A 144179-nucleotide genomic window follows, 5' to 3' on the forward strand; every position below is an offset into this window, starting at 1 on the left:
GCCAGTTCTCCTCTGGCTTAGTAAGACAAATGGCTGACCATTAGTGGTCAAATTTGCACTTCCTAAAGGTATGAGACCGGGTGATTTGAATGCCTCCAGTGTGCCAGTGTTGGTAATAGATGTTTTCTATATTCCCGTTGTGGTGTCACCGAACGAACAGCATGGCCACAGGCAGCATACTAACAATCAATCCAGCACTGTAATGTCATAATGCCTATATGAGCTGTGAAGCAGGACATGCACACTAAGCATTTACCGTGAGCTATTAGAGAGCATTATTTCCAGGCACTCACAGCACGGTAGTCACAACATTTGAGCTAAAAAAGCAACAGCACAGGAAGTGGCCCAACTATGAACAAATAAATATTTGAGTCGGCTTCAAATTGCCTCATTAATATTTCATCTGCCACAGCAGCAGAGACAACTATAATGCACTCTGTTTGCGCCGAACGTGAAGCTTTGTTTACCTACTGTCTCTGATGCTAACGCTAGCCTCAGCAAGGAAACGCGCCTCGTTCTTAGAGAGACCGTGAACAGTCGCTTTCAGAGCGTTGCTTAGTCAAAGTCACATCACGCTGTTATCTATCTCAGTGCCTTTCAGCAAGGGCAGCACAGCTTCAAAACTGGCAAGAGCGATGCTGTTCGGGTTTCGTGCGCTGCTGACTCATATTGGAAATAATGGGAATGCTACAGCTGTCACACGCGTCCTGGGAAAACGAAATCGTGTTATTCCGCACCCGGTGAACAGAACCAATGCAAGCAAAGGGGATCTGGTGTCTTTAGATGCATACGTGATATTTTTAGGGAACGCTCCGCTTTTAAAACAATGTTCAGTGAGCGCCAGTTACATAAGGACATTACAACGGCTCATAGACATCCCTTTTCCACCACAATGAGCATTGCCCCAGGCCAGTCATTAACCTTGACTATGTGTTTTTCCAAACGGGGACCTTGTGAACTCTGGTGCATGTTGGTGGGTTTGTGTGTTGTGCCCCGCTCAGAAATGAAGACCGGGTCAGATATCTACGGTTGGGAACCCCCAGGGGTCTGTGCTGGGCCCGTGGCTATTATTACTCATCACATTCTCATACTGGCACCGATGGAGAGCAAGGCAATTTGACTATTCATGATAGTGTATTTTACACTTGAATGGCCAGCACCGCAACGCCTTATGGAGGAAAACAAGAGCCAAACTAAAAACGCCTTAAAGGCAACCTCTGTGTGCACTGGCTTTGACTCATTCAGCTGTTGTGAGAAATGCATTGTTCTCTGTGTCAAATTAGCATTTAAAACATCATGTTAAGATTGCAATTACATGAGAATAAAAAAAATGCACTCATTGACTTATTTTGTAAAATGAGCTTAATCAATCCAAAATCTGTATATTAAACATGTAAAAATACAGTATATCCTTTGGTTACTGGTTGCTTTTACAAAACTAGATGGATTTTCTGCAATTAATTACAGCTGCACTGTAAAAAAAATATAGTTGGTTCAACTTAAAAAAAATAAGTAACGGTTGCCTTAAAATTTTAAGTTCATTGAAATGGAAAATTTGAGTTAATACAATGAAGGAGATTAATTTAATCACTAGAAACTCAAAATATTATGTTATCTGAACTATAAATTATCTAAGTTGATTTGACAAAAGAAAAAATGTTTTGATTACAAATCGTGTACAAATATAAGGCAACTGCATACCGACTTTGTGGTGAACAGGAGCATGAAATGGCTGTGATGTAACATCACTGCGCTGTAGAATCTCAATGATTATCTGTGTCCGCACTGTCCCTTATATACACACATTAACTGTGGCACAGCTCACAGAGCTATTTTTGTATGCAGTTATTTTAAGTTTGTTTAAAAGAAATGTATATTTCATGATTGTCACCCAATACGCTGATCTAAAATCCTCATATTAGAGTGATTTCTGAAGAATCATGTGACACTAAAGACTGGAGTAATGATGGTGAAAGTTCAGCTTTGCATCACAAGAATAAATTATATTTTAAAGTATATTAAAATAGAAACCATTATTTTAAATTGTAATAATATTTCACAATATTACAGGTTTATTGTATATATATATATATACACACACACACACGCAGACACACACACACACACACAGTACCGGTCAAAAGTTTGGAAACATTCTAATTCTAGAAGTCTCTTATGCTCATCAAGCCTCCATTTATTTGATCAAATTAAAAAAAAACTGTAATATTGTGAAACAATTTAAAATATACTTTAAAAATATAATTTATTCCTGTGATGCAAAGCTGAATTTTCTGCATCATTACACACACACACACACATTGATTTAAATGTCTTTCTGGACCACTAACAAAAGAACAAATAAATAAATACATAAATACTTGCACATACACTGCTCTCTATTGTTCTACTTAATGTGGAGTGGAAGGACTGCTTGTACTGTTTTGTCCCTATTGGATTAATTAGTTCTCGTAATTTTCTCATTTGTAAGGCCAAGGTAACCTTCTACTAATTCATTAAATTGTGTAAATAAATGTGCAAATAAATAAACTCAAACATTTCCCCCAGCACTAAAAAAGCAGCTGGAAACAGATTTATTCATGCTATAACCTGACTAAACAAAGTATATTCTGTATTCATAACTTCACAAATCGTAAACAACATCTAAAAGGGGTATGAATGTAGTAGACATGTTAGGAATTCACTTTTCTATAGGAGCATTTTCAGCTGAATGGATACCGGAGGAAAATGAAAAAAAAAATGAAACTCAAAAATGAAAATTCTTCCATTGATTCTTTCACATTCTTGTGTTGGGAAAGTAAAATAAGACATTTAGCAGAATGTGCTGCTGCTCTTAAAGGGATAGTTCACTTTGAAATTCATTTTTGGTATTTTACCTCAAGGGCATCCAAGATGTAGGTGTCTTTGTTTCCGCAGTAGTTTTAATTTTGATATTTTTAGGTCAAACCGTTCTTGTCTGTAAGTTATAATGCAGGTCTATGGTCACCACCTTAAAGAGCATGCACAGAGAAGTCCAAATTAAACATGATTTAATGACTCGTAAGTACACATTGATGGCCTAAGACACAAAACGAGCGGTTTGTGTGAGAAAACAAACAGTATTTATGCTGTTTTTACATCTTGTAACCACAGCCACAAAGAGCCCGCGCCCTAAGATCACTTGGACGTGACTGTGGTTACAAGAGGTAAAACGATATAAATACTGTTCGTTTTCTCACACAAACCGCTCGTTTCGTGTCTTAGGCCATCAATGTGTACTTACATTTACGAGTTATTAAATCATGTTTAATTTGGACTTCTCTGTGCATGCTCTTTAAGGTGGTGACCATAGACCTGCATTATATGACTGACAGACAAGAACGGTTTGACCTAAAAATATCAAAATTGAAACTACTGCGGAAACAAAGACACCTACATCTTGGATGCCCTTGAGGTAAGCTAAAACATATCAAAAATTAATTTCTAAGTGAACTATCCCTTTAAAGTCAATGATATGTGTGGCTGTTAAGCAAAGGACAGGTTTAAAAATACCATTAGAGGATAATAATGACTTCAGAAGACTTCTTAGTGTGGAGGGAAAATGTCTATGGATGATTATATGAATTTTTTTTTTTTATTATTATTTTTTTGCTGAAATATCCCAAGATCACATCAGTGTTAGTATTTCGTTTCTAAAATGGACCTATTTAGAGAAGACCAGTTTTCCCTTAGGAGGTCAGGTAAATTTGTGTTTGTTTTTATTTCCCAGACTCACTTTATGATTTAATCTCATCTGAATTGAACACATCTGTGTTTTCTCAATATAAATTATGTTGCAAAGTGCCAACTGTTCTTTTTGATAACTCACGGTTCCCTCTGAGAAATCGAATCCCATCCGGATAGGAATGTTTGTGATTGTGTGTTTTTAATAGTTATTCATATCTTCTCCTCAATTATTTTGACCTTCAACCAATATCGGAACAAAAGCTGAATTCCAGCATTCAGCATTTTTATTATAAGCTGAGACCTTTTCACCAACAACTTTCAAGGTAAAATAACACTTTACGAGGGTCAAATTCTGCTGGCATCCTGATTTAAAATGTGTATTAAATCAATAATAAGAGTCAGCTCATAAAGGGCACGACTAGAAAGCGTTAAAGGGATAGTTCAACTAAAAATATAAACCAGGTCATTCGGGTTTGGGTGATTAAATAAAGTTTTTCATTCTTTTGGGGTGAACTATGTCATTGATTCATCTCCAGGTGGGTCGGCAGGGGAGTCCGAGCTTATTCTTGCCCTTGAGTTACTGATACTAATGTTCTGGTCTCCCCTCTGACCATCCTGTTTTGCCCTCGGATAAAAACCCTTAACTCCAGTTCACTCCAGGGGCCCGGTGACATGTCACATTACTCCTCAAACCTGTCATCGCGCAAACCTTCTGGCCACAGAATCATAATAAAGGTTAAAAACAAAAAAACGCATAATCAATCAAAGGAGCTGAACTTCTCCTTCTCAATAAAAAAATGTTATGTAAATTACCCGATTGAGGACACACTTCTAGCTGACAAAAGTGCGTCATTGATGGTGTAATCAATAAGGATTGATTTTCTGCAAAGAGCTGACCTTTAAATAAAGAATTGGCCGTGACATACCTCATAAAAGATTCCGTGACACCTCGTATTGTGAAGATACACAAGCAAACAGGATTACAAAAACAACATACACTTTTATTTAGCAAATAGAAAGGGACCGTTTTATACAAACTGTAAACTAGGTACTGTAATAAATTTGTTGGGTATACCTTGAAGAACTGCAGCACACATATGAACCTGTACAGAGACGGTCAGCGATTTTGCCAAGTTGGACATGTTCCCCGATCGACATCCTTAATGGTCCTGGGACAACATTCATGTCAACCTGTCAAGTTTGTAGCTTAGGTTTGAGGTTAGGCATAAGCTTAAAGGAGTAGCTCAGTTTAAAAAAAACTTTTGCTGATAATTTACTCACCACCATGTCATCAAAGATGTCCACGTCTTTCTTTCTTCAGTCGAAAAGAAAAGATTTTTTCCATATAATGGACTTCATTGGAAACCAAACGGTTCAAGGTCCAAATGAGAGATTCAGTGCAGCTTCAAAGGGCTTCAAACGACACCAGATGATGAATAAGGGTCTTATCTAGCGAAATGAACAGTCACTTAAAAAAATAAATAAAAAAGTTTAAGTTTTATAAGCACAAATGCTCGCCTTGGTCTGTTCTGTGATGAGCGTTCGTGACTCTCCTGTTCGAACTCGTTCATCAAAACGAATCTTTTTTCGAGTCATGACTCGAAGGGTTCTAGATAAGACCCATTTTCATCATCTGGTGTCGTTTAAAGCCCTTTGAAGCGGCACTGGAACTCACATTTTGAACTGTTTGGTTCCCAATGAAGTCCATTATATGGAGAAAATCGTGGAATGTTTTCATCATAAACCTTAATTTCTTTTCTACTGAAGAAAGAAAGATATGGACATCTTGGATGACATGGGGGTGAGTAAATTATCAGCAAACATTATTTTTTTAAAGTGAACTACTCCTTTAAAGGAATAAACTGGGTTCAGTACAGAGTTTCCGCTCGTCCCTCATTTTCTTTAGGAAAAGCAAAACTCTAGTGTTACAGTGGAAATGAATGGGGCCAATCCGTAAATAATGAAATATTCTGCTTCAAAAGTAGGCTACATAGCCACAATATACATGTTAGCATGATTTTAGTGTGAAAACCCTTTTCTGTGTAAAAGTATATCCTGTCTTACAGTTGCAAAAAAATCTTTTAAGATCTTAATGCATTAGTTTTAACAGAGGAATGCTTTTTTAAAACTATTGGCTTCACATTTCTCAAATCCTTTAAAATGGTCTTAATACACTTCTATTTAAGGTACCTTACTGCAACATCTTTTTTAAAAAAAGGTCCTTGCACACCAAATCCGAAATTTTTCCGCTTTAAAAAATAAATACAACCACACGTTGTGTCAATCTCGTTTGCACACTGCCTCTGAAACTTTCATTCGTCATAAAAAAAAAAATCGAGTTAAATTTTTCGCATTTTTCGCATCCGTAGAAAGCATTTTGGGAGGTGTTTAGACAATTCAGAGCCACCGTACAAGCGGACCCCAAAATCCTGTTCAGGATCAACTGGTTGACAGAAATTGGTGGTCTTCTTTTTAATATGTGGCTCCGGTATCGCTAGCAAAGCATCAAACTGAGCCACTGACATCCTGAAGTAAACTTCGTGAATCGTTTCGGGATAAAGAGCTGGAACTCTCCCTCCCTCAACGCAATCTCAGGATTGGACTGACCCAATATTTCCTCTTTCTTTTTATTTTTTTGAGATTTTTACAATAAAATAATCCTCGCTGCTTGAAGACTCCATTTTGTATTGTTTTGTGATTTATTGCGATGTCTACGCAATGTGCAAGGTTTCAGTGCGTGACGAATTTTTAGGATGATGAATATGAAAAAAAAAAGCGAATACAAAAATTTCAGACTCAAGGCAAGGACCTTTAAACTTATTTTCTTGGGAAATATGGTTGCTGTTGATTGAACTCGTGCTGAACCCAAAATATTCCGAGTTTGGGGCTTCAAAAACATTACCAACCAATCAAGTTTCAGCGGCAGATCATGTTAACATCAAGACATTGTTGTTCCAGGACAAACAAAACATGTTAATCCAGGATCACATCCTACTTGATGGGATCACGGAAACCGGTACAGTGCTTTAACTGCATGACAAACCCACATGAAAACATCATGTACATTTGTTCCCTCTACTCACAATTAAGGACTTAAAGATAAAAAAAAGCACTTGTGTTCACATCATCTTACAACACAGTTTTTTTTCCCCGTTTATGTTACAATGCGTATACTCGTTGACCATCTGAGGTTAAGGTGTTAAGTCCTTTTTGGATCACCTTGGAATGAATGTCCATAAACAATGCAGCTGATAAAGTAATGTTTCAATGGGGTTGTGCTGCCACCGCCACACAGTTCTCGCCATTATCATTGCAGTTTTCGTTTTCAGCCTTCTCCAAAAGAAACAGAAAATGACACATCTCAGCCTGAAATCACTGGTTTGTGTAAGTATACAGAGCAACACCTGCAAAATCAAAAGATAAACCTGCAATCTTTGGTAAGAAAGAAAACCAGCGACTTGGCCCACTGTTGTGTTATTCACTTCTAATTAAAAGACTACCCGTGGTTCCCCAGCAATCCTGGGAATACCTTAGCGTTTGCAATAAAAGAAGCACCTGGGTCTTCTGTAAAATGTCACTGAGGTTCATTTTAAATGCTAATAATAAATCCAATGTTGCTTAACTGAATGCTGCTGAAACCAACCATCCTAAACACCCCAACATTAGCATTTGAGCATTAAGACAAAACTAAATAAAACATATAGCTGAATATTTCCATACAGCAGCATTACGAAGAACGGGTCTTTGACAGGCGGGTGAGTAAACAGAGTCTTTTGGAAAATTCCCTGGAGCAAATGTCCAATTTTAGACAAATATGTGTACTGAAGTCTCTTGTTTGTCTAGTCTCTCTCTCAAATTTGTCCAAGTTGCACGTACATATTCACTTACTACGTTACCGAACAGTTGAAGTTCATCCTGTCAGTCTTTTAGACAGAAGGAGAATATCAGAGTAAGAGAGAAGGACACTGATCATGATGTCCTCAGCGTTTTGGCACAGAGTATCATTGAAGGCAAAATATTCGAGATTTTCATCAGTGTGAACTAAATGGGTTTCTATGGTCAGCTAAAAATGGGCAAACTGATCTAAAAGCTAGCGTCATTGATTTCGAGTAAATATGTTGGTCTGGCTTCTACCTTGCTTGCATTTTTCCCCCTAATGCACTAATGCGCGTCAGATCATTCAAATCCTGAAGTTCATGGGAAGCGTTCAATGGATGGTAGGCCCTGGAATTAACTTAGATCAAGGGCAGTTACGTAACACCAAACAAATCAGCTCAACAATTTATTAAAAGTGGGCCGCCACAAATTCTGTTCGGGCAAGTGAGCTTAAAGCGTTCCAATGCGAATTGAGAGACAGTTTACCTGCATGTGAGGTATATGTTGGTAATCATACACCCTCCCATCTGACAGCTGACATACCAGTTCAGGGGCACACTAAACTATATGCATGATGCAAGATGGTTTTCATCCTGGATATGCTTGGAAGCACTAGAAAGACCTACAGAGCGCTTCCTATGGTGTTTCCGGCAAGGTCACAACATCTTTCTGGGTGGCTGGGCAGATGTGTTGCATAAGATGCAGTAATTACATTTTTCCATTGTGCATTAGTGGTATTCCACACTGTCCTAGAGCAAAGTTCATCCGCATAGAGTTGGCAAAAGAAACGGTTTAAAGGCAGCCGTGGTGCCTGCGACTACTTTTGTACGTTTAAAGTGGATGGATTTATAGAGGGAAAGCAGAACTAGAGACTTCTTCTAACATTTAAATAGACCCTGTGACGGATACAAGAATATATGTGATTACTGCTGGGATCAAATTGTCCTGCACTGTGACATGTGTAGGGCTAACGGTAAGGAAGGGGGTTGGGTGAGTTCTTTGACATCGAAGCATTAAAAATTACATCCAAATTTCATGGCCACTTCCACAGCTGATAAATCACATAGCAGATCCACTACCCCCTGACTTCTTTGACATCACACCAACGCACACACCGAAGACAAGGTAAGAATGGCTACTGCTCTCAAGTCACATTATGGGGTGGTTTGCACATACAATTTCACAACTAGCAGCGTATGGAGATGTTGACTCAGCCAACTCTGATAAATGGTGAAAAATATAAACGACACTATGTACATTTTATTGTCGACAGTAGACGCAACCAAGTTTCACTACTTGTGAGCCATTTACGTAAACTCACCTACAAGATATTTGACTAGTGACCTAACTCTTGTCCTTATACTAACAACAGTAGTTTAACCACAACCACATGGGCATGCACATGTATACACAACATGTATACATATGCATACACGGTTTATTCACATTACTTTCCATTGATGTCTTGCAACAACTGACCTGTTAAAGTCAACAATAAATGCTGCGAATATTTTGCAGATAGTTATCCAGCATAAAGTGCCTTCAATTGGAACATTCGTTTGTTTTCCCGCAAGTTTCATTTAGTCCAAGAATTGTCATTAAGGTCCTCAGTGAAGCTTTGTTTTTTTGGATTCAGTACTGTATAGAAACGAGGATTCTTTGTCGGGGTCAAATCTCACCCAATACTCAGCAGGGTACGGATTTGTGCTGCCCGTTTTGCGTAATGGGGTTGATCTTTTCTAGCGAGATTTCCGCGTCGCTGTCCAAGTTCCCCGACATAGAAGGTGACAGTTTCTCAAAGGTCTTTATCCCAGAGTCGTCCTCCTTCTTCGGGGTCTCCTCCTCCAGGCAGAGGATACTGTGAGGGATCACATAGTTGCTGTTATTGCCCTCTTTGGGGATGTGGCCCTTGGGCTGATAGTGAGAAGTAGACGGAGGGCCACCGTTGTTGTTGATACTCACAATCTCTATGGCGTTGCTGCCCGGGCAGAGCCGATGACAGCCCAGCAGGATGGAGAACGCCTTGCGGAAGTCAGCATTGAAGGCATAGATTATGGGGTTGAGGGAGGAATTGGCCCAACCGAACCAAACGAAGACGTCGAAGGTGGTGGAACTGATGCACAAGAAGTCGCTCTCGCTCTCGTTCGGGTTGCAGAAAGGAACCATGCAGTTCAAGACGAAGAAGGGCAGCCAGCAGAACACGAAAACGCCCATGATGACCGAGAGGGTCTTGAGAACTTTGGTTTCACGCTTGAAGGACATCTTGAAGGAACTTTCCGACTCCATACTGCCATTGTTACCCATGCTACTGTGGCGGTTCTTGGCGCTCTCGGCCGCTCTTTCTAGCGCAGAGATCCGGCGTATCTGCTTCTGAGCGATGCGGTAGATGCGGGTGTAAGTGACCAGCATAATGGCCACAGGTATGTAAAAACTGATCAGGGAAGAGGAGATGGCATATGTTCGATTAAGGCTGGAGTCGCAGTTGTCCGGGGGAAGCTCGCCGTAGGTGCCGTTCAGCTCCGTGTAACTGGTTGTCTGGGCTTTGTGCCAGTTTAGCTGCACTGGGATGAAGGAGATGAGGATGGACAACGTCCACGCCACGCTTATCATGACGAACGCCACCTTGGGCGTCATCTTGCGCTCGTAGCGGAACGGGCTAGAAATGGCCCAGTAGCGGTCCACGCTGATGACGCACAGATTCAAGATGGAGGCGGTGGAGCACATGATGTCAAAGGCCACCCAGACATCGCAAAAGGCGCCGAACGGCCAAAAGCCTACAATCTCGGTGGCCGCTTTCCATGGCATCACCAAAATGGCCACCAGCAAGTCCGAAATAGCCAGCGATATAACAAAGAAGTTGGTGACTTTTGAGCGCAGGTGGCGAAACTTTGTGACGGCAGCGCAGACCAATGTGTTGCCCAGTAAGGTGGTCAGGATGAGGAGCGAGAGAAAACAACCAGTCAGGACTCGCTTCGACGAACCTCGCTGCGACACACTGCTGTCCAGAACCGTGGAGTAGTTCACATCCATGGCTTTTTCACCGAGTCGAATGAGCAGTCACCCCATAATTCCAGACCAAACCGAGAGTGCTTACACAGGAATCGGAGCAACTAGTTGATCTGCTTTGTCCGTCGTCGCTATGCTGACTGTAGCAGTCATCTTGCAAAACAAATATCATAATTTCAATGTTAAAATCTCTCGAGGAGCTCAAAAACGGATCCATGATCTCCCACAGACCTTCCCAAAGAACATAATATGACCAAAAGAAGAAAAAAAGACATACGTTTAGTCTAGTGATTACTTAATCATGCTTATAAAAATATTTAGCATCTAATTAGTTTCTGCTTTCATACCTTTTCAGTTTGTTCATGGTCCCACAGCATACTCTCCAAAACAGGTTAAGCAAACATAGACAGGCGTGATGATTAGCCTTATATATGAGCTTATCGATAGTATTGATCAGATGGCTGCTGCGTTGGTCTGATTTGTCCCCGCTAATGACAGCGCGTCCGTGTCATGTTGTTCCCAAAGAAGACTCTTTTACAGAGAGGGAACGGGTGACAGTCCGTTTCAGAAACAACAGGAGATCCACATTTCACATCGTTTCTGTCGAATAAAATTTCTCCTCTCCGTTTTTTTTCCCAAGCTTTTTTTGCCAAAGGGCTTCACTTAACTGGCAACAAAGTCCTCTTTGCGGTGCGTTCCTGTGTACATCCAGTATTGTGTTGCGTTCAGCACATCTCAATTCGAGCGCACTTCTCACGTTTCAAGCGTCCGATTTGTTCCCGCTCCATCTTGTGCGTTAACACAAACATATTCCTTCTCTTAGTTTTCCTTAAAAGTGGTTTTAAAGCGTTTGCATCGGTCCTATAAGGAAAGGCTGTTGTCGTCCCAAGCACATCATGAGGAATTACCGCTCATACTCACTCGTCTGGTCGCGCAGCATCACATGTGCATCAGCAGTGGCAGTGGCAGTGGAGCGTGCATATTCCAATGTCAACTTTACAATGCATTAATACAAAAATAAGAGACACGAAAGATTGAAAAAACAACGATTAGTTTTAAAATGATATGCACTGCCAAAATTGCACGTCTGTCTGCCTCGGGAGATTGATGCAAACAGTCTTGAGCATCATCCTGTTTGTTTCTGGCAGTGCAATAGTTTGCTTGAGTTTTTCAGAAGACTTGCAGTGGGGCTCGTGCATTAGTCTTAGTTATGGCACGCTATTTTAACATGTATTTCTTCCGACTTGAATTTTTCTTACTTCTTTTTTATATTAGTCTTTTTGAATTCCCACCATGATTAAAAAAATGTTCTTGTAATGTTCATAACATAATGAAGGTGATAATTTAAAAAATATTGTGTAGGCCTTTATTTTATTAAGAAAATTGTTTTTCAGTGTTGTATAGAAAATATTTTGAGGCTTGAATTGAGGAACTGATTAAGCTGATAAAATTAAGGAAAAGGGGCTACCAGTTTATTTTTTAGAAAATTAGCTCAGGTTTTATTTAGAGACACCATGGTCAGTTCAGTCAGCATGCTTTGCACATGGCTGCTAATGGGGAGGAAATATTGAAATTAAGTGTTTTTATGTGTTTTTGAGTAAAGTGAAACATCTGGTAATGTTTAATGTTCAGTTATGTTTGACATGTGAAAGAGTTTCTATCATGTTGAAGTTTCCATCGTTATTGTGAAGAAGAGTAGGGCTTGTAATGAATTTCTAAAGCATGTTTATGTGTTCATTGAGTAGAAACGATGTTATAGTGCTAGTGCAGTAGTACGTTTGTATATGTGGCATACAGTCTTTTAATAATGCAATATAACTCAAGGTCAAATAAAAAAAGTTATTTCCATTCATTCTAAATCACACTTTTGAGTGACAACTTAAAATAAAAAAAGTATATTTCACTAAAAATATTAAATTCATTGTATCAGAGACTAAATAATTGAGGGGATTTTACATGATTTTTTCAGGTAGATGAAAGAAATCAAGCCTTAACTACTCAAAAATATTTTGTATAATCTTGATACTATACTTTTTTTAAATTAAATATCTGTAAAAATAAAATTTAATAGGCTATATAATAATATTAATTCTTATTCCTTTGCAAGTGGTCACTATCCCATTAAATTATAAGGAAACTGTTCCACTGTTACTAGTAACCAATTGCTTTTTTTGTCATATGGCGATCTTTAGTTAAGATATTCACTTACTATTCCAATTGTTAGGTACTTCATCCAGTTTTACTCATAATTATGTGGTATTTTCACTTTATTTTGTTACTCTATTCAACATTCTTACTATATATGACTAGTAAATATCACTCATGAGATCATAAATGCTATAGTTGTGATAGATATTAGTCTCATATATATGAATTATCCAGCAGTAGCAAATGAATAAATGCTAATAGGCCTATTTAATACATGCTGCTACTGAAATTGAACAAATACGTGCTCACTTATAAATGACTATCAAATTAAAAATAAGGGCTAGTAGCATAAAAAGATTTAGTCTGAAGGAATAAACAATATAAGAAGGCTCGACATACTGAAGTACCTACATCCAAAACCTTAAATCGATTTAATGAAATATTCATGAACATTTAATTTCACTTAGCCACAAAATAAATACATCCACTATAAACGAATTTAAAGGGTTATGAAATACCAATACGCCCTAATACGTTGCTCTTTCAGAACATGGTGTTGATTGTTGTTTCAGAACAACAATACCGATGCAATAAGCTTAAAACTGAAGCAGAACAGGTTCATTTATGAAAAGCGGGCTTTTTGCATATGAAATGGCTCAATGAGGCCATCTGCTGGAACAGATCATTTAGATATGTGAATACTGTCAGCCTGATGACTGGATCTTTCTATGTGAAAATCTTTTCACATTGTGAAGTAAAACTGACATAGTAATATTGATACATGTCCTCCCAAAAAAACATGTTAGTAGTACTTTTGTTACATTTTGTCAATGGAAATAGATAATGGTCAAGTAAATTATACAATTATAATTAAATCACATATGTGTTTGAATGGCCTCACATGGTCAATCCTAAAGCGAGTCAGATGTTCAGCTTCATTCAGACAGCGCCCGCAAATACAATGCCTGGGTTTATTAACTCAAATCCTGCGGCTTAACACAAACGCTCTCGTTGGACTTGCTTGATGGGGTCGAGCTTTCCATTGGTTTCAACAGGAAGATTCGATAGCCATTCAGTTTTCAAGCTCATTTACCCCTTGCACAAAAGTCAGCAAGAATCAAGTGACAGTTTCAGGCCACTGCACAAATGAGCCTTTTTTATCCTTGTCAGTGTTATCTGAGCATTGATAGAGTTGTAATATACCTTCCAAAGGTGGAGTTCCTTGATTAGTTTTGGCTTGGCAAGCCAAGGACAGCGAGGTCGAAACTTTACCTTTATCCAAAGTGTTTCAAGTATAGGCGGATAATCTCCTGAAACTTGTTGGTTGCGTCTGCTAAGGCCAACACAATACCTATGAGAATGATATGAAATTCAGCGGTAATACACGGCGAAAGATCGGGCTTTCTGCTTGATATCTCTACATGCTGTTCAGCTGATTGTTTTCCTAGAAATTCAGTGAACTTACAAAGAGGTCCAGGAGGAGGACAGACAAACACAAAGCTATTGATGCGTTCGGTCGATTTCTTGAGTATATCAGAGGCACCATTATTTTTGATGAGCAATCTTCCCACATAGAATGAGATGGTTAGACAGCTAGGATTGTTTCCTCGACTTAACTGTGGAAAACAGAAATGGATGTAGTTTACTTGGTTATTTTTCCTATATACCCATGAAAGTGGGGGTCCATGAACACCTGGGGGTTTATGATGGTGTTGGAAACTCTTATTTTACGGTGTCTTTGTTACACGTACTTGCACATGCAACTACACTTTAAAAATGAATACGCTATATCTAATCAATAAAATTGTGACAATGGATTACAAGCAATATTATTAATTAATAATTAACGTAATTAAGTCCTTAAAAGTTAACCATTTAACATTAGTAAAATTTACACACATAAAAAATACAATTATGGCTGAAGGAGAAAACCATAATTGTAAGTCACCATTATGGTGATCAATGTTCGTTTTATTTGGGCTCTTGACCCTTAAGTCATTCACTTTAAGTTTTGTTTGGCTGTTATACCTGAGTTATAACAGTCAGATGAACAAATAGAAAAGATTATCTGATGGTGTTGGTTGTTTTAACATAATAAATTTTTTTTTCCACAATCATTTGACTGGTTAACTTTTACTCATTACTGGTTAACATTTAAGGAAATAATTTGATTAATTATTACTCAATTCTAATTTGTTAAATTTAATTAATGATATTGTTTGTAATCTGTTGCCACAATTGTACTGATACACTGTATAGCATATTCATTTTTACAAGAGCATGTTGTTCATTTATATCAAATAACGACACCTAAAATAAAGTATAACCGCATTATTTTATGTAATTAAAGCATGTTTTTGAATCTATGATAAGACAAAGTATTTGGCAACACTTTGCAGTAAGTTTAGCATTAGTTAATTTACACAAATTTACAATTAATGCGTTTATTAATGTGAATTTCAGCGTTTACCAATAAATTGTTTATTTACACTAAAAAATATTGGGTTATTTTTTTATACCCAAATCCTGGGTTGAGCCTTTTGGGTTATTTTTTCAGTGTTTGGGTAGTTTTTGTGTTACCCAGAAAGCTGGGTCAAATATAACAACCCATGGGTTGTTTTTGCGACCTCTTCTAAAAAGATTTATGATTAATGTTAATATTTAGATTTGTGCATGAACTAGCAATGAACTGTTGTTGAATTTTTATTAACTAATGATAACAAAGATAATAAATACCGTAAATATATATATATATATATATATTTTTATTAATGAGTGAATTAATTTGAACTAAATAGGCCTGATTGTAAAGTGTTACCAAGTATTTTAACCGTTTTATTACTTTACATCCTGGCTCTATCCTCATCTCAATTCGATTTATTCTGTGGCTTGTAAAACAATCAATTGAAGCAAATACAAAATGAATCCTGAAGATGATTAAAAAAAAGAAAGAAAAAAAGCTCCAAAAGGGCAAAGAAGAAAAGCCATTTTGCGTTCCCCGTCTAACAGTTCTTAAAATAACCATTTTTTTATTTTCTTGGTGTAAATAACATTTTAAAAATCTGAAGAAAATAATTGAGAAACTATGTCAACACTGGCATAGGATTATGTGTGTGTGTGTGTGTGTGTGTGTGTGTGTGTGTGTGTGTGTGTGTGTGTGTGTGTGTGTGTGTGTGTGTGTGTGTGTGTGTGTGTGTGTGTGTGTGTGTGTGTGTGTGTTTTAGTGGCTTCTTTGGCTATTTCCATGCCATTTGAGAGAAACTATTTTGAAGAGAAACTAAATATAAACATTGAATGTACATGTATAGCATACAGTAAATATTTTTGTAATGTTATTAATGGAAAATACTACCAATATTACCAAGATAATGGATCAGATTTACCTGCTGGGTGATTGATAGACAAATGAAGGAGAAATCTCAGCCAGTCCCGTATTCATAAAGACTCCAAGAATCCTCTCAGAAAAAATCTTAATTTAGCTTAAAAACTTTATACGTAGGAGTCTTAACTTAAGAGTGTTTCGGGACCGATCTTGATGTAGGTCTGGCATGCCAGGCTGAGGTGGTCAAGCTCTGAAAAGCTCAAACACCATTAAAGTTTTCTGTATGACTTGTGTCCTATGTTACAAGTTGCTCGGACTCACACTAAGTGTGAGAAGATGAGACTGAAATTTATTCATTGATAATATCCTCCTTCCCCACCTCTCAAATCACATTCATACACTTGAGTATGCGCATATTAAAATTTGGCAAGGCACAACATGAGAACCAATGACGTTTCCCATTATATACATCAAACCTGGCATGGCATAATATTTGGATTTATATAAATATACATCATTTACATATACAGAAAATGAAGGTTCTTGTGACAGGACTGGAGTAATGGATGATGACATTTCTGCTGAAATATTTTGAAATATTATTCAAATGTAAAATAACTTTTCTATTTTAATCTCTTTTAAAATGTAATTTATTCATGTGATGGCAAAGCTGAATTCTCAGCAGCCATTACTCCAATCATTAGTGTTACGTCTAGAAATCATACTGATTTGCAGCTCAAGAAATGTTGAAAACAGCATTTATTTGAAACAGAAATGTCATATAATGTCTATAAACACACAGTATAGTCACGAAATGAAGAAGAATCCTCTGGTTTAAATAAGGAAAGTCTTTAATAATAATAAAGTCAACTCTGGTAAATACAGAAGGTGTAACAGGGTGTGCGTAAAACAAACGCAGACAAAAACATTGACTAACACACACTGAGTGAAGGAACTAAATAATGAACAGAAGATTAGTGTCCATGGAAACTGATAAGTGGCGGGAAATTCAAACAAAGGAACACATGTGACAAATGAAAACAAACTAAAAGTCCATGAAAATGGCAAGGGACAAACACATCAAAATAGGCATGATATATATCACTGAAACTAACCCTATATATATATACAGTATATATATATATATATATATATATATATATATATATATATATATATATATATAGGCCTATATATACGTATATATAACCTGTATATATATACTGTATATCAGAGGCTGTCAGGTTTTGTTTTTTTGTTTGTTGGCATTAGAATCCATGATATCTGATGACTAAACAAGATGTACAGGACCTCCAGCAAAAAAAGTGGTCCCTCAACCAGTGATTTAACCGTGGACAGGGGCCAAACACATCTGGTGGATTTGCTGCCAAAAAGTTTTTTTTTTTAATTATTTCATCTGACCACAGAATCAGGTCCCAATTGAAGTTTCAGTCGTGCCTGACAACTGAATATGCTGGAGTTTGTTTTTGGATGGGAGCAGAGGATTTTTCTTGACACCCATGTAGGGATGTAAGGGTTGTTGGATTTGGACGAATCATTTCAAATTGGTTTCTTGAACATGACAATGAGTTCACTAAACTAAAATGGCCCCCACAGTCACCAGATCTCAACCCAATAGAGCATCTTTGGGATGTGGTGGAACGGGAGCTTCGTGCCCTGGATGTGCACAAATCTCTATCAACTGCAAGATGCTATCCTATCAATATGGCCCAACATTTCTAAAGAAAGCTTTCAGCATCTTGTTGAGTCAATGCCATGTAGAATTAAGCCGAAAGGTGTTCCTAATAATCCTTTAGGTGAGTGTATAGTAACAGTATTAATTCTAATTCTAGTTAATTGAGAAACTAGGTCAACACTAGTGTAGCATACAGTATTTGTTGTTCATTTTATTGTTGGATAACAGGGTTAAAATGTTTTGGGGGTTTTGCATCTTAAATATATCAATGTTTAGAAATTTTAATTGCGGAAAAAGTTGAGTTAATAAAAATGTATAAATATAATAATATTAAAATGCATATTTATGCAGTGTGGGGTGAATTGAGATTTCCAGAGCTGACGTTTGCACAGCAGTAGTTTTATGATCAATTGCTCTCGTTGAGTGTAAGAGCAGTAACTGGCACACTCGGGCACAGATTTGTACAATTTTATGTCAACCTCTTCATTTGCACCCATTGTACTGACAGACACTTACGTTTTCTCGAGGGAGAAATCGCTAATCATTTGGCTTGTCTAATGAAACTTTCAGCCGCCAAGAAGAGCAAAGACCTCATTTAAACAGGTTAACATGTGCCACCCTGATGTTTCCACTCATCAAGATCTCTTCTGAGATGGCCTACAGGGGATTTTTGAGATACAAAGAGTCCAATTTCACATTACCACCCACTGCTAAGAGCAATGTCAAGCTTATGACTTGGAACATCAAGGACCACAAATCCTCTTTGACATGTCAGCACATATCTGACTCGGGGTCTCCGGCGGGTATTAGACGTGTGCAGAGATTCAACATCGAAATCTAATCCTCCAACTGAGAGCTCCCGTATTACAACAACCACGTGGCTATGGTGGATTTCATGTAGAAATCTTTACGTCCATTATTTGTTATGATGGGTCTGTGTGTTTTTATGGGACGCTTGGTTTGTGGTATAGGCTATGGTCTTTTGAAGATTTTCCCTCAGGCTCACAATAGACCTTTAATCGAAAAGGCAAGAAAAGCAGCAGATGGGCTTTTCTCTTGCGGTAATAATTCTCTTGAGTGTATCGTTTTAAAGAGGATCGATTCCCTGGAGAGGGCTATTCATTCTCCCCTCAGTGCCTGCTTCCAGATTTTTGCTTGAACCTTGGGAAAGTTCTCCAGGCAACATATTTTACAGATCATTTTGATCATCACCCAGCACTTTCCTTAGACAAAAACTAGCATCTTTTTAAGCAGGAGCGCACATAACTGGTGCGCAGGCATGGTAAAAGTCAACGATGCGCAGCAGAAGACGTGCGGGAAACGCTTTTGAGTAAAGCTTTTTTTTATTTTTGGAGACTGGGACACGTTTACTTACTGCATATCTGGTGAGATAGCAATCATTATGAAATAAATAGCCTTTTTCTACTTGAATATATTTATTCTGTGAGGAAAAAGCTGGATTTTCAGCATTATTACTCCAGTCTTCAGTGTCACATGATCTTATTTGCTGCTCCAGGGACTTTACTTATGTTGAAAACGTTCTGCTTAATATTTTTGTTGAAACCATGATTTATTGCTTTCAGGATTATTTGATGAATAGAAATGTAAAAAGAACAGCATTTATTTTTATCAGGTCGCCACATATGTGAGTGACAGCATTCCTGTTCATTCACACATGCTAAATCAAACTAGATCACTCCATTTATATTCATTTGTTGTCTGGATATGTCAAAGTCAAATAATATAGTTGTGATGTTCAAACTATAACGTATGTTATCTAAAAAAAAAAAAAAAAAAAGGGAGGGCCGCTCAGTGTCACCTCAATACCTGGAAAGTGATGCTTCAGTTAACCTTGAGATGGTCTTGTGATGTGAAGCACTTCTATCGATTATATTTTTGACATCATTTCGATCCCGGATGGATTTCAAGAGCACAGTGTCAGGAATGGTCTGCATCCTGTGTGTTCAGTGTGCCTCACACACCAGTAAACGGATCAGACAGGTGTGTTGATTGACTATTCACACACACGAAATGAAGTCATGGAGTCCTTCTACATCTTGCCTCTCTCCTGGATGGTCAAATCAGGCAATACATCAGCAATGTGTGTCTTTCTAATGAATAGTGGGTTATTATGTCTAATTATCTGGTAAATTATGTTTCTTTGTTGCATTTTTTGTTATAGCAGTTCCATTATAATATGTAATTTATTCCAATGAATTTCAGCATCATTACTCCAGTCTTCAGTCTTCTTGCGGTCTGGGATGATCCTTCAGAAATCATTCTAATATGCTTATTTGGTGCTCAGTTATTAATAATGGTTCTTATTGTTATCAGTGTTGAAAACCTTTTCGAAGCGGCCATGGAGTTGATAATATGGGCTGGAGTTACCTGGTCATGTGTAAACACGCACCAATAAATCATTGGCAGACAGCAGCCAACACTGTAAAAAAAAAAATATTCTAAAGATTTGTTATCACAACATTTTTTCTTTCGTCAAATCAACTTAAATAATTTATTTAGTTGAGATAACTTATTATTTTGAGTTTCTGATGATTAAATTAATCTACTTCATTGTATTAACTCACTTTTTCCAGTTAAATTAACTTAACATTTTAAGGCAACCAGGTAACTTACTTTTTTAAGTTAAACCAACAATATTTTTTTACAGTGAATGACGTCACACATGGAGCGCCCGCAAGGATAAAAGAGTGCCTGTAATACACGTCATCAGCTTTTTTTGTCTTCAGGAACCGCTTGTTTGTATATGCGTGTAAGATAACACTCTTTTGAAGCGCGTTTGACTCCAGAGGGAGCTGGATGTGCTCATTAGGAAGGATTTACGGTAAGAAGCTCTGTCATTGTGATTCTCTCCCGAGGGATAAATATATTGGGCCCTATTTTAACCATCTGAAACACAAGTATCAAACGCGAAGCGCAAGTCACTTTGTGAGCGGGTCTTGGGCGCTGTTGCCATTTTACCGGTGGGATAAATGAGTCTTGCGCCCGACGCAAGTTTAAAAGGGGTTGGTCTGAAGTAGCTTCATTATTCATAGGTGTGGTTTGGGCGTAACGGAAAATAAACCAATCAGGGGTGCGTTTCCCGTACAACGACGTAGCTCACTGTTTCACTACCATAGTACGATGCATCGTTGGAAAAATCAACTAGCTAGTCACGACTGTTTCCCGAAACCCACTGTCGCAAAATATCGTTCAACCACGTTGGTTTCGCACGTGGTGGAGTAATAACTACCTTTAATGAAACTGTTTGAGATCCAATTAACGCTAGATTTGTTTTATATAAATTACAGACATGTCATCTGAGGACTATTTCTAATTGTTCTGAGTTATTTTGCTTTATTACCAGACTCAATATTTGGCTCGTTCTTACATAGAGCACGTTTGCACATGCGCACTCTTCAAACACGTTACTTCAAATCTTTTGACAGACTAAAAGACGTAAATTCCATTTGTATGTATTCTAAATAAAAGACACCGGTTGTACTGAATGTTAGCTTGCTTATTTTGCTCAAGATAAGGATTTATTACCGCCAAATGTGTTGCAATATAGAAACGATGCCTCTAACCACAGGTCGAGAGCTGTCGTTCAAACCACACAACTTTGCAATGCTGTTTGCGAATGTTCGTTGAAACGATGGTTTCGGGAAACACCGACTCGTTAAACTATGCTGATAACGACGGAACTTGCGACCATAGTTGGCTAACGATGCTTTCGGGAAACGCACCCAAGAGCGTCATCCAACATACCCTTTAAGAGCAGGTGCACATGTTGCATGGCGGATTGTTATTATAATGGTGGGTTTACCATCTTGTCAGGGCAGTGAAAGACAGAAGTGACGTTGTGTGGGGATGGGAGAAACCACCCAAATCAGCGTCTGTTAAACGTTAAATGCATACGTGTCTTGCAACTATTGGGCAAACAGGTCTGATTCATCAGTACTACAAATAGCCTGAAAAAAATGGGTAAATGTGGATTTAGGCCTAAATTTCTTCATCTTCATGGAAACCACAATGATTTCCCTCATGTGTTAATAAGTTTCTTTGTTATAATGTATGATTTTCAAAAATAAAAACTGCTGCATCTGTGTTGATGTTGATGAGAGAATCAAAGTGTATGCGCGTTATGTACCCACTACATTATGGCCAAGCATGCGTGCTTAAAATAGCATTATGAACAACGCGCAACGCGCCACTGACTTTAGACTAGGTTTGTTCTGGTCAGTGGCGCAATTGTTTTCTGTAAGTGTAAAAAAGCACCAGGGAATGTTTGCGCCGAAACACGCCTCCTTTTTTTTGCTGATCCGCCCAGGGAGTGCAAGTTCATTTCCTAGTTTACCGACGTGCGACTGTGGAGGAAAAAGTAGGAATGAGACATGCGTCACCCTACAAAGTCATTTGCGCTGGGTGCAAGATAGGGCCCCTAGTGTTTGTTCAGCTAAATGAAATCTGTTCACCATAAAATGCGATTGTATCTCTTCAGAAAATTTGGACTTAACCGTTCAATTCATATGGATACATTTGATGATCGCTTTTTGAAGCGTCAAAATGGTAGTCGCGTAGCTGTCAATGGAGGAACAGAAAGCTCTCAGATTCCATCAAAAAGAAGTTGATTTGTGTTCTGAAGATGAACGAACTTGCGTGTTTGGAACAACATGAGGGAGAATTAATAATGACAGACTTTTCATTTATGATTGAACTTTTCGTTTAAGAGAGCTGCACGTGCTCACTGTGTTGATTCGTGACGTGGGAGCTCCCATCTCACTTCATGGTTTAGGCCTGATGAAGCAACACGTCAGCTTGGATTGCGGGGTCGCAGATGGCCAGAGTAGAGGGGGATGTTGTCGAATAAATCCTGCAAGACAGACCTGTGGGCCCTGCACATCATGAATTTCCCCACGCAGGGCTGTCGGAAGGTCGCATGTTCTTGTGGATGGTTGCCTGGTGGTATTTCTCCTTGTTATTTTGGACTCTATAACTTAGAAGCTCCCCTACGGTTTCCCTAAGGGTTGAGTTTCAATGGTGAGAGTCTTTGACAATAAAATTATGGGGATCCCATATTTCCTTCTTTTCTGAAGAAGATAAGGGTTGCATTCTCCCCCTGGACGTAGTGGTAATATCGAAGGTCATAGTTTATATTGCCCCAATGGTAGGGCTTACTTCCTAAGGGCTTTGGCGAGGTGCTGACACAGCTGAGCCATATTTTCTAAGAGCTCTGCTATGGGGCCTTATAAGATTGACGGCTATCCCACAAGTAAGGGAATAAGGTTTTAAAGACTGGGACTTCCCTTACTATAAAAGCATAGGTGCTTGTGTTCTTCTCCTACAATTGGAAAATGTTGGCTTAGGGAGTGGCGCCACTATAAAGTATACTCATTTTGGATGTGCCCTTGGGGTTGATGCACTCTGATTCGTAATCCGTGGAGTCAATTTATGATATGCCCATTATCAGTATTGTGCCTGAACGCCTTCATTGAACGATAGTTCATGAACTCGTTCATATTTTGGGCGAACGTGAACTGAACGTATTTTATTACTGCCTGATGAATGTTACCGTGAATGCGTTCATTCTGGTGTCTGTGAATGCACGACTCGCTCAGTTTAACTTCGTATAGGTTGCCAGATTTCTTTAGAGCCTTCCAGGCGAAAACCTGGCTAAAACACACATAAACAGGCCTTAAAGTCGGCGTGAAACGGAAGTTGAGATGGTCATTTTTTCCTTGTCGTGACGTATATCCAAGTGAAACGGCTTCTGAAATTAGAAAAAAAATGTAGGGCAGGATTTGATTTCATCCTTCGGGAATTGATTGGATCGTTGGAGGTTGGGCGTTGCAAACAATTTGAATGCGATTCTCTGAGAGGTGGTGCAACGATAGCCGCACCTTCATCGGATCTGGCCGCACCCTTTTGCCATTCCACGTGACCAAAAGAGAGAGAGGTCGTAGGGAAGGGTAATGTTTTTGATTAAAGATTTCAAGGGTACATGAATTTAAAAAAAATAATGAAGTGCACGGATAAATCATTTATAATAAACACTACAATATTACATATAAAAAGATTGGTCAAATTAATAACTTTAATATGTAGCGAAAAAACACCCAATCTGGCAACACTATCCACCAGTGTCGCACAGCGGCCGCCGCATGCGTCATCAAAACAAAAAGCATGTAGGCGATAAGGCATCAAGGAGGCGTCGCATCGTAACTCAATTATTTAATTAGCCAATCACATGTCAGAAAATCAATGCATTTAGGCATGTAGACACGGTCAAGACGATCTGCTGTTCAAACTGAGCATCAGAATGGGGACGAAAGGTGATTTGAGTGACATTGTACAGTACATGGCATAGTTGTTAATGCCGGATGTGCTGGTCTGAGTTTGTCAGAATCTGCTGATCTTCTGCTGAATCTGCTACTGAAATTTTCACACACAACCATCTCTAGAGTTTACAGAGGTAAACCCATAGTCTGAAAAAGATAAACTATCCAGTGTGCTGCAGTTCTGTGTGCGAGATACCTTGTTGATGTCAGAGCAGAAATGACCAGGTTGGTTCGAGCTGATAGAAAGGAAAAAGTAGCTTAAATAACTGCTCATTACAACCGAGGTCTACAGAAGAGCATCCCTGAATGCACAACACCTACCTTGAAGCAGAAGGGCTACGACAGCAGAAGACACACCGGTGACACTCCTGTCAGCTAAGAACAGAAAAATGAGGCTAAAATTCACAGAAGCTCACCAAAATTAGACAATCGAAAATTGGAAAAAAGTTGCCTGGCCTGATGGGTCTTGATTTCTGCTGTGATATTCAGATGTTAAGGGCAGAATTTGGTATAAACAACATAAAAGCATGGATCCATCCTGCCTTGTATCAACGGTTCAGGCTGCTGGTGCTGTAATGGTGTGTGGGATATTTTCTTGACACACTTTTTGCCAATTGAGCATAATTTAAACGCCACAGCCGACCTGAGTATTGTTGCTGACCACGTCCATCCCTTTATGACCACAGTGTATCATCTTCTGAAAGCTACTTCCAGCGGGATAACGTGGCATGTCACAAAGCTCAAATCATCTCAAGCTTCTTTAACATGACAATGAGTTCACTATACTCAAGTCACAGTCACCACATCTAATAGAGAACATCTGAGATGTGAAGGAACGGGAGATTGGCATCATGCATGAGCAGCCGACAAATCTGCAGCAACTGTGTGATGTGATCATGTCAATGTGGACCAAAATTTCAGAGGAATGTTTCCAGCACCTTGTGAATCTCTGCCACAAAACAAGGGCAGTCCTGAAGGCAAGAGGGGGTCAAACCCAGTACTAGCAAAGTGTACCATAAAGTGGCCAGCAAGAGTGTGTATACTGTGTGTGTTATATATATATATATATATATATATATATATATATATATATATATATATATATATATATATATTAGGGCTGGGTATTGAGACAAATTTCACAATTCGATTTTATTCGATTTTATTCAATATATACAATACAATAAATGGCAATTTTTCTCAAGGGAATCAAATCTCTTAACTAATGCTGTAAACTATGGGAGTCTAGTTGTAGCCTACTAGGCTTCATTAGCCGAATATGAAGGTAATAATTAACTGTTCTGTAGCTATATAAACACTTAAATTACACTTTTATTTATTTTTATAATAAGAAGATTATATGAAATATAAACATTTAAATGGTGGCTGTCATAAAAACTTGCCAGATTTATTCAAATATGCATTAAATGTTGAAGAACATTAAGATTATAATGCATATGTAATATGGTGTATATATTTAGCAAAATGCTCCTCTCTAGAGTTATTTTTTCTAGCTGACTAACGAGTTTATGTGGGTTTTCTGAGGTAAATATGACGATACATGACATTGATTACAAGCTGTTTAACTGACGTCTTTCCACGGTTGAAACGCTGATTGAGCGAATCAATGATACGGATTTCGATAAGTTGTACTCTATCTTTTAACACACTTTCAGATGCTCATTCATGTTTATTTCGTGCTGTGACTGGTATTATACGCCTTATTCACGGCAGCGCCATCTTTGATTTTTAATGAGAATGAAAGCGAGGCTGTGAGGGATAGACTTGCATCTCTTCAATGGGCTGTACTGTTATTTAATGTGTTTTTCGGATTGTTCAGCTCATGAAACACTGGAAAAATATCTTTTCAAGAAATGTCAGTTGACAAAAAACTCCCGACAATGTAAGCTGTGGAAAATTGTAAGTAATCTAGCCGCTTTATTCAGCTTTTTACAGCTGATGCCATTGGAAACACAGTAAGTCTATCCCTCACAGCCTCACTTTCATACCTGACATGGCGCTGCTCTGAATAAGGCCTATTAACCTGGAAGAGAGATTTGCTGCTTCTCCAGAGTGATCTCACGCCACAGCGCCAAAATCTTATTTGTGTTTTTGAATTTCTAAACAAAATGGACGGAATTTGAAAATTGAGACTTTGTTTTATATCAATAGTAAAAGGACAAAGATTATCGCGATTTTTTTGGATGCGCGCAGCCGCGATACAATGTTCCATTCATTCAAATGAAACAGGATGACTAATCGATTCTTGAGATTTAAGAATCGATATCGGTTCGAAAAAATGAGAATCGATTAATATCGAGAAATCTGTATTTATTACCCAGCCCTAATACACACACACACACACACTCACACACTAACGTTATACAAAAACTAGTGAGAGAATAGCTCTTTTCACTAGGTCCAGAAACTGCACAGAACACCCTAACATAAACCAAGCTGCTTATTAATATGTGACTCAAGTCTACACATTCGTAATCAAATACCAACATGTAGAAATACATTTATATCACAGAGCGGAGCCCTAAAGAACCTCATGAATATGTCAATGTCACACTAGAAACCACTCACACACTCAAGTGAATGTCATCACTGTCTGTCATATTGACTTGGTCACTAAAGCCAAAAAATAAAATGATTTTGATATGTGGCTAACACATGCATGGCACACAAATGAACATGATCTAACAAAAAGAAGATTAGACACGGTATTCGCACTAAAGAGAAACTTCAAATGACTTTCCCTGTCAGACAGGCCTTGCTCTCTAATCAGTCTGGGAACCAAAAGGAGACATTTGCAGAAGTAATGAGTGTCCCTAATGACACTAAGTTCATTTAATTTGTCCTCAGGATGGTAATAATTGGACTCCATTATGACCTTGATGCCGTAATTAAACTGCTGCCTGGTGATATCCTACACACTGGCATGTAGTTGTCAGTAGTGATTATCAGCAATGAGAGAAAGGGAGTGACAAGCTACAACTTTCCTGGCAGACCAAAAAAAAAGGCTTTTTCAAAGGCAGCTACTTTTTTCTGAGAATGATGTGTCATTATAAAAGGAAAGCGATGCAGGCAGGTCCATTAGCAGGCCAAAGGCACACGGGGTGGTAGAGCAAATTAATCAAACTACTTTCTACCATTTAAATGTGTGCTAAATTGGATGGGCGAAAGGGCCCGCATTTCAAACAGCAACCGGGTCGCCGTTTGACTCAAGGCTTTCTGGCAAACAGTGACCTTGGCGTTTAATCATCAGCCGTTTCAACTTTGATGTTTTGACTGACATTTCCGCAATCCAATTTACACCCGTTCACAGCCGGTCAATTGGTCCAACGTGGTCCAGGCATATTTTACTTGGAAATCTATAGATTTTTTTTTTTTCACCACAGCTCAGCCACCAACCGAATTAATCTTGGTCAGAGATTGAGCATTATGTTTAATCTCTCGCTTCACCGAGCATTTTCAGATAATTAGCTGGGTTTTTCCTCGAGAAGATAACGTTCCAGGGAAAATTGAAAGAAAACACTTTGATGATTTACATAAAACATCATGATAATGGAGTAAATCAACTACCTTTTTATTTTTTTAGAAAAGCCTTTTGATTCGTTTCAACTGATTGTCTATAGGAAATGTAATGTCTATATGTAGCCTTAGGCTGTGTCTGCAATCTAGAGGTTGCTTTATGTTCTCTATGCATTTGAGCATGGTTAAAAATAGCCCTGGATCATGTGACAACAAATATCATGTGACGGCAAAGAGCATTTGGCTTGAATTCAAGCGTAGAGTGCACACTGAATATGGGGTCATAAAAGCAATATAACTGTAATGAGATTTCTACTTTCACTACTGACCTTTTTCATTCGCCCTTTCTTTCTTGCTGATTACAAATCATTTTTCGAATGATTTTTGTTGGGCTTGCTTTGCCAATATATCTGTAATCTGAATGAGGAAAAAGTAGATGGCAATCATCCTTTCTAGTTAAATAGATCTTTGAAGTAATCTTTAATACTATATTAATCGAATATGAAAGGTACACCGTGTAACTTTTGGCCAAAAGAGTTGGCACATATGAGTTATTTTAAATGATTCCTCAGGCCAATATACAGCGCTCGACACAATCAATACTCTGAGCCAGTGTTGTAATCGAGACCACCTCACTCGAGTTCGAGTCAAGACCGAGACCAGAGAGAGTCGAGTCCGAGTTGATTACCTAATTTACTTTTATTTACTTAGAGAAATCCTTTTTTTTTATTTTACTGAATTTACTTAGAGTTTAAAAAATATGATCAGTTTAGGGTAAAAAGGCCACATAGTAGGTGGTGTTAAAAGTAATTTTATTACAATTTGTCATGCGCAGTTGCGCACTAGAAAATCACCAATCACTGGGCGTGTCAATCAATTTAAAGAAATATTTTATTAACATACATTAATAATCATGAAAAATATTTTGAATTGAACTCGAGTGGACTCGGGATTAAGTCCGAGTCCTAAAAAAAAAATGTTCGAGTACGAGTCAATTCCGAGTCCAAATGCACACGAGTCCATGACAAGACCAAGACCATTAAAATATGGTCTCGAGACCGAGTCCAGGTCTCGAGTACTACAACACTGCTCTGAGCGGGGCTGCCCTCTTGAAATGCCGCCTATGTAAGTTTGCACCGTTTTTGGCCAAATCATGTGACCCGGAGAACGTATCACTTTACGACTGTCACGCGACCACAGGCTCGGAAATGTCAAGGAAAAGAAAACGAAAAACTGACCGCGTGAGGACAAAACCGGAAAAGACTCTCACTTGGTCAGGTTTTCAATTAAAATAGGATAAGAATGATCATCAAACAGAAATAACCCAGCGCGCACAGCTCTTAAAGGGGCCACACCTTATTTCCACTCGTTATTTACGACAGTGCAAGTACTCCACAGAGACTCTATAGGGGGCGCTGTTTTACAAAAACGGAATTCCTACGCAGTGTACCTTTCATTAAAAGAAAAGGTCCTTGTAATATTTTTTTATTATAAAGTACGAAGGCAAACATGCATTTTATGTGGTGTAGGTCTACATCTGGTGATCTGGTCATATCTGGTGATGATATTTCATATTGGAGAAATTAAGGAATCTGGATTATTTTCAATTTATGTACTGCAATATCTATGCTACGGAAGCTATAGCATGTTGTTTAGCTCAGACAACAGTTTCGGCTAGTTGCGCATTTGCTGTAGGACAACTGTAACAATTAACATTAAAAAAAAATCCGTCACCATCGTTTTGATGTTTTAACGCCATCAAACTTAAAGAGATTAAATTTTGATATACTTTTGATATTAAATTTTTGATATGTTTTAGCTTACCTCAAGGGCATCCAATATGTAGGTGTCTTTGTTTCCACAGTATTTTCAATTTTTACATTTTGCGGTCAAACCGTTGTTGTCTGTCAGTCATATAATGGAGTTTTAGGGGGTCCACCTCAAAGAGCATGCATAGATAAGTCCAAATTAAACATGATTTAATGACTCGTAAATGTAAGTACACATTGATGGCCTAAGACACGAAACGAGCGGTTTGTGTGAGAAAACGAACAGTGTTTATATAGTTTTTACCTCTTGTAACCACAGCCACGTCCAAGTACTCTGAGGGCGAGGGCCCTTCTGTCTTCGCAAGCACGCCGGCAAGCCCCGGAAGTGATCTCTCGAGCGTGTACGTCACTTATTGTTTCCACAGAGATTTCAGAAGTGTTGCCCTTCACTGTGAAGATCTAAATTTATTTAGATACAGGAAATTCCAATGGAAGATGATTTCGATATATCAACAGACAACGTTGATTTTTTTTCTGCAAACGCGCAAGATATCACTTCCGGCGCATGCACAGACCCGTGCCTTCAGATCACTTGGACGTGGCTGTGGTTACAAGAGGTAAAAATGACATAAATACTGTTCGTTTTCTCACACTAACCGCTCGTTTCGTGTCTTACTGTAGGCCATCAACGTGTACTTACATTAACGAGTCATTAAATCATGTTTAATTTGGACTTCTCTGTGCATGCTCTTTGAGGTGGACCCCATATACCTCCATTATATGACTGATAGACAAGGACGGTTTGACCTAAAAATATTGAAATTGAAAATACTGTGGAAACAAAGACGCCTACATCTTGAATGCCCTTGAGGTAAGCTAAAACATATCAAAAATTTATTTTAAAGTGAACTATCCCTTTAAAGCTTTCAGAGCTTCAAGCTTGCCAGTTCTGTATCATTGTTCTATGTTCTTTATAACTAAGATTATTGGAGTATGTTTCACAATGAAATGCTATTTCAGTCTTTTCCAATGAGCCTGGGTTGGGTAGGGTCGGTTGCCAGGAAGTTGGTTGCTTACTGGTAGAACACTATTTATAATGGTATTCCTGATTCGAAATACATTATTCAAATGTAAACTTGTCCTAAAGGAAAGTCAAAGAGCCCAGGATGCTCCTTCACTGTATACATCTATTGTTTTGACCATCTAGAGCAAATTGATCCTCAACTGTGTCATTTTTGTCTGTATAGCACAAACGGTGGGGAAAGAGTTACATGATTAATTTTAATACGTTCGCGCTACTTTCGAATGAGTCTTCAAATGTTTGATCTATTTTGAATCTAAGTTCTCATATACTAGGATAAAAGGCCAAATAAACAAGTCTCTTTGATCGTAAAAACTCAGCTTTAAATAACTAACAGTCTTTGGTCATTCAGTTAAAGCCTTGAAGTGTTTTTTTTTTTAAGAACCATCAATTTATCTGAGATTCTAGTCAGATGGAAAATAATAACTTGGGGGGACTGGCAGAAGTCTATTTTGGGTCAGTGACATCTCTCATTTCCTGAACTCACTGAAGTTCTGGTCTTTGATCCCTAGCTAGTATGTAGCACCTCACGCATAACGCTCACGGCCACCCATGTGAGATATATGATATTCTGCTTTATGCAAAATGGAGTGATGGAATGAAACTGCTGCAATGTTAAAGGCAAATCAGTTTGCTTGGTGGCCATTTTCATATCATAAAGCCCCTTGGCTTTTTGACTATTTGACTACCCGTGACTATTTCCAGCCTTGGAAGTACTGATTGAAAGAGGGGAGATCAAACTCTACAAAACTGTTGGTCAAGTTTACATTCTAATAATTTATAAATAGTGTTCTATGAGTCAAATCATGTAAAACTAGAGTAAAAATAATCCATTAGTACTTTAACTGTAAGGTGGGATTTTCATTCCTAATGTTGCCATGATGTCTCCTTGAGAATTCTTGGGAGAAATAAACAAAATTATCTTCTGGATCTATTTTCAATGTTTTACATGAGATCCCTAAAAGCTGTTTTGCCTGTAAAACTTACTTATTGTTTTAAGTGCTTGGTACTTACTGATTTAAGTGCTCTTCATAAGAAATGTAGTTTCAAACCAGTTTCAGGCACCCCAAAATCACATCTAATGACAAGCAAACCAATTTCAAACAAATAATGCTTATTTCGCCTTAGAATAATCGCACTAGAAGATCTTTCAACCAGTCTATCAGACACTGCTTTAAATCTCCCAAACAACTAGCTTTAAATCGCATGCCCTGATGCCTTCTTTTCTCGATATAGACAGTTTATTGTTATTTCACACTCAGCCAATGTCTCCAAACGTGGAGTCAGAGCAGTGGAGTATGGTATCTGTCTTGGCTGAAGCTTGTTAAATCAGTGTTAGTGAGCTGCCTCCTGTCTCGCTGTCTCTCTTTTTGTGTAACAGAGCTGTGTAGTGTCTGCTAGAAACCATCCGAGTCCCAATGGATCCAGCTGATTTGCTTCCCAAACCACCTCAAAATAACTTCCTGCCCACGTACCACACTTCACCTGCCTGCGCTTTTGTTTCTGGATAGGTACTATATACCTCTTTATATGTTATACATTGCATACTTGTAACATACATTCAGTTATTTTTGTCTTAGTTTCATTTTCATGCACCTACAGTTTGTTTCTATCCATTTTTTGCCCGCCAGTCAGTTGTCAAAGTAACTAATTTGATTTGTCCTCCTGTTCAGGTGTGTGCACCTCATTCTCATTTATATACAAGTTCATGTACGTTCCCCTTTAGTTGGTCCGGTCTCATTAAAGCTAGTGTTATGTTTCTATACCTGCCTTGATTTGAGTTTGCTCATGTGGATAATTAAAGACGTTCTTAATCTGATTTTCTTCTTTATTGTGTCTTTTCTGCAACCGTGCATGCCAGAGGACCGGACCAGCTATGGATTTTAGAGCACAGTTTGCTGCTTTGGCCCAGAGTGGCCATAACTGAATTAATTACATGCCGCAGTTCTGTCGACTCTCCCAAACACCAAAGGAGTAAGTTGGAGGAAGGCCCTCATCAGGTGTCTGGAGAGTGTCCTGATCCAAACCTCAGCCAGATCCAGAGATCACCAGCCCGATCGACGGACACTACGTCAGACCCCCCGCAGACTGGAAGCTTTTGTCTACTGCAACGTGTGGGTCTGTGCCCAAGGAAGGGAGGACAGTGCCCACCATCGCCAGCTTTGTGTTTAGTTGGGCTTTGTGCTGCTCTCTAATCTCTTTCTCAGTCCTAAACCAATCCTGGCACCCAGTTGTCATCGTCCCCCATTGGGTCCCTGAGTGAGTGTTTCTCAATACTCAAATTGATCCTTCCTCATAAGAGACATCCGTGGATCCTCGCTCACGCTCCTCTGGAAACTTCCTCAGTCCTTGTTCCTCGCTGTGCAATTAGAGAATTGAGATGTCTTTCAAGATGGCTAAATTCGATCGGTTTTCGGGTCACAGGCTGCAGGACGGAGGACTGAGGAAACAAGGAATCATCAATTTCAGTATTGAGAAGCCCCCCCCCCAACCCCAACCACTTGTGTCACCTCTACCTCCTCTCAGTAGTGTGGTTACACCTTGAACTTGGCGTGAAGAGCCCGTGGCTCCGGTTCCATGCTCAGAGTGCTCAGTCCCACCTCGACCCATCGTCCGAACTCCTCCACCTGCACTCCAGCGTGGACCATCGGGTTTTCGGCCTCGCTGGGTTCCCTCAGACCGTCGGCTCCACCTAGGACGTACATCGCCACGCCTTCGCTACATACTTGAGGGCCGTTAGCTGCTCTCCGGCTCCTCCACTCCTAATGGTGCGTTCACACCGGACGCGAATAGCACGTCAGGTGCGAATGATTTCAATGTTAAGTCAATGCAAAGACGCGTTACGCGCGTAAAAAATTCCTGCGGCGTAGAGCGCGGCGCGGAAGACGCAAATACTCCTCATTCGCGCGTCAAGTTCGCACGAATGGTGCGAATTGAGCATCTGGCGCGTTAAGCGCGACACGCGCAAATGATTTAGTTAGTTCTATTTGTGGATTCGCGCACTTGACGCAAATTCGCGTCTGCCACCAAATCTGAACTTTGGTGGCAATTCGCGCCGCGCTAACCAATCAGGAGCCTAGCTGCTTGCTCACGTAGTGAAGTATGCTTCAATAAATTATTTTATAATATGACTAAATGCATGGTGGGATTATGCACAACAAAGCAAATATTTTATCACTTAAACCTTTATTTCTATATACGAGACATTGTTTGTATTGAATGTTATTCATTCCATATCTAGATTATATGAAATAGGATTACGATGTAAAGACAACCAACATACATGATAAGTTAGAGCCTGGATGTGAGAGAGAGAAAGACAAAAAAAATCACAGGACAGGTTAATAACTTTTGGAGGCTGGCTCTATTTATCATCAAAACAAAAATAAATGACAGCTAGATTAGTGGATGAGGGCGAGGGTGATCCTCGCTCCAATGTGGGACAACAGGTCATCAAACTGGCCGCGGGACAGGCGGAAGTACCGCTGACAGCGGCCGTCATCCAGCGCAGCTCCTGGAGCGAGTGAAATGGTGAAACTCGCCAAACGGTTCACCTCCGAAGGGTCCGGTGGACACAAATACGGCGACGATGATCCCGACGCCGCTGTTCTGCTCTCCAGAGTACATACAGAGCGGTGACTCTCTTGATGAATGCTCGGTAGTCGCAGACCTAGTAGTCTGGTGGCGTAGGACTTCCGGTGTAATAGTCCGGTGGCGTAGGACTTCCTGCTACTTTACAGTTCCCGCTGGATTTCATAATCTGAATTGAAGCTTCATAAAGCCTGAACCTTGTTGTCGGTCCATCGGTCGTATTTTTTAAACTCCATAGTTGAATCGTATAGCAAACGACTGTTTCTGCATGCACCGGAAGAGATGGTGGTTGAAATAAAATGCTGCGTGAACTCAACAAATCAGCATGTTCAGCGTCCAAGTTCCACCCATGAAAGTTCCTGAACTTTGAAAAAGTAGCCTACTACCTCAGGGGCAGGGACTTTTGGATGGGGAAATATTTACCAGAACTTCATTTAAACCCTTGTTACTCCAGTGGAAACACACAGAGTACCACCCCTAGTTCCCGGAGAAAGTTCCTATGGTTAAACGTGGATATGTGTTGTTTTTGTCTTAGTTTGATTTTCATGGACCTTTAGTTTGTTTCTATCCAGTATCCTTTTGCTTTTGTTCTAGTGCCCGCCAGTCATGCAGGTAAACATTTAAAAAAAACCTTTTTATTTTAGGTTTTATTTTTAAATTATTAATTAGAATTTTTCATTTTTTTATGAAATAAATAATTAATAGCTTTTCATTAAACTTCCAAACCCCCTGCAATTCCTTCACAAACCCCAGAATGTAATATTTAATGCACTTTGAATGGGATTAATTTCCTTTCTCTTTGTATATATTAATATGGTACAAGATCAAATCAAAGTGATAAACAAGTTAGGTCAAAAATAATATAAAGTAATCGGATTAGATTACTTTAAATGTTTATTGTAACAATTTTTGTTATGTAATTTGGAATCAGTAACCTTTGTGTGTAATCTATCCAGCGCTGTATATGCTTTCAAGTACAGCTTCAGGGGCTGTTTTAATGGGAATCTCATGAAAACTATAACTTAATCATGACAACTGTATTCCAATACAAAATAATATAGTTTTTTGTGTTAGATATATCATGACCGACAATGTCTCACAAAAGCAAGATGGCCAAAGCTGTTTTCACCAGCTTGTTTCATAGAGCAAACAGAATCAGACAGGAAATAGAAACTAATAATGTTAATTTCTGCTGCTTTTAAGATGTAATCTTGTAACTTACTCATCACTCCATAATCCAATCACATCCAACCTCATTTCAATGACTCAATTCAATTTGTTCCCCTACCACATCTGTTAAAATGAAGTGGCAGCCCATGAATGTTTGAAGGACACTGCCTTCTGCCAACTTAACTTCACTCTCAAAAATAAAGGGTTTTTATTGCCATCGACAGTTCCATAAAGAACCGTAAACATCCATCACTCAAAAAATTCTTTATAGAGCAAAAAGGTTCTTCAGCATATTAAAACAATCTTTACTCTAAACAAAAGGGGAGAAAGGTATTCTTTTAAGGACTGATCTCTCAAAGTGATCGCTTAAATGTTTTTTAATGGCATCGCAGCAAAACTCCCACCTTTCTTTTTGAGAGTGTAAATAAATACAGTGCACCAAAAGCACATGCCAAGTTATGGTCACACATTATTATTTATTGCAGCATTATTAAAGAAATCACGTAGAAACTTGGTCGAAAGCACTTATCAATATTAGATTTCAACTTTGAGGTTACTCTATAAAAGCAATAGATGGACAATTAAACAGCTATTTAATGCAATGATCTAAATAGAAGTCAAAGCGAATGAATCAAAAGTCACTGCTGGTTATGCATTTGGCCATCCAGTCTTGGAAAAATGTGAAACATCGACGGATGAACGTCAACTCTTGATTAGTCCTCAAATTAATCTTGCGAACCATGACTTTGTCTTTTAGACAGTGTTCTCCAATCTTGCAAAACAACATAAAGGGAAGAAAAATACACATATCTGAATACATCATTGGGCCACCTTTCAAGTCACATATATATGAGAGAGAGAGAGAGAGAGAGAGAGAGAGAGAGAGAGAGAGAGAGAGAGAGAGAGAGAGAGAGAGAGAGAGATCTCGCTTACCGAATTCTGAAGGAGAAATCTGATGTTGTGCTGTAAGAGTCTAAGGGCAGTGCGAGATTCGACAGCGCCGTCTTGTTCAGTGATTTCTGCTGAAACTAATGTCTTCAGAAGCTCTTGAGCAATGAACTCTTTACAGCTGCACATCTGAAAGAAAACAGGCCAAGTCTTGTTCATTTACAGTATATGATATCTTCAAATGTCATATTTTCCTATATACAGGCCTGTTAAGCTACTCGAAACGCACCTCTCCGCTTTCAATATGCACATTCGGCATGTACACCGAGTTCATGTCCTTAAAAAGATGCAGAAAATTACAGTGTGGGTCTTTAAACAAAATAAAGCAGTTTGTTTATTGTGTAAATGCTGAAATTTTAAGGGACAATTGACGATCTTTTTTAAGGGTGCGTCTCAATCAGTTTCCTAGTTCAGTAGTCGGGCACTACTGATCAGGGCGTCGGCCATTTTAGGAGCTGCCTCAATCTTTCCAGTGCACTAAGCGTTCGCTTGCTATAAATTCCCACAATGCAGCGTGAAAACCAGAGCTGTAACCTATGAGTTTCTTTCAGTTGTTGAACAGAAAAGAGGATATTTTGAAGAATGGTAGTAACCTGACAGTTGAAGGACCCCATTGACTTCCATAGAAGAAAAAAATACTATGAAAGTCAATGGCTCCCATCAACTGTCTGGTTACTACCATTCTTCAAAATATCCTCTTTTCTCTTCAACAGAAAAAAGAAACTCATACAGGTTTGAAACAACATGACAAATTTGTAATTTTGGGTTAACTATCGCTATAATGGAAGTTCGGAAGCACGAAACATAAATCATGTGAGCCAACTCTACACATAATGACACGCGCTAGATGTTTTTAAAATACTAACCAACATATTTCAGCATAAACATACATCACTAGACGGGTAATGAACCTAACATTTATCATTTATCACAATGTACTTTAAATGACATTAAAACATAAAGATCTCAGTGCTGCTGTTGTTCATAAACACCAGTAGTATGTTGTATAGTGAGGACATTGTCATACTGTCCTCACAGTGTCAGAATTAATGTAGACTACACGATACTGGTTCACGGCCTAGAAAGCTAAGAGACTGATTGAGACGCACCCTAAGTAAGATTGTCATGTTTATGTTCACTGAGCATGTTACTTACAAATGTGAAGAGATGTGCATAATCCATGAGGTCTCTGAGGTGGTAAAGTGCCTCACGTATCGTGTCATCCCCCTCAGCCATGTGCTGCAATGCTATAAAGAAAAACAGCACAATTCTAACAGTTTTGGGGACCTGGGAGTGTGTGTGTGTGTGTGTGTGTGTGTGTGTGTAGTTCTAGTGAATTCGCATGCTAATTCATTCTAGAAACATGCTAGCAGCAACAATCTAAACATCTATTTATTTACTTTTTTTTTTTGGGGGGGGGGGGGTTGTCTTCAAAACCTTCAAATTGAAACTACTTTAAACTTCAAACTACTTGAAATTGAACAACTTGAAATGGCTTAAATTGGAAAACCTTAAAACTTCAAAATTTGAAAACAGGCTTTCAGAAGTCAACGTCAAAATTGGTCTTGACAAAATGGATGCCAATTCACTATATTAGAATGATTTCTGAAGGAAAGCTTCTTTAAAACAATCAATCTGTATTGTTAAAAGTGCTTTATATAAGTGAAGGTGACATGACTTGATCATGTGACAGTGAAGACTGGAGTAATGATACTGAATATTCAGCTTTGACTACACAGGAATAAGTTATATTTTAATTTAGACAACAACAGTTATTCTAAATTATAATGATATTTCACGATGTTTATTTTTTATAAACTGAATTTTTTCATTTAAATAGGCCTAATCTTAATTCTTCCAACTGTAGATTCTTGATTTTATTATATCCTCACCATTGTGACTCACTCTACTCACTTTTTTTTCAGCAGGAATCTCATTTGAGCCTATTTTTTTTTTTAATTATTATTCAATGCTTAAAAAAATAAAATAAAAGACTCTTCTTTTTCATAATATAGAAACCCAACACCCTTATCAAACAGCAGGAAAACACTACCACCAAGTGGACGAATGTGGTGACGACAACGACAATAAACTTTAAATGGGAAAATGTGCCTGCCGAATGAATGTGAATATAAACAAAATATGCAGGAAAATTCATAGTGTTTTTAAATGATATATTTGTATAACATGCAATTGAGAAAAATTACCAAAAAGAATTTTGTCGATTTGGGAAGCCAATAATATAAAATGTGACTCCACACATCGGAATCTGTACTTTTTTTCACCTGTTTCAGACGGTCGGCAAATCAATGTGAATGATATGATCATACTTTGGCGTACTTACAGACAAGAAACAGCATGAGAGGAAAGATTTGAGCGATTGTGGGTTGAGGTTTGCAGGTCCGTGAGCCTTTGAAATCACTGAATACGCGAACACGATTCGACCATTTCGCACATGCTTAAAGTTCTTTTTCAACCACATCTACAGACCAAACTTTGGTAGTGTTCATGTTGATAGTGTTAAACTAGCCGACAGTTTCCTCAGGAAACTTGCATCTCGTGACATGAGCATTTGATACGTTTTAAGAATGTGCTGCTAGTAAACCATACTAGTTCTGGAACTCATATGCTTACTAATAATCTTACATTGTCTGTGTTCAAAAAAGCACTACTTCAACAAATCCGGCTTAAATGTAGGATATAATATAAAATAAATCTAAAAAAAATTCACGTTATTAATTTAGCAGTAGGAATTGTCCTTAAAAATCAAAACAGTGCAAAATTGTATTTATGGTCATGGGGACTTCGGGGGAAATAAGAGAATATAATTTATTTTCTTTTTTTTCAATATTATATATATATATTATATATATAGCTTGTATTTTATGTATACGTTATTAAATGAAAATCGCTCTTAACGTTTGTTGTTATTATAAAAAAATTGCATTGTGGGATATGTAGTTTCTAGATGATCCTCTTGACGCTGGGTTGAATGCGGAAGCACGTCACTGCGCCGACGCGGGAAACACGCGACTGCCTGAGATTGCCTGCCTGCAGTCAAAACAAACTAGTACAGTTTACGTGGAGTTTGCTGATTTATTTATTCTGAGTGAGTTATTTTTACAAAATGTAATGCTATTTTAGAGCCGTGTTAAAGTATTTATTGTTTTTTTTGCTAGGCTAGCTGCACTCTAGTACGACTGTGTTTTAAAACCATAAATGCCTCTTGTCCAAGTAACTAATTATTTGTACTATCTAATCAACTTCACAGGGTTTCCTTAATATAGGAATAAGTTGACAACATCACTTTCAAGTTCTGGTTATTAAAATGCAAATGTTTAATTGTGTGCACTCTGCACTGATAATTAACTTGACTTTTATATCATTTCAAGGCTACAAGTCAAAGCACTGGTCCAAAATGTCAAAGATTGAAAAGATGAGTGTTCTGGGAGTGAGGAGTTTTGGAGTTGAGGATAAAGACAAACAAGTGATCTCCTTCTTCAGCCCTCTCACGGTGATTGTGGGACCAAATGGAGCTGGAAAAACGGTTTGTATATTGCTGTCAGTCATTATGTGTGTAAAATTTAAATGCTGGTAATGAGAAGAGTATTTAGAAGAGATTTAAACACAGCTGCTCCACCACACTAATAATTGACAGAGGATAGTTCACCCAAAAAGGAAAATTATCCCATAATTTACTCACTCAAGCTATCCTTCAGTCAAAAACAATCAGAGTTATATTAAAATAGCTTTATAATGGGAGTCAATCAATTTTTGAAGCCTGAAAAATGCATCCATCCATAGTAATCCATATGGATTCAGGGGGTTAATAAAGGCCTTATCAATTATTTATTTTCTCCTTTGTATTCAGCTGTAACAGTATTCAAAAAGGACAAAATATACTGCACATTTGTGGTCTGCTCTCGCAAATATATTTATGATATATCCCCTGAATAATTCACTGGTTTGTTTTCACACGGATGCTTTAAAATGTAATCGTCTCCCCTTTTTACTTCTAATCCCTATTAGCAGTGTTTACTGAAGTATTTCTGAGGCAGGTAAAGATAATATTTATTGTCTGTCACAATGACGGAAATCACTCAATATTTAACACATCCATAATATTGCTGTGGAAGCGTAATTTGTTAATTTGTTGTGTCCTTTCAATGTTCGAAGAGTGAAGGGTGAGTAGAATAATGTCATCTCATTGTATACAGTTTTTGAAAATGTTTATAATTGCGTTCATAGAGCAAACCTTTTGCTGATTGTTACTCCTATAATTCACACTCAGCGTCATGGGGCGCAAGAAAACAGGTGGATATGAACTATTTCTTCTTATGAATTTCCAGACCATCATTGAGTGTCTCAAATACATCACTTCAGGAGACTTCCCACCAGGAAGTAAAGGAAACACCTTTGTCCACGATCCCAAAGTAGGTCCTTGACAGGAATGATTCAAGTAAACAATATAAGCTCTAATAGAAATGTTCTGATTTACAGGTTTTATTGTCCATGCAGGAGTGTGTTATAGATAATGTTGGTCTGTTGTAGGATGCTCGTGAAACGGATGTGCGGGCACAGATCAGACTCCAGTTTAGAGATGTGAATGGCGATGCTGTGGCTGTCCAGAGGTCTATGCAAAGTACACAGAAGGGCAAGAAAACTGAGTTCAAAACCCTTGAGGGAGTCATTACCAGAATGAAGTAAGTTTTGTTTTTTCAAGTCAAGTCACCTTTATTTATATAGCACTTTTTTACAATACAGATGGTTGAAAATAATGCAATAAAGTTTGTTTCTGCGGTAGTATACAGCAGCTCTAGATGAAAATAGTGTATAAATATATAATATATATATATATAAATGCGCCAAAAAGCGGAAAGAAACAACACTACACGTTTAGTAACCCAAACCGTAAAGTACATATTTATATTGAATTGTTATATTAGTAATGTAGACATATGCTTCTTTATTACAGTAAATTTATTAAAGAAGCAATGGAATGTAGTAACAGATTTTTTTGTTTTTAAGATATATGCAATTATTTGCTTTTGTATTTATACTAAATATGCTATTGTAACAAATATGATTTAAACCATATAGTTATTCTTGCATGTTAGTGAGGTGGTGCTATGCGTGGTTTTACCCGCGGCTATGACATACAAAGGTATCATCTCAAGCTCAAGGTACTGCTGCTGTCAACTCACATTACCGTCAAAGGGTCATTTTCAAAAAATAAAACATGTAAAACTTATAATGAATATTATTATTAATTGTTTTTGGTGCTGGAACTTGGTGGATCTGATGATACTGCACTCAGATGTACGTCTAGAGCCCTGATAATATATTTAAAATGTCATTTATTCCTGTGACGCAAAGCAGAATTTACTCGCATGATCAGAAAAAAAATCAGTTTAATTTAATAATAAAAAAAAAATCAGTTTAATATGCTTATTTTCTGCTCAAGAAACATTTATTATTATTTTATTTTTGTGAAAAATGTGATAATATATTTTTTTTTCAGGATTATTATTGGAATAGATAATAATAAAAACAGCATCAGTTAGAATATAAATGTTTTGTGACATTATAAATGTTTTTACTGTCACTTTGTGATCATTTTAATGTGAAAAACTTTGAATGGTCTATTTATTTATTTGTGTACAATTTTTGACATTTTGCTATTCATAACATTTATTTTATTTTTTTTTATTTTTTCTCTTGTTCATATTATGAAACAACACAGTTTTTCCTTTGTAGAACCTAAGAATCTCCTTCATTTTATTGATTTACATGGTTGTAAACCGTTCCGTTGTTTTAAGTTGGAATTCATGAGGTTTGCAAAAAAAGGCCTTTTTTTAAACGGCCATCTTTTGCTCCCACTTGGCCCCCGAGAACTGTAGATTATGGCCCCTGTTTGAAGGACTCGTTTGCTTGTTTGATGAACATGCGTCTTGTCCTCTCTTGGTGTCAGGCACGGAGAGAAAGTGAGCCTGAGCTCTAAATGTGCTGAACTAGACCGTGAGATGATCTCATCCCTGGGCGTCTCCAAAGCTGTCATCAGCCATGTCATCTTCTGCCACCAAGAGGAGTCCAACTGGCCTCTCAGTGAAGGGAAAGCCCTCAAGCAGAAGTTTGATGAGATTTTCTCAGCCACAAGGTATTTTTATCTGGACAACGGTATTGTATTGTACTTTGTATTATTGTTCGTCCACATGTGGTCCCCATATGACGCTTTTGGTACAATCTGCATCATGTTTTAGTTTTTTATTACATCCTCTTTCTGAACCTTAGAATTAGACGGTCCCCTTCACATGCTTAATGGGCAACAGCGCTGAATGCCTTTTCATTTCATTTCATAAACTAATTAATGTCTGGTCATTTTTGTAGCAATAATCCTTTTGGAGTGCGAAGGATGAGTTCATCAAGCCATTTTATCTCAAAAGATCTTGAAAAATTGATTCTTGCTGCATAGATATATCGTCCTCATGACCGCATTCAAATTAAGGTTTAATCATTAATATATGTCAAAAAAAAAAATATATCAGAACATTAAATGATATAGGCCTACAAGAAAACATCATCCCATTCCAAAGTCTTTTTGAAACTTTTATATTTTGTGTATAATTATTTATTCCTCCCTTCATCTAATGCATATTTTTACCCTATAAATGACTGTTGTGTATTATCTACCCAATATATGTTTTGTAAATTCTCTACAATCATGCCAGAAATGCTTTGACTCCATTGCTCCATGTCTAAACAGACTTTTTGTTGCCTATTAGCTTGCCCTGTGGTGTCATTTGCTCATGTTAAGCTGGCATTGCAAATGAATGGCTGAAAATAACCAAAATCTTTTGCTTGAAGGTACATTAAGGTATTGGACACCCTGAAGGCGTTGAGGCTGAAACAGACCCAGACTGTTAGTTCCTGCAGGATGGAGCTCAAGTACCTAAAACAGAACAAAGATAAAGCCCTTGAGATCAGAGAGCTCCTGTCCACTAAAGAGACTCAGCTGTCTTCCTCCAAAGAGAGTGTCCACCGCATAGAGAATCAGATTGACCCACTGGAGGTGAGACACCAAGAGTGTGTGACAGAATCCGAAAGTCTAAACGCCATGGGTGTTTTCTGTGGGATTTTAGAATAGAGCTTTTCAATTTTTGAGATCTGTGGCAGTAGATTGTTTTGGATTATCAATATTTAAAATTGTATTTAAAGAAGAACTCCGGCGCAAAATGAACCTTTGGTCTAATAACACATTGTTACCTAGTCAACCGTTTTCTGAGATTTGTTTTCATGATAATCGAATGTAAAGAGTTTTATCTCTAAAACTGTTTAGATTATAACGCTAGTATAATGGGGGCATAGAATAAGTAAAAAGAAATCGCTAGTTTATACCACTAACAAGGCTCAAAATAGCCCCACACTAACACAGTAACATAATGAGGATCCCTACATGCAAACCAAAGCATTGAGAACTTTGTAAGTGTATAGACAGTTTAATAAGAAGATTCTTTATAAAGACAGTCCACTTCGTTTTGCATTTAGGGATTCGCATGTTATGTAAGTTCTTTCCCCATATTTTCAGAACCGACTGAATGACATAGACAGCAGCCTCAGCAAAATCATGAAGTTGGATAATGACATCAAAGCTCTGGACAGCAGGAAGAAACAGATGGAGGATGATAACCGGGAACTAGAGGAAAAGATGGAGCAGGTAACAAAAGTTTTTAATCAGTCATCAGTCATTAGTTATGTAGCTTTCACTGCTTCTCAGTATTAGTCATAAAGGCCAGATAATGATCATTGCGAAAGCAGAGGAAGTGTTTTGCATAAAAAACATGTACAGGATGTTAAGTAATGGATGGTTTTGGTATATTTACTGCTGCAGTTTTTCATATGATGTTGAATGAGGGGTTTGTGTTTGCTTGCTTTTCTTTGTTATTTGTTTTGTATTGTTTGAAAATAAAAGAGGTCCATCCACTACGTTTTCTTACTAAAAGCCATTATAGTTTCTTCATTTACATAAGTGTTCTTCTGGACTACTGTGGATCTACTGGACTACTGTGGATCCAACATTCTCAACAGTGCTCCCATTTAAGACACATGTGTGATGCAGCTTTCCTTTGGTTCACTGTCTGGTATTCCATGTGGTCCAGGTCCACTTCAACCACGTCATGAGTGTTGGAGTTGTTTAGTTTGTCCACCAGAGGGCACTCTACACCGTCCCTGTTGGCAACACTCATTTAGTTGTTCATGAGAGACATACATTGCTTGATTAACAATTAAAAGAACATCCCCATCAGTTCTATTAACTCAAATAAGCATGACAAAATTTGTGACCATCATATCCGGTTTTGCTGCTGTTAAATAAGCCGACAGTGAAGCAAAATCAGCTATTAATAGTTACGTTACGTTTTTACAGTGTAGTTGACTGACTGTCCTTTTAACTTTTGACAATGTGACTGAAGTATTTCTTTAATAGCGCGTGACAGTTATAGCAATGAGACGCATCATCTCTCCTTGGCCTGTTATATTGAAAATATACGTTTTAAAATTTGCAGTATGACGTTATCCATTGCTAAATTATGGCTCATCATAGACTAGCTAACCACGAAGCTAGCTAATGACACTATCATCAGTCTGTTCTGTTGTGACAATAAAAGAAACACGTTTCTTTTTAAAATGCATTTACATACTATTTTAGTTAAAACTCAAATAATTACAAATAACTAATGTTAGGGAAATCTGTTAATGTTTTGTTGTGCATCTCTGAAATAATTAAAAAAAAAAAATTATCGGCCGATATCGTAATATCAGGTTTTAAAACCAAAAAATATTTTTCCGGTATCGGCCTTTAAAATTCTTTATCGGTCGGGCTCTAATCACATTCCAGCTTAAGTAAGTTCAGTGATGTTTCATTTTTGTAAAAAAAAAAAAAGTAATTTAATTTAGTTCATTTATATATAGCAGTGATGTCATCATCCAGCTCACTTCAGTTCTCGTATAATAGTGTCAATGCAGGCAGATCAGTGTTATTGAATATTAAATTAAATGTCCCCAAGTGACCGGTTTGAGTCATGTCTCGATTTATTCCTCCCCTTTCTCTCCCCGATGGTTTCTTCTTAAATTGTAATTAAACAGAGAGACAACCATCAATATCAAATGTCTGGAGCAATGTAGAGTTGTCAGCATTACAATGAAAAGTACGGGAATGCCATGTTTTGTAAACATAGCACCTAAAGGGAGCATGTATGGATAGAAAAACAAAGGGCCTAAGACAGAGCCTTGCAGCACACCATTTGTTCATTCCTTAGGCCGCTTTGACTCTGTTGTGCTGTGTTTTAGGTGTTTCAGGGCTCAGATGATCAGCTGCAGGACATGTATCAGAACCACCAGCAGACTGTCAAAGAGAAGGAAAGGAGACTTGCGGAGTGCCTGCGCGAGTTTGACCGGGCCGGCCGAGAGTGCCAGAGGATGAACCGCATCAAATCTGACCTGCTAGTTGAGCAAGGTAGTGGTTATTCAGTTTTTGTTGTGTGGTGGTGGTGGACATGTGTTCTCTATAATTAAATGGTTGTTTCGTTGATTGTAGTATTTAAAAGAGTCAATAGAAGAACAGTGACGTCCTTTTTTTTTAGTTTACATCTTAGCCTGATTTGCTACTTGCTCACAGGAAGGTGGTATTGGGTAGATTCACAAGGGTTGCAACAAACAGCTATTTTGATCTGATCATTACTTCTATGATTAAGTGGGGGAAAAAATATTTTAGCCCCATTTAATAATCCAAGCACTTGGTGTGGAAACCTGCAGGCCACATAAAAACATGATCAAGGCCTTTTTAGAAGTTCTTATGTAAAGTGCTCTCATCTCGAGCTTCGGGCAACTTGGCGTTTAACACGTATATTTTTGCTTTTATTACTTTGTGACCTTCATCATTTATCCTCTTTTTAAATTGAAATGACTACTACTGCAAAGTTTCTTCACTTATGAAATTTAGATTTTGTAGATTAGCTATCTCTGTCCTAAAGTACACTATACTTATATAGACATGCACTAAAAACTAATACTTTGAGTGTTTTTGCTCAAAATGCATTTTTAGCAGGAAAAATGTTTTCTCAGAGCTGTTCATCCTCATTGTTTGTGTTCATTTGAAGGCCGTCTGCAGTTGGAGGCGGACAGACACACACAGAACATTAAAAAGAGGGACACCCAGGTGAAAAGTTTAGCGTCTTTCCTGGAGTTGGAGGGCTATGATCGGACGCCTCTTAACGAAAGACAACTCCAGAGCTTCCACAGACAAGTCAAAGAGAGACTGGACCAGGACACTGAAGCCCTCAACCAAACTTTGGTAGATAATTGAACTGCAGGACGTCATTTGCCACCCAGTTCACGCTCTATATATATATATAGATAGATATAGATATATAGATACATAGATATAGATATACTGTATATATTTAGATATAGATATGTTGCATTGCCAATTTGTATACACTTTAGGAAGTGTTTTATCCAATAAAGAGACATATGTAATGTTTGGGTAGCACTTTAATTATTATTTTTGTATTATGTAATGCTTGACAGAAAAGTATAGAATAAAATTAAGTCAGATATTTAAAAATGTCCTAAAACTTCACATATTTTCAAAAGCTCAATATTAGTATAGTAACGTGTTGCCATTTTTTAATAATAGCTTCTTGTTTTCAGCGAGATATGCAGGAGAAAGAGGCACAGAAGCAGCAAAGCATCGATGATCTCCGTGATAAGAAGACCGGTCTAGAGAGAACCGTTGAGCTGAAGAGAGACATACAGGCCAAGAAACAACTGGAACTGAAGAACATCAAATCTGATCTCCTAAAACTGGAGGGCTCATCTAGCAGACTGCAGGAGCTGGACACCGAGCTTCAGAAAGCGGTTAGATCTGCACTACACCAATAAACTTGCCTTGAGCATTTTGCCCAGAGTATACTTCGTTTTTTTAAAGGAGTGGTAACATGCCAAATAAATCTCTGATGTCCCCAGAGTGTGTGTGTGTGAAGTTTTAGCACGAAATAGAGCATCACAGTCCTGCCCACAGCCCAAGTGAGCGTTGGTGCCGGAAGTAAATTTCCCATTAATTTCTCCCATTGACATTTTGTAAAATCCATATCTAAGGAGTATTAGAGCATGTCTGAGGATAACCAGCTACGGCTGAACTCATAAGCATACAACATATAATTTTGAATAAAAAAAACGAAGAGAAAATCCAAAAAAAAGTCAAGGGTAGAAGCCTGTGTACATATTTTCATTTCCAAGCAAAGGAACTACTCCTCCCATAAACCAAAGTGACTGAAAGCCACCTTAAAAGAGCCTTTTGAGTGACTTCCAAATCTGAATTTTATATAGTGAATGTGCAGGGAAACTCCTTTTCCTCGATTTACTGAAGCAAACGCATTTGCAGCTCCGCATGCTAAAACATTGAGCATCTGGCTCGCTCATAGGCTGTGCTGGGGCAACTGCACATCTAATGGCGCGGGGGCGTCTCAGAGGTGCGACCAATGAACTTAGCCCTGCGTCATTACACGATCTTCAGTCTTCACGTGCCTTCGTGGGGTTTCAGACACGCGATGCGATTTCCACCAATCAGATGCATCACTGTGGGATTGTGGGATTGTTCAGGATTGTGGGTAATGAAGTACTTATCCAATACATGGCGAATAAAATGCATTTAACTTAAAATAAGGTTAGTACCCCATGAACTTTTGGTGTTTATATGAGCATATATAATCGTTTAGTACAGCTGTAGTTGGTTTTAAGTCTACCATGTATGGTTATAATGGCTTATCCCAACTGTCAATGGAGAAATCGCATTGAATTTGTACTTCTGGCACCGGCTGTGGGCGGGACTGCGATGCTCTATACTAGGGGTTGAACGACTTCAGATTTTTTAGGGTCGAGTCGACGTTGACTAGTCGCTGACGTCATTCATAAAAACACAAGAGATGTGACCGATTTGCAACATGCCACAATTTGCAATTAATTAACAGAAAGTGACGCTGACAGCTCATAATGGGGCCGTTTACAACTGGACACTTCATGCGTTTTTACTGATCTGATTTATCAAAACGATTCCATTTACACCTGGTCACATAAATATTTTCCCATCCGATCTTCAAACAACGATCTATATGCAGATTTAACGGAGTTCACATCACCGAAAGCAACAGTAATGAGCTGCATTTTATTGATCATCAGCTAATTTCAAAATCAAAGACCGCAATAAGAGAGACAGCACTGGTAAGATCATTTTGTTTCTTTACTTTTAACGAAGATGATTGTGTGTTAAGCGTCTGTGACTTACTTTCACTTTGATTTACGATAGTTTGCACGTTGGCTTTATGAATAGATGCTCAGCTGCGGTGCGTGTTATAGCGTCGTCATATAATGAATATAATAGCACAGGCTCCTCTCACACGTTTTATTTCAGCATTTTTGGGAGAAGTCCAATTTACATATGTGGTTTCAACAACCAGATGCATTTACACGTGTCCAATTTCGTCTGTAAAGCAGCCCAGACCTCCTCATGAAGTGGTTTGAGCGATCGTCTCGAATGCGTTTCGGAGGGCTTTAGCTTACACCTGGTCTTTTCACGATCGGATAGCAATCAGATCACACAGAAACACGTGAAGTGGCCAGATGAAGCTAAACAGCCCGTTGTTTACGTCATCATTAAGGATGAAAAGAAAAAAGCTATAAATTAACATCAGATCTGCACGTTAGTGATGGATCTAAGTAATACAAAATAATATTCCAATTGATTGCGGGTCAATTAGAGATGCATTAATATGTTTAAATAAATATATGAAAAAAAATAAGCTAATGTTTGAATGATTTTAAAAGAGACGGCTCTCATTTCCCAATAAAAGAGTGAGCGTGCATCATGCTTTTACTTTCGTTTTCAACAATAGGCTATTGTGCCAAGTTAGTAAATTATTTCCATACACTTTATGTACCAATGCTGCTTTCTTTCTGCAATGACCCCTGGGCTCTTCATCTGTTGTTGTCTGCAACGACATATATTATCAAAATTAGCGCTATCATATAGTGTCACATGATCAACGCGACTAGTCGACGTCAAGCTTAAAGCGTCACGGCATTGCATTAAGGTTGACTAGTCGACTAATCGACTAGTCGGTTCAACCCCTACTCTATACTAGGGGTGAGTGAAAAAATCGATTATTCGATGCATCGCGATGCAGACGTGGACACAGATTTTCAAAAAAAAAAAAATTTTTGATATACATTTATAATAACGCAATATTGACGGAACGCGAAAGACCAAGCTCTAAAGTGCGTAACTGCAGTGGCGGGACCGTCTGTGGCGTGCACATAACAGAGACCCGATGGCGTGCGAGATCCAAACACCCTCCTTGTTAGGTTAAAAGCTGATGTGTGGAAATATTTTGGCTTCTGAAGTTGAAGGGGGAAAGGAGCTGGACAAAAGCCACACTAGTTGTAAGCTTTGTAGAATAAAACTAACGACAGAAACACGACAAATATGAGAAGCCATATGATACGTTTCCAGTCAGAGAAGGAAACACACTCGGCTGTACTGGTCGTTATACTATTAATTTACTACAAGTGTGCTCCTAGTTCAGGCACACATTTATTTTCCTGTTGGTTCTTTGCAATGATAATAGAATATATTGTATTTTAATTCTTTATGGGTCATTACTTGGTACTTTTAAAGCAAAGTATTTATAGTCGCACACAAAAGATACAGATAATCGATTTGTAACATTATAAGTGTCTTCACTGTAACTTTTTGATCAGCTTAATTTATCCTTGATGAATACAAGTATAGATTTCTTTTTTCTTTCGTACAAAAAATTAAATAAAAATTCTTACCGACTCCAAACTTTTGAACAGTATTGTTTAATGTTACAAAAGCTTTCTATTTCAGATAAATGCTGTTCTTTTGAATTTCTGGGTGATTCACTGAATTGGGTGCCCTTCAAGTCCCCCAAACTTGCTTCAAAGATTTTCAATTGTAGGATAGGAAATCACAAAATGTATTTTAATGCTGTCAATTAATAGAACCAGGTGCCAACACAATTGCTTTAAAAAAAAGTAATATAAAGATAATTGTTTACTTAAGTAGTAAACAACAAGCATGTTTGCATGTCCTCACTAACCATCGTTAGTTTTTCATTGAATATCAAACAAATAAAAAGTGCAATTAATACCAAAATGTTGCTGCTGCTAATATAATCAATCAAAATCAATAATCGCTAATCGAGAAGCTATTACCTCACGCAGACACACTTAAAAAACTGTTTTACCTTAAATGTTAAAACAGAGTCAGTCAAAGATGGAGAAGTCCTCGAAGAGAAGTGACAACATGTAGAATACAAGACGTCTCTGAATGGTTAGTTGATGAATTTATGTTGCTGATGTGGAGTTAACTATCTTCAATAAACATGTTCTGTCATGATAATTTATAAATCACTGCGACTTTCTATTGAATGTGAAAAGATGGATGCTAAAGTTTGAGCTGACTCACAAACGTATGCGTGTTCCCGGGGGCGGGGTTTATGCACGTTTTAGGGTTGGTGATGTCACTAACCCAGGAGGAAGCTTGTGTAGTCCCTACCAGCCGTTTGTTGTAGTCCTTTCTTTAAAGCAAATATCTTCCTTTGCTTTGAACTTTGAGCGTTGTAACTTCGATAATGTCATTTATGCTCAAACAGCAACATTTCACACTAACTAAAGTTAGAAAAGTGAAATCATACTTTACCACCCCTTTAACGTGTGTGCTAGCGTATGCGTACAGCCTTTCAAAAGTATACTCCATTTGATGGCGTGCACAAACGCAGACGGTCCGTTGTTTGCGATATTTTTCTCCAGAACTTATGACTGAAAAAAATGTCGTCTTCTGAAATAAAGTTGCGTCTATCTTACAGTATAACCCCGTCACACAACCGCTTGTCAATGCATGTCTGTTGTTGATGCAGGCTTCGGTATTTTGGGTTGTTGTCTCTTTAGGTCCATTTTCTACTGTGAAATAACAGCCGGGCCAGTGTTGCCAACTTGTGGATCAACTCATTTGTCTGAAACAAATTCAGTCCGCATGTGCGAGCTGCGTTTACAAAACATATTTCATCTGTCAATATTCTGTTGGTTTCCTCAACTAAATCTTATGGGTCAGATTTACAAACGGCTTGCACCAGCGCAATCCCTCTTTTGGCGTTAAAAACTACTGTCAGGCTTTACTGAAGACATACAGTGAAAAAATAGCAATGAAACCTTATTGCATATGCATTTAAAGGAGTTTCCTTTTCAGATGTAACATTTATAGGACTGTATTTAAATAAATTATAGAATGTAATCTACTAAGATTTGCGGTAGTCAATTTACTGGTGTTTGCCACATTATTTAACGGCCACAAAAAGCATGTCTTGTCCATTTAGTGCTTGTCATGTCTGCCACTCCAGCCCGATCTCATGAAAGTTCGTGTCTATGGCACGAATGTCATTTCTCGTGGCATTTATACGCCAAAAACAGTTTTTGCGTGTATTTGGCACGCGATTTTCGCGTACATATGATACGCACTTTTTTTGCGTATAATACGCACGAACTCCCCACCCCCCTAAACCTAACCCAGGGTTTTTTAGTGCGTACCATATACACGAAAAAAACACTTTTGGTGTATAAATGCCACGAGAAATGACACTCGTGGTATAGATACGCATCTTCATGAGACTGTGTTGGCCACTCCCATCTGCGCTTTTATGGGATTACAGTCTCACGCTACTTTGCCCTGTTTGGTAAATCTGGCCCAAAATCTGAAAATAAATTGTAGAAAGAAAGCAATACTAACACTGCAACTAACAAAACTACCATCATCGACACCCTGCATTACTTTTGTATGTGTTTTTCTTAATGTACGTGTGTTTATAGGAGCGTGAGCTTGACAATGCCACGCAGGCCTGCACTGTGGACAATCTGAAGGCAGAAGTCGTCGAACTACAGAGGGAGAAAACTGAACTGGATCAGGCCCAGCGCAGACTGGACCAGGAGATGGAACTGCTCAACACACACACCAGGGCACATGCAGAGATGGACATGCTCAAGAAGACCAAGGTGAACACACACATCATTCTCGCCCACAGCTATATCACTGGTAGCCCAAGACTGGTTTCCCACTGAAGCTGAGCAGGGTTGAGTCTCTCAGTATCTGAATGGGAGACTCCTGGGAAAAAAAAAAACAGGTTGAGGCCAGCAGGTGGCGCTGTTCACCCCTTGGTCTGTGTGGTGCTAACGCCCCAGTATAGTGATGGGGACACTACTCTGTCAAAAAAAGTCCTGTCCTTCAGATGAGATGTTACACCGCAGTCCTGACTCTCCAGTTGTGGTTGAGGAGAGACCGCATGTACAGTATTGTACATTAGAAAAGTGCTTTATTAACCCATTGTGATAACACCTTTAAGCCTAATTCTGAAACAAATGCAGAAAACATAAACAAAACAAATTCCTTGGGGCAATAAAGGGATGCAGAGGGGGTCAGACCCCGATGGGTTAATTCGCTGCTGGTTCCTTCAAAATGATTTCCTATGGGGTTTTGTAATGAGGTTTTTCAATTTACGAGTAAAATAAAAGCCTGTGGTTAACATAACTTGATGAAACTAAACTGAACATTTGAACAACACAGAAACATCCAGGATTCAGATAATAATTTTGAGATACTATATTCTATCCTACAAAATTCAAGTTCTAGATGTGTATTAGTTTGCCAGCACAATGCTTTAGTATAGAACTGTAACACTAGATGTCAGCACAGTCTTTCTGTGAACACCTTATATCCTCCAGTCATTTATAAACACTAAATCACAAAAGAATTTGCTATTTATAACAATATGTACATTGTGTTAAATTTCAGTTTCAACAAAAAAAAAAGCTTAACTGATGCCTTTTAAAATGAAAACTAATGCTAGGCTTATTTTAAAATGTTTGATGGGGCATCAAAATAATTTATAACATTCCATGAGGGAGAAGCAAGAAATGATTGGAAATCAATCAAACACATAATCCATTATAAACATTGCTCATCCTTTTCTTGCTATGATCATTTTTCTGATAAATGTAATAGATTGCTTGTAAATAATTATTTCTTCAGGTCATGTCAAATCTATAAAAGAGTTTGTGTCCATACAGGAATTGTGTTCATACAACTTTTAAAAAGCAAGAGTGTTTGCAATTTCCACTCCTATTCTGTTCATACTTTAAGAAACATTAATATATATATATATATATATATATATATATATCCGAGTGTGGCATAAAACCAAAGACAATATATGCTACTTTTTTATGGTTTGCAAAATAGAAGTTTGCAGATTTTTATATACAGTATATGGATTAACCAAATTATTCCCATTATTACATTTATCAAAACTGTGAGATATTAACTGGACGTCACTTAGGACCAAAGGCATCCTTTCTAGGCTGTATACAGAATATACAGCACAGTCATGTCTGGATAGTGTGATCTATATACTCAAATATAGCAGTTTATAATCAGTGCTTATTGCAGAGGCTTGCAAATTGACAGTTTTATCCAACTAGAAAATAAATAGTTCATCTCTGCTTCGGATTCCAGATGGATAAAGAGGAGCAAGTGAGGAAGATCAAGTCGAGACACAATGAAGAGCTGGTGTCTCTGCTGGGACACTTCCCAAGCAAGAGAGAGCTGGAAGACTGGATCCACTCCAAAACCAGAGAGATCAACTCCACCAGAGAACGGCTCAGCAAAATGAAGTCTGTCACACTTTGAGTAGTTTTCCTGCAAACCTTTATTACAGTAAGCTAGAGAATGCCATAAATGATGATATTCAGTGCGAAGGCCTATAATGTGTCACGCAGTTCTAATGTCTACGTGATAAGCGACATACACCCATGCATTGACACTGATGTAGCAGAAAATACTGGCCTTTGTCCAACCACCCACACACAAAAATCTTATACATATTTGGTTTTGATTCCGAGTTAAGGTCAGGTCATCCTCGGGTCAGTGTAGTTTTCAATGATGTCTGATATAGGGATGTCTTGCAAATATGGCAGATATGACTCACAAACTGTTCATAAGTTCACACACATCAATAAAATACATGTTTATGTGTAAAATAATATCGGAGAATTTAAAATTTTCCAAATGCTGTATTTGCACAATAAAATGCAATTATTCTCCAACTTACTCTAACTTTAACAGTGCTGGCATTTATTAATTCCCAATAAATGTTAATATACAAGTTGCAGCCTTCAGATAAATTAACTAGCATTACTAGACGAGTCTTTTTTTATTTTTCGTAGTAAGGAGCTTGCATCTGGAGAACAGAAGAAGACTCACTTCATGGCAGAAATCAAACGTAAAGAAGAGCAGCTGGTCAACTATGAAGAGAGACTCTTCAACGTGTGCGGCAGTCAGGACTTCCTGTCGGACCTGAGCAAACTGGAGGATGAGCTGGAGAAGTCTTCTAAACAGAGAGGTGTGGTCACGCTTATGCACACGAAACATTTCAGATCCACACTAAATATACATTATGTGCGTAAATCTTCAGAATAATGTTAGAAAATGTTAATAAAATGGACAAGTTGTATATGAACCCATTAGGGTCGAGGGATGCATTTTGTGTGTGATGTCTTTTTAATTCATTGATGTCATTTGAAGTCTTTGAAGCTTTTCAGATGTAGGTTCTGTGTGGGCCTGCTTGACGGTAAATTACTGTTTATTGGTAAACCGGATATAGACTTTTTTGTGCCAAGTATGGCAATGACTGTTAATATGAAGTATCAAACTGGGACCCACACAGCTGAGTTTATGTAGTCCACAGTAGTTACACAACCTGGTATGTGTGCAAATTCAGAACATCCCTGTTTTTCTCAGTCTTCCGTGTTTTGAACGGCAGTGGGGCGGCACTGGGGCGGCAGTGGCTCAGTGGTTCATGTGGGTTGTCTACGAACCGAAAGGTTGGTGGTTCAATCCTCGGTTCCACCTGGCCAAGTGTCGAGGTGTCCATGAGCAAGACACCTAACCCCAGCTGCTCCCGACGAGCTGGCTGGCGCCTTGCATGGCTGACACCGCCGTCGGTGTGTGAATGAGCGTATGAATGGGTGAATGTGAGGCAATATGTAAAGCGCTTTGGTGGCCATTAGGTCTAAGAAGGCGCTATATAAATGCAGTCCATTTACCATTTACCATTTGAACGTGGTTATCGGAAGTGTTGGGAAAAGTAACTTTGAAAAGTAATGCATTACAATATTGCGTTACTCCCTTAAAGTTGCTTTAAGCGATGTCACTTCTTGCTGACATTCAACGTTTTGTCAAAACGGAGGCTAGCTAGACCCTCCCTCATCCGCGCACTAACCCCCCAAACCCCGCCCCCAAATCATTCTTGTCAGTTATTGGCTGGAACAGAGTTTTTTTATGTTTCGTGGTGCTGGTTGCCCCAGTTTTGTTTTGGGGTGTCGACTGAGACCACAGGTTTTTTACAGTCTGTTCACGGTAGGGCTGGGTAATAAATATCGATTTCTGGATATTAACCGATTCTCATTTTTACGAGCCGATATCGATTCTTCAATCTCAAGAATCGATTAGTCATCCTGTTTCATTTGAATGAATGGAACATTATATCGCGGCTGCGCGCATCCAAAAAATCGCAATAATCTTTGTCCTTTGTTACTATTGATGAAACAAAGTCTCAATTTTCAAAGTACCTCCATTTTCTTTAGAGATTAAAAAACATAAATAAGGTTTATGGTTTATAAATAAGGTTTTGGCGCTGTGGCGTGAGATCGCTCTGGCGCAGCTCAAGAGAAGCAGCAGGGCTGATCTTTCTTCCGGGTTAATAATACCAATTACAGCGCGAAATAAACATGAATGAGCATCTGAAAGTGTGTTAAAAGAGAGTACTTATCGAAATCCCTATCATGTCACATTGATTCGCTCAATCATCGTTTGAACCGTGGAAAGACGTCAGTTAAACAGCTTGTAATCAATGTCATTTATCGTCATATTTACCTCAGAAAACCCACATAAACTCGTTAGTCACCTAGAAAAAATAACTCTAGAGAGGTGCATTTTGCTAAATATATACACCATATTACATATGCATTATAATCTTAATGTTCTTTAATATTTAATGCATGTTTGAATAAATCTGGCAAGTTTTTATGACAGCCACCATTTAAATGTTTATATTTCATATAATCTACTTATTATAAAAATAAATAAAAGTGTTTGTATAGCTACAAAACAGTTAATTATTACCTTCATATTAGGCTAATGAAGCCTAGTAGGCTACAACTAGACTCCCATAGTTTACAGCATTAGTTAAGAGATTTGATTTCCTTGTAAAAATTTGCCATTTATTGTAACTGATATCCAAAATAATCAATATCGAATCGAATCGGAATCGAAATAGAATCGAATTGTTAAATTTGTGTCAATACCCAGCCCTAGTTCACGGGACACAGCTAGCGGATAGTGTGGAGATGTTTGCTGTTTGTGCTAAAAAATGTTTTGGCTTAAAAAACACGTGACATCATTTAAAGGGATACTTCAGGATTTAGCATTAAGCTTTGTATTAGTAGAAAACCTGTAGTATTTTCGAATTACCATGCTTACCATGCTACCGTCATTTTTGCTTGTGGTTTAACTGATTCCTCAAAGGTCAGAAGCAAGTACATTGGTCAATAAAGTGAAATTAAATGCATAAAAAATTGTTTTATTGAACCTATTTAGTTATTGAAAATTTGCATAGTATTCTGATTCTGCATTTCACTCGATTTTATTAATTTTGCTGAATATTTAATCTTTTTTTGTGCAAGTGAGATGAGTAAATGCATGTTCACATTTAGTCTAGAAGTAGAAGTCTAGCATCATGTTCATACACAACGGCTCTGCACTTACCCATGACTCTCTCAACATGAGGACAGGAGAGCTGTCAGTCAATAAGCAGGAAAACAAAGTAACTTGCATTACTTATTTGAAAAAGTAACTCAGATTTTTTGATGGAAATTTTAAAAGTAATGCGTTACTTTACTAGTTACTTGAAAAAGTAATCTGATTACGTAACACAAGTTGCTTGTAATGAGTTGTCACTGATTCTCTGTGTCTTCTCTTGGCAGCCATGCTGGCGGGCGCCACCGCCGTGTACAGTCAGTTCATCAGTCAGCTGACAGAGGAGGGCGAGCCCTGCTGTCCCGTGTGTCAGCGCGTGTTCCCCTCAGAGGCCGAGCTCCAGGACGTTATTAATGACATGCAGTCCAAGCTGCGGCTCGTCCCCGACAAACTGAAGAACACCGAGCAGGACCTGAAGAGAAAAGAGCGCAGGCGTGATGAAATGATGGCACTGAAGCCCATCAGGCAATAACAGTTTTCTGTCACTCTATTATCTATCTGTCCATTCTATCCATTCTATTTTATTGTTTATCACTTTAACTATCCATTCTTTACTTCATGTTTATACTTCCATCATTTACTTCACTTATCCATCCGTCTATCCATCATCCATCCTCCTTTTTACCCCTTCATTCCCCTATCCATCCACCTGTTTACCCCCTTCATTCTCCATACTTCTATCCATCATCCACCTGTTTACCCCTTCATTCCCCATCCTTCCATCCCTCCATCAATCCACCTATTTACTACTTCATTCCCCATCCATCCATCATCCATACACCTGTTTTCTCCTTCATTCCCCCATCCATCCATCCCCTGTTTACCTCTTCATTCCCCATCCATCCACCTGTTTACTCCTTCATTCCCCTATCTTTCCATCCATCTACCTGTTTACTCCTTCATTTCCCCATCCATCCATACATCCACCTGTTTACTCCCTTATTCCCATATCCTTCCATCCATCTACCTGTTTACTCCTTTGTTTCCCCATCCTTCCATCCATCTGTCCATCTGTTTAGCCCTTCATTCCCCCATCCTTCCATCTGTCCACCTGTTTACCCCTTCATTCCTCCATCTTTTCATCCATCCATCTGTCCACCTGTTTACCCCTTCATTCCCCCATCCATCCATCCATCCATCCATGTGTTTACTACTTCATTCCCCATCCATCCATCCATCCATCCATATGTTTACTACTTCATTCCCCCATCCATCCATCCATCCATCCACCTGTTTACTCCTTCATTCCTCCATCCATCCACCTGTTTACTCCTTCATTTCCCCATCTATCCATACATCCACCTGTTTACTCCTTCATTCCCATATCTTTCCATCCATCTACCTGTTTACTCCTTCATTTCCCCATCCATCCATACATCCACCTGTTTACTCCCTTATTCCCATATCCTTCCATCCATCCATCTGTCCATATGTTTGCTCCTTCATTCTCCCATCCTGCCACCCATCCATCTGTCAAACTGATTACTCCTTCATTCTCCCATCCATCCATCTGTCCACCCGTTTACTCCTTCATTCCCCCATCCTTCGTTCCATCCATCTGTTTATTCATTCATTCCGCCATCCTTCCATCCATCCATCCATCCATCCATCGACCCACCCACCTGTTTACTCCTTCATTCCTCCATCCATCCATCCATCCATCCATCCACCTGTTTACCCCCTCATACCCCCATCCTTTCATCCATCCACCTTTTTACCCCCTCATACCCCATCCTTTCATCCATCCACCTGTTTACCCCCTCATACCCCCATCCTTTCATCCATCCACCTTTTTACCCCCTCATACCCCCATCCTTTCATCCATCCACCTGTTTACCCCCTCATACCCCATCCTTTCATCCATGCATCTGTCCACCCATTTACTCCTTCATTCCCCCATCCTTCGTTCCATCCATCCATCTGTTTACTCATTCATTCCCCCATCCATGCATCCATCCATCCACCTGTTTACCCCTTCATACCCCATCCTTCCATCCATCCATCCATCCATTCACCTGTTACCCCTTTATACCCCATCCATCCATCCATCTATCCGTCCACCTGTTTACTCCCTCATTCCCCATCCATCCATCCATCCACCTGTTTACCCCTTCATACCCCCATCCATCCATCCATCTGTCCACCCGTTTACTCCTTCATTCCCCATCTTTCGATCCATCCATCGATTCACCCGTTTACCCCTTCATACCCCATCCTTTCATCTGTCCATCTGTCCACCTGTTTACTCCTTCATTCCCCCATCCTTCTATCCATCCGTCCGCCTGTTTACTCCTTCATTCCCCATCCATCCATCTGTCCACATGTTTACCCCTTCATTCCCCCATCCTTCCATCCATCTACCAGTTCCTCCATCCATCTATCCACCCCTTATATTGATAATGATGAATAATTTTTGTATTGACAGGCAGTCCATAGTGGAGCTCCAGGAGAAAGATCTGCCAGAGCTCAGAAATAAACTCCAGCGTGTGAACCGAGACATTGAGAAGCTGAAAGGAGACACTGAGGAGCAGGAGACGCTGCTCGGCTTACTGATGTCTGAGGAAGACACAGCCAAGGCCTGTCTGCAGGACGTCTCCCTCATGGATCGCTTTCAGGTCTTAGCTCATCTCCAGCCAGCCCAAGCACAGAAAATAAAATCCAGTAACATGATGCAGCACATCAGAACAACACAACAAATACTTAGACTTATTTATTTATCACATAGTAGAGTCAGAACACTGCAGTTTTGTGATTCTTATTAAATAAACACAATACGGCAAGTTTATTATTTACTTAATCGCAAGTTATAGTCATATAGCTTTATGAAGAACAAAGCAGAAGTGGTGATCCGGCTGTAAAGGTGCACAATGCAGGATCTTCAGTTACTTTATCTTTGCCTCTCATGAGATATATCAGTTGCACACACAGCAGAACAACTCAAGAGAATACCAGCGGGAATATGAGTGATGCGCTGTTTTGTTCATTATATTTTTTCAAATATTGTGTTTATCATGCATAAATAGCATTGTGTATACAAAAGAACAGTTACGCTAATAGTAACACTTTACGTATCATCATAAAAACATAAGTATAATGTCTAGTATTCTGACAGGTTACAGATAGATGTCAACAAGGCAATAGAAACAGACCGGACAGCTTAGCCAAATGCTCCTTTAGATCCCAGAAGCAAACAAACTGTGCTAATATACACTCATGGTGTGCTGTACTACTACCTAAAAAAATCATGATGCTAACCTTAATCTCCATAGAAATCTTAGTTGGCCAGACATTGATAGTGACAGAGTCCAGAGAACGTCGATCGATATCGATATGTCACACCTTGACAAGATATATTTTTATTGAACTGTTTCCTGTCATATGTAGCTTGACCTGAAGGATGTGGAGAGAAAGATCGCTCAGCACGCAGCCAAGCTTCAAGGAGTTGACCTCAGTCGAACCATGACGCAGGTCAGCCAGGAGAAACAAGAGACCCAACACCGCCTGGACACCAGTACGTTCAGCTCTACATGTAGAATACGTAACAATAAGTTCTAACATCTACTGTATATGACCCTGTTTATCACTGTCTCCATGTGATGCTCCTCGTGTTTAGCATGCAGTAAGATCGAGCTGAAAAGGAAACTGATCCAGGACCAGCAGGAGCAGATCCAGGCCTTGAAAAGCAGCGTAAACGAGATTCGTGGAGAAAAGCTCCTGATCTCCAGCAACATGCAGAAGCGTCAGCAGTTGGAGGAGCAGTGTGTGGAGTTCTCCACTGAAATCCAGACGCTCCAACGAGACATTCGAGTGAGCAGCGCCTCTCCACTTTAATGTGCCTTTCATTCACACTGAGAAAAGTTCCCTTTCATAGGTTCACTAGACACTCCGTCATTAGCTGACATTATCGAAACAGGTGTGGCGATTGTCTAAAACGTAGGCCATGAACCCTTGGATGGTTGGTCTGGTCTGGTACTGTCTTGTATAGACCTAGGTTAGAAAATATACCCAAGGTTGCATCGACTTAAAGGGATAGTTCACTTTGAAATTAATTTTTGATATGTTTTAGCTTACCTCAAGGGCATCCAAGATGTAGGTGTCTTTGTTTCCACAGTATTTTCAATTTTGACATTTTTCAGTCAAACTGTTGTTGTCTATCAGTCATACACTGGAGGCTATGGGGGTCCACCAAAGAGCATGCACCGAGAAGTCAAAATTAAACATGATTTAATGACTCGTTAATGTAAGTACACATTGATGGCCTAAGACACGAAACGAGCGGTTTGTGTGAGAAAACGAACAGTATTTATATCGTTTCCACCTCGTGTAATCACAGTGACGTCCAAGTGATCTGAATCAGTTGTGCAATGTCCAACTGAACCGAACTGAATCAGTTCAATGTTACGCCGGAAGCGATCGCTTGCGTGTGACGTCACTCAATATTTACACGGAGATTTCGGAAGTTTTACCTTTTACTAAACATATTTAGATATACCGAAATCGTCTTCCATTGCGGTTTCCCGTATATCTAAATATGTTTAGTGAAAGGTAAAACTTCTGAAATCTCTGTATAAACAAAAAGTGACGTAGGCGCGCAAGCGATCACTTCCGGCACATGTGCAGACCGAAGCGTCCGTGCCGTCAGATTATTTTGTCATGGCTGTGATTACAAGAGGTAAAAACGATATAAACACTGTTTGTTTTCTCACACAAACCGCTCGTTTCGTGTCTCAGTCCATCAATGTGTACTTACATTTACGAGTCATTAAATCATGTTTAATTTGGACTTCTCTGTGCATGCTTTTTGGTGGACCCCCTTAGCCTCCAGTGTGTGACTGATAGACAACAACGGTTTGATTGAAAAATGTCAAAATTGAAAATACTGTGGAAACAAAGACACCTACATCTTGGATGCCCTTGAGGTAAGTTAAAACATATCAAAAATTAATTTCAAAGTGAACTATCCCTTTAATTTCTTTCCCAGGTTGTTATGTTGCCCTTTTCTTTTCCACCCTTTGAGTCTTGGGAGAATGTAAAAGTCTTGGAGTATTTTAAGTCAATTTCACTGCTATGTGAAAAAATCTAACAGTTACAGAATGCAACAGTGCGTTTGTCGACCCCAGAGAGTTGAAGGTTTACGTTGAACACACAAACCAATGGGGTAAGTCTGAGCAGCTGATGTTGCTTTGGGTGAGAAATGCTATTTGTAAAGCTTATGGGCGTGTGGGTTATCTTCGCCTCTGGGCACTTTTTTCAGCTTTTATAATCTTGATATTGACCTGTTCCCAGTTTTTTGCTTGAGTGGGGTGTCAATCGTTCATGGTTGTCAGTGTTTTATGTTTGTGCAGTCACGGTCACGGACTGATAAACCAGCAGTTACCTCGTAGTGTAGTGCTGTGGTTTACTGTTCGCTTTGCTTCAGCTCCTGTCTCAGCATTAAATTAACCCATGAAGGGGAACATCTGATGTATTTATTCAGTAAAAATGCATCAAACTTTTCAAAAATGATGGTAATATACATATTAGTATAATAGTATAATGGCTGCTGCAAATTCAGCTTTGCCATCACATGAGTAACTTCACTGCTGTATTTCACAACAGTTTTTTTTTTTTTACTTTCAAAACAAAATCTTACGGACCTCAGACTTTTGAACGATGATGTAATCCTATTTTTACTGTTGTGTCATAATTTGTGTGTATTAGGATGCAAAGGAGCAGATGTCTCCTCTAGCTGCAACTCTGGAGAAGCTCCAGCTGGACAAACAGGACATTGCAAAGCGCAGGATGCAGAAACAGGAAGAAGCGCAAGAAAAGGTGTTGGTTCATTTGTTTTTGCATTTGTCTGACTTATAATTTATGTTTACTGTGAAATTATTCACCACAGTGTATTTTATGAAAGGTTGTGGTTTTTTTCTTTAATGGAAGACAAAGTCATTGCTTATCAGAGTTGACTAAAGCTTTATACTTTGTTTTAGATAAATTCAATCAAGGACAAAGTTAAAAACGTGAGCCTCCTTGAAAGAGAGATCACCAAGTACATTGAAGAGGGCAAAGACAGCTACAAAGAGGTACGGCAGAAGAATGTGCAATCTCTTAGCTCTCGTTTCCCAAGTATTTTTTTCCCATATATTTTCTTTTTTACTTTTTCTAATTTAGCAAAAAGAAACTGAGCTACAAGAGGTGGACAAACAACTACACGAGGCTGAAAAACAGCGAGAGAAGACCAATAAAGACATGGGCAACATCCGACAAGATATTGACACTCAGAAGGTCAAGCAAAGCTTCTTGTGTTTTTACTTTTGTTAGAATGGTGTCGTGTAAATTAATAGTTTTGTTAGAATGGTGTCGGCCCCTAAGTTAATAACCAATGATTTTTGCAATGGAAGTGAATCGATCAAAACTAACTTTAGCTGGACAATAACTTTATTCTAGAGCTGTTGTAAAGCCAAGACAATCTGTTACTTTAATTTCCCATTATCACTGTAAAGCTGCTATGAAACGGTCCATATTGTTAAAGGGTTAGTTCACCCCAAAATTATAATTCTGTCAGTATTTACTCTCCCTCATGTTGTTCCAACCCTGTAAGACTTTCGTTCATCTTCTGAACACAAATTAAGATAGTTTAGATTACATCTGAGAGCTGGATCACTTCTCCATAGGCTTCTTAAGGGATTTAAACTTGCCGGCCCAAAAGTTATTAAAGGCATTGTTAAAATAGTCCGAGTGACTACAATGGCTCAATCTTATGTTTATCAAGCGACGAGAATACTTTTTGTGTGCTAAAAACAAACAAAAATAACGGCTTTATTCAACTATTCATTTCGTTTTCTGTGGGCCTCAATATACCTCGAGAAACTTTGAATGACTTCTGCAAAATTATTCAAGCCCATCATGGCAAGCATCTTCATTACTTAGTAGAACATCCTTATGCTGTTATGACCTGCTGCAAACAAGATGTTTAACTAGACACCAGCTTCTGGCAGCCTTTCTGAGGAATCTTAGCACATTACTCATGAGAAGTATTACCCCAGCTTGGGTTTGTGTACTGCAACCGTCTTCTTCAAATCACACCAGATATTTTCAGTGGAAGTCAGGTGACTGTGAAGCCACTGTAGAATCTTCCAGGACTTCTTCTGAAAGCCTGGAATTTGAGGTAAGCTTGGGATCATTTTCCTGTTGGAAGGTCCAATGACGCCCAAGCTTCAGCTTCCTCTCTAGGATTTCCTGATACTTTAATGAATCCATCTTTCCTTCCACACGTATGCTTCATTCTTCTTCCTCCAGACATACCGCTGATCCATTGGGCCGAAAAGTTCCATTTATGTTTCATCGCTCCACAGTTTTGCTTTTGGGTTAGTTGTGGTGTACCACATGCGTTTAGCAAGCTGAAATCTCAGTGCCTGTTGCCACCAAGTCTTGTTGCAGATCTTTTGCAGCACTTTTTTCACTCGAGAGTTTTTCTTAAACTTGCATTCTCAGAAATCTGGTTGCAGTTATTTATAGCTTCCTTTTTCTGCCCTGTTTTAGGTAGTGTAATCACTGTTACTTTAAATTTGAACTTGCAAACTATGCTTCCAACACTGTCTCTAGGAACATTTAATGCCTTTGCAATTTTTTGTACCCAGTTCCTTGTTTGTGAAGGCGATGATGTTTTCTCCAACTTTGTGGACCAATCTTTTGACTTAGCCATATTTCCAACTTGCAGTCAAACATGACACTCAACAAACGTAGCTAGTTTAGATATTTCATGTGTTCTAGCTCAAGCACACCTGGTGCAACTATTGAAGCCCTTGATTAGTTGCGTCAGGTGTGCTTGAGACAACTTCTGTTTTGCAGATTTGTGTTATTGTGAGGGATTCTGTTCAGGGGGTTGAATAATTTTGAGACTTCAGAAATCATTCAAAGTTGCATTTATGTAATCACAGATGGACTTGATGATGGTGAGATCAGATCTCCCTGTGGAGCACCGGCTGTTGTGCAAATAAAAATCTCACTGGATTATTAGAATTAATGGCAAAAGAAAAACGGATATTTCCTACTGACACACTACAGCAAAATATATAAATAACTGGTTTAAATAAAAAAAAATTGGGGGGGTTGAAAATACTAAATTGCCTTGGATTTTTGCTCAGGACTGCATAAATTAATGCGTTCCATCGATTAAAAACAAAACAAACAAAAAAACGAGTAAATCGCAATTTTTTTCTGAAATCGGATTAATCGTAGCTACAGTACCTAACATTACCATACAGTATAGCTATTAATTTTAACATTTATAAGGCTTTAAAAATATAACACCATTTTATTTAACTGTCCGAAAAACAATCTTTACATAAACCCATAAAATAAATGTCACATTTACGTGTCCTTCAATATACAGTATAAGGGCCCCTTTTTTTTTCCTTTTTTTTTTTTTCTCTATTGGCCCAGTCAGACCGGCTCAGATTTTTTACTTGCCCAGTCAAAATGCACAAGAAATTGTTTTCATTGCTTTTGACCCATATAACCTTGTAAAAAGTGCTTTAAGATTTTCAGGTAGGTCTAACAGAAATGTATTAAAGTTATCAAACACTTCGGTTTTCACTGCATAAAGTATAAATTAAATATAGATTAGTCCTTATTAAAGATACACAGTTGTTCAGTCAAGAGCTGTGAGTGATTTTCTCTCTTTAATTTGTTCTTTGATTATCCTTAATGACAGACTAAAGCAGGTTTAAAGCGGATCTGACGCACATTTTCTCACTCTTATCATATGTAGGTCACAAATGTATGTTACATATCTATCACATCTCAAATCTTTACATTCATTTGTTTTCAATGCATTTTGTTGAGTGGTAATTTATAAAAAAGCAAAATGAATGCTGATTAACCAGCTGCACACACTTGTCTGAAAGCATGTATCTGCTTACATTTCTGTTTTTCCTAAAAAAAAGAAAGCATGTTTTTCTTTTTTCCATTTTTAATGAGGATATATGATTGTGTGATGTTCAACAGGTTCAAGAACGCTGGCTACAAGATAACTTGACCTTGCGGAAGCGTGTGGAGGAGCTGAAAGAGGTGTCTAGAAAACGTGAGGCTTTGCTTAAGGAGATGGGAAACATGCAAGTCGTGCAGTTGCGCAAGTATGAGATCACTTATACCTCTAATGTACAGCTACCAAGTAGGGCTGTCACTTTTGAGAAAAATCTAATTCGAACGGTTATCAAATATTAAGCAATGTATTCGAATATATTCGAATTTCTACGAGCTGCCCCTCCACCACCACCAAAAAAAAAAAAAGAAGAAAAACAATGTAACGGAGATTCAATCACAAATTTATCTACAGTCTGACATTCATAAACAGGACTCAGGCCTGTCTGAAAAAAATCTTTGACTTAAGGTTTTAAACAGCAGGTTATCAACTTATATGAATGGTCTTGCCAGCCCATCTTGCGTTGTTCCACACAGTTATCAATCTACATGAAGTGGCACTATGCATAGCCAATCACAAAATTAGGCTATATGGAAAAAGACTGAATCGGAACAGCATGGCACAAACAATAACTTGACAGCTTAAACAACAGCAGGAGTGAGGCCTATAGCCTAGCCTAATTAATTTCTTAATATTGTTTGCAAGAAACACCAATTTATCAACTTGATCTGGAGTGCACACACAGGTATTTGCGCGTCAATGTTGAGAGAAGTGCTATCTACGGTGTAGAACCCAAAATATTTCCAGACACTACTTTTTAGATGAGTTGGGGTCGTAATTGTCCGCTCAGGCTGGCCGTTCTGTACGTTATCTTCCATTTTCAAAACGGGGAGACTATTGGCAATTATTCGCTTGATTTGGTCAGGGGCCGACGCTACAATACGTTTGGGTCACACACCGGAAGCGCACTTTCTCATCAGTGTATGGCCAGCAATATTGTTATGTTTAATGACATGAAATGAAGATAATGTCTGTTCTATGTTATTAATGTACTGTACAATTAAATACAATCGTTGCTGAGTCTGCAGTCTGAAAACTTTACCTCAGAGCATCCGTTAACTGAATGAATTGAGAATCTCACCTGAAAAATCCAATAACATCAGCAATTGTCATTCAAGCAGCTGATTTCTGTAAAAAACTAAATGTATAGCCTATTGCAGCATAGGGTGAAAAAAATAATATAAAAAAATAAATTATAAAAATAATTTAAATTTTATATAAAACTATATAAATGGGCCGTTGCTGGACGCCGCGCACAGACGCCGAATGGCACCGCCGGTGTGTGCTCACTCATAGAGAATAATGTGTTGGAATTTTAAAGATGTGGCGCTGCGCTTCTCGTCCGGTGTGCAACCCATGGCACTTTAAATTTAAAAACCGGATAGTTTATTTATAGTTCGAATACGGATATACGGATATATCGAATAAAAAGTGACAGCCCTACTACCAAGTGCCAGTTAGAAAGTCCTGTTAATGTTCAACACTTTCTATATGCTGAGTATGTACTTTGGTTACCATAACTCTAAATGAATCTCTCTCTCTCTCTAACTCTTAGATTTTGCTCCTAACCTGTTTAAATGTTTACAAAGGGTAAGAGTTCAAATGAGTGTGTATCTTAAAGTGTGTGTCTTCTGTTTTCAAGTGAGCGGCGAGAAGTGGAGCGAAAGTTGGATGACCTGAAAAAGAACCGCAGTGTGGCTGTCGGTCGACAGAAAGGCTACGAGGACGAGATCCTTCGTTTTCGTAAAGAGCTCAGTGAAGATCATTATAGCCGGGCTGAGGATCTCTACAGAGACAGAATGATTGTCATGAGAACAACAGAGTTGGCCAATAAAGACCTGGACATCTATTATAAAGCCCTAGACCAGTAAGTGAGTTTTGTTATCAGGGGTTTTCTGAAGGGTAATTTCAGGTAGTGGTTTGTCAGAGTGTGTAGGTTTGGTTTTGATGTGGTTCGGCAGACAGCAAGAAGCAACAATCAGCAACAGGCCACGTGTGAGATTACCTAGACTGAAGGAAGTCTGACTCAACTTTCTAGCACTAATGGCGCAGTTGAATCATCACTAACTGGAGGGCTTAATATCCCAGGGACTCCCCAAAAAGATGCTTAGGTGTTGGTAGAATAAGTAAAATGGTTTGGTAATAATATGAAGAGTTCAGATGCAAAAGCCTCTAAGTGCCATTTGAAATTTTCTTCTAAAATGATCATTTTTATCAAGCTTGTATATTTAAGTTCCGTAATTTCACTTAAATGGCAATGAAGATTGCCTATTAGTTGTCATTTAAGTGAAATTACTGAACTTAAATATACAAGCTTGATAAAAATGGTAATTTTAGAAGAAAATTTCAAATGGCATTTAGAGGCTTTTGCATCTGAACTCTTCATATACAAAATTTGGTCTAAAACACTATATTACACATTTATACACATTTTTGTATATTTATTTAGAAACTATTAAGAAAGCAATTTTTCATACAAGAGCAAACAATAATCACTGCAATACCCAGTAAAGTTAGAATAAGCTACAATGTGAGTAAAAATTCAGAAAAATAATAAAAAGAAGGCATAATTTTATTTGCAGGAAATGCCTTAGATTGTTATTGTACTTTAAAGGTCTCATGACATGAGAAATCAAACTTTTGACACATAAGAGGTCTTTTTACCATTAAAATATCCTAGAAGTTGTTAAAACATGCTCCTTATTAAAACTAAAGCATTTATCCGAGCTACAAAAGCAGTTTGTTAGGATATAACAGGGGTCTGTGATGTCACATGGGCAAAAAAAACTATAACTTGTATCATATGATCTTTTTCCACACAACTGTGGGACTAGTACTACCACTACACTCAGGTCCTTGTGGAACTATACTGGTTCTGATAATATTTGAATGTTGACTCTACTGCATGAACACCCTGGGTAAGTGGTTCGCGGCACAAGCTCTGACCACTCAGTTACAGTTTACTAGATCTTTGTACAATTTACATTCATTTGCCACCTCCAAATTTGAGCTCATTTTCATTGGTCTCTGTTCTGCACAAATGTACAATTTCAGCAACAATAAAGCATTAAGCATTACTATGATTGAAAATGGTGGTCAAAATGATGTTGCTGGTGTCTGTTGAGGAATATACAGAGGAAGTCACAAATCATTATCTTTGGTTTGGATCGTATCGTCTGTGTCTTCAAAGAAGTTACATCAGCAAGGCCTGTGGTTTTCTAAATTGTTCCATCGTCATCTGCCTATCTTCAATGCAGAGGCGTTATCCAGAATTTTTAACCGTTAATCTTCAATTTATTATTTTTATTCTTCAATATATTAAGTTTAAATTGTCAATGGTTTTTCTTTACTTTATAATAGATCGCAGTTGACAGTAAAGTCATTTCACTCCAAATACTGAATAGTCAGTACTTGAGACACAGCAGCTAATAGTGGTCCATTAGTGACTCATCACTGCTCAATTGTGATTAATCAATAAATCAACAGCATTTATTGCATAATTTCTATTTTCGACTGTATTCAGTTTGCACCAGAAATGACAGTTTTTTGGCCTAGTTGTGCAACTCTCTTAAAACCACAACAGATTCTTTCAAAGTTTCAGGGTTTGTCATATTGCTTCTAGCAAACACCGGAAATAGCTTATCATTAAATAAAATAAATCAAATAATTCGGATATTTCAGTAAATATTGCATAAAATAAGAGATTTATTTTCCCCCATTTTGTTTGTTGACTACTTTTAATGTTTTATAGTTCGTATTTTTGGAGTCTTTAAAAGAAAAAGATGCTACAAGCATCAGCCAATTTCATCCTACTGGAAATGACCTTAATAGAGTCACTCGACAAATGTGTAAGGGAGGCAGCACCTGTGTTAAAAACTGGTAGAAAGTGGTCAGCAAAGAAATCTGTGGTAGAGGCAAAGGCTGTCCTTCAAAATGGGATATCATGGAACAGGTACAGCATGGAAGAGGGAGTTTTGGGCTCAGTTTAGCTCCTCCTAAATGGCACAAGGCAGGCCCAGCTCAAAGGAGGAAGCTGGTAGTCAACGAGGTGCGAAAGCAGGAGGAGAGCATGCGGTGTATAAAGGCCATTTCCCAGGCCAAGCAGGGAGAGTGGATGAGATGGGAGAGTGTGGAACAACGCAAGATGGGCTGGCAAGACCTTTGGTCAATGGAAGAGAATAGGATCAGTTTCCTTATCAGGTCAACATATGATGTTCTCCCATCACCGCAGAACCTAAACCTCTGGGTAGGCGAGGATCCCTCTTTTCCTTTGTGTTCATCACCTGCCACATTAAGGCAAATTTTGACAGGATGTAAGGTGGCTCTTAGCCAAGGTCGGTTTAATTGGCACCATGACCAAGTACTGTGATTGGCTTTAGCATTCGAAGCCAAGCATAACATGACCAATAAGTTGCCACCTATTCTAGCAAAACATTACACCCAGAAGACAATATTCCACCGTCCAGGCGAGCAACCAACTAGAAAAATTGTCGCCCAGGACAACTGGAAGCTACTAGGGACTGAAAAAATGCTGGCTGATCTTGATCAACGTCTTATTTTTCCACTTGAGATTGCCATCACTAACCTATGACTAGATCTTGTTTTTTTTGGTCTGGATCAGCATGCATTGTTCAACTGATAAAGTTAACAGTGACTGCGGTATGCTCATCTGCTCACAAACAAGTAAACATTCACTAATAAAATAAGAATAAATAAACAAATTTCAGATGATCGCACACATAAATACAATAGAATTAATGACGTGGTAACATGGGCTAGGATGAAGTTCAAACCAAGGAAATCAAGAATTATGGTGATCAGAAGCGGGAAAGTGACAAGAAAGTTCCAGTTTTGAGAACAGGTGGAGATGATTTCATCAATTGAGGAAAACCTAATTAAGTGCCTAGGGAAATGGTACGTTGCATCCTTGACTGACAGATGCAACTTTTCTAGGACAGATGCAACTCTGTCCTTTTCTAGGACAGAGAAACAGGCAGATGTATGGCTCCAAGATCGAGGAGTCAGGACTGCAAGGGAAGTTCAAGACCTGGCTCTTCCAGCACGGTCTGTTACCACGACTAATGTGGTTACTGACACTTTATGAAGTACCTATAACATCAGTTGAAGGAGTCGATCAGGTACAGCTACCCCTATCATCTGTGGTGGAAGAGTTCAAGGTGGCAAAGTGTCGGGTTGTGATGATGTATCAAGACTCCACTAATGGAAAAGTCAAAGCAGCAGGCATCACTACGAGATCAGGACGCAAAAGGGCAGCTGACACATCAGTGGCGCAAGCGGTAAGTCCATTGAAGCTGAAGGATATCATCTGGAACCCATGTGTAGGGAGGCAAGGACTTGGGTCCACCCACTTCCAGCAGTGGGGTAAAGCAAATCCAAGACAGAGGAGGGACATGATTCAAGCCGAGGTCCGACACCTGGAGGAAGAAAGGCGCAGGTCTGGGGCCATCGAACTTGGAGCACAAGGTGTCCGGACAAAGTGGGACCTGCTGAAGCAGAAGATCACATAACCTGAGATCTGGAGACTGGAGCCCTTTTGCATGTCCTTCCTGCTCCGTTCAGTGTACAACACTTTTCTATCACCAACAAACCTCCACAGGTGAGGAATGAGGGATGACCCATTGTGTAGTAGGCTATGTGGAGAAAGGGGAACAATGGTGCACACACTGGCAGGATGCAAAACAGCTCTTAGCCAAGGAAGATACAGGTGGCACCATGGCAAGGTTCTCTGTGAACTGACTGACATCTTGAAGTGGGAGAGGCAGAAAAAATGCCAGACCAGTGCAAGGCGGCAACATTCATTCAGTTCATCAGAGAAGGGGAGAAACCACCACCCCCCAAAAGGAAGGAAAGAGCCTCTTGCAAGTAGCACAATCCTGGGAGTTGAGGGTGGACCTGGGAAGGAAACTAGTCTCCCATGTTGTGCAAACATCACTGAGACCGGACATGGTCCTATGTCTGAGGAGGTAAGGAAGATAAACTTCCCATGGGAAGGAAGATAAAGGTCCCGTGGGAAGACGGGTACGAGGAGGCCTATGAGTGGAAAGCCACTAAGTATCAGGACCTCGTTGAGCAGTGCAGGGCCAAAGGGTGGTAGACCCTGGTGGCTATTCCCGGTTGAGGTCGGGTGTGGGGGTTTCCTGGCGCAGTCATTGTGGAAGACACTCACAGCTCTAGGTATAGCAGGAAGGGAGAGGTATGCAGCTGTCTGTAGGTTGGGTGAGACAGCAGAAAGTGTGTCTTGCTGGCTCTAGAATAGAAGGGAGGAGTTGAGCTGGGGGCCAGGAGGAGGTGGGCAGTGACTGGCCACCACTGTTAACACGCCAACTGGAGTCATGCACTACAGTCAATGACTGAGTAGATAGCATCTGTAAAGATGTATCCAATAATAAATAGACAAATGAAAGAAACATGGAGTAAGTTTTTCAGGTTAATCTGACAGTACTGTTTCGGTATGAAATACTAAAAAGTATCTAAAAGTCATTGTGGCGAAGGGCATGGTTTTGCAAAGTCTGTAGCGGGAGAGAAAGGAGGGAGCAGCGCGGTGAGTAAGTAGGTCAAGTGCAGATAATGAACACCTGTGTCTGATTGCAGTAATTGGCATGAAGAGACCGCATATAAGTCGGTGGGAACGAGAGAGCAGGAGAGAGAGAATAAGCTCACAATTCACTTAGATGAACACTCGCTGTATCAGCTGTATCAGTTCACGATGCACACTCTTCCCTCTGTACCAGCTCTCAGTTCACGACGCACAAACACTCTTCCCACTGAATAAGCTCTTAGATCACAACGCAAAAAAACTCTTCCCACTGTACCATCTCTCGGTTCTTGATGCACAAACACTCTTTCCTCTGTGCCAGCTCTCAGTTCATGATGCACAAATACTCTTCACTCTGTACCAGCTCTTAGTTCATGATGCACAAACACTATTCCCACTGTACCATCTCTCAGTTAACGTGTTGTGTACGAGTCCTGAGTCTCTCTCTCTTACACCTTTTCTACCAAAAAGAACTGGTTCAGAACTGGTGCTGGTTCAAAGTTGGTCCGGAGTTGGTTCAACTTGCGAACCCTTTCAGAACCTGTTTGTTTTTCCACTGACTAGAGCGCACAGGGAACGACGTCTTTACGTCACTGTTTACGTCGCCATACGTCTTAGCTAGAAACGCTTGCAAGTACAACGTTACTTTGGAATTTTCTCTAACTCGTGTACCAAGAAGGCTTTAAAAACAATTGAAATATATAAGTCATTTAAACATTTCTTTTGATATGTAATCTTTTCTGATTAGTTATGTACCCCTGTCTTGTGTCTTTTTTTTTTTTCTTTCCATTTATTTGTTCTATATTGTGAGAACAAATAAAGAGAGAATCATTGTGTTTCTGCAAATGTTTCTCTTGGCTTTGCGATCCTATATTATGGTCAGAAAAGATGTTTAGAACACATCTAAACCCGCCCCAGCGCCCTATGTAAGCATGACGTGGTAAAAGAACGGTTCCAGTTCAGCAAAAAGTTGGTGCCGCTTTGGAACCAGTTTTCCTGGCCGAGAACCGGTTCTTTGGCTGTTGAAACACAAAGAACTGGTTTGCGCGCAGGCATTGACTCCGAACCGGCTCTCAAAATGCTTTGGTGGAAAAGGGGTATCTCTCCTGCCGTCTTATATGGGGTCTCTCCACGCAAATGCAATCAGACAGGTTTTAATCATCTGCTGACACTTTAAGTGTGTATGCACGGATACTGTTACAAAACATGCGTTTTCAACCATGTTTGTCGATCACTGGTACGAAGAACCAATCCAACTGCTATAAATCTCTATAACTACCAAGTACTGTCTCTTCAGTAAATTGATTGGAAAATTGCCAAGGCTGAGAATTTGGTTTATGCATATGACGTCACTTATAATCTCTATTGCTGATCAAATGGAGACTTTACACGGGCAGCTGTCCATAGTATTCTGCTTTCCAGGCTGTGGATTGGGTGTAGGCTGGTAAAGCAGTTTTCGTCTAATGAAATATTGAGCCACACATCAAACCAGCTGACCCGATCTTCTCTTCTCACCATGATACCATCATTGATGACTGTGCAGAAGAGTTAGAGGAAGTGTGGCAATCTGATATGACAGTATGTTGAGATGCAAGATTTCACCTGATATCAGTTCTAATAAATGGGTAAGGAAAAACCTAATGGTCAAAATTACTGTATTTTCTCACATTTTGTGAAATCCAAAGCAGTTTATTCAAAAATTTGGTGAGGAATATAATAATAAATACATCTCTAGATTCATTTATTCATCCATTCCCACAGTGAAGCAATGATTGAAGAAGTTTTGTTTTGTGGCTAGCCTTTTTAGATGCTGGTATCGGTGAGCTACTTCAGTGTGTATGTGTGTGTGTGTGTGTACGCATTACCTTTCATTACATTACTGCCCGGCCAGAAAAAAAAGTTGGTGTTTGGATTTAAATAGGAAAATAAAGAACCTATGACTTGATCATTAATTATTATTGCAGTTATCATTATGTTTCTAACATATATCTAGTTATATGTTTAGGAACAGTTCTTCTAACCCTAGTCGATGGAGTGTGTAGCTTTATATTTCGAATTCACGATCTGTGTATAGGGAGCGGCAACACTTTTTACAAGATACAGTATTTGTCAATGACACTCCGGATCTGTTGCGCACCAGATCCTCCGCCATTGTCCTGTCAATCATCTCTCCTTACCCTTGTCATGTGATCAGTGAAATCTGACTCCTCCCACTCTGCCGCTTGTGCTGTATGGGGCAGAGAAGACGCTTTTTTAGTTTATAATTGGTGCATCTGTTGCATATGTTTTTTTTGTTTGTTTTTTTTTTTGCTTTTTTTTACATAAAATAGCTAAACAACAGTGGGGGAGGTGCCTTGGTGGCCAAGTAATGTAATCGGTGTACGACCGAACATTGTGTAACACTGAGTAACACCTGTAACACAGAATACTGCAGCAAGCCTAGCATGCACAATAACCAATATCGTTATATACCAATTTTTTTTTTTTTAAATCTCTAATATTATTTAATTACGGGTTAAAGCACGTGCTGAAACCCTATTGTTATTGTTAATTTTCCCATGATGCAGCATTCTCCATATAAAACTGATCGGGCAGAACGAACTGTAAGTCATAGAGAGTAGAGACTTGAAACTTTGGGGGCTGGTAGTACTCACACTGCCTACAACGTCACCAAGGCCCGCCCCAATCGACCTGACGGGGGCGCTACAGCGGTCAAAAGTATGTAATGGCTCATAACTCCTCAACCATTAGGGGTAGGCTCAAGTGTCTTACATCATTGGAATCCTTGACTCAAGCCGGATTAGATGAAGGCCTCGGATTGGCTCGTCATTTTATTTTGTGCTTTTTTCTAAAACCAACTTTTGCGAACTAGTCCTTGGTTTTTGGCCCGACCGTAACCAAACCAGTGCAGTGAAGTGGAAAGTAGAAATTTTGGTTCACGGTCCCTAAGGGCCTCCAAAATGTTTAAAGTGGGAGGAGCCCCTTTTACTAAATTGGCAATAACTTGTGAGTGGAACGGTATGAGCCCATTCTGTGGTTGCGTGAAAAAGGATGCGGTGACTGGCCACTTGGTGGCGTTATAACTGCTAAAAAGGGTTCAAAATGATGTATTTCAATGGCAAATCCCATGAAATGACTAAAAGCCGCCCTCTTCCTGCTTGATTTGCATACAACCTCACAAAACTGGGCGTGTGCATGAGTCACGTGGTCCTAAAGAGGCTTGGAAACTTTTATGGACGTCGGACCATTGGTGTCGCTTTAACTGTTATAAAGGTGAAAACTGCTCTATAATATCCTATGCAAAAATGTCATTTAAATGACTGAATAATGGTCTGCTCTCCTCAAAACTTGAACTTTTTCGGAGATCGTCCTGTCAGTGGAGGTATTACGGTTTAAAAAGTCAAAAAAAGACGCCACATTTCCATGATAAATGAGCTTAAAATACAAAAAAGCGACTTTCTCCTCTCCGAGGCACATGTTAAAAGGCTTGATTACGTTTTTGGAAAGCACCAGCGCAAGCGTCAAGTGCTGAGACCCTAAAGTTTTTCGTTTTTTTTTTTGTTTTTTTTTATGTAGGTATTTTTAGTCCCTTTTTATTAGCAGTTCAAGCACAAAGTGCTGAAACCCTATTGTTATTGTTAATTTTCCCATGATGCAGCATTCTCCATATAAAACTGATCAAAAAAAGTTAGGAATTTTGCATTTGTTTGGCTATAAATGGGTCATTTAGAAAATGGGCATGGCAAAATGCAGTCAAAAGCCTATAAATCCTAAACAAACTCAGAACTTCACAAAAATTGGTGAGCATGTGTGACATAACATCCTAAACAAGCTTGCAAAATGTTATGGAGATCAGATCATAGGTGGAGCTATAACTGTTAAAAACCTTTGAAAAACATGTATTTCCTATGATAAATTGCCTGTATTGTAAATGTTTTTTTTTCCGTGATCCATGTCAGTTGTTAAATGCTTGCTAAATAAAACTTAATGTCTTTAATGTGTATTTCCTTAAAGGCCTTAAATGATTGAACCCCGCTAAATGCTGCTTGCAGCTTTAATAAAATTGGTAATTGATTCAAAACAGATATATCGTGCATCCCTAAATACATGAATATTCATTAAGCTATTTCTTTTATTACAGAACAATAATGAAGTTTCACAGCATGAAGATGGAGGAGATTAATAAAATCATCAGAGATTTATGGCGGAGCACATACAGGGGACAAGGTCTGCATTTACACACACATGTTTATCTGTAATTATGGCTTTGTTTTCATGAATACTGATATGCTGTCAAATCTTTGTTTGATTGTTTTGAGACTTACTATATACAGTCAAACCAAAATGTATTCAGACACTTTCAACATTTCTCACATTAGCACACATTTATACAGTAAAATGGTAATAAAATGTAACTACAAATCAGTTGATATTTTACTGGTTTTGGCCATCCTTCTGTTAGACTCAAACACTTCAGCAAAATATGGTCATGTCAAAGTGTCTGAATAATTTTTGGTCCCAAATGTTTATAAATTGTATTGGTAGTCCACTGTATGAATCTAACTTCTATGTATCTATGAATCTATGTAAATGACCTAAAGTGTTCTGCACCCACTAGTAAAAAAATATATATCTGGTGTCTGTTACCATAAGTGTGTCTCCTGATCTCCCACAGACATTGAGTACGTAGAGATTCGCTCTGATGTGGATGAGAACGTCTCTGCCACCCTGAAAAGAAGGACTTACAACTATAGAGTGGTAATGGTCAAAGGAGACACGGCTTTGGACATGCGGGGACGTTGCAGTGCTGGACAAAAGGTCAAAAAGCAGCTGTTTATCTAGTGTTTCTCTATAACTCCAATGAAAAAAAAAATCAATCTCCTTTAGAATCACCCAAGGTTCCCATTTAAATGTTTACTGCATTATTGTCTGTAGGTTCTCGCCTCCCTCATCATACGGTTGGCTCTGGCTGAGACGTTCTGTCTGAACTGTGGGATTCTGGCGCTGGATGAGCCCACCACCAATTTAGACAGAGAGAATATAGAGTCCTTGGCACACGCACTGGTGGAGTGAGTCTTTATTAAAACAAAATAGCCTGTCTGTAAACAGGAAACACAACTTATTTACAACAAGAGCTTAAACTTTTATTCGCCATTTGACACTTTCACCAACTAAAAGATGTGCCATTGGTTTCTTTCCAGGATAATCAAGAGTCGTTCTCGCCAACGCAACTTCCAGCTGCTTGTTATCACTCATGACGAGGACTTTGTCGAGCTCCTGGGACGATCCAACTATGTGGAGCATTTCTACAGGATCAGGAAGAACCAGGACCAGTGCTCAGAAATCATAAAGTGCAGTATCAACACACTCAACTCCTACCTGCACTGATGCCTCAGATCAGATGAGAGATGACTGTTCAGATATTCAGAGGTGACATAGAATCAAAGTTAAATTTTTAAGACAGTTGATTAGCATGATCTAAACCTAAGGCATATCAGTCTCCATGTACCAAATCTGGGCCAAATCTAAGCACCTAGCAGTGAACTGTCCACATAACCATACATGCTTTAATTGTCGAGTTAAATTGAATGCAACAATTTACATAAGAATGGTTTTGCATAAAATTTGCACACAAATTTGTTCTGTTTCATGCAAGGGACAATGTGATTCAACTTTACTAATATTAGTTTGTACGTTTAGTTGCCGCCTTCTGAAATATTAAAAAATATATTTTCTTGTTCTAATTCCTGAATCATGATCTAATTATTTGTGACTTCACGTCATGATCTGTAATAGTGGCACAACACACACCAGCTATAGGTGGGGAGGAGAGCGAGTAATCGAGCCAATCCAGTGGATGGGGATATTTAGGAGGCCATGATTGATAAAGGCCAATGGAGGGATTTTGGTGCAGGAGTGCCATGGGATTTTTAATGACCACAGAGAGTCGGGACCTTGTTTTAGGATGGTGCTCTTTGACAGAATAGTGTCCCCATCACTATACTGGGGCGTTAGGACCCACACAGACCACAGGGTGAACAGCGCCCCCTGCTGGCCTCATCCTGGTTTTCCCAGGAGTCTCCCATCCTGGTACTGACAGGTGATATGGCTGCTGACAGTCATGATGCCTCTACTAATTGGATTTTGTTTTTCTTTAAGTTCTGTGCATAAAATAAGTAATTATATCCAGAACTAAATTGCACATTAACTGAATGTTTAATTTGTCATCTAATAACAATTACAGAACATCTAAATATTATGACAACTTTTCATTTATGTGAACTTAAAAACAATATTTACATAAACTAACATATAGTATTGTTGGTTCTGTTTCTCTCTTTATCAGCTCTATGTGAATTGGTGTGGTCAGTACTTTCCCCCCACTTTAAAGTGTATTTTGCTCATTTATTTTCATGATAAATACAGATTTAAAATGACTAGTTAAATCATTTGGTAACAATATTATGGGAAATCTTCACAATAAGTTTCCATTTGTTCACATCTGTTAACTACATAAGTTAAAAATAAAAGTTGTAACAGTCAATTTTAACTAATGGACCTGAGCTAAAAATGAACAGTAATTTTAACTATATTTTTATAACTAAAGTTAACAAAGGTTAATAAACATCTTAACAATTGTATTGTTCAATGTTAGTTAATGCATTAACCAAAGTGAACTAATGAAATTGTGAAGAATGAGCCAATATGTTCATGCGAGAATCAATCATATGATATCTAGGAACACTAGCCAAAGGATGTGTTGTAAACACATTAGCATAGCTACTTTAATAATAATACAAAAAACAGATGCTGTGGTAATTGTGTTAGTTATTTTTTAATGCGTTAAACAGCAAATAGAGTCATGGTCAGAATGATTGGCACCCTTGGTAAATGTGAACCTACTTTTTGTGTTGATTTTGATGTTTGTTTTGGATCGTTGTCATGATGGAAGATCCAACCACATCCCATTTTCTAGCAGTGGCCGTCACTTTTCGATTTTTTTTTTTTTTTTTTATCTGTTGGTATTTGATTGAATCTATAAAACCACACTCTAAAAAATGCTGGGTTGTTGCACACCAACTTTGGGTCAAATATGGACGAACCCAGCCATAGGGTTACATTTTTAACCCAACGTTTGGGTTTGTCTATATTTGACCCAAAATTGAGCATGTATCTGAACAAGATTTCCATGACCACCAGAAAACAAATGAGCCCACAACATTTAAACATCGAGCGGTATATTTAACCGTGAACATGGGGTACTTTTATCCCTGTTTGCACCAAACACGTCTGATGAATTTACTGGCGAAAGTTGGTTTCATCTGACCACAGAATCCGGTCCCTTTTGAAGTTCCAGTCGTGCCTGAAATCTGAATATGTGGAGGAGATATGCAGTTTGTTTTTGGATGAGCGAGGAGTTTGTCTTTTTCTTGAAACCCTCCCAAACAACATGTTTCTGACCCCCAAGACTCAACTAATCTCTGCAATTCTCCATCTGTGATCCTTGGAGAGTCTTTAGCCACTCAAACTCTCCTCATTAACACCATACACACACTCGTCCTCTTCCTGGCAGATTCATAACATCTTTAGTTGATTAGAACGTCTTATTTATTTCCCTGATGGTGGAAATGGGAATGATCAGTGCTTTCGCCATTTTCCCTTCCCTTCGCCAACTCCCAACCCTAATTTGAATGCTTAAAAAATGAAAAAGAATGAATTAACTGTTTTAAATCTAGTTAGGACATGAGGGGAAATGACTTCTTACATTTGCTAAAAAGTTTTTCGTTTGAGGTAATTAACTTGTAATCCAACTTGAGTATTCTTTTTGTCATGTCATAAAATGTTTTAAAATTGTCTTTAACATTTGAGTTCAGCCAACTAACATGTTAAAATTTGATTTTAAAAGTTTTTTATTCATTGGACCTTTAATGCTGTTATCTGGATGACTAATGCAAGTATGATGCAGATTTGCAGCAAAAGCTATCAGTATTGATCAATTGTTTTTGCAATAATGAAACTTATTTGTACAAGCAAACTTAGTGAAGATGTGGCCTTCAGAACCCCATCTTACTCAAAATCATTGATCTTTCTTGGCATTTTGACACAGTCAGTTCCAGGAAATCAGGACAATATGACAAACATTATCAACCACATCTCACTCGAGATATTCAGCGAGCGCGCCATAATCAGCCAATAAACGTCGCTTCGCTTACGATGCAAAAAAAAAAAGCTTCATAGCCAAGTCTTGGCTTTTTGAGAGCGTGTATATATACACATCGGACAGCAGAGAGGGAATCAAGTACCTCAGGCCTTCAAACAAGTAAAGTCTAGAGAAATCCAAGCAGACAGAAAATGATGAAGACTATTCTACTGCTCGCTTTCGCTGTAGTCGTCTGCGGTGCTCCTGCGAAACAAGAAAAGACTACTGTGAAAGCAGAAAAGACTCCTGTGAAGACTTTATTGGGAGAGCTTAGCCGTAATCTGCACACCGTAATCCACAATCGCACATTGGAGCACAAGGTAAGATTTAACTTTAGTAACTATAGTAAGCCAGAACTGTCTATACTTTTAGACACTGAGCCAGAGCACGATTGCAATATTCATTTTACCTGTTATTTCTAGTGGAAAGACATCTTCGTGGAAGACCTGAAAATGGATGCCACATGCTCTGAGGTGAGATATTGACTATTCATTGACTCACAACTGTAACATTAACAACATTAACAGCACATTTCTTTCATGGTCAGAGCTTGATAATATTTTTTGGATTTGTGAAAATTGTTTTAGTGGACTTTTGCTTGTTTTTTTTTTCTTTGCTGCTTTTATAATGCTAACATTTGAATTGGAAGGATTCGAGCCCTGGTCTTATCTGTGATGTCAATATATTTGCAGGATGTGTTCTGCAAGGCTGAGCAAGAACTGAAGAAGGTTTTTTACCGTATTAAATCTGATGATTTCCATACTAAGATCATAATGAGGGATTTACATGGGTATAACAATGGGGTAAGTTGAACTCTGACACATGATGTCTTTTCCGTTCAATGTGTCCATCCCACCGGAGTTGAATAACTGTGACGTTTGCTGTCTTTCAGACCACCTGCGATGACAAACCTGCGGATGAAGGCTCAGTTCAAGTCCTCCTGCGCGACTTCTTGAAAAGCCTCAGGAAATGTGTCCAGAATGCATACAGCAAAAAATAATTTATAAAAGATTTAAAAGTATTTATTTTTTGTCTTTATTAATATATTGTTTTGTTTACATTGATTGTAGCTGTAGTCTATATAATTTTGTTCCTGAAGAAAATTTGCAAAAATGCATTTATCATTCTTAAATATGTTCTGATGTATTTTGTAAAGTACAGATTATGTGCAGTATTTCTTTCAGTGGTTTTAAATATTTCTATTTTTTTACTTGCACTGAAACATAAATTTATAGAGCATTACTGAAGGTTTTTTTTTTTTTTTTCGTTTTTTTAGTGTATCTTGGTGTTTAGATTGTTGTCTGTGCTGTGTCTTGACTGTAATAGATAAGGTGACCTTACAATATAATAAATACTAAAATACACACGAAACTATTTGATTTATGTATTAGGTGTCTTTATTTAATTGAAAATAATGAATTTTTATAATGCTTCCTAAAAAAGCTTCTATACAGGGCTCTAGGGTTTTATGTTTGGAGCACTGAACTGGCCTAAAGGAGAAATGACTTAATCACTACAAAAGATTGAAATAACAGTTAAACATGAAAGAATTATGTAACAGTTTGAGTATTTTACGAGCTTTTAATGAAATTTAATTCAAATTAAAAAAGGATCTATATATGAAGTGCCTAAAATAACCCTTTTGAGGTTTTATGCAGAACCTTTTCTTCTAAGAGTGTACAAAACAGCACAATTATTAAAAGGAATCATTGTGTTATCCGCAATCTTTGTATTTATTAAGACTAAAGATGCCTTTTTGGATAGTTAGCACCGATTAATAATCATGCACGAAGCTACTAATTATTCATTTATTCATTCAATACATAATTTATGCTTGTTAAATATTTCATGATATGTTCCCTGTTAATAAGGGATTAGTGTATTTTTTCTTGAGGGTGTTGTCTGTGTTCCAGAGGGCATGTGAAACGGATCACAGAAGCTTTGATACACTGATCAAATTGTAGAAATTGTAGTTCAACGGTGCTATTAATGTTTTCACCCATTCATCTACAGTGTACATACTGATGTTGTATAGAAAACAATCACACCTGAAATGACTTTAGTGTTGCTTTATGCAGCTAAATCCACAGTTCATTTAGCGTAAATGTTGTATCAGTATGTGGGATCGAACCACTAGTGCTACACTGTAAAAATGAATATGCTTTATCTAATTGTGGCAACAGATTACAAGCAATATTGTTGATTAAATTTAACAAATTAGAATTGAGTAATAGTTAATCAAATTATTCCTTAAAAGTTAACCATTTAAAATGAGTACAGTTTACCCAAAAAAATTAACAAAAATATCTCACTAACAGAAAGACGTCAAAGATTAATAAAGAACTCTTTATTTTATATTGCCAACATTGAAGACACCTGATGTTAACAAGCAGAAATCACTGAAGAACAAAAACGTCATTTTAAAACAAACTTCAAATAAACACTGATCACCATAATGGTGACTTCAAATAATGTTGGGTTTTTTTTGGTAAGTTTTACTCATTTTAAATGGTTAACTTTTATAACACAGTCTCATCCCAAGTCATCAGTCGTCAACATCCGCCTTTTTAGGGGACCCTTAAACGTCGGTTAGATTTCCTTAAAATACAGGGTGCATAAGTCATTGCCCCCCTATGTTAAATTCCCTTAGAGTCAGGCAGATTTTTATTTTTAAAAGCCAGTTATTTCATGGATCCAGGATAACATGCATCCTGATAAAGTTCCCTTGGCCTTTGGAATTAAAATATCCCCACATCATCACACACCTTCTACCACACCTAGAGATTGGCATGGTTTTACTTCAGTTAGCCTAATAGCTGGTTTGATTTGCATTGAAAGGTGATCTTATGGAAAGTACCCCATGCCAATCTCAAGGTGTGTGATGATGTGGGGATATTTTAATTCCAAAGGCCAAGGGAACTTTATCAGGATGCATATTATCCTGGATCCATGAAATAACTGGCTTTTAAAAATAAAAATCTGCCTGACTCTATGGGAATTTAACATGGGGGGGGCAATGACTTATGCACCCTGTATTTTAAGGAAAAACATTTATTTATTTATGATACATTATTCATTCACAAAGAAAATTTGTGTCCTTAAAGGTTGGAGTTTTCCTCATTTTTCTAATTAAGGCATTAAGATCAATATCCAAAAGATGATTTTTTTATTCCTCTTTTTAGGCAACTTTAGCACGGGGGCCAAAACTTATGCACACCACTGTGTATATGACGTCTTGGGATGAGACTGCACTGACTTTTTAAGGAATTAATTTGATTAGTTATTACTCAATTATAATTTGTTAGATTTAATTAATATTGCTTGTAATCTGTTGCCACAATTGTTTTGATTAGATAAAGCATATTCATTTTTACGGTGTAGTGCTACTTAAACAGCTGAGCTACTTTTAGTGGGGAAAAAATAGCCTTATTTCCTTCAGAACACTTTAGCAACCATGTATAGCAATGCCCTGGAAACCAACACTAACATTTTGGCACCGACTTGCTCTTTTCAAGTGCAAAATTGTCATTGTTTTGCTGTTCAATAGCACATACGCCCCCTTGCTTTCACATGTGCTCATAGCAGTGAAATGTAGACCAGTGTCCCATAGTGGGAGCTCAAGAGAACATGCAGAGTGATATATAACCACACTGCATGGGTGCATATATTATTCAAAGGCAATTCAAGAGCCAAGCGTGCACACGTCCCACAATCCAGCACGCTTAAAGGGGCGCGAATGATCAGATACCTGTGCCTATCAGCCGCAGGGTCAACTCTATTACAGTCCTGGTGTCACGTAGCCTGGACTCGCTCTGGGTTTTAAAAAAAATGAGTGTCTTTACACATAGCAGGTATGTGCTAATGCAGTTCCCCTGACTCCTCACCAGAGCACAGAATTACGAGATTCAGGATTGCACATAGCAATAAATGTTACAATTGTAACAAAAAAGGATATTCGGTAACGCTTCCTTTTACAGTACAGTATACTTACACTTACCTAGAAAGTACTGATATAAGGTAAGTAAATGGAACAGGGGTTGGTTTAGGGGTAGGTTCAGGGTTAGTACTAGTTATTACCCAGTAATTGTAGTTAATAAGTACATAGTATGGGTAACTGGACTGTAAAAGGAAGCGTTACCGGATATTCTTTTTGTCCTTTTCATGTCTTTCTCAGCTTACGCAAGGACTCTTTGCAAACATTTTGTAGATTGCATTAAAATTTGCTGTTCTATTTTGTTTTTCATGAAATTATAAAACATTTTTAGGATTGAAGTTAATAATCTCCCTTTGACTTGCATTGATACATTTAGCGTTAAAATATGATAGGGATGATCTTATTAAAGTATATTCAGAGTTAGTGAAAGTTACTTTTAAAAGTTGTGTTACAACAATGCATTACTCTCTAAAAAAGTAACTAATTACATAACTTAGTTACTTTTTATGGAAAGTAATGCACTACTTTTGCTTTACGTTTTCTCGCTTGGCTTTCTTGTTTTTTTTTTTTGTTTTTTTTAATAACACACCAAACCAAAAGGGAAATGAATGAGCCTCAGGCTGAAGAAAATGCAAATTTACATCTGTAAAAAAAAATGAACACAAATGTGATGTTTATCTAAAGTAATTTTTGCTTATATGGTTGAATTCGATCATCGAAGGTCAGCAGCAAAGACAGTGATTAATAAAGTGAGATTAAATAGATAGAGTATATATGTGTTATTTAACATTCAATGATTACAGGTTTGTAGGGTTTTTTAACTCTGATATTTTGTTGTAAATTTTAAAAAGTAATATGTTACTTTACTGGTAACTTGAAAAAAATATTATCGGGTTATGTAAGTTACCCCCAGCACTGATTAAATGTATCAAATTAAAATGTTCTTACATTAATTTAGTTGTATACTGAATTTTGATCTGACAATGCATTTCCCAAAGCTTTGCAAAATAGTTTTGAAATTAATATCAGAGCATGTGATCACACAAATACTATTTCATTTGATTTTCTCTATTTTATCAAAATCATGACGTTATCACTCACAATGCCTATACTTTATCACTCACTGTCCTTACCTTAAAATACATATTTTAAACAAAATCTTTTTTTACAGTGTTAAATATGTTAGGTACTTACCGTAGTAATAACGTAAATTATGCATAATTACACGCAACTAACCCTCAACCAAATCCTAATCCTACCCTAAGCCATAAGTACATGTTAATTAATATGACTCAGTATTTATAATTACACTGTGACTGTACACTGTAAGTGTAAAATAAAGTACTAAAAACCTTTATATGGTTCCACAAATTTTTTGTCAACACAACTTTTTCTAAAAAAAATATATAAAATCTTAAAAACAAAAATTACAACATCATTGCCTTCATGCTGAAGGCTTATAGGCTCTGGTGAGTTAAATAGTTTAAAAAATAATTACACTCAGCTGAAGTAGATCTTATTAGTACCCTGCGTAATAACATTTGAAAACAAATGGCTGCTGTGTTTAATTTAAACTGTATGATGATTTGTGTCAGTCTCATTCCATTCATTTAAAGTCAACATGAAATGGACACTTCTTAGATATATTTAATGGAATATTGCAGTATTTATCATACATTATTTATCCATGCATATCTTTTTATTTTTTTTTAAATGTGCTCTTGTAATCTTTAATAAAAATAACTTTCCTATCCTCTTGCAACAACATCTCTGATGATGTGTTTATAGGCATGAGGGCGGGGCAACCTGTCACTCACACGAGATCCACCAATAGCAAAGACCCACCCTGCCTTTTTTCTTATTCGGATATTGGGTTCCTGTCATATCAGGAAAATTGTATTTTTGAGTTGAAAGCAAAGTTGTATAAGTAAGAAACTTTGAATTTTCTTTGAGCCATGACCTTGGGAGCGTGTCAGTGAGAAACAAGCCGGAATACCACAGTACTTTAGTTATATAGGCTATTTAGCAGTTACACTTGTCAGACTTTATTTACAACAAAATAAGCGAATTGTCTGCACCAAATACAATAGCATTGAAATATAACAAGTAACCATGTATAAAGTTTACAGTGGCTCCATAAATTAATTAAAAACATAAAAAAGCCAAACATGGCCTGGTGCGCATTGGTTGTTTTTTTTTTTTTTTTTTTTTTTTTTTTGTTTCTTTATTTTAAGCTGTATTTTTGGGACACCACCACCATCTTGCACCGACGAAAAAAAAATTCCTGATTCCGATTACGAGCTCGTGACATTCAAAGAATACCAGTGACAGCAGCAATCCTACAAGGGTGGCGCTTGGGTATCAAAATGATCCCCGACTTGAGGGGGCGTCCGTGTCCAATTAAACTCATATTTCCGACAGCACGTGAATAAAGCATTGAATAACGCACCGTGTCACTTAAGGAAGAAAAGAATAGCCGGTAATTATTTTTCACTTCTTTACATACGCTTATTGCAACATTATACTTGATTTATATACATATAAACATTAGTTTGTTTTAGTTTGTCTAAATTGTTCAAGAAAATGTGTTTGATTATACACCTTACAAGTTTCGCGAGAACAGATACATTCAATGGGGCTCTTTATTTAGGCCTAAAATAAATAAATAACAACAAAATTGCAAACCCAATAGCATACAATGTGACATCCTAACCCGATTTCACAAGTAGCCTAACTATTTTGGGATTTGGCGATATCGGCATGACCTAAGGCATATGATGTGGTTGTTAAGGATAACGTTAAAAAAATGATTGGTGGAGGGCTTGGTTATCTAATTTATTAATTAATTCCCCAAACCGTAAAATTGTTACGAATCGCCTTGAGCTTGACATTAAAGTAGGCTATGAGCTACAAAGAGATTCTAACACAACGTTCAAGACGCGCCCAAAATTCACCTCTGAAGGACGGCCTCAGGTTTCCCGGTAACAGTATCCCCTTGGATAACCCCGTGAGTTATCGCTTGGAGACACCGCGGGCAAATGCCTAAGGTGTCTTGGCGTGTGATGATGATAGGAACGGACTAATAAAGCACACCGGGTTCGCGGTCTGCCTCCGCATTGGCTACATCTCATATGTTGCTGCTGGCGCTGTATGAATAATTGACGCGCCGGTGTCTTAACTCTGCCGTTCTCTAACGGAGACTCGGAGTGTCGGCCCGAGAGCAGCCGCTTGTCCCGCAGAGGGAGAGGGGGTTCGCTACATCTTCCACGAGACCTCCACCCTCATTCTGTCAGATCTTCTTTGCTCTGAAATAAAAACATGAATTCACTTTCTCTCTCTGTCTTTCCCAGACACGCATGTAACCAAGTTTTCATAGGCTAGATAGGCTATAAAAATAGTTCTTTAAATAGACATTTTGGAGTTTGTTGCTTTGAACATTTAAATGTTCCTGCACGCGCTTCTGTAGACCTAGAAATGTAGAAGTTTTTTTTGGACTTTATAAAACATCATGAAAGGCGTTTTTACTACATTCTTTTATACTTATATAGGCTAATTAGAATTAATTTTATTTATTTTTTACAGAGTTTCCACAAACAAATGCCCCTTTATGAAATAAGAAATCGAATTCAATGAATTCACTATTTACCCTGCACTGTCCTTGAATTGTCGCGTTACTAAAACGTTATTTCAACCCATTTGGTTCTTGCGGATTTCTATTCAGGATTGCCTATACGAAACAAATAAAAAGAGCTGTGTTCAGTTTGAGTGTTTCATGAAATTCAATTGACATCCCTTTAGATTTTTTTTAAACGGTGATGAAACTCAAATAGCCTGAATTGAAGCAACAGTTCTTTGAACATTACTCTGAAACATGCCATGGGTTGTTCCTTATGACACATGAGTTCCTGGCCTATAGGCCTCTTTCAGTAGATCATCAATAATTTAGTCCCCACCACTGGCCACATGCCCTGCTCTGTGCTCAATTTAGATTGGTTTACACCGTTGTTTGAGGGTTATGATATAAAAAAAAGTATTACCGATCTTAATTATTCATGATCCGCCTTCTCCAATGAATATAACCCTCCTTCATAATCCCATTAGTTTAACTAAATTTGGACTACATGATGATCGTTCCTGGCAATTAGGAAAGATTACAATTTGGTTACGTTAGTACTGTATATGTTTAACCCTTTAACACTTTTTGGAGAACAATTAAAAGTGCGATTTTTGAATAGGCTTTATAATTGAATATTATGCTTAATAAGTAGCCTATTTTATGCTAAAACGCATTTGTGCAACATAACATTATCAAGCAATTACCTTATTGCAAATAAAAGAAAAAGAATAACCCGCACTGACATGAGGCTACATTTGAGCATTTATAGTTTTAGCCGATACATTTTCAAACCTTAGCTTACAGGGGTTTTTTTGTTTCAAAGAAGAGGAAAATAATTAACACGTTTAAATAAAATAAAACATCATACACGACTATTTAACATTTTGTGTAATGTAAAAAGTGAATTAAACTGTATAGCCTACTTGTGAACTGTTCGACTCAAAAATGTAGCTAGAACTAACTAATTTTTAATTTTAACGGAAATTAGGCCTGTAGGCTATATCAAATTTATCAACCTTTTTACTTTAATTTAATACCACACACCAATAGTTAGATGATAACTGTCTAAACATGATATATATCTATTTGCTGTTGTTGTTATTATTATTATCATTTTGTTATTATCATTTTGTATACTAATGCATGTAAATCCACAACGACATCGTCTTTAACATAACTTCACAGTTACTTCTTGAAACATGACAGTGAACTAACGATCATCGTCTTACCTTGAACAGCGTCTCTTCTCCTTCCCTTGAGCCTGTAAGAAGCGTTTCCTGACTAACAACTCTCCCTTCAGCTCTCTGCCTGTTTTATACCAATATACAATTAATATTGCATCGCCATTACTTAATAATTTCAAATCCCACTCTGCACAAAAGCCGTGACAGACATTTATTATTCAGCGGTGTCTCATTCTTAAAGTTGGAAAACCAGAGATAGAAAAAGTGGAAAATAGCTTTGGCTTGAATTTTTCTTTCAATTCTCTCTATAATATTCTTTACATTTGGTGGTGATTGGTCTATATTATATCATTAATGTTTAATCACATTTGAACTGAAGCTTATTAATAAAACAACGCACGTCTTAAAAATTAATGATATTAAAAGGATGTTGACGCGAGTTGCTTTCGTTGTAGCCTATATTGTTAATGTAAGATGAAAATGGTGCATATATAAAAATACAGTACTGTTTTTTTATTTATCTTCTATGACGTGATATGAAACCAGAAGACACGTTGTGCTGTTTTTCTTAATTAATTAATTTTATATGTGTAATTAAAATAATTTTTAAAAAAAGTCCACAGACGTTTTGAAAAAAACAAACAAACAATTTATTAAATAACAATCAAAGTCACACATTTTGTAAAGTGGAGTTTAAAGTGAGAGTGATTGCAGTGGCTACATTAATGCAAATCAAATAGCAGCATTCTTTACACCATCAGTTTTTGCATGATCACTTCGACTGATGATCGAAAAATATAAATATAAAATATATATTTAGTGACATTTTGTGAGAACGTGATTTCCACCATGGATGCAGTCACATCTGACAAGACATTCAAACGAATATTACAAACGCTATACACACATTTCAATGGACATTTCATGTGATAGCCTACTATCGTAACTTGTGCGCAATTCGTATAGTAATATAAATAAGTCTTTAAATACCAAAAACACACGTACACACTTCAAAATATAATTTCACGTGTGATAATACTGAAACAAAGTTTTTTAGTAGCCTAGCCGTTCAGTTAGTCTCCTATAAATGTATTCAGAGTTTGTTTATTTCAAATGAAAGCTTAAACAGTATTGCTTTATAATCTAGTGGTAAATTAATATTTATTTTGTTTTGCTAAAATAAAAAATACATTACGATGCCCATATTACACAGTGCATGTTGCTTTATAACCATAACGACGTGTAATCACAATCGGCTTCATAAAATAATTACACATTAAGTGTTCCATGTTTTTGCTCGTATATCTAAATGCAAAGTAAAATGAACTCTGTAATGTAAACTGTGTGATCACAGATTAATCAATATAATTTCAAGTTTGTTTAAAAAGGTCAAAGTGTGCGAATTATTCAATGGCCTTCGGTGGATTGAAACATTTCACTAACATTCGGGTTGAGGTTTCTGGACCTCGCACAAACCAAATTGACTGTAACTTTTGAGGAAAAGGACACAGAAACCTTGTGTTTTGACTTCTGAGGGGGAGTCTAGCGTTTATCTGGTAGGCTACAGACCCCATGGATTAATTCGCACACTTGAGGCAATATGAAATGTCTTTATAGGCGTATTTATAATGCTTAAAAGAAGAAATTTAGATCCCTGTGGTGTTCCTAAAATGTCTCCTTTGCTCTAACAGCATTAGTGCACGGCTGAATATTTCATCCGTTTCTGTTTTTGCCGTTGATTGCAGAACCAAACCCGAACCACGTTCTTCTTTAGATCCAACTTCTCCGCGATTGCCGCGATTTTCTCCGACGACGGTCGCGGTTGGATGGCGAAATACGCCTCGAGCGATCGCTTCTCCGGAGCCGCGATGGACGTTCGCTTTCGTTTCCTCTCGTTCCCGTTAAAAAGGTCCGGTTTCCCGTTTTTCTCCCGGTAAGCCGCTTCAGCCTCCTCCAGCCAGGCTTGGAGAACGGGTTTGAGGGCGATCATGTTGTTGTGGGAAAGCGTTAGGGACTCGAACCTGCAGATGGTGCTCTGGCTCAGCGAGCCGACCCCCGGTATCTTGAGGTTGGCCAGGGCAGAGCCCACATCAGCCTGGGTCACTCCGAGCTTTATCCTCCGCTGCTTGAACCTCTCCGCGAACGCCTCCAGCTCTCTGGGATCGGATTCCACGTCGTTGACGCACGCCATCCCGTTGTGGACCGACAGGGCGTGCGGGTGGCCCATGGCCATGGCTTGGTGTAAGTGACCCATTTGCAGGTGGTGCTGGTGGGCTTGAGTGCTCATCTCCGGCGGCGCACCCATGCCGCTGACCGATAAACTCGAGGAAATGTGGTCGAGCAGATCCCCCTCCAGGGTCTGGTGGCTGAGGTGGTGGTGATGGTGGTGCGAGGGCAGGTTGGATGACGGGTGGGATATGGGCACTGTGGACGAAGAAGAGGTGCAGGGCACGCTGCTCATGGTATGGTAGGTGACGTCCGTCTTGAAAGGGTGACTCTTGCCGTGACTGTGAGACACCAGGTCAGCCGCCGCCAGAGCTTCAGCGCGGGCCAGCAGACTCTCATCAAAGCCGCTGAATATATTGCCCTGGAGCTGCAGGGAAGAGCGCGCAAATGCAAGTCAGTGGGGAATTGTGTCAACTCTGGATTAAAGAACATTCCCAAGCACCCTCCTCAAAAGCACAGGTCATAAAAATTAATATGAAAGCAGCAGCTTTGCTTGGATAGGCATGTGGGTGAGGGAGAGAGGGAGTCAGGGGGAAAGAAAGGAGAGGCTGGGGAGGGAGGGATGGAAGCTGGAGCAACTCAAAACACCTCAAAGTGACAGAATGGAGACAATACGAGGAGTTTAGCGCGAGACGTACCTGCGGGGCAGGTAGACACACCCGCCGCATGCCCTCGGAGCTCGGGTGCAGCGCAGGGTGCATGGAGAAGTGCTGCTTGCCGTTCATGGCCATCATCTTCGGTGCGCACCTTGCAGGTGAGTGGACCTGACATGGAGGCGACGCGGCGCTCTGGCTCGACGCTCCTCGTGTGTGCGGTTTCCATTGGCAGCGCCTCCCGGGCTCTACACACAAACACACACACACACACACACTCCTCACACCGCCTCCCGCCTCCACCTGTTCCTCTATTCAACTTACCAGAAAGCGTAAGCTTCCGTTGGATACTTACCACATGAAAAATGTTAGCTATTTCAATAATTTAACTCATCAGCGAAGTGATTAAAAAAAGTAATTTAATACGTCTAACTATAATTGATCATATTTTTTATCTTTCAAGTATATTTTTATAGGGCTTTTCACAATACAGATTGCATCAAAGCAGCTTCACAGTATCAATTAATCTCCTTTAATTTATTTCCAATTATATTATTTTTCCTTTTTTAGTTGACATGAATTTATGTCAATATGTTTATTGTAATTTATTTTCATTTCATGTTAATGTACTTTGTAATTATATAGTAGGCCTAGTAATATAGTTTTCGCAAATGAATAAGAAAAATGAATAACAATGACATTTAATTATCAATTCCGTTTACATTTTAAACAATGTTAAATGCATTATATATGCTACAATATTATTATTATTTGTGATTTTAAAAATGGAAAACATTATATATGCTATATAATATTATTATTATTTGTGATTTTAAAAATGGAAAACCAGTTGCATACAGTTTTTTGTTAAACTTAGTTTTATAAATTTCACAATAATTAGGTAATTTGTGGTTTTGTATTGCCAATATTTTATCTCCTGAACTTCAAAATACATCAAATGTAATGCATAATATTTGAACATTTTGAACATATTTTAATGCGCAGGAACACCAATAATTTTCAGTTTACATCATTTCCATTTATTGTATAGAAATAGGCATATACACAACTTTTTGAATTTGAAGATCAAGGTATATTGTATATTCTGTTTACTGTGGACATCTTCATCCTGTTCAAAAGTTTTCAACCCCTGGCTCTTAATGCATTGTGTTCCTTCTGGAGCATCAGTAAATGTTTGAACTGTTTTAATTAGTTGTGTTTGAGTCCCTCAGTTGTCCTCAGTATGAGAAGATGGATCTCAAAAGCATACAGTCACTGCTGGAAAGGGTTCAAATATGCAAAAGCTGCTGGAAAATTGAAGAACTTGCAGGACCTGAAGTGTTTTTCTGTAGAACATTGGGCAGCTTAACTGCTCAGAACAAACAAGGGACTCAACAACCATCATAAAACAAAAACAAAACCCAGGTAACGACACAGTATTAATAATCAGGGTTATGTCAACTTTTGAATGGGGTCATTTTTATAAATGCAGCTATATTTTTTGTCTTGTGGACTTTATGTAAACATCTTTTATATCAAATATTTTATTCAGGACAGTACTAAACAAAAAATCTGCATTTTGTTAAAATGAGCCTGACTATAAATATGTTCCCCTATAAAAAAGGAACTGGGCAAAGTTGACGCTCGCAGTGGATGGCAGGAACTTTCACCTTGGCTGACCCCTAATCTTCATCGGCTGTGGCGTCTGAGAGCCTCTCTCCTGCCCTGTCAACAGCCCGAACAATGAGAGTAGGACACAAACTTTTTAACTGCTCTGTGTATAGAGATTCATAAAGCTAGCTGTTGTCCGGTTGATACCAAAGTCAAACCGATGATTTGCAAACTCAATATTAGAAGAAAATTTAATACAAATAAGTCCAAAAAAATAGACAAGCAAAAAAAAAAAAAAAATCTTATGAAATCATTTTAAATGAGCACCACTGAATTCCCCAGCTCAAATTGGTTTGGTGAATAAATGCATTGAAACACCTGTTGTTCTTCTGTGTCTGGGTGACGTGTCGAAGAGAAGCCTGGCAGTGCAGTGACACAGATGCACCATCCGATCTTATCCACCTCTCCTGTTCCCCCAGACGCTCAATTATTCATCTGCTATGTGGCGGGCATCCATTACCTCTCTGGCATTTTCTCATTCATTACGCAGATTAACAATGCACACTTTAAAAAAAAAAAAAAAAAAAGGCTTGGCAAAATTGTAAACAGTCTTGTTGTGCCAACTGTGTCATGATATTCCCTAATCTTGCTTATGATACCTTTTATGATAAAGTTATGTCCCTATCCTTGCAAGATAAAGTTTCAAGTCATGAATATTTTACAATCATAACCTAAAAATGCCCCATTCATAGCCCATCGGTTCATCTTGATTTACATGAACAGTTACTTTTTCCGTAGTGTTTGTGTAATCTTGAATTGAGCGTCCAAATAAATTGAATGTATTGTTTAATCTATCATCTGGTACATTTGTATTTGTGGTCAAATGCTTCTTTGATACTTTAAATATCAAAAACTATAAACACACAGGTTTAATCCTGTTGCTTTTTCAGGGATCTTGAGATTTGCCTTTCTGTTGGTTGAGTGGAAGTATTGTGCACAATTAAGTGTTTTATTATTTGTCAAGACAAATAGTTGGCTAATGGCTACGTTTGTAAAATATGGTGTAGTATTAATAGTTTTGTATAATACAATACATAAATAAAGGCCTCATGGATCAATGGGATTTTACCTTTCTTGATGTAATCAAATAGGCTACATCATTAAAATGAGAAAACTCCTCTTAAATGTGAATTTATGTGTGCCAAAATCCAGTGGTGAAACGCGTTGTGTGTCCGAGTTATCAATGATCGACTCAAGCATAGTGTCTGGTCTGTTTGTGCAATTCCACAAATCTGGAAGGCCTTCTGAACATATATAAGCAGTAGACTTTAACAGAAAGGAACATTTTAAAGATAAAAAAAAAACAATCAATGAATTATGAATAATTTACTGCCATGGTGAGAATAACATGTAATCAATAAGGAAGAAACTGTAGTCTGATTACAAGTATTTTAACACATATAATAATCTGATTACATAATCCAAATTACATGTAATCCGCCCTGTTTGTTCCATTTAAATACACATTGTAAGAAATACTTTAAAAGTAATTATTGTGATGAATACAAGGAAATGGTTATGTTTAATTGTTTAATAATATTATTTTTTAACTACAATAAGGTTTCATTATTTATTGTAAATTAATGAATTACTAACATTATAAAACAGTTAGTTCCAGTCTTTGATTCTGATTGGTCGATATCTTTTATTTATGATAAAGCATGGCTATGACCTTTTTGTGTATCCCTGCAACACCCTTAGCAACCATCCTACGCCAACATAAACAATCAAAATAGTTCCATTTATTATACATTTCAGCCAAATTAACTGGTTATTATTTATGCAACGAAGTATGAGCGGCCCTTCATTCACCTTTCATTTTGAGGCAACACCCTTCCCACTGTCAAAGAGTCTTCTCATATCCTCCTGAGACCCAGCAATGGAGTTTTTTTTCTCTGTAGATTATATTTTAGCAAATTTCTTTGAGACCATATAAGACACTGTTTTAGGGATGTATTTTCAGTGATACCAAATGTTTGGAAGTTTAATCATGGCAATGATGTAAAAAAAAAATATTTCCCACCTTCAGGGAACATTACTTTATAGCATAATAACATCTAACACCTAATAACATTATAGGGTTACAATAGTAACCAAGACGTTCCCATTCAGTCACGTTCAACGCTACATTGATATTGACGTATTGGGCTCCCCATGCAAAGTGCCATGGCTACTGAACCCTCACACAGTTGTAACCTCCCTAACGCCCCATGTAAACCCAAGTAGAGTAGTCCTTCATTCCAATGGGATAGAGGGAACAGGGAGACTGTCATAGCTTGTTTCTCTTATCATGATATTTCATGTGGAAGAGTGCTTCGGTTCTCAATTCCCATATTTTTCAGCCATGACTAGTGTAGTTAACACTAGGGAAGCGTGCCTAGTTCAATGGAGAGGGCAGAGCAGAAACTGTCCAGAGAAAGACACAGGTTTACCAACAGGGAAACAGTACTGTGAAAGTACAGACATGGGATTACCAAGGGGAAATCACAGCATATGAGCATATGGGCATATGGGCATCTAGCCCAGTTCAAGGGCTGACCGGCCAGGCATGCACACAAGCACTTGACCTGACGTCAGATGCCTCTGCAGTGTCTGACTGCAGAAAGGATGCTAAAGGAACTCAACTCAGGGTTCGCCAAGAGGGGAACTCACTTGAAGTGCAAAATAGGCTCCCATATCCCCCCACTAGAAGGGAATGGCACTGTAAGCGAGACACAGAGACAGTTTTCCTACACATTGAGGGTTTTACCCAACACACAGGAAGAAACCAGCTCAACAGGGAGATTGTACTACAGTATGTCTACCAGTGAGGCACCACGCCAATGCTCAGAAGGAAGCAACACCCTGAGAGGAATGAGACCTCACTCCAAGGGGGCACGGCTAGCCGTGGGACTGGTACATCAAAGTGATGGCCTCCACTATCAAAATGGGTCAGCCTCTGCTTGGAGACAGCCTTTCCCTTCTGCTGACCTCCAAAGCAGGCAAAGAGCTGCTCAGAGCTTCTAAAGCTCTGCGTGTGGTCCACATAAACATGCAGTGTGAGAATAGCAACACAAGGGCTGCCTCCTACATAGGCAGTGCTTCCAAGTTCACCGCCTGGTCCCTAAAGGGAGTAGTGGGATCATTGATCACATATCTGTGCCGTAACCTCAGGATCACGTGAGACAGGGCTGGCCCAAACTCTAGCCACGATTCGCTGACCATAAATAACTGCAGACCCCCCACCCTCTTGAAGGAAGCAAGTGCAGTCAGGAGCACTGTCTTTAGAGACATGATCTTAAGCTCAACTGACTCCAGCGGCTCAAAGTGAGCTCTCTGTAGACCTGAAAGGACCACAGAAAGGTCTCAGGAGGGGATGAGGCGGCGCAACCGTTTCTGTGAATGCCACATGCCCCAGGAGGCCTCTGAAATTGTTTCAGTGGAATAGCTGTCTTCCGCCTGCACTTATTCAGGCAGTTTTCTTGGGAAAAGTGCCATCATATTGACCGAGTTCAAATCCATACAGAGAAAAGAGATGCTCTGCACTGGGGAGAGCTTGCACATTTCCAAGTTGACCCGAAGCCACAGATGGCTAAGGTGCCTGAGCAACAAGTCCCTGTGTTCGCATAACTGATCCCCAGAGTGACCTAAAAGGAGATAGACCTAGTGACCTAGAACTGATATGCTCGACCCTTGACAGTCTGTGTGGAGGTAAAATCGAGACATGAAAATACACGTCTTTTAGGTCAATCACTGGAAACCAATCCCCGCAAACCAATCCTAGGGCCGAATGCATGTGAGGATGAGATCCAAGATTGGCCATAACTCACCGCCTTTCTTGGGTGCAATGAACTATGTGCTGCGGGACAGGCTGGGAAGCACTAGCCAGACTCCCAGGATCACAAGCTCCATGAGAGTGGCACCAGAAGGACAACAGACAGACCAGCGGGGGGCAGCGAGGATTGCTGGTGCCTAAACTGGAAAGCATAGTGTCCTGAAATGGATTCTTACATGGGTCTTCTTACAAAGGGTGGCTGTGAGTGAGGAAGAGGGGCTTCACCAGAGCATGCCCACTATGGTTCAGAGGCTGAGGAAATTGTTTGAGAAAGGGAACAGAGATAAAAATGAAATGGAAGATTCCCCATCCGGCTCTCCTCCGGGTCTCAGGACCACTTAGATAGATGCTTCGAGAGTGTCACGGAGGATGATTACTCCATCCATGCCAGAGCCAGGGGAATGCCCTTGGTGCCAAGCAGACTGAGGGCCAGCCCGTGGCGGCCTGGTGTCGGTGGTGTCATGCCGGGCCAGAATGTGTTTTATGGCCTCAGTCTACTTCTGAACTGCTGGGCAAAGTCCTCGACAGTGTTTCCGAGGCTGGCCAAAGAGAGTAAACTTTGTCAACACCCTTCATCTCAGCAAGGTCCAACCAGAGATGGTGCTCCTGGACAAGCAAGGTGGACATCGTCTGGTCAAGGGCTTGGCACTTTTGTCGCTCAGAGAGGGAGGTCAGTCTCTGTGCACAGTTCCTGCATCAACCCTCAATGCTCGCAGTAGCCCCTTTTCCACCAAAGCATTTTGAGAGCCAGTTCGGAGCCGGTGCCTGCGCGCGAACCAGTTCTTTGTGTTTCGACAGCCAAAGAACCGGTTCTCGGCCAGGAGAACTGGTTCCAAAGCGGCACCAACTCTTTCCTGGACTAGAACCGTTCTTTTAACCACGTCATGCTTACGTCGGGCGCTGGGGCGGGTTTAGAAGTATTCTAAACATCTTTTCTGACCATAATAAAGGATCGCAAAGCCAAGAGAAACATTTGCAGAAACACGATGGAGTCCGCCTTTGTAATTGTTATGCTTGAAGTTAACGCAAGCGTTTCTATTTTTGTAATTTTTTTATTGAAGACATTATAAGCAAAGAAGAAAACAGTCACAATATAGTACAAATAAATGGAAAGAGAAAAAGACACAAGACGAGTAAATAATTTATCAGAAAAGATTACATATCAAACGAAAAGACTGATCTCATGAAGTAGCGTGTGTATGACACGCCAATTCGTATTTCCATTTTTGGCGTGCTATCAAGACGCATAATAGCCTTTCAGCGTGTTTATGAATGCCGTTGAATTAACGTTATATAAATATATGACTTACCTCAACCCCGTCCCTAAACCTAACCGTCACTGGGGTTAATGGCATTTATGACTGGAGATTTGACTGCGTGTACAGACACGCGGAATGACGCGGACGTTAATGGCGTAGACATCAGGGATGTGATTTTACCGGATTAATCCGGAATTCCGGATTTTCCGACCTGAAAATGTGACCTAGGTGAATCATGCAGATCTGTTAAAAAAAAAGAAGAAGAGGGGGACTGGTGTCGGCAGCCGGACTGAAAAGGAGAGAATAAGAGCACATAACCCATAACTGGCTGACGTACAGAAAGTTCCTTTCAAAGTATCAACAAGGACGTATATAGACCATTTCACAAGATGAAAACAACACTGGTCCAGAAGCACTCCTGTTTCAGTTTTTTAACACTACATAAAAGCTGGGATAAAATACAACCAGCAGAACATGTAAAACTGAATCAAAAAGTTAAACAAACATTTTTAAGATGTTTTCTGTACAAATAAAGAAAGCAGTTACAAACTGAAACAGGAAGTGCTTCTGGACCAGTGTTGTTTACATCTTGTGAAATGTCTATAGAGAGAATGTGTAATTGGTTCAGCTTGTTCACCTGCTCAATTTCGTATCAGTCGCTCTCGCGCTGAGTATCGTCGTCAGTTGAAAAGAACATCACAGGTCACCAGGGCTGGGCGATATATCGCGATATAGTTCAAATTTGCGCTATGATTCTTCCAATCAAGCTGCTGACTGCTTTTGTAGAAATATCGTGCATTCTGTCAGTTGCAGTTCTGACACCTCCGTCTCAACAGCATTAGTGTAACTTACAACGCGACAAATACTCGCAATATTAACGCAGAGGAACGGCTAACGTTACATCAGTTCAGCGAGTTCACAAAAGTTAATTTCCATGTGCTTAAAGCCTTGCCGGTTAAACATGTTTGCGTTCACTGCTGATGCGCTGTTCTGAGACTGCGGTCAAGTGTGGGCCGCACGTGGAAAATACACGGTCAAGCCAGCCACACCCGATACCACGACAAGACTGAAATAATCACGTTGGTCCACTTTGGAAAACGTGTAGATGTTAACAAAACCATAAATAGGGCTATACTGCCCTCTTGTGTCAAATTATATTTTTATATTTATTTTTCCAACAAATAAAACCAAACCTATAATAAAAACCCATCCAATAAACCCTTGAACTTAACAGACTCAGTGGTTCAGTTGATAAAGCGTTGGGATTCAATCAAGAAAACCTGAGTTCAAATCCCATTCTTGCTTACATTAAATTGTTGTGATTTTATCAAACAAAGTGGCCAAAACAACATTTCTCCAGCCGACAAGACGTGAAATAATCACTTGGTTCACTTTGGAAAATGTGTAGATGTCACGGTTTCACTCCCTCAAACGTGAAATTTGCACTTAAACTGAAACTTAAACTTATACCATATTGGTCTTCATCAAACCGAGAAAAATGGGATTTTGTTTTATTGACGATCACTGAAAAATGGTCTATTGTTAAAAATGTAAAAAACATGTATTATTTTCAAGGTGAAAAGGATTCATTTGCCTCGATCCACGCCGAAACAAAACGTCTTTGTCACGTTTTTAATGAAGCAGCCTAAATGGTCCACTTTGGAAAACGTGTAGATGTCAGGGTTTAACCCCCTCAAACGTGAATCTTACACGTTTGCGTTAACAGGCTCCGATACTCGTGTTGACCTATTCTACACGCAAAGCCTCTGCCATAACGACCAATTGGCTTTCATTAAACCAAGAAAAATGTAATTTGTTCTATTGACGATCACTGAAAAATGGTCTATTATCAGGGATGTGATTTTTCCGGATTAATCCGGAATTCCGGATTTTCCGACCTGAAAATGTGACCTACGTGAATCATGCAGATCTGTTAAAAAAAAAAAAAGAAGAGGGCGACTGGTGTTGGCAGCCGGACTGAACAAGAGGTCCTCGCTGCAGTCTGTAGCACGATGACGTAGCTGGACGGTCCAATACGTGTTGGACCCTGTAACGCGCGCATGCGCACTAGTCAAGTCAAGTCATCTTGATTTATATATCGCTTTTAACAATTTAGATTGTTTCAATTTAATGTAACAGATTGTTTTTGCTTTATAGCGGTTCATGAATAATGTTATTTTACAGCTAGTTAGTTTTGATTCTGTCGAAATGATAATTTGTTATTAATGTAGCATGATGATGCTGTTGTCTGGCTCATGTCTCCCTAAGTGACTTAATTTGCTGCAGCTGTGAATAGTTCTGGGCAGTTAATTTTGAGCCAATCGCGAGGGCTACACCTCTTTTATAAACCGGGACTTTTATTTTGACAAATGGTGTTACCGGTACGCGTCCTGTTTACCTGCCCAGCGACCTGATGTCTGCCTGGTTATCGGTCTACCGAAGTGCCGCGAGTATGGTTGGCTTCATTTCTCTTCTCTTTTAACTCGTTAACTTTATGGCTTGGGCTTATAGGGAATGTTTTGTGCTATAGGATCCCTGGTGCAGCAGCAGCCCTTTCACCAGCTGAGCGTGCGCCCTGTGGTCGGCAAACAGAGCTCAGGGCTTGTGAAAATCATAGGTATGTTGCTATACGGAGTAATAGTGTAAGGGTTAATGTGGGGACTATTTGTAAATTGACATCCTGTGCATTTTAGGGAGTGCTGTTTAACCGGGGGTGCGGCCGCAAGTTTGCTTCATCGATACTGAACATCTGCTGCTTTGCTTATACTCTTCACATTACATGTTCATGGATTTAAAGTTACGTCGTACCCGGCTGCCTTATTCACACTCGGCACAGGAGTATTGAACTCAATTATTATTATCTCAAGTTAACAGGTGGCTGGCTAGCGTGTTACATCGTTGCCTGTTTAACATTGTTTGATCTTCCTTCCTGTCTCTGTTTTGAAATCAGTGCTTGAGTGTTTGATGGACTGACATCACTTTAATGTTTTTATTTATTTTATTTTGTACTCTTGTATGGAGGCCTTTTCTTGCTGTTGATCTCCAAGAGGATTGGCCTAATTGTGATTTTTCTTTTGTGGTTTGTCCATGTTTAATTGTTTATTTTAATTGAGTCCCTGTTCACATTGTTAGGTAGTACCACCTTGGACTTCAGAACAGGTGACTTATTAGACAATGTTTATGTAGTTTGTGTGCGTAATTTTGTTCAACTTCCACGTGTCTGTCCATTGTCCAGGTGCTGAGAACTGCCAGTGGGAGCAGTGCCCCTTGTGGTGGCGGGTCCCGTGGTGTGCTGTGGCTGTGTGTTCACCAAGTGTGGTCATTTCTCTTATAGTGTGTGAGTGAAATTTGACACGTGTGAATGGGGTGTTTTCATGGACGCTCCTTGCTTGAGTCACTAGCTTCCCACTGGTAAGACTCCGCTCTGTTGCCTTCTCTCTTGAGTGTGTTCATTGAGTTTAAAAGTGAAAAGAAAATAAAAATACTATTTTTGTACTGAACCACTGTCTCTGGCTATCTGTCAACGAACTTGAGTGCCTGGTTGAACTTAATTCTTTGGGTGTAAGTCCCATCGTGGCGTAGTCTGCAAACTGCCTGGGCCTAAGCCCTGAAATATGTTAAGTGTCTGATGTGTCCGTATCCCATTCTGCCACATTTGGCGTAGTCGGCAGGGTTGATGGATAAAGCCAGAGACTGGTTCAAATTTTGTTTTTTGTTTTTTTTTGTATTTTTTTCTTTTACAAGCAAAGCAGCAGCTGTTCGTTGGTGGACCGATAACGGGGCAGGTAAGGTGGGGATTGGTTTTTGTTTTTTGCCAATTGGATTGTGCATTGCCAAAATATGGAACGGGGTGGCCGAGGGGAGTGAGTTACAGGAGTTGAGGGACTTGATGGCTTAGATGGTAGCTGATAATGAGCGCCTACGTCAGACCCCAGGTCATGCCCCTACCCTGGCTCCTGGCCCTGCTTTGGTCTTTTTCATTGAGTAGCAGTAAAGGTAGGGGACCTGTAACCAGTGCCTTACTCACGTTTTAGCCGTTATGTCTGAGAACTCGTGTATCACTTGTTTCTCCTGTTTTAGCCGTCATGTCCGAGAACGTGCGTATCACTCGTTCTCGTTGAGTAGCTGTAAAAGCAGAGAAGTTTTAACGAGTGTCTCGTGTTTTTAGAGTAGCCGTCATGGCAAGAGGACTTGTACCAAGTATCTCTCGTGTTTCGTGTTGTGTGGCCGTAATGGCAGAGAACTTGTAGCAAGTGTCTCGTGTTTTTAGAGTAGCCGTCATGGCAAGAGGACTTGTACCAAGTATCTCTCGTGTTTCGTGTTGTGTGGCCGTAATGGCAGAGAACTTGTAGCAAGTGTCTCGTGTTTCTAGAGTAGCCGTCATGGCAAGAGGACTTGTACCAAGTATCTCTCGTGTTTCGTGTTGTGTGGCCGTAATGGCAGAGAACTTGTAGCAAGTGTCTCGTGTTTCTAGAGTAGCCGTCATGGCAAGAGGACTTGTACCAAGGGTCTCTCTGTTCGCTCTATTAGCGTCCTACAGTGAAGGTGAGTGTCTTGGGGTAATCGTCGGGCGCCGATTAAAAAAAAACGGGGCAGATTGTAGCATGATGATGCTGTTGTCTGGCTCATGTCTCCCTAAGTGACTTAATTTGCTGCAGCTGTGAATAGTTCTGGGCAGTTAATTTTGAGCCAATCGCGAGGGCTACACCTCTTTTATAAACCGGGACTTTTATTTTGACAAATGGTGTTACCGGTACGCGTCCTGTTTACCTGCCCAGCGACCTGATGTCTGCCTGGTTATCGGTCTACCGAAGTGCCGCGAGTATGGTTGGCTTCATTTCTCTTCTCTTTTAACTCGTTAACTTTATGGCTTGGGCTTATAGGGAATGTTTTGTGCTATAGGATCCCTGGTGCAGCAGCAGCCCTTTCACCAGCTGAGCGTGCGCCCTGTGGTCGGCAAACAGAGCTCAGGGCTTGTGAAAATCATAGGTATGTTGCTATACGGAGTAATAGTGTAAGGGTTAATGTGGGGACTATTTGTAAATTGACATCCTGTGCATTTTAGGGAGTGCTGTTTAACCGGGGGTGCGGCCGCAAGTTTGCTTCATCGATACTGAACATCTGCTGCTTTGCTTATACTCTTCACATTACATGTTCATGGATTTAAAGTTACGTCGTACCCGGCTGCCTTATTCACACTCGGCAAAGGAGTATTGAACTCAATTATTATTATCTCAAGTTAACAGGTGGCTGGCTAGCGTGTTACATCGTTGCCTGTTTAACATTGTTTGATCTTCCTTCCTGTCTCTGTTTTGAAATCAGTGCTTGAGTATTTGATGGACTGACATCACTTTAATGTTTTTATTTATTTTATTTTGTACTCTTGTATGGAGGCCTTTTCTTGCTGTTGATCTCCAAGAGGATTGGCCTAATTGTGATTTTTCTTTTGTGGTTTGTCCATGTTTAATTGTTTATTTTAATTGAGTCCCTGTTCACATTGTTAGCTAGTACCACCTTGGACTTCAGAACAGGTGACTTATTAGACAATGTTTATGTAGTTTGTGTGCGTAATTTTGTTCAACTTCCACGTGTCTGTCCATTGTCCAGGTGCTGAGAACTGCCAGTGGGAGCAGTGCCCCTTGTGGTGGCGGGTCCCGTGGTGTGCTGTGGCTGTGTGTTCACCAAGTGTGGTCATTTCTCTTATAGTGTGTGAGTGAAATTTGACACGTGTGAATGGGGTGTTTTCATGGACGCTCCTTGCTTGAGTCACTAGCTTCCCACTGGTAAGACTCCGCTCTGTTGCCTTCTCTCTTGAGTGTGTTCATTGAGTTTAAAAGTGAAAAGAAAATAAAAATACTATTTTTGTACTGAACCACTGTCTCTGGCTATCTGTCAACGAACTTGAGTGCCTGGTTGAACTTAATTATTTGGGTGTAAGTCCCATCGTGGCGTAGTCTGCAAACTGCCTGGGCCTAAGCCCTGAAATATGTTAAGTGTCTGATGTGTCCGTATCCCATTCTGCCACATTAAATTAGGGGATGACACCGTTCTCTCTAAACAGACTTTAAACGCGATCCTGTGATAAACGCTGATGGCACATATGCTCATTAAGAATTCATAGGCTTAGAGAGTTGGTGAACAATCGTTGATCTTCCAAGAATACATTTAAATATGGTCACGAGCGAAGCTCTTATTTTCAGAGCTTTCAGAATAAAACTTTTTTTTTTTAATAATTGCGACTTTTTCCTTACAACTGCGAGTACAGGCTACTTTTCGCAGACTTTATTTCTCAGAATTGTGAGATATAAAGTCAGAATTGCGTGAAATAAAGCCTCAATCGCATGTTATAAAGATAATTGCTTGAAATAAGCCTCAATCGCATAAAGACATAATTGCTTGAAATAAAGCCTCAATCGCATGTTATAAAGACAGAATTAGGTGAAATAAAGCCTCAGTCGCATGTTATAAAGACAGAATTAGGTGAAACAAAGCCTCAATCGCATGTAGACATAATTGCGTGAAATAAACTAAAGCCTCAATCGCATAAAAGACATAATTGCTTATAAGCCTCAATCGCATGTTATAAAGACATAATTGCCTGAAATAAAGCCTCTATCGCATGTTATAAAGACAGAATGAGGTGAAATAAAGCCTCAATCGCATCTTATAAAGACAGAATTAGGTCAAATAAAGCCTTAATCGCATGTTATAGAGAAAGAATTAGGTGAAAGAAAGCCTCAATCGCATGTTATAAGGACAGAATTAGGTGAAATAAAGCCTCAATCGCTTGTTATAAAGACAGAATTGCGTGAAATAAAGTCGCAATTGTGTGCTATAAAGTCAGAATTCTGACCTTTTTCTCGCAATTCTGAATGTATAACATAAATGCGAGTTTATTATTACAAGATTTATTTTCCCCATGCTGTTATTATTTTAGCATTTTCCTACTTATTCATCAATAATTACTTATAATTATTTAACAGTATTATACTACACAGTTTGAACATCATCTCAGTACAATATTGAGCTTACATATCACTTAAAACCAATCCATTCGAATTATAATCAGAGATCGGCACTGCGCATGCGTAAATGACGTCACCAAAACACACATCCATCCACTACGTATTGGACCATCCAGCTACGTCATCGTGCTACAGGCTGCAGCGAGGGGTGTCTCGGACTGAAAAGGAGAGAATAACCCATAACTGCCTGACGTACAGAAAGTTCCTTTCAAAGTATCAACAAGGACGTATAGACCATTTCACAAGATGAAAACAACACTGGTCCAGAAGCACTCCTGTTTCAGTTTTTTAACACTACATAAAAGCTGGGATAAAATACAACCAGCAGAACATGTAAAACTGAATCAAAAAGTTAAACAAACATTTTAAGATGTTTTCTTTACATGTGAAATAAAGAAAGCAGTTACAAACTGAAACAGGAAGTGCTTCTGGACCAGTGTTGTTTACATCTTGTGAAATGTCTATAGAGAGAATGTCTAATTGGTTCAGCTTGTTCACCTGCTCAATTTCGTGAGTATCGTCGTCAGTTGACAAGAACATCACAGGTCAGGGCTGGGCGATATATCGATATAGTTCAAATTTGCGCTATGATCCTTCCAATCAAGCTGCTGACTGCTTTTGTAGAAATATCGTGCATTCTGTCAGTTGCAGTTCTGACACCTCCGTCTCAACAGCATTAGTGTAACTTACAACGCGACAAATAGACTCGCAATATTAACGCAGAGGAACGGCTAACGTTACATCAGTTCAGCGAGTTCACAAAAGTTAATTTGCATGTGCTTAAAGCCTTGCCGGTTAAACATGTTTGCGTTCACTGCTGATGCGCTGTTCTGAGACTGCTGTCAAGTGTGGGCCGCACGTGGAAAATACACGGTCAAGCCAGCCGCACCCGGTATCACGACAAGACGTGAAATAATCACGTTGGTCCACTTTGGAAAACGTGTAGATGTCACGGTTTAACAAAACCATATAGGGCTATACTGCCCTCTTGTGTCAAATTATATTTTTATATTTATTTTTCCAACAAATAAAACCAAACCTATAATAAAAACCCATCCAACCTTGAACTTAACAGACTCAGTGGTTCAGTTGATAAAGCGTGGGATTCAATCAAGAAAACCTGAGTTCAAATCCCATTCTTGCATTAAATTGTTGTGATTTTATCAAACAAAGTGGCCAAAACAACATTTCTCCAGCCGACAAGACGTGAAATGATCACTTGGTTCACTTTGAAAAATGTGTAGATGTCACGGTTTCACTCCCTCAAACGTGAAATTTAAACTTAAACTTATACCATATTGGTTTTCATCAAACCGAGAAAATGGGATTTTGTTTTATTGACGATCACTGAAAAATGGTCTATTGTTAAAAATGTAAAAAAACATTTATTATTTTCAAGGTGAAAAGGATTCATTTGCCTCGATCCACGCCGAAACAAAACGTCTAAATGTCACGTTTTTAATGAAGCAGCCTAAAAGGTCCACTTTGGAAAACGTGTAGATGTCACGGTTTAACCCCCTCAAACGTGAATCTTACACGTTTGCGTTAACAGGCTCCGATACTCGTGTTGACCTATTCTACACGCAAAGCCTCTGCCATAACGACCAATTGGTTTTCATTAAACCAAGAAAAATGTAATTTGTTCTATTGACGATCACTGAAAAATGGTCTATTATTTAAAATGCAAAAAAACATTTATTATTTTCAAGGTGAAAAGGATTCATTTGCCTTGATCCACGCCGAAGAAAACGAAATATCACGTTTTTAATGAAGCAGCTTATGAGTAAAATGTCTATTTTTCCAGGGTCCCCCAGCTCCTCGTTTGAGCAAAAGGTACCCTAAAACAATTACATTGACGTTAAGCCGCGTTAACCTTGTTAACCATAACCTTTTAAATACTCGACCTAGTTCCGTTGTTTAGCAACGGGATTCCTGTAACTTCAAGTGCCCAACCCGGTATCACGACAAGACGTGAAATAATCACGTTGGTCCACTTTGGAAAGCGTGTAGATGTCACGGTTTAACAAAACCATAAATAGGGCTATACTGCCCTCTTGTGTCAAATTATATTTTTATATTTATTTTTCCAACAAATAAAACCAAACCCAAACCTTTAATAAAAACCCATCCAATAAACCCGACAAGACGTGAAATAATCACTTGGTTCACTTTGGAAAATGTGTAGATGTCACGGTTTCACTCCCTCAAACGTGAAACTTGCACTTAAACTGAAACTTAAACTTACAATATTGGTTTTCATTAAACCGAGTAAAATGGGATTTTGTTTTATTGACGATCACTGAGAAATGGTCTATTATTTAAAATGCAAAAAACATTTATTATTTTCAAGGTGAAAAGGATTCATTTGCCTCGATCCACGCCGAAACAAAACGTCTTAATGTCACGTTTTTAATGAAGCAGCCTAAATGGTCCACTTTGGTAGATGTGTAGATGTCACAGTTTAACCCCCTCAAACGTGAAACTTACACGTTTGCGTTAACACGCTCCAGTGGAGAGCAGTGGCGTATCCAGGACATTTTTTGGGGGGTGGCCAAGATGGGACACAAAGCTAGAGTGGGGTGGCCATGGCATAGCGAAGTTAAATGCGATATGCAGCCGACCATGGATCAAATCCCGGTCCTTTGCTGCATGTCACATCCTCTCTCTCTCCCATGATTTCCTTTCTCATAACTGTCAAATAAAAGTTTCTATCCTGTTAAAAACAGTCCAAAAACAGTCCAGTCCAATTTTTTTTACAGGTCGAAATTTTGATTTTCGATATCTCAGCTCTGGAAAGGTCTAGAGCCTCCATTGTTGCACTCAGGTCTAAGTCTCATGGCCCTCTAACAGAATCCAGAGTTTTGAGAAGATTGGGGATACTTAATTTTTCGCCCAAAAAAAAAAAACGTAAGGGGTAACACTGTCGTTTTTTTTTTCGGGTCGAAATTTAGATTTTTCGATATCTCAGCTCTGGAACGGTCTAGAGCCTCCATTGTTGCACTCAGGTCTAAGTCTCATGGCCCTCTATCAGAATCCAGAGTTTTGAGAAGATTGGGGATACTTAATTTTTCGCCAAAAAAAAACCCGTAAGGGGTAACACTGTCGTTTTTGTTTTGCGGTCGAAATTTTGAGTTTCGACATCTCAGCTCTGGAAGGGTCTAGAGCCTCCATTGTTGCACTCAGGTCTATGTCTCATGGCCCTCTATCAGAATCCAGAGTTTTGAGAAGATTGGGGATACTTCATTTTTTGCCCAAAAAAAAAAAACGTAAGGGGTAACACTGACGTTTTTTTTTTCTGGTCGAAATTTTGAATTTCGATATCTCAGCTCTGGAAGGGTCTAGAGCCTCCATTGTTGCACTCAGGTCTAAGTCTCATGGCCCTCTATCAGAATCCAGAGTTTTGAGAAGATTAGGGATACTTAATTTTTCGCCCAAAAAAAAAAAACGTAAGGGGTAACACTGTCGTTTTTTTTACGGGTCGAAATTTTGATTTTCGATATCTCAGCTCTGGAAGGGTCTAGAGCCTCCATTGTTGCACTCAGGTCTAAGTCTCATGGCCCTCTATCAGAATCCAGAGTTTTGAGAAGATTGGGGATACTTAATTTTTCACCCCCCCAAAAAAAACGTAAGGGGTAACACTGTCGTTTTTTTTACGGGTCGAAATTTTGATTTTTGATATCTCAGCTCTGGAAGGGTCTAGAGCCTCCATTGTTGCACTCAGGTCTAAGTCTCATGGCCCTCTATCAGAATCCAGAGTTTTGAGAAGATTGGGGATACTTAATTTTTCGCCAAAAAAAAAAAATGAAAGGGGTACCACTGTCGTTTTTTTTTTCGGGACGAAATTTTGAGTTTCGATATCTTAGCTCTAGAAGGGTCTAGACTAGAGCCTCCATTTTTGCACTCAGGTCTAAGTCTCATGGCCCTCTATCAGAATCCAGAGTTTTGACAAGATTAGGGATACTTAATTTTTCACCCAAAAAAAAAAAACGTAAGGGGTAACACTGTCGTTGTTTTTTTCTGGTCGAAATTTTGAATTTCGATATCTCAGCTCTGGAAGGGTCTAGAGCCTCCATTGTTGCACTCAGGTCTAAGTCTCATGGCCCTCTATCAGAATCCAGAGTTTTGACAAGATTAGGGATACTTAATTTTTCACCCAAAAAAAAAAAACGTAAGGGGTAACACTGTCGTTTTTTTTACGGGTCGAAATTTTGATTTTCGATATTTCAGCTCTGGAAGGGTCTAGAGCCTCCATTGTTGCACTCAGGTCTAAGTCTCATGGCCCTCTATCAGAATCGAGAGTTTTGAGAAGATTAGGGATACTTAATTTTTTGCCCAAAAAAAAAAACGTAAGGGGTAACACTTTTTTTTTTTTTCGGGTCGAAATTTTGATTTTCGATATCTCAGCTCTGGAAGGGTCTAGAGCCTCAATTTTTGCACTCAGGTTTAAGTCTCATGGCCCTCTATCAGAATCCAGAGTTTTGAGAAGATTGGAGAAACTTCATTTTTCGCCCCCGAAAAAAAAAAACTTCATTTTTCGCCCGACAAAAAACAAAAACGAAAGGGGTACCACTGTCTTTTTTTTTTTCGGGTCGAAATTTTGAGTTTCGATATCTCAGGTCTGGAAGGGTCTAGAGCCTCCATTTTTGCACTCAGGTCTAAGGCTCACGGCCCTCTGAGTCTATCATAATCCAGAGTTTTGAGAAGATTGGGGATACTTAATTTTTTGCCCCAAAAAAAACAAGAAACGTAAGGGGTAACACTGTCGTTTTTTTTTTACGGGTCGAAATTTTGATTTTCGATATCTCAGCTCTGGAAGGGTCTAGAGCCTCCATTGATGCACTCAGGTCTAAGTCTCATGGCCCTCTATCAGAATCCAGAGTTTTGAGAAGATTGGGGATACCTAATTTTTCGCCCAAAAAAAAAAAACGTAAGGGGTGACACTGTCGTTTTTTTTCGGGCCGAATTTTTGAGTTTCGATCTCAGCTCTGGAAGGGGCTAGAGCCTCCATTTTTGCACTCAGGTCTAAGTCTCATGGCCCTCTATCAGAATCCAGAGTTTTGGGAAGATTGGAGAAACTTAATTTTTCGCCCGGAAAAAAAAAACGTAAGGGGTACCACTGTCTTTTTTTTTTTCGGGCCGAATTTTTGAGTTTCGATATCTCAGCTCTGGAAGGGGCTAGAGCCTCCATTTTTGCACTCAGGTCTAAGTCTCATGGCCCTCTATCAGAATCCAGAGTTTTGGGAAGATTGGAGAAACTTAATTTTTCGCCCGAAAAAAAAAAACGTAAGGGGTACCACTGTCGTTTTTTTTCGGGCCCTCTATCAGAATCCAGAGTTTTGGGAAGATTGGAGAAACTTCATTTTTTAGCCCCAAAAAAAAACGTAAGGGGTACCACTGTCGTTTTTTTTTTCGGGCCGAATTTTTGAGTTTCGATATCTCAGCTCTGGAAGGGGCTAGAGCCTCCATTTTTGCACTCAGGTCTAAGTCTCATGGCCCTCTATCAGAATCCAGAGTTTTGGGAAAATTGGAGAAACTTAATTTTTCGCCCGAAAAAAAAAAAAAACTTAAGGGGTACCACTGTCGTTTTTTTTTCGGGCCGAATTTTTGAGTTTCGATATCTCAGCTCTGGAAGGGGCTAGATCCTCCATTTTTGCACTCAGGTCTAAGTCTCATGGCCCTCTATCAGAATCCAGAGTTTTGGGAAAATTGGAGAAACTTAATTTTTCGCCCGAAAAAAAAAAAACGTAAGGGGTACCACTGTCGTTTTTTTTTTCGGGCCGAATTTTTGAGTTTCGATATCTCAGCTCTGGAAGGGGCTAGAGCCTCCATTTTTGCACTCAGGTCTAAGTCTCATGGCCCTCTATCAAAATCCAGAGTTTTGGGAAGATTGGAGAAACTTAATTTTTCGCCCGAAAAAAAAAATGTAAGGGGTACCACTGTCGTTTTTTTTCGGGCCGAATTTTTGAGTTTCGATATCTCAGCTCTGGAAGGGGCTAGAACCTCCATTTTTGCACTCAGGTCTAAGTCTCATGGCCCTCTATCAGAATCCAGAGTTTTGGGAAGATTGGAGAAACTTAATTTTTCGCCCAAAAAAAAAAAACGTAAGGGGTACCACTGTCGTTTTTTTTTCGGCCCGAATTTTTGAGTTTCGATATCTCAGCTCTGGAAGGGGCTAGAGCCTCCATTTTTGCACTCAGGTCTAAGTCTCACGGCCCTCTATCAGAATCCAGAGTTTTGGGAAAATTGGAGAAACTTAATTTTTCGCCCGAAAAAAAAAAAACGTAAGGGGTACCTCTGTCGTTTTTTTTTCGGGCCGAATTTTTGAGTTTCGATATCTCAGCTCTGGAAGGGGCTAGAGCCTCCATTTTTGCACTCAGGTCTAAGTCTCATGGCCCTCTATCAGAATCCAGAGTTTTGGGAAGATTGGAGAAACTTAATTTTTCGCCCGGAAAAAAAAAAACGTAAGGGGTACCACTGTCGGTTTTTTTTTCGGGCCGAATTTTTGAGTTTCGATATCTCAGCTCTGGAAGGGGCTAGAGCCTCCATTTTTACACTCAGGTCTAAGTCTCATGACCCTCTATCAGAATCCAGAGTTTTGGGAAGATTGGAGAAACTTAATTTTTCGCCCGAAAAAAAAAACGTAAGGGGTACCACTGTCGTTTTTTTTCGGGCCGAATTTTTGAGTTTCGATATCTCAGCTCTGGAAGGGGCTAGAACCTCCATGTTTGCACTCAGGTCTAAGTCTCATGGCCCTCTATCAGAATCCAGAGTTTTGGGAAGATTGGAGAAACTTAATTTTTCGCCTGAAAAAAAAACGTAAGGGGTACCACTGTCGTTTTTTTTTCGGGCCGAATGTTTGAGTTTCGATATCTCAGCTCTGGAAGGGGCTAGAACCTCCATTTTTGCACTCAGGTCTAAGTCTCATGGCCCTCTATCAGAATCCAGAGTTTTGGGAAGATTGGAGAAACTTAATTTTTCGCCTGAAAAAAAAAACGTAAGGGGTACCACTGTCGTTTTTTTTTTTCGGGCCGAATTTTTGAGTTTCGATATCTCAGCTCTGGAAGGGGCTAGAGCCTCCATTTTTGCACTCAGGTCTAAGTCTCATTGCCCTCTATCAGAATCCAGAGTTTTGGGAAGATTGGAGAAACTTAATTTTTCGCCCAAAAAAAAAAAAACGTAAGGGGTACCACTGTCGTTTTTTTTTTTCGGGCCGAATTTTTGAGTTTCGATATCTCAGCTCTGGAAGGGGCTAGAGCCTCCATTTTTGCACTCAGGTCTAAGTCTCACGGCCCTCTATCAGAATCCAGAGTTTTGGGAGATTGGAGAAACTTAATTTTTCGCCCAAAAAAAAAAAAGTAAGAGGTACCACTGTCGTTTTTTTTTCGGGACGAATTTTTGAGTTTCGATATCTCAGCTCTGGAAGGGGCTAGAGCCTCCATTTTTGCACTCAGGTCTAAGTCTCATGGCCCTCTATCAGAATCCAGAGTTTTGGGAAGATTGGAGAAACTAAATTTTTGCCCGGAAAAAAAAAACGTAAGAGGTACCACTGTCGTTTTTTTTTCGGGCCGAATTTTTGAGTTTCGATATCTCAGCTCTGGAAGGGGCTAGAGCCTCCATTTTTGCACTCAGGTCTAAGTCTCATGGCCCTCTATCAGAATCCAGAGTTTTGGGAAAATTGGAGAAACTTAATTTTTCGCCCGAAAAAAAAAAAACCGTAAGGGGTACCACTGTCGTTTTTTTTTTCGGGCCGAATTTTTGAGTTTCGATATCTCAGCTCTGGAAGGGGCTAGAGCCTCCATTTTTGCACTCAGGTCTAAGTCTCATGGCCCTATTTTAGAATCCAGAGTTTTGGGAAGATTGGAGAAACTTAATTTTTCGCCCAAAAAAAAAAAACGTAAGGGGTACCACTGTCGTTTTTTTTTTCGGGCCGAATTTTTGAGTTTCGATATCTCAGCTCTGGAAGGTGCTAGAGCCTCCATTTTTGCACTCAGGTCTAAGTCTCATGGCCCTCTATCAAAATCCAGAGTTTTGGGAAGATTGGAGAAACTTAATTTTTCGCCCGAAAAAAAAACGTAAGGGGTACCACTGTCGTTTTTTTTCGGGCCGAATTTTTGAGTTTCGATATCTCAGCTCTGGAAGGGGCTAGAGCCTCCATTTTTGCACTCAGGTCTAAGTCTCATGGCCCTCTATCAGAATATAGAGTTTTGGGAAGATTGGAGAAACTTAATTTTTCGCCCAAAAAAAAAAAACGTAAGGGGTACCACTGTCGTTTTTTTTTCGGGCCGAATTTTTGAGTTTCGATATCTCAGCTCTGGAAGGGGCTAGAGCCTCCATTTTTGCACTCAGGTCTAAGTCTCATGGCCCTCTATCAGAATCCAGAGTTTTGGGAAGATTGGAGAAACTTAATTTTTCGCCCAGAAAAAAAAAAACGTAAGGGGTACCACTGTCTTTTTTTTTTTCGGGCCGAATTTTTGAGTTTCGATATCTCAGCTCTGGAAGGGGCTAGAGCCTCCATTTTTGCACTCAGGTCTAAGTCTCATGGCCCTCTATCAGAATCCAGAGTTTTGGGAAAATTTGAGAAACTTAATTTTTCGCCCGAAAAAAAAAAAACGTAAGGGGTACCACTGTCGTTTTTTTTTTCGGGCCGAATTTTTGAGTTTCGATATCTCAGCTCTGGAAGGGGCTAGAGCCTCCATTTTTGCACTCAGGTCTAAGTCTCATGGCCCTCTATCAGAATCCAGAGTTTTGGGAAGATTGGAGAAACTTAATTTTTCGCCCGGAAAAAAAAAAACGTAAGGGGTACCACTGTCGTTTTTTTTTCGGGACGAATTTTTGAGTTTCAATATCTCAGCTCTGGAAGGGGCTAGAGCCTCCATTTTTGCACTCAGGTCTAAGTCTCATGGCCCTCTATCAGAATCCAGAGTTTTGGGAAGATTGGAGAAACTTAATTTTTCGCCCGGAAAAAAAAAACGTAAGGGGTACCACTGTCTTTTTTTTTTTCGGGCCGAATTTTTGAGTTTCTATATCTCAGCTCTGGAAGGGGCTAGAGCCTCCATTTTTGCACTCAGGTCTAAGTCTCATGGCCCTCTACCAGAATCCAGAGTTTTGGGAAGATTGGAGAAACTAAATTGTTGCCCGGAAAAAAAAAAACGTAAGGGGTACCACTGTCGTCTTTTTTTTCGGGCCGAATTTTTGAGTTTCGATATCTCAGCTCTGGAAGGGGCTAGAGCCTCCATTTTTACACTCAGGTCTAAGTCTCATGACCCTCTATCAGAATCCAGAGCTTTGGGAAGATTGGAGAAACTTAATTTTTCGCCCGGAAAAAAAAAACGTAAGGGGTACCACAGTCGTTTTTTTTTTTCGGGCCGAATTTTTGAGTTTAGATATCTCAGCTCTGGAAGAGGCTATAGCCTCCATTTTTGCACTCAGGTCTAAGTCTCATGGCCCTCTATCAGAATCCAGAGTTTTGGGAAGATTGGAGAAACTTAACTTTTCGCCCGGAAAAAAAAAGTAAGAGGTACCACTGTCGTTTTTTTTTCGGGCCGAATTTTTGAGTTTCGATATCTCAGCTCTGGAAGGGGCTAGAGCCTCCATTTTTGCACTCAGGTCTAAGTCTCATGGCCCTCTATCAGAATCCAGAGTTTTGGGAAGATTGGAGAAACTAAATTTTTGCCCGGAAAAAAAAAACGTAAGGGGTACCACTGTCGTTTTTTTTTCGGGACGAATTTTTGAGTTTCAATATCTCAGCTCTGGAAGGGGCTAGAGCCTCCATTTTTGCACTCAGGTCTAAGTCTCATGGCCCTCTATCAGAATCCAGAGTTTTGGGAAGATTGGAGAAACTTAATTTTGCGCCCGGAAAAAAAAACATAAAGGGTACCACTGTCGTTTTTTTTTTTCGGGCCGAATTTTTGAGTTTAGATATCTCAGCTCTGGAAGAGGCTAGAGCCTCCATTTTTGCACTCAGGTCTAAGTCTCATGGCCCTCTATCAGAATCCAGAGTTTTGGGAAGATTGGAGAAACCTAACTTTTCGCCCGGAAAAAAAAAACGTAAGGGGTACCACTGTCGTTTTTTTTTCGGGACGAATTTTTGAGTTTCAATATCTCAGCTCTGGAAGGGGCTAGAGCGTCCATTTTTGCACTCAGGTCTAAGTCTCATGGCCCTCTATCAGAATCCAGAGTTTTGGGAAGATTGGAGAAACTTAATTTTGCGCCCGGAAAAAAAAACGTAAGGGGTACCACTGTCTTTTTTTTTTTCGGGCCGAATTTTTGAGTTTCAATATCTCAGCTCTGGAAGGGGCTAGAGCCTCCATTTTTGCACTCAGGTCTAAGTCTCATGGCCCTCTATCAGAATCCAGAGTTTTGGGAAGATTGGAGAAACTAAATTTTTGCCCAGAAAAAAAAAACGTAAGGGGTACCACTGTCGTTTTTTTTTTTCGGGCCGAATTTTTGAGTTTAGATATCTCAGCTCTGGAAGAGGCTAGAGCCTCCATTTTTGCACTCAGGTCTAAGTCTCATGGCCCTCTATCAGAATCCAGAGTTTTGGGAAGATTGGAGAAACGTAACTTTTTTGCCCGGAAAAAAAAAACGTAAGGGGTACCACTGTCGTTTTTTTTTCGGGCCAAATTTTTGAGTTTCGATATCTCAGCTCTGGAAGAGGCTAGAGCCTCCATTTTTGCACTCAGGTCTAAGTCTCATGGCCCTCTATCAGAATCCAGAGTTTTGGGAAGATTGGAGAAACTTAATTTTTCGCCCGGAAAAAAAAAACGTAAGGGGTACCACTGTCGTTTTTTTTTTCGGGCCGATTTTTTGAGTTTCTATATCTCAGCTCTGGAAGGGGCTAGAGCCTCCATTTTTGCACTCAGGTCTAAGTCTCATGGCCCTCTACCAGAATCCAGAGTTTTGGGAAGATTGGAGAAACTAAATTGTTGCCCGGAAAAAAAAAAACGTAAGGGGTACCACTGTCGTTTTTTTTTTTCGGGCCGAATTTTTGAGTTTCGATATCTCAGCTCTGGAAGGGGCTAGAGCCTCCATTTTTACACTCAGGTCTAAGTCTCATGACCCTCTATCAGAATCCAGAGCTTTGGGAAGATTGGAGAAACTTAATTTTTCGCCCGGAAAAAAAAAACGTAAGGGGTACCACTGTCGTTTTTTTTTTCGGGCCGAATTTTTGAGTTTAGATATCTCAGCTCTGGAAGAGGCTATAGCCTCCATTTTTGCACTCAGGTCTAAGTCTCATGGCCCTCTATCAGAATCCAGAGTTTTGGGAAGATTGGAGAAACTTAACTTTTCGCCCGGAAAAAAAAAGTAAGAGGTACCACTGTCGTTTTTTTTTCGGGCCGAATTTTTGAGTTTCGATATCTCAGCTCTGGAAGGGGCTAGAGCCTCCATTTTTGCACTCAGGTCTAAGTCTCATGGCCCTCTATCAGAATCCAGAGTTTTGGGAAGATTGGAGAAACTAAATTTTTGCCCGGAAAAAAAAACGTAAGGGGTACCACTGTCGTTTTTTTTTCGGGACGAATTTTTGAGTTTCAATATCTCAGCTCTGGAAGGGGCTAGAGCCTCCATTTTTGCACTCAGGTCTAAGTCTCATGGCCCTCTATCAGAATCCAGAGTTTTGGGAAGATTGGAGAAACTTAATTTTGCGCCCGGAAAAAAAAACATAAAGGGTACCACTGTCGTTTTTTTTTTTCGGGCCGAATTTTTGAGTTTAGATATCTCAGCTCTGGAAGAGGCTAGAGCCTCCATTTTTGCACTCAGGTCTAAGTCTCATGGCCCTCTATCAGAATCCAGAGTTTTGAGAAGATTGGAGAAACCTAACTTTTCGCCCGGAAAAAAAAAACGTAAGGGGTACCACTGTCGTTTTTTTTTCGGGACGAATTTTTGAGTTTCAATATCTCAGCTCTGGAAGGGGCTAGAGCGTCCATTTTTGCACTCAGGTCTAAGTCTCATGGCCCTCTATCAGAATCCAGAGTTTTGGGAAGATTGGAGAAACTTAATTTTGCGCCCGGAAAAAAAAACGTAAGGGGTACCACTGTCTTTTTTTTTTTCGGGCCGAATTTTTGAGTTTCAATATCTCAGCTCTGGAAGGGGCTAGAGCCTCCATTTTTGCACTCAGGTCTAAGTCTCATGGCCCTCTATCAGAATCCAGAGTTTTGGGAAGATTGGAGAAACTAAATTTTTGCCCAGAAAAAAAAAACGTAAGGGGTACCACTGTCGTTTTTTTTTTTCGGGCCGAATTTTTGAGTTTAGATATCTCAGCTCTGGAAGAGGCTAGAGCCTCCATTTTTGCACTCAGGTCTAAGTCTCATGGCCCTCTATCAGAATCCAGAGTTTTGGGAAGATTGGAGAAACGTAACTTTTTTGCCCGGAAAAAAAAAACGTAAGGGGTACCACTGTCGTTTTTTTTTCGGGCCGAATTTTTGAGTTTCGATATCTCAGCTCTGGAAGAGGCTAGAGCCTCCATTTTTGCACTCAGGTCTAAGTCTCATGGCCCTCTATCAGAATCCAGAGTTTTGGGAAGATTGGAGAAACTTAATTTTTCGCCCGGAAAAAAAAAACGTAAGGGGTACCACTGTCTTTTTTTTTTTCGGGCCGAATTTTTGAGTTTCTATATCTCAGCTCTGGAAGGGGCTAGAGCCTCCATTTTTGCACTCAGGTCTAAGTCTCATGGCCCTCTACCAGAATCCAGAGTTTTGGGAAGATTGGAGAAACTAAATTGTTGCCCGGAAAAAAAAAAACGTAAGGGGTACCACTGTCGTTTTTTTTTTCGGGCCGAATTTTTGAGTTTCGATATCTCAGCTCTGGAAGGGGCTAGAGCCTCCATTTTTACACTCAGGTCTAAGTCTCATGACCCTCTATCAGAATCCAGAGCTTTGGGAAGATTGGAGAAACTTAATTTTTCGCCCGGAAAAAAAAAACGTAAGGGGTACCACTGTCGTTTTTTTTTTTCGGGCCGAATTTTTGAGTTTAGATATCTCAGCTCTGGAAGAGGCTATAGCCTCCATTTTTGCACTCAGGTCTAAGTCTCATGGCCCTCTATCAGAATCCAGAGTTTTGGGAAGATTGGAGAAAACTTAACTTTTCGCCCGGAAAAAAAAAGTAAGAGGTACCACTGTCGTTTTTTTTTCGGGCCGAATTTTTGAGTTTCGATATCTCAGCTCTGGAAGGGGCTAGAGCCTCCATTTTTGCACTCAGGTCTAAGTCTCATGGCCCTCTATCAGAATCCAGAGTTTTGGGAAGATTGGAGAAACTAAATTTTTGCCCGGAAAAAAAAAACGTAAGGGGTACCACTGTCGTTTTTTTTTCGGGACGAATTTTTGAGTTTCAATATCTCAGCTCTGGAAGGGGCTAGAGCCTCCATTTTTGCACTCAGGTCTAAGTCTCATGGCCCTCTATCAGAATCCAGAGTTTTGGGAAGATTGGAGAAACTTAATTTTGCGCCCGGAAAAAAAAACATAAAGGGTACCACTGTCGTTTTTTTTTTTCGGGCCGAATTTTTGAGTTTAGATATCTCAGCTCTGGAAGAGGCTAGAGCCTCCATTTTTGCACTCAGGTCTAAGTCTCATGGCCCTCTATCAGAATCCAGAGTTTTGGGAAGATTGGAGAAACCTAACTTTTCGCCCGGAAAAAAAAAACGTAAGGGGTACCACTGTCGTTTTTTTTTCGGGACGAATTTTTGAGTTTCAATATCTCAGCTCTGGAAGGGGCTGGAGCGTCCATTTTTGCACTCAGGTCTAAGTCTCATGGCCCTCTATCAGAATCCAGAGTTTTGGGAAGATTGGAGAAACTTAATTTTGCGCCCGGAAAAAAAAACGTAAGGGGTACCACTGTCTTTTTTTTTTTCGGGCCGAATTTTTGAGTTTCAATATCTCAGCTCTGGAAGGGGCTAGAGCCTCCATTTTTGCACTCAGGTCTAAGTCTCATGGCCCTCTATCAGAATCCAGAGTTTTGGGAAGATTGGAGAAACTAAATTTTTGCCCAGAAAAAAAAAACGTAAGGGGTACCACTGTCGTTTTTTTTTTTCGGGCCGAATTTTTGAGTTTAGATATCTCAGCTCTGGAAGAGGCTAGAGCCTCCATTTTTGCACTCAGGTCTAAGTCTCATGGCCCTCTATCAGAATCCAGAGTTTTGGGAAGATTGGAGAAACGTAACTTTTTTGCCCGGAAAAAAAAAACGTAAGGGGTACCACTGTCGTTTTTTTTTCGGGCCGAATTTTTGAGTTTCGATATCTCAGCTCTGGAAGAGGCTAGAGCCTCCATTTTTGCACTCAGGTCTAAGTCTCACGGCCCTCTATCAGAATCCAGAGTTTTGGGAAGATTGGAGAAACTTAATTTTTTCGCCCCCAAAAAAAAACGTAAGGGGTACCACTGTCTTTTTTTTTTCGGGCCGAATTTTTGAGTTTCGATATTTCAGCTCTGGAAGGGGCTAGAGCCTCCATTTTTGCACTCAGGTCTAAGTCTCATGGCCCTCTATCAGAATCCAGAGTTTTGGGAAAATTGGAGAAACTTAATTTTTCGCCCGAAAAAAAAAAAACGTAAGGGGTACCACTGTCGTTTTTTTTTCGGGCCGAATTTTTGAGTTTCGATATCTCAGCTCTGGAAGGTGCTAGAGCCTCCATTTTTGCACTCAGGTCTAAGTCTCATGGCCCTCTATCAAAATCCAGAGTTTTGGGAAGATTGGAGAAACTTAATTTTTCGCCCGAAAAAAAAAACGTAAGGGGTACCACTGTCGTTTTTTTTTCGGGCCGAATTTTTGAGTTTCGATATCTCAGCTCTGGAAGGTGCTAGAGCCTCCATTTTTGCACTCAGGTCTAAGTCTTATGGCCCTCTATCAGAATCCAGAGTTTTGGGAAGATTGGAGAAACTTAATTTTTTCGCCCCCAAAAAAATACGTAAGGGGTACCACTGTCTTTTTTTTTTCGGGCCGAATTTTTGAGTTTCGATATTTCAGCTCTGGAAGGGGCTAGAGCCTCCATTTTTGCACTCAGGTCTAAGTCTCATGGCCCTCTATCAGAATCCAGAGTTTTGGGAAAATTGGAGAAACTTAATTTTTCGCCCGAAAAAAAAAAAAACGTAAGGGGTACCACTGTCGTTTTTTTTTCGGGCCGAATTTTTGAGTTTCGATATCTCAGCTCTGGAAGGTGCTAGAGCCTCCATTTTTGCACTCAGGTCTAAGTCTCATGGCCCTCTATCAAAATCCAGAGTTTTGGGAAGATTGGAGAAACTTAATTTTTCGCCTGAAAAAAAAAACGTAAGGGGTACCACTGTCGTTTTTTTTTCGGGCCGAATTTTTGAGTTTCGATATCTCAGCTCTGGAAGGTGCTAGAGCCTCCATTTTTGCACTCAGGTCTAAGTCTTATGGCCCTCTATCAAAATCCAGAGTTTTGGGAAGATTGGAGAAACTTAATTTTTCGCCCGAAAAAAAAAACGTAAGGGGTACCACTGTCGTTTTTTTTCGGGCCGAATTTTTGAGTTTCGATATCTCAGCTCTGGAAGGGGCTAGAACCTCCATTTTTGCACTCAGGTCTAAGTCTCATGGCCCTCTATCAGAATCCAGAGTTTTGGGAAGATTGGAGAAACTTAATTTTTCGCCCGAAAAAAAAAACGTAAGGGGTACCACTGTCGTTTTTTTTTTCGGGCCGAATTTTTGAGTTTCGATATCTCAGCTCTGGAAGGGGCTAGAGCCTCCATTTTTGTACTCAGGTCTAAGTCTCATGGCCCTCTATCAGAATCCAGAGTTTTGGGAAGATTGGAGAAACTTAATTTTTCGCCCAAAAAAAAAAAAACCGTAAGGGGTACCACTGTCGTTTTTTTTTCGGGCCGAATTTTTTAGTTTCGATATCTCAGCTCTGGAAGGGGCTAGAGCCTCCATTTTTGCACTCAGGTCTAAGTCTCACGGCCCTCTATCAGAATCCAGAGTTTTGGGAAGATTGGAGAAACTTAATTTTTCGCCCCAAAAAAAAAAAGTAAGAGGTACCACTGTCGTTTTTTTTTTCGGGCCGAATTTTTGAGTTTCGATATCTCAGCTCTGGAAGGGGCTAGAGCCTCCATTTTTGCACTCAGGTCTAAGTCTCATGGCCCTCTATCAGAATCCAGAGTTTTGGGAAGATTGGAGAAACTAAATTTTTGCCCGGAAAAAAAAAACGTAAGGGGTACCACTGTCGTTTTTTTTTCCGGGCCGAATTTTTGAGTTTAGATATCTCAGCTCTGGAAGGGGCTAGAGCCTCCATTTTTACACTCAGGTCTAAGTCTCATGACCCTCTATCAGAATCCAGAGCTTTGGGAAGATTGGAGAAACTTAATTTTTCGCCTGGAAAAAAAAACGTAAGGGGTACCACTGTCGTTTTTTTTTTTCGGGCAGAATTTTTGAGTTTAGATATCTCAGCTCTGGAAGGGGCTAGAACCTCCATTTTTGATTTTAGATATCTCAGCTCTGGAAGGGGCTAGAACCTCCACTTAATTTTTCGCACGGAAAAAAAAAACGTAAGGGGTACCACTGTCTTTTTTTTTTTCGGGCCGAATTTTTGAGTTTCGATATCTCAGCTCTGGAAGGGGCTAGAGCCTCCATTTTTACACTCAGGTCTAAGTCTCATGACCCTCTATCAGAATCCAGAGCTTTGGGAAGATTGGAGAAACTTAATTTTTCGCCCGGAAAAAAAAAACGTAAGGGGTACCACTGTCGTTTTTTTTTTTCGGGCCGAATTTTTGAGTTTAGATATCTCAGCTCTGGAAGAGGCTAGAGCCTCCATTTTTGCACTCAGGTCTAAGTCTCATGGCCCTCTATCAGAATCCAGAGTTTTGGGAAGATTGGAGAAACTTAACTTTTCGCCCGGAAAAAAAAAACGTAAGGGGTACCACTGTCGTTTTTTTTTTCGGGCCGAATTTTTGAGTTTCGATATCTCAGCTCTGGAAGAGGCTAGAGCCTCCATTTTTGCATTCAGGTCTAAGTCTCATGGCCCTCTATCAGAATCCAGAGTTTTGGGAAGATTGGAGAAACCTAACTTTTCGCCCGGAAAAAAAAAAACGTAAGGGGTACCACTGTCGTTTTTTTTTCGGGACGAATTTTTGAGTTTCAATATTTCAGCTCTGGAAGGGGCTAGAGCCTCCATTTTTGCACTCAGGTCTAAGTCTCATGACCCTCTATCAGAATCCAGAGTTTTGGGAAGATTGGAGAAACTTAATTTTTCGCCCGGAAAAAAAAAACGTAAGGGGTACCACTGTCTTTTTTTTTTTCGGGCCGAATTTTTGAGTTTCGATATCTCAGCTCTGGAAGGGGCTAGAGCCTCCATTTTTGCACTCAGGTCTAAGTCTCATGGCCCTCTATCAGAATCCAGAGTTTTGGGAAGATTGGAGAAACTTAATTTTTCGCCCGGAAAAAAAAAACGTAAGGGGTACCACTGTCTTTTTTTTTTTCGGGCCGAATTTTTGAGTTTCGATATCTCAGCTCTGGAAGGGGCTAGAGCCTCCATTTTTGCACTCAGGTCTAAGTCTCATTGCCCTCTATCAGAATCCGGAGTTTTGGGAAGATTGGAGAAACTAAATTTTTGCCCGGAAAAAAAAAACGTAAGGAGTACCACTGTCGTTTTTTTTTTCGGGCCGAATTTTTGAGTTTCGATATCTCAGCTCTGGAAGGGGCTAGAGCCTCCATTTTTACACTCAGGTCTAAGTCTCATGACCCTCTATCAGAATCCAGAGCTTTGGGAAGATTGGAGAAACTTAATTTTTCGCCCGGAAAAAAAAACGTAAGGGGTACCACTGTCGTTTTTTTTTTTCGGGCCGAATTTTTGAGTTTAGATATCTCAGCTCTGGAAGAGGCTATAGCCTCCATTTTTGCACTCAGGTCTAAGTCTCATGGCCCTCTATCAGAATCCAGAGTTTTGGGAAGATTGGAGAAACTTAACTTTTCGCCCAAAAAAAAAAAACGTAAGGGGTACCACTGTCGTTTTTTTTTTCGGGCCGAATTTTTGAGTTTCGATATCTCAGCTCTGGAAGGGGCTAGAGACTCCATTTTTGCACTCAGGTCTAAGTCTCATGGCCCTCTATCAGAATCCAGAGTTTTGGGAAGATTGGAGAAACTTAATTTTTTGCCCGGAAAAAAAAAACGTAAGGGGTACCACTGTCTTTTTTTTTTTCGGGCCGAATTTTTGAGTTTCGATATCTCAGCTCTGGAAGGGGCTAGAGCCTCCATTTTTACACTCAGGTCTAAGTCTCATGACCCTCTATCAGAATCCAGAGCTTTGGGAAGATTGGAGAAACTTAATTTTTCGCCCGGAAAAAAAAAACGTAAGGGGTACCACTGTCGTTTTTTTTTCGGGCCGAATTTTTGAGTTTCGATATCTCAGCTCTGGAAGGGGCTAGAGCTTCCATTTTTGCACTCAGGTCTAAGTCTCATGGCCCTCTATCAGAATCCAGAGTTTTGGGAAGATTGGAGAAACTAAATTTTTGCCCGGAAAAAAAAAACGTAAGGGGTACCACTGTCGTTTTTTTTTTTGGGCCGAATTTTTGAGTTTCGATATCTCAGCTCTGGAAGGGGCTAGAGCCTCCATTTTTACACTCAGGTCTAAGTCTCATGACCCTCTATCAGAATCCAGAGCTTTGGGAAGATTGGAGAAACTTAATTTTTCGCCCGGAAAAAAAAAACGTAAGGGGTACCACTGTCGTTTTTTTTTTTCGGGCCGAATTTTTGAGTTTAGATATCTCAGCTCTGGAAGAGGCTAGAGCCTCCATTTTTGCACTCAGGTCTAAGTCTCATGGCCCTCTATCAGAATCCAGAGTTTTGGGAAGATTGGAAAAACTTAACTTTTCGCCCGGAAAAAAAAAACGTAAGGGGTACCACTGTCGTTTTTTTTTTCGGGACGAATTTTTGAGTTTCAATATCTCAGCTCTGGAAGGGGCTAGAGCCTCCATTTTTGCACTCAGGTCTAAGTCTCATGGCCCTCTATCAGAATCCAGAGTTTTGGGAAGATTGGAGAAACTTAATTTTTCGCCCGGAAAAAAAAAAACGTAAGGCGTACCACTGTCTTTTTTTTTTTCGGGCCGAATTTTTGAGTTTCGATATCTCAGCTCTGGAAGGGGCTAGAGCCTCCATTTTTGCACTCAGGTCTAAGTCTCATGGCCCTCTATCAGAATCCAGAGTTTTGGGAAGATTGGAGAAACTTAATTTTTCGCCCGGAAAAAAAAAACGTAAGGGGTACCACTGTCTTTTTTTTTTTCGGGCCGAATTTTTGAGTTTGATATTTCAGCTCTGGAAGGGGCTAGAGCCTCCATTTTTGCACTCAGGTCTAAGTCTCATGGCCCTCTATCAGAATCCAGAGTTTTGGGAAAATTGGAGAAACTTAATTTTTCGCCCGAAAAAAAAAAAACGTAAGGGGTACCACTGTCGTTTTTTTTTCGGGCCGAATTTTTGAGTTTCGATATCTCAGCTCTGGAAGGTGCTAGAGCCTCCATTTTTGCACTCAGGTCTAAGTCTCATGGCCCTCTATCAAAATCCACAGTTTTGGGAAGATTGGAGAAACTTAATTTTTCGCCCGGAAAAAAAAAACGTAAGGGGTACCACTGTCGTTTTTTTTTTTCGGGCCGAATTTTTGAGTTTCGATATCTCAGCTCTGGAAGGGGCTAGAGCCTCCATTTTTACACTCAGGTCTAAGTCTCATGACCCTCTATCAGAATCCAGAGCTTTGGGAAGATTGGAGAAACTTAATTTTTCGCCCAGAAAAAAAAAACGTAAGGGGTACCACTGTCGTTTTTTTTTTTCGGGCCGAATTTTTGAGTTTCGATATCTCAGCTCTGGAAGAGGCTAGAGCCTCCATTTTTGCACTCAGGTCTAAGTCTCATGGCCCTCTATCAGAATCCAGAGTTTTGGGAAGATTGGAGAAACTTAACTTTTCGCCCGGGAAAAAAAAAAAACGTAAGGGGTACCACTGTCGTTTTTTTTTCGGGCCGAATTTTTGAGTTTCGATATCTCAGCTCTGGAAGGTGCTAGAGCCTCCATTTTTGCACTCAGGTCTAAGTCTCATGGCCCTCTATCAAAATCCACAGTTTTGGGAAGATTGGAGAAACTTAATTTTTCGCCCGAAAAAAAAAAACGTAAGGGGTACCACTGTCGTTTTTTTTTCGGGCCGAATTTTTGAGTTTCGATATCTCAGCTCTGGAAGGTGCTAGAGCCTCCATTTTTGCACTCAGGTCTAAGTCTCATGGCCCTCTATCAAAATCCAGAGTTTTGGGAAGATTGGAGAAACTTAATTTTTCGCCCGAAAAAAAAAACGTAAGGGGTACCACTGTCGTTTTTTTTCGGGCCGAATTTTTGAGTTTCGATATCTCAGCTCTGGAAGGGGCTAGAACCTCCATTTTTGCACTTAGGTCTAAGTCTCACGGCCCTCTATCAGAATCCAGAGTTTTGGGAAGATTGGAGAAACTTAATTTTTCGCCCCAAAAAAAAAAAAGTAAGAGGTACCACTGTCGTTTTTTTTTCGGGCCGAATTTTTGAGTTTCGATATCTCAGCTCTGGAAGGGGCTAGAGCTTCCATTTTTGCACTCAGGTCTAAGTCTCATGGCCCTCTATCAGAATCCAGAGTTTTGGGAAGATTGGAGAAACTAAATTTTTGCCCGGAAAAAAAAACGTAAGGGGTACCACTGTCGTTTTTTTTTTTCGGGCCGAATTTTTGAGTTTCGATATCTCAGCTCTGGAAGGGGCTAGAGCCTCCATTTTTACACTCAGGTCTAAGTCTCATGACCCTCTATCAGAATCCAGAGCTTTGGGAAGATTGGAGAAACTTAATTTTTCGCCCAGAAAAAAAAAACGTAAGGGGTACCACTGTCGTTTTTTTTTTCGGGCCGAATTTTTGAGTTTCGATATCTCAGCTCTGGAAGGGGCTAGAGCCTCCATTTTTACACTCAGGTCTAAGTCTCATGACCCTCTATCAGAATCCAGAGCTTTGGGAAGATTGGAGAAACTTAATTTTTCGCCCAGAAAAAAAAAAACGTAAGGGGTACCACTGTCGTTTTTTTTTTTTCGGGCCGACTTTTTGAGTTTCGATATCTCAGCTCTGGAAGAGGCTAGAGCCTCCATTTTTGCACTCAGGTCTAAGTCTCATGGCCCTCTATCAGAATCCAGAGTTTTGGGAAGATTGGAGAAACTTAACTTTTCGCCCGGAAAAAAAAAACGTAAGAGGTACCACTGTCGTTTTTTTTTCGGGACGAATTTTTGAGTTTCAATATCTCAGCTCTGGAAGGGGCTAGAGCCTCCATTTTTGCACTCAGGTCTAAGTCTCATGGCCCTCTATCAGAATCCAGAGTTTTGGGAAGATTGGAGAAACTTAATTTTTCGCCCGGAAAAAAAAAAACGTAAGGCGTACCACTGTCTTTTTTTTTTCGGGCCGAATTTTTGAGTTTCGATATCTCAGCTCTGGAAGGGGCTAGAGCCTCCATTTTTGCACTCAGGTCTAAGTCTCATGGCCCTCTATCAGAATCCAGAGTTTTGGGAAGATTGGAGAAACTTAATTTTTCGCCCGGAAAAAAAAAACCTAAGGGGTACCACTGTCTTTTTTTTTTTCGGGCAGAATTTTTGAGTTTCGATATTTCAGCTCTGGAAGGGGCTAGAGCCTCCATTTTTGCACACTGGTCTAAGTCTCATGGCCCTCTATCAGAATCCAGAGTTTTGGGAAAATTGGAGAAACTTAATTTTTCGCCCGAAAAAAAAAAAACGTAAGGGGTACCACTGTCGTTCTTTTTTCGGGCCGAATTTTTGAGTTTCGATATCTCAACTCTGGAAGGTGCTAGAGCCTCCATTTTTGCACTCAGGTCTAAGTCTCATGGCCCTCTATCAAAATCCACAGTTTTGGGAAGATTGGAGAAACTTAATTTTTCGCCCGAAAAAAAAAAACGTAAGGGGTACCACTGTCGTTTTTTTTTCGGGCCGAATTTTTGAGTTTCGATATCTCAGCTCTGGAAGGTGCTAGAGCCTCCATTTTTGCACTCAGGTCTAAGTCTCATGGCCCTCTATCAAAATCCAGAGTTTTGGGAAGATTGGAGAAACTTAATTTTTCGCCCGAAAAAAAAAACGTAAGGGGTACCACTGTCGTTTTTTTTCGGGCCGAATTTTTGAGTTTCGATATCTCAGCTCTGGAAGGGGCTAGAACCTCCATTTTTGCACTCAGGTCTAAGTCTCATGGCCCTCTATCAGAATCCAGAGTTTTGGGAAGATTGGATAAACTTAATTTTTCGCCTGAAAAAAAAAAACGTAAGGGGTACCACTGTCGTTTTTTTTTCGGGCCGAATTTTTGAGTTTCGATATCTCAGCTCTGGAAGGGGCTAGAGCCTCCATTTTTGCACTCAGGTCTAAGTCTCATGGCCCTCTATCAGAATCCAGAGTTTTGGGAAGATTGGAGAAACTTAATTTTTCACCCAAAAAAAAAAAACGTAAGGGGTACCACTGTCGTTTTTTTTTCGGGCCGAATTTTTGAGTTTCGATATCTCAGCTCTGGAAGGGGCTAGAGCCTCCATTTTTGCACTCAGGTCTAAGTCTCACGGCCCTCTATCAGAATCCAGAGTTTTGGGAAGATTGGAGAAACTTAATTTTTCGCCCGGAAAAAAAAAACGTAAGGGGTACCACTGTCGTTTTTTTTTTTTGGGCCGAATTTTTGAGTTTCGATATCTCAGCTCTGGAAGAGGCTAGAGCCTCCATTTTTGCACTCAGGTCTAAGTCTCATGGCCCTCTATCAGAATCCAGAGTTTTGGGAAGATTGGAGAAACTTAACTTTTCGCTCGGAAAAAAAAAACGTAAGGGGTACCACTGTCGTTTTTTTTTCGGGACGAATTTTTGAGTTTCAATATCTCAGCTCTGGAAGGGGCTAGAGCCTCCATTTTTGCACTCAGGTCTAAGTCTCATGGCCCTCTATCAGAATCCAGAGTTTTGGGAAGATTGGAGAAACTTAATTTTTCGCCCGGAAAAAAAAAAACGTAAGGCGTACCACTGTCTTTTTTTTTTCGGGCCGAATTTTTGAGTTTCGATATCTCAGCTCTGGAAGGGGCTAGAGCCTCCATTTTTGCACTCAGGTCTAAGTCTCATGGCCCTCTATCAGAATCCAGAGTTTTGGGAAGATTGGAGAAACTTAATTTTTCGCCCGGAAAAAAAAAACCTAAGGGGTACCACTGTCTTTTTTTTTTCGGGCCGAATTTTTGAGTTTCGATATTTCAGCTCTGGAAGGGGCTAGAGCCTCCATTTTTGCACTCAGGTCTAAGTCTCATGGCCCTCTATCAGAATCCAGAGTTTTGGGAAAATTGGAGAAACTTAATTTTTCGCCCGAAAAAAAAAAAACGTAAGGGGTACCACTGTCGTTTTTTTTTCGGGCCGAATTTTTGAGTTTCGATATCTCAACTCTGGAAGGTGCTAGAGCCTCCATTTTTGCACTCAGGTCTAAGTCTCATGGCCCTCTATCAAAATCCACAGTTTTGGGAAGATTGGAGAAACTTAATTTTTCGCCCGAAAAAAAAAACGTAAGGGGTACCACTGTCGTTTTTTTTTCGGGCCGAATTTTTGAGTTTCGATATCTCAGCTTTGGAAGGTGCTAGAGCCTCCATTTTTGCACTCAGGTCTAAGTCTCATGGCCCTCTATCAAAATCCAGAGTTTTGGGAAGATTGGAGAAACTTAATTTTTCGCCCGAAAAAAAAAACGTAAGGGGTACCACTGTCGTTTTTTTTCGGGCCGAATTTTTGAGTTTCGATATCTCAGCTCTGGAAGGGGCTAGAACCTCCATTTTTGCACTCAGGTCTAAGTCTCATGGCCCTCTATCAGAATCCAGAGTTTTGGGAAGATTGGAGAAACTTAATTTTTCGCCTGAAAAAAAAAACGTAAGGGGTACCACTGTCGTTTTTTTTTCGGGCCGAATTTTTGAGTTTCGATATCTCAGCTCTGGAAGGGGCTAGAGCCTCCATTTTTGCACTCAGGTCTAAGTCTCATGGCCCTCTATCAGAATCCAGAGTTTTGGGAAGATTGGAGAAACTTAATTTTTCGCCCGGAAAAAAAAAAAACGTAAGAGGTACCACTGTCGTTTTTTTTTCGGGCCGAATTTTTGAGTTTCGATATCTCAGCTCTGGAAGGGGCTAGAGCCTCCATTTTTGCACTCAGGTCTAAGTCTCATGGCCCTCTATCAGAATCCAGAGTTTTGGGAAGATTGGAGAAACTTAATTTTTCGCCCGGAAAAAAAAAAACGTAAGGGGTACCACTGTCGTTTTTTTTTCGGGCCGAATTTTTGAGTTTCGATATCTCAGCTCTGGAAGGGGCTAGAACCTCCATTTTTGCACTCAGGTCTAAGTCTCATGGCCCTCTATCAGAATCCAGAGTTTTGGGAAGATTGGAGAAACTTAATTTTTCGCCTGAAAAAAAAAACGTAAGGGGTACCACTGTCGTTTTTTTTTCGGGCCGAATTTTTGAGTTTCGATATCTCAGCTCTGGAAGGGGCTAGAGCCTCCATTTTTGCACTCAGGTCTAAGTCTCATGGCCCTCTATCAGAATCCAGAGTTTTGGGAAGATTGGAGAAACTTAATTTTTCGCCCAAAAAAAAAAAACGTAAGGGGTACCACTGTCGTTTTTTTTTCGGGCCGAATTTTTGAGTTTCAATATCTCAGCTCTGGAAGGGGCTAGAGCCTCCATTTTTGCACTCAGGTCTAAGTCTCACGGCCCTCTATCAGAATCCAGAGTTTTGGGAAGATTGGAGAAACTTAATTTTTCGCCCAAAAAAAAAAAAAGTAAGAGGTACCACTGTCGTTTTTTTTTCGGGCCGAATTTTTGAGTTTCGATATCTCAGCTCTGGAAGGGGCTAGAGCTTCCATTTTTGCACTCAGGTCTAAGTCTCATTGCCCTCTATCAGAATCCAGAGTTTTGGGAAGATTGGAGAAACTAAATTTTTGCCCGGAAAAAAAAAACATAAGGGGTACCACTGTCGTTTTTTTTTTTCGGGCCGAATTTTTGAGTTTCGATATCTCAGCTCTGGAAGGGGCTAGAGCCTCCATTTTTACACTCAGGTCTAAGTCTCATGACCCTCTATCAGAATCCAGAGCTTTGGGAAGATTGGAGAAACTTAATTTTTCGCCCGGAAAAAAAAAACGTAAGGGGTACCACTGTCGTTTTTTTTTTTCGGGCCGAATTTTTGAGTTTAGATATCTCAGCTCTGGAAGAGGCTAGAGCCTCCATTTTTGCACTCAGGTCTAAGTCTCATGGCCCTCTATCAGAATCCAGAGTTTTGGGAAGATTGGAGCAACTTAACTTTTCGCCCGGAAAAAAAAAACGTAAGGGGTACCACTGTCGTTTTTTTTTCGGGACGAATTTTTGAGTTTCAATATCTCAGCTCTGGAAGGGGCTAGAGCCTCCATTTTTGCACTCAGGTCTAAGTCTCATGGCCCTCTATCAGAATCCAGAGTTTTGGGAAGATTGGAGAAACTTAATTTTTCGCCTGAAAAAAAAAACGTAAGGGGTACCACTGTCGTTTTTTTTTCGGGCCGAATTTTTGAGTTTCGATATCTCAGCTCTGGAAGGGGCTAGAGCCTCCATTTTTGCACTCAGGTCTAAGTCTCATGGCCCTCTATCAGAATCCAGAGTTTTGGGAAGATTGGAGAAACTTAATTTTTCGCCCAAAAAAAAAAACGTAAGGGGTACCACTGTCGTTTTTTTTTTCGGGCCGAATTTTTGAGTTTCGATATCTCAGCTCTGGAAGGGGCTAGAGCCTCCATTTTTGCACTCAGGTCTAAGTCTCACGGCCCTCTATCAGAATCCAGAGTTTTGGGAAGATTGGAGAAACTTAATTTTTCGCCCAAAAAAAAAAAAAAGTAAGAGGTACCACTGTCGTTTTTTTTTCGGGCCGAATTTTTGAGTTTCGATATCTCAGCTCTGGAAGGGGCTAGAACCTCCATTTTTGCACTCAGGTCTAAGTCTCATGGCCCTCTATCAGAATCCAGAGTTTTGGGAAGATTGGAGAAACTTAATTTTTCGCCTGAAAAAAAAAACGTAAGGGGTACCACTGTCGTTTTTTTTTCGGGCCGAATTTTTGAGTTTCGATATCTCAGCTCTGGAAGGGGCTAGAGCCTCCATTTTTGCACTCAGGTCTAAGTCTCATGGCCCTCTATCAGAATCCAGAGTTTTGGGAAGATTGGAGAAACTTAATTTTTCGCCCAAAAAAAAAAAAACGTAAGGGGTACCACTGTCGTTTTTTTTTCGGGCCGAATTTTTGAGTTTCGATATCTCAGCTCTAGAAGGGGCTAGAGCCTCCATTTTTGCACTCAGGTCTAAGTCTCACGGCCCTCTATCAGAATCCAGAGTTTTGGGAAGATTGGAGAAACTTAATTTTTCGCCCAAAAAAAAAAAAAGTAAGAGGTACCACTGTCGTTTTTTTTTCGGGCCGAATTTTTGAGTTTCGATATCTCAGCTCTGGAAGGGGCTAGAGCCTCCATTTTTGCACTCAGGTCTAAGTCTCATGGCCCTCTATCAGAATCCAGAGTTTTGGGAAGATTGGAGAAACTTAATTTTTCGCCCGGAAAAAAAAAAAACGTAAGAGGTACCACTGTCGTTTTTTTTTCGGGCCGAATTTTTGAGTTTCGATATCTCAGCTCTGGAAGGGGCTAGAGCCTCCATTTTTGCACTCAGGTCTAAGTCTCATGGCCCTCTATCAGAATCCAGAGTTTTGGGAAGATTGGAGAAACTTAATTTTTCGCCCGGAAAAAAAAAACGTAAGGGGTACCACTGTCGTTTTTTTTTCGGGCCGAATTTTTGAGTTTCGATATCTCAGCTCTGGAAGGGGCTAGAACCTCCATTTTTGCACTCAGGTCTAAGTCTCATGGCCCTCTATCAGAATCCAGAGTTTTGGGAAGATTGGAGAAACTTAATTTTTCGCCTGAAAAAAAAAACGTAAGGGGTACCACTGTCGTTTTTTTTTCGGGCCGAATTTTTGAGTTTCGATATCTCAGCTCTGGAAGGGGCTAGAGCCTCCATTTTTGCACTCAGGTCTAAGTCTCATGGCCCTCTATCAGAATCCAGAGTTTTGGGAAGATTGGAGAAACTTAATTTTTCGCCCAAAAAAAAAAAACGTAAGGGGTACCACTGTCGTTTTTTTTTCGGGCCGAATTTTTGAGTTTCGATATCTCAGCTCTGGAAGGGGCTAGAGCCTCCATTTTTGCACTCAGGTCTAAGTCTCACGGCCCTCTATCAGAATCCAGAGTTTTGGGAAGATTGGAGAAACTTAATTTTTCGCCCAAAAAAAAAAAAAGTAAGAGGTACCACTGTCGTTTTTTTTTCGGGCCGAATTTTTGAGTTTCGATATCTCAGCTCTGGAAGGGGCTAGAGCTTCCATTTTTGCACTCAGGTCTAAGTCTCATTGCCCTCTATCAGAATCCAGAGTTTTGGGAAGATTGGAGAAACTAAATTTTTGCCCGGAAAAAAAAAACATAAGGGGTACCACTGTCGTTTTTTTTTTTCGGGCCGAATTTTTGAGTTTCGATATCTCAGCTCTGGAAGGGGCTAGAGCCTCCATTTTTACACTCAGGTCTAAGTCTCATGACCCTCTATCAGAATCCAGAGCTTTGGGAAGATTGGAGAAACTTAATTTTTCGCCCGGAAAAAAAAAACGTAAGGGGTACCACTGTCGTTTTTTTTTTTCGGGCCGAATTTTTGAGTTTAGATATCTCAGCTCTGGAAGAGGCTAGAGCCTCCATTTTTGCACTCAGGTCTAAGTCTCATGGCCCTCTATCAGAATCCAGAGTTTTGGGAAGATTGGAGAAACTTAACTTTTCGCCCGGAAAAAAAAAACGTAAGGGGTACCACTGTCGTTTTTTTTTCGGGACGAATTTTTGAGTTTCAATATCTCAGCTCTGGAAGGGGCTAGAGCCTCCATTTTTGCACTCAGGTCTAAGTCTCATGGCCCTCTATCAGAATCCAGAGTTTTGGGAAGATTGGAGAAACTTAATTTTTCGCCTAAAAAAAAAAACGTAAGGGGTACCACTGTCGTTTTTTTTTCGGGCCGAATTTTTGAGTTTCGATATCTCAGCTCTGGAAGGGGCTAGAGCCTCCATTTTTGCACTCAGGTCTAAGTCTCATGGCCCTCTATCAGAATCCAGAGTTTTGGGAAGATTGGAGAAACTTAATTTTTCGCCCAAAAAAAAAAAACGTAAGGGGTACCACTGTCGTTTTTTTTTTCGGGCCGAATTTTTGAGTTTCGATATCTCAGCTCTGGAAGGGGCTAGAGCCTCCATTTTTGCACTCAGGTCTAAGTCTCACGGCCCTCTATCAGAATCCAGAGTTTTGGGAAGATTGGAGAAACTTAATTTTTCGCCCAAAAAAAAAAAAAAGTAAGAGGTACCACTGTCGTTTTTTTTTCGGGCCGAATTTTTGAGTTTCGATATCTCAGCTCTGGAAGGGGCTAGAGCTTCCATTTTTGCACTCAGGTCTAAGTCTCATGGCCCTCTATCAGAATCCAGAGTTTTGGGAAGATTGGAGAAACTAAATTTTTGCCCCGAAAAAAAAAAACGTAAGGGGTACCACTGTCGTTTTTTTTTTTCGGGCCGAATTTTTGAGTTTCGATATCTCAGCTCTGGAAGGGGCTAGAGCCTCCATTTTTACACTCAGGTCTAAGTCTCATGACCCTCTATCAGAATCCAGAGCTTTGGGAAGATTGGAGAAACTTAATTTTTCGCCCGGAAAAAAAAAACGTAAGGGGTACCACTGTCGTTTTTTTTTTTCGGGCCGAATTTTTTAATTTAGATATCTCAGCTCTGGAAGAGGCTAGAGCCTCCATTTTTGCACTCAGGTCTAAGTCTCATGGCCCTCTATCAGAATCCAGAGTTTTGGGAAGATTGGAGAAACTTAACTTTTCGCCCGGAAAAAAAAAACGTAAGGGGTACCACTGTCGTTTTTTTTCGGGACGAATTTTTGAGTTTCAATATCTCAGCTCTGGAAGGGGCTAGAGCCTCCATTTTTGCACTCAGGTCTAAGTCTCATGGCCCTCTATCAGAATCCAGAGTTTTGGGAAGATTGGAGAAACGTAATTTTTCGCCCGGAAAAAAAAAACGTAAGGGGTACCACTGTCTTTTTTTTTTCGGGCCGAATTTTTGAGTTTCGATATCTCAGCTCTGGAAGGGGCTAGAGCCTCCATTTTTACACTCAGGTCTAAGTCTCATGACCCTCTATCAGAATCCAGAGCTTTGGGAAGATTGGAGAAACTTAATTTTTCGCCCGGAAAAAAAAAACGTAAGGGGTACCACTGTCGTTTTTTTTTCGGGCCGAATTTTTGAGTTTCGATATCTCAGCTCTGGAAGGTGCTAGAGCCTCCATTTTTGCACTCAGGTCTAAGTCGCATGCCCCTCTATCAGAATCCAGAGTTTTGGGAAGATTGGAGAAACTTAATTTTTCGCCTGAAAAAAAAAACGTAAGGGGTACCACTGTCGTTTTTTTTTCGGGCCGAATTTTTGAGTTTCGATATCTCAGCTCTGGAAGGGGCTAGAGCCTCCATTTTTACACTCAGGTCTAAGTCTCATGACCCTCTATCAGAATCCAGAGCTTTGGGAAGATTGGAGAAACTTAATTTTTCGCCCGGAAAAAAAAAACGTAAGGGGTACCACTGTCGTTTTTTTTTTCGGGCCGAATTTTTGAGTTTCGATATCTCAGCTCTGGAAGGTGCTAGAGCCTCCATTTTTGCACTCAGGTCTAAGTCGCATGGCCCTCTATCAGAATCCAGAGTTTTGGGAAGATTGGAGAAACTTAATTTTTCGCCTGAAAAAAAAAACGTAAGGGGTACCACTGTCGTTTTTTTTTCGGGCCGAATGTTTGAGTTTCGATATCTCAGTTCTGGAAGGGGCTAGAACCTCCATTTTTGCACTCAGGTCTAAGTCTCATGGCCCTCTATCAGAATCCAGAGTTTTGGGAAGATTGGAGAAACTTAATTTTTCGCCTGAAAAAAAAAACGTAAGGGGTACCACTGTCGTTTTTTTTTTCGGGCCGAATTTTTGAGTTTCGATATCTCAGCTCTGGAAGGGGCTAGAGCCTCCATTTTTGCACTCAGGTCTAAGTCTCATGGCCCTCTATCAGAATCCAGAGTTTTGGGAAGATTGGAGAAACTTAATTTTTCGCCCAAAAAAAAAAAACGTAAGGGGTACCACTGTCGTTTTTTTTTTCGGGCCGAATTTTTGAGTTTCGATATCTCAGCTCTGGAAGGGGCTAGAGCCTCCATTTTTGCACTCAGGTCTAAGTCTCACGGCCCTCTATCAGAATCCAGAGTTTTGGGAGATTGGAGAAACTTAATTTTTCGCCCAAAAAAAAAAAAAGTAAGAGGTACCACTGTCGTTTTTTTTTTCGGGACGAATTTTTGAGTTTCGATATCTCAGCTCTGGAAGGGGCTAGAGCCTCCATTTTTGCACTCAGGTCTAAGTCTCATGGCCCTCTATCAGAATCCAGAGTTTTGGGAAGATTGGAGAAACTAAATTTTTGCCTGGAAAAAAAAACGTAAGAGGTACCACTGTCGTTTTTTTTTTTCGGGCCGAATTTTTGAGTTTCGATATCTCAGCTCTGGAAGGGGCTAGAGCCTCCATTTTTGCACTCAGGTCTAAGTCTCATGGCCCTCTATCAGAATCCAGAGTTTTGGGAAGATTGGAGAAACTTAATTTTTCGCCCAAAAAAAAAAAAACGTAAGGGGTACCACTGTCGTTTTTTTTTCGGGCCGAATGTTTGAGTTTCGATATCTCAGCTCTGGAAGGGGCTAGAACCTCCATTTTTGCACTCAGGTCTAAGTCTCATGGCCCTCTATCAGAATCCAGAGTTTTGGGAAGATTGGAGAAACTTAATTTTTCGCCTGAAAAAAAAAACGTAAGGGGTACCACTGTCGTTTTTTTTTTCGGGCCGAATTTTTGAGTTTCGATATCTCAGCTCTGGAAGGGGCTAGAGCCTCCATTTTTGCACTCAGGTCTAAGTCTCATGGCCCTCTATCAGAATCCAGAGTTTTGGGAAGATTGGAGAAACTTAATATTTCGCCCCAAAAAAAAAAACGTAAGGGGTACCACTGTCGTTTTTTTTTTCGGGCCGAATTTTTGAGTTTCGATATCTCAGCTCTGGAAGGGGCTAGAGCCTCCATTTTTGCACTCAGGTCTAAGTCTCACGGCCCTCTATCAGAATCCAGAGTTTTGGGAGATTGGAGAAACTTAATTTTTCGCCCAAAAAAAAAAAAAGTAAGAGGTACCACTGTCGTTTTTTTTTTCGGGACGAATTTTTGAGTTTCGATATCTCAGCTCTGGAAGGGGCTAGAGCCTCCATTTTTGCACTCAGGTCTAAGTCTCATGGCCCTCTATCAGAATCCAGAGTTTTGGGAAGATTGGAGAAACTAAATTTTTGCCTGGAAAAAAAAAACGTAAGAGGTACCACTGTCGTTTTTTTTTCGGGCCGAATTTTTGAGTTTCGATATCTCAGCTCTGGAAGGGGCTAGAGCCTCCATTTTTGCACTCAGGTCTAAGTCTCATGGCCCTCTATCAGAATCCAGAGTTTTGGGAAGATTGGAGAAACTTAATTTTTCGCCCAAAAAAAAAAAACGTAAGGGGTACCACTGTCGTTTTTTTTTCGGGCCGAATTTTTGAGTTTCGATATCTCAGCTCTGGAAGAGGCTAGAGCCTCCATTTTTGCACTCAGGTCTAAGTCTCACGGCCCTCTATCAGAATCCAGAGTTTTGGGAAGATTGGAGAAACTTAATTTTTCGCCCAAAAAAAAAAAAAAGTAAGAGGTACCACTGTCGTTTTTTTTTCGGGCCGAATTTTTGAGTTTCGATATCTCAGCTCTGGAAGGGGCTAGAGCTTCCATTTTTGCACTCAGGTCTAAGTCTCATGGCCCTCTATCAGAATCCAGAGTTTTGGGAAGATTGGAGAAACTAAATTTTTGCCCGGAAAAAAAAAACGTAAGGGGTACCACTGTCGTTTTTTTTTTCGGGCCGAATTTTTGAGTTTCAATATCTCAGCTCTGGAAGGGGCTAGAGCCTCCATTTTTGCACTCAGGTCTAAGTCTCATGGCCCTCTATCAGAATCCAGAGTTTTGGGAAGATTGGAGAAACTTAATTTTTCGCCCGGAAAAAAAAAACGTAAGGGGTACCACTGTCTTTTTTTTTTTCGGGCCGAATTTTTGAGTTTCGATATCTCAGCTCTGGAAGGGGCTAGAGCCTCCATTTTTACACTCAGGTCTAAGTCTCATGACCCTCTATCAGAATCCAGAGCTTTGGGAAGATTGGAGAAACTTAATTTTTCGCCCGGAAAAAAAAAACGTAAGGGGTACCACTGTCGTTTTTTTTTTCGGGCCGAATTTTTGAGTTTCGATATCTCAGCTCTGGAAGGTGCTAGAGCCTCCATTTTTGCACTCAGGTCTAAGTCGCATGGCCCTCTATCAGAATCCAGAGTTTTGGGAAGATTGGAGAAACTTAATTTTTCGCCTGAAAAAAAAAACGTAAGGGGTACCACTGTCGTTTTTTTTTCGGGCCGAATGTTTGAGTTTCGATATCTCAGCTCTGGAAGGGGCTAGAACCTCCATTTTTGCACTCAGGTCTAAGTCTCATGGCCCTCTATCAGAATCCAGAGTTTTGGGAAGATTGGAGAAACTTAATTTTTCGCCTGAAAAAAAAACGTAAGGGGTACCACTGTCGTTTTTTTTTTCGGGCCGAATTTTTGAGTTTCGATATCTCAGCTCTGGAAGGGGCTAGAGCCTCCATTTTTGCACTCAGGTCTAAGTCTCATGGCCCTCTATCAGAATCCAGAGTTTTGGGAAGATTGGAGAAACTTAATTTTTCGCCCAAAAAAAAAAAACGTAAGGGGTACCACTGTCGTTTTTTTTTTCGGGCCGAATTTTTGAGTTTCGATATCTCAGCTCTGGAAGGGGCTAGAGCCTCCATTTTTGCACTCAGGTCTAAGTCTCACAGCCCTCTATCAGAATCCAGAGTTTTGGGAGATTGGAGAAACTTAATTTTTCGCCCAAAAAAAAAAAAGTAAGAGGTACCACTGTCGTTTTTTTTTTCGGGACGAATTTTTGAGTTTCGATATCTCAGCTCTGGAAGGGGCTAGAGCCTCCATTTTTGCACTCAGGTCTAAGTCTCATGGCCCTCTATCAGAATCCAGAGTTTTGGGAAGATTGGAGAAACAAAATTTTTGCCTGGAAAAAAAAACGTAAGAGGTACCACTGTCGTTTTTTTTTTCGGGCCGAATTTTTGAGTTTCGATATCTCAGCTCTGGAAGGGGCTAGAGCCTCCATTTTTGCACTCAGGTCTAAGTCTCATGGCCCTCTATCAGAATCCAGAGTTTTGGGAAGATTGGAGAAACTTAATTTTTCGCACCGAAAAAAAAAACGTAAGGGGTACCACTGTCGTTTTTTTTTCGGGCCGAATTTTTGAGTTTCGATATCTCAGCTCTGGAAGGTGCTAGAGCCTCCATTTTTGCACTCAGGTCTAAGTCTCATGGCCCTCTATCAAAATCCAGAGTTTTGGGAAGATTGGAGAAACTTAATTTTTCGCCCGAAAAAAAAAACGTAAGGGGTACCACTGTCGTTTTTTTTCGGGCCGAATTTTTGAGTTTCGATATCTCAGCTCTGGAAGGGGCTAGAACCTCCATTTTTGCACTCAGGTCTAAGTTTCATGGCCCTCTATCAGAATCCAGAGTTTTGGGAAGATTGGAGAAACTTAATTTTTCGCCTGAAAAAAAAAACGTAAGGGGTACCACTGTCGTTTTTTTTTCGGGCCGAATTTTTGAGTTTCGATATCTCAGCTCTGGAAGGGGCTAGAGCCTCCATTTTTACACTCAGGTCTAAGTCTCATGACCCTCTATCAGAATCCAGAGCTTTGGGAAGATTGGAGAAACTTAATTTTTCGCCCGGAAAAAAAAACGTAAGGGGTACCACTGTCGTTTTTTTTTTTCGGGCCGAATTTTTGAGTTTAGATATCTCAGCTCTGGAAGAGGCTAGAGCCTCCATTTTTGCACTCAGGTCTAAGTCTCATGGCCCTCTATCAGAATCCAGAGTTTTGGGAAGATTGGAGAAACCTAACTTTTCGCCCGTAAAAAAAAAACGTAAGGGGTACCACTGTCGTTTTTTTTTCGGGACTAATTTTTGAGTTTCAATATCTCAGCTCTGGAAGGGGCTAGAGCCTCCATTTTTGCACTCAGGTCTAAGTCTCATGGCCCTCTATCAGAATCCAGAGTTTTGGGAAGATTGGAGAAACTTAACTTTTCGCCCAAAAAAAAAAAAAGTAAGAGGTACCACTGTCGTTTTTTTTTCGGGCCGAATTTTTGAGTTTCGATATCTCAGCTCTGGAAGGGGCTAGAGCCTCCATTTTTACACTCAGGTCTAAGTCACATGACCCTCTATCAGAATCCAGAGCTTTGGGAAGATTGGAGAAACTTAATTTTTCGCCCGGAAAAAAAAAACGTAAGGGGTACCACTGTCGTTTTTTTTTTCGGGCCGGATTTTTGAGTTTAGATATCTCAGCTCTGGAAGAGGCTAGAGCCTCCATTTTTGCACTCAGGTCTAAGTCTCATGGCCCTCTATCAGAATCCAGAGTTTTGGGAAGATTGGAGAAACCTAACTTTTCGCCCGGAAAAAAAAAACGTAAGGGGTACCACTGTCGTTTTTTTTTCGGGACGAATTTTTGAGTTTCAATATCTCAGCTCTGGAAGGGGCTAGAGCCTCCATTTTTGCACTCAGGTCTAAGTCTCATGGCCCTCTACCAGAATTTGGGAAGATTGGAGAAACTTAATTTTTCGCCCGGAAAAAAAAACGTAAGGGGTACCACTGTCTTTTTTTTTTCGGGCCGAATTTTTGAGTTTCGATATCTCAGCTCTGGAAGGGGCTAGAGCCTCCATTTTTACACTCAGGTCTAAGTCTCATGACCCTCTATCAGAATCCAGAGCTTTGGGAAGATTGGAGAAACTTAATTTTTCGCCCGGAAAAAAAAAACGTAAGGGGTACCACTGTCGTTTTTTTTTCGGGAAAAATTCAAAAATTCGGCCCGAAAAAAAAAAACGACAGTGGTACCCCTTACGTTTTTTTTTTCCGGGCGAAAAATTAAGTTTCTCCAATCTTCCCAAAGCTCTGGATTCTGATAGAGGGTCATGAGACTTAGACCTAAGTGCAAAAATGGAGGCTCTAGCCCCTTCCAGAGCTGAGATATCGAAACTCAAAAATTCGGCCCGAAAAAAAAACGACAGTGGTACCCCTTACGTTTTTTTTTTGGGCGAAAAATTAAGTTTTCTCCAATCTTCCCAAATTCTGATAGAGGGCCATGAGACTTAGACCTGAGTGCAAAAATGGAGGCTCTAACCCCTTCCAGAGCTGAGATATCGAAACTCAAAAATTCGGGCCGAAAAAAAAACGACAGTGGTACCCCTTACGTTTTTTTTTTTGGGCGAAAAATTAAGTTTCTCCAATCTTCCCAAATTCTGATAGAGGGCCATGAGACTTAGACCTGAGTGCAAAAATGGAGGCTCTAGCCCCTTCCAGAGCTGAGATATCGAAACTCAAAAATTCGGCCCGAAAAAAAAACGACAGTGGTACCCCTTACGTTTTTTTTTTTTTGGGCGAAAAATTAAGTTTCTCCAATCTTCCCAAATTCTGATAGAGGGCCATGAGACTTAGACTTGAGTGCAAAAATGGAGGCTCTAGCCCCTTCCAGAGCTGAGATATCGAAACTTAAAAATTCGGGCCGAAAAAAAAACGACAGTGGTACCCCTTACGTTTTTTTTTTTGGGCGAAAAATTAAGTTTCTCCAATCTTCCCAAATTCTGATAGAGGGCCATGAGACTTAGACCTGAGTGCAAAAATGGAGGCTCTAGCCCCTTCCAGAGCTGAGATATCGAAACTCAAAAATTCGGCCCGAAAAAAAAACGACAGTGGTACCCCTTACATTTTTTTTTTTTGGGCGAAAAATTAAGTTTCCCCAATCTTCCCAAATTCTGATAGAGGGCCATGAGACTTAGACTTGAGTGCAAAAATGGAGGCTCTAGCCCCTTCCAGAGCTGAGATATAGAAACTCAAAAATTCGGGCCGAAAAAAAAAACGACAGTGGTACCCCTTACGTTTTTTTTTTGGGCGAAAAATTAAGTTTCTCCAATCTTCCCAAATTCTGATAGAGGGCCATGAGACTTAGACCTGAGTGCAAAAATGGAGGCTCTAGCCCCTTCCAGAGCTGAGATATCGAAACTCAAAAATTCGGCCCGAAAAAAAAACGACAGTGGTACCCCTTACGTTTTTTTTTTTTGGGCGAAAAATTAAGTTTCTCCAATCTTCCCAAATTCTGATAGAGGGCCATGAGACTTAGACTTGAGTGCAAAAATGGAGGCTCTAGCCCCTTCCAGAGCTGAGATATCGAAACTCAAAAATTCGGGCCGAAAAAAAAAACGACAGTGGTACCCCTTACGTTTTTTTTTTTGGGCGAAAAATTAAGTTTCTCCAATCTTCCCAAATTCTGATAGAGGGCCATGAGACTTAGACCTGAGTGCAAAAATGGAGGCTCTAGCCCCTTCCAGAGCTGAGATATCGAAACTCAAAAATTCGGCCCGAAAAAAAAACGACAGTGGTACCCCTTACGTTTTTTTTTTTTGGGCGAAAAATTAAGTTTCTCCAATCTTCCCAAATTCTGATAGAGGGCCATGAGACTTAGACTTGAGTGCAAAAATGGAGGCTCTAGCCCCTTCCAGAGCTGAGATATCGAAACTCAAAAATTCGGGCCGAAAAAAAAACGACAGTGGTACCCCTTACGTTTTTTTTTTTTGGGCGAAAAATTAAGTTTCTCCAATCTTCCCAAATTCTGATAGAGGGCCATGAGACTTAGACTTGAGTGCAAAAATGGAGGCTCTAGCCCCTTCCAGAGCTGAGATATCGAAACTCAAAAATTCGGGCCGAAAAAAAAACGACAGTGGTACCCCTTACGTTTTTTTTTTTTGGGCGAAAAATTAAGTTTCTCCAATCTTCCCAAATTCTGATAGAGGGCCATGAGACTTAGACCTGAGTGCAAAAATGGAGGCTCTAGCCCCTTCCAGAGCTGAGATATCGAAACTCAAAAATTCGGCCCGAAAAAAAAACGACAGTGGTACCCCTTACGTTTTTTTTTTTTGGGCGAAAAATTAAGTTTCTCCAATCTTCCCAAATTCTGATAGAGGGCCATGAGACTTAGACTTGAGTGCAAAAATGGAGGCTCTAGCCCCTTCCAGAGCTGAGATATCGAAACTCAAAAATTCGGGCCGAAAAAAAAACGACAGTGGTACCCCTTACGTTTTTTTTTTTTTTTGGGCGAAAAATTAAGTTTCTCCAATCTTCCCAAATTCTGATAGAGGGCCATGAGACTTAGACCTGAGTGCAAAAATGGAGGCTCTAGCCCCTTCCAGAGCTGAGATATCGAAACTCAAAAATTCGGCCCGAAAAAAAAAACGACAGTGGTACCCCTTACGTTTTTTTTTTTTGGGCGAAAAATTAAGTTTCTCCAATCTTCCCAAATTCTGATAGAGGGCCATGAGACTTAGACTTGAGTGCAAAAATGGAGGCTCTAGCCCCTTCCAGAGCTGAGATATCGAAACTCAAAAATTCGGGCCGAAAAAAAAAACGACAGTGGTACCCCTTACGTTTTTTTTTTTTGGGCGAAAAATTAAGTTTCTCCAATCTTCCCAAATTCTGATAGAGGGCCATGAGACTTAGACTTGAGTGCAAAAATGGAGGCTCTAGCCCCTTCCAGAGCTGAGATATCGAAACTCAAAAATTCGGGCCGAAAAAAAAACGACAGTGGTACCCCTTACGTTTTTTTTTTTTGGGCGAAAAATTAAGTTTCTCCAATCTTCCCAAATTCTGATAGAGGGCCATGAGACTTAGACTTGAGTGCAAAAATGGAGGCTCTAGCCCCTTCCAGAGCTGAGATATCGAAACTCAAAAATTCGGGCCGAAAAAAAAACGACAGTGGTACCCCTTACGTTTTTTTTTTTGGGCGAAAAATTAAGTTTCTCCAATCTTCCA

General features: G+C 39.5%; 5 protein-coding genes and 1 long non-coding RNA gene across 7 annotated transcripts; 3 read left to right on the forward strand and 3 right to left on the reverse strand.

The window, feature by feature from the left end:
• Window positions 1-6158: 6158 nt before the first annotated feature.
• On the reverse strand, window positions 6159-11772 carry drd1b (dopamine receptor D1b). Its single transcript, XM_089123740.1, has 2 exons — window positions 10953-11772; window positions 6159-10836 (listed from the first exon to the last, which is right to left on the reverse strand). The coding sequence occupies exon 2, from the start codon at window positions 10627-10629 to the stop codon at window positions 9286-9288; it is 1344 nt and encodes a 447-aa protein (XP_088979866.1). The 5' UTR covers window positions 10630-10836; window positions 10953-11772; the 3' UTR covers window positions 6159-9285.
• Window positions 11773-35046: 23274 nt separating this feature from the next.
• Window positions 35047-38952, reverse strand: LOC148970711 (uncharacterized). Its single transcript, XM_089123701.1, has 5 exons — window positions 38547-38952; window positions 37358-37449; window positions 36432-36479; window positions 36188-36331; window positions 35047-36026 (listed from the first exon to the last, which is right to left on the reverse strand). Exons 1-5 carry the CDS (start codon window positions 38560-38562, stop codon window positions 35886-35888), a joined length of 441 nt encoding a protein of 146 aa, XP_088979827.1. The 5' UTR covers window positions 38563-38952; the 3' UTR covers window positions 35047-35885.
• Window positions 38953-39177: 225 nt separating this feature from the next.
• rad50 (RAD50 homolog, double strand break repair protein) lies at window positions 39178-78408 on the forward strand. The gene is made up of 26 exons (XM_039674476.2): window positions 39178-39311; window positions 39595-39749; window positions 40552-40635; window positions 40754-40905; window positions 42174-42359; window positions 43067-43271; window positions 43788-43916; window positions 45548-45713; window positions 46357-46550; window positions 46910-47116; window positions 52142-52324; window positions 53841-53998; window positions 54551-54726; window positions 57368-57605; window positions 59566-59755; window positions 60525-60651; window positions 60754-60947; window positions 62841-62951; window positions 63113-63205; window positions 63294-63407; window positions 66132-66259; window positions 67751-67975; window positions 76806-76891; window positions 77340-77482; window positions 77600-77733; window positions 77866-78408. The coding sequence occupies exons 2-26, from the start codon at window positions 39621-39623 to the stop codon at window positions 78050-78052; spliced, it is 3939 nt and encodes a 1312-aa protein (XP_039530410.2). The 5' UTR covers window positions 39178-39311; window positions 39595-39620; the 3' UTR covers window positions 78053-78408.
• Window positions 78409-80904: 2496 nt separating this feature from the next.
• il13 (interleukin 13) lies at window positions 80905-81885 on the forward strand. Its single transcript, XM_089123596.1, has 4 exons — window positions 80905-81184; window positions 81287-81337; window positions 81557-81667; window positions 81757-81885. Exons 1-4 carry the CDS (start codon window positions 81017-81019, stop codon window positions 81862-81864), a joined length of 438 nt encoding a protein of 145 aa, XP_088979722.1. The 5' UTR covers window positions 80905-81016; the 3' UTR covers window positions 81865-81885.
• An 8283-nt stretch (window positions 81886-90168) lies between these two features.
• On the reverse strand, window positions 90169-92689 carry pou4f3 (POU class 4 homeobox 3). Its single transcript, XM_039674475.2, has 2 exons — window positions 92463-92689; window positions 90169-92191 (listed from the first exon to the last, which is right to left on the reverse strand). Exons 1-2 carry the CDS (start codon window positions 92556-92558, stop codon window positions 91292-91294), a joined length of 996 nt encoding a protein of 331 aa, XP_039530409.1. The 5' UTR covers window positions 92559-92689; the 3' UTR covers window positions 90169-91291.
• Window positions 92690-100293: 7604 nt separating this feature from the next.
• On the forward strand, window positions 100294-105033 carry LOC148970713 (uncharacterized). 2 transcript variants are annotated; one of them, XR_016147718.1, is made up of 3 exons: window positions 101372-101611; window positions 101692-101778; window positions 101855-105033. It is a non-coding gene; the product is annotated as an uncharacterized LOC148970713 (long non-coding RNA). The 2 variants fall into 2 exon arrangements; XR_016147719.1 differs by having other exon boundaries at window positions 100294-101778; window positions 102397-105033.
• The last annotated feature ends 39146 nt before the right edge of the window (window positions 105034-144179 follow it).

This window comes from Pimephales promelas, chromosome 19 (assembly GCF_988280905.1).
Source record: "Pimephales promelas chromosome 19, fPimPro1.hap1.1, whole genome shotgun sequence".
In the NCBI taxonomy this organism is placed as follows: Eukaryota; Metazoa; Chordata; class Actinopteri; order Cypriniformes; family Leuciscidae; genus Pimephales; species Pimephales promelas.

Bases quoted from the DNA above. Each gene is read 5' to 3' on its own strand.
- drd1b (XM_089123740.1), bottom strand. From the start codon at position 10,629: ATGGATGTGAACTACTCCACGGTTCTGGACAGCAGTGTGTCGCAGCGA.
- LOC148970711 (XM_089123701.1), bottom strand. The intron at 36,480-37,357 runs GTAAGTAACATG...CATCTTTTTAAG, and splicing joins ATGCACATCTCTTCACATTT to GACATGAACTCGGTGTACAT. The intron at 36,027-36,187 runs GTAAGCGAGATC...TTGTTTTGCAAG, and splicing joins GATTTCTCCTTCAGAATTCG to ATTGGAGAACACTGTCTAAA.
- rad50 (XM_039674476.2), top strand. From the start codon at position 39,621: ATGTCAAAGATTGAAAAGATGAGTGTTCTGGGAGTGAGGAGTTTTGGA. The intron at 54,727-57,367 runs GTGTGGTCACGC...TTCTCTTGGCAG, and splicing joins GAAGTCTTCTAAACAGAGAG to CCATGCTGGCGGGCGCCACC. The intron at 67,976-76,805 runs GTAAGTGAGTTT...CTTTTATTACAG, and splicing joins TATTATAAAGCCCTAGACCA to AACAATAATGAAGTTTCACA.
- il13 (XM_089123596.1), top strand. From the start codon at position 81,017: ATGATGAAGACTATTCTACTGCTCGCTTTCGCTGTAGTCGTCTGCGGT. The intron at 81,185-81,286 runs GTAAGATTTAAC...TGTTATTTCTAG, and splicing joins ATCGCACATTGGAGCACAAG to TGGAAAGACATCTTCGTGGA. The intron at 81,338-81,556 runs GTGAGATATTGA...ATATATTTGCAG, and splicing joins TGGATGCCACATGCTCTGAG to GATGTGTTCTGCAAGGCTGA.
- pou4f3 (XM_039674475.2), bottom strand. From the start codon at position 92,558: ATGATGGCCATGAACGGCAAGCAGCACTTCTCCATGCACCCTGCGCTG. The intron at 92,192-92,462 runs GTACGTCTCGCG...TCTTCCCTGCAG, and splicing joins TGTGTCTACCTGCCCCGCAG to CTCCAGGGCAATATATTCAG.